This window comes from Rhinichthys klamathensis, unplaced genomic scaffold (assembly GCF_029890125.1).
Source record: "Rhinichthys klamathensis goyatoka isolate OS25496 unplaced genomic scaffold, OSU_Roscu_1.1 h1tg000056l_1, whole genome shotgun sequence".
NCBI lineage: Eukaryota > Metazoa > Chordata > Actinopteri > Cypriniformes > Leuciscidae > Rhinichthys > Rhinichthys klamathensis.
In genome coordinates, this window is record NW_026606601.1 from 1 (window position 1) to 122,165 (window position 122,165).

The following is a 122,165-nucleotide window of genomic DNA, read 5'->3' on the forward strand; positions in this document are numbered from 1 at the left end:
GCAACTTGAGGTACCTGCTTGATACAGATTCATGGATCGTCCTTTCTGGGGTTTGAACCTACAAAGTTTTAGATCTCCATCCAACCTACCCAAAGGCCTCACAGCGTCTCTGGTACTTCTCCACATGGTGCTGCAGTGGTGCCGGGTCACTCTGGCCCAGACGGTTAATGTCCAGTATGGCCAACAGATTATCCAGCTGGTAGTAGGAAGCGAAGGACATGGCCTCCCATACAGCCCCTTCCGACATTTCTCCATCCCCCAGCAGACAGTACACGTGATAACTGCAAAAGAGTCAAAAGACAATTACATTTTGTGAATCATTTCTGAAGGATCATGTGACACTGAAGACTGGACTAATGATGCTGAAAATTCAGCTTTGATCACAGGAATAACTTACATTTGAAAATATATTCAGTTCTTTTAAATTGTACTAATATTTCAAAATATTACTATTTTTACTGTTTTTTTGACCAGATAAATGCAGCCTTGGTGAGCAGAAGAGAAGCGCAAGTCTTTCCAACGCTTACACCTCATCACCGCCGCCCTTCTTAATACCACCTGACACATTCCTGTCACGCCAGATCTTTCATGAATGAGAAGAGAAAGGTTCAATAGACTAGAAATCAGCTGGGATTTGAGTAAAATTGCTCTTGCACAACACAGCAGGCATGATTCCTCTTTCTCTGCACAGCATCACTCACACAGATACAGATTATTTATTCATTGGCTTTTACAATGCATTATAAATAGAGAGTTAGCAAAGAAAGGACTGCACAAAAATTAGGTTTCAATTTGGGAATAATTTGTGTGCTTATGCCTATATTGAATTCTATCCAAGATATAAAAATAACCGGGTGATGGCCGCTGGGGCTTTGATTATTAGAGCAGAAGAATCGTGAAAGCACAGCTCGACAGGAAAACTCCACACCCTTCAAATCTGCAGCACACTCCCACACGGACACACAAACATGAGAGCATTCTGGTAAATACTTGTTCTGCATTTTGCATATTATATTTATGGTTTAAGCATCTGAGCACTAGGGTATTTTTTAAATCTGTTTTGCTTTTTAGAACATTCTTTGGTGTGTAATGTTGCTGTTTGAGCATGGAAAAGGTCTGCAAAGTAACAAAGCACAAATTCACTCCAAAAGGAGGTATTCTCTATATCAGTGTTTCTGAACTCCCTGAAACGCCTCGGTTGTAGTCTTGAATTTTCTTCTCAATATTCCTCAATTAAATAATTCCCGACCAAAGCATTCGCAAAAAAAGGGGCGAGGCCTGGTTGAGTTGCATTAGTAGTACGTTGAAACTCGCGGTAATGATAAGGGGCGTGGCATTTCCGAAAGGCGCTCGAAGCGGTTGACCAATCACAACACACTGATCCAGCCGACCAATCAGAGCACAATGCGCTTTATCGGAAGGAGGGGCTTCATGGAGACAGGAACTAAACAGAGCGTTACTGACAGACTGGGAAGAGAGGTGCTGCGAATGCGAAATAATGTTTTTTGAAACAATTTTTAACAATAAAACCCAAATCAAAAAGTCAAATCAAGACTTTGAAAAAGGGCCCCCTTTAAAATAGACCAAGTAAATTTGAGTTTGCTTGAATCGCAAGCTATGAAGCTGTTTGTTTTACTGTAGAGCTAAAATATGCAGTCATCATTAACGTGTGGGTTTATGGGTAACATTCTTACCTGGATTTGTCAAAGTATTTCGCTGAATAGGCCATTCCACAGGCTACACCCAGCCCCTGTCCCAGAGAGCCTGTGGCCACATCCACAAACTGCTGCTTCTGTCAAACACACACTTACACACTCATTTCAATGTTACATAGAATAACAGCTCATTTGTTAATCATGCGTTTGCAGCCAGTTTAACCTGAACAATCATTTATGACTTAATGAACTACGATATTTCTCACGGTGCTTCTAAATAGTTTCTGCTCTGAGAGCAGGCAACTTTCATATAATTTTGATTGAATATGTTTAAGAAGAGCATCTTATCTTGATGAGTGTGTGAGTGTGTGTGTGTGTGTGTGTGTGTGTGTGTGTGTGTGTGTGTGTGTGTGTGTGTGTGTGTGTGTGTGTGTGTGTGTGTGTGTGTGTGTGTGTGTGTGTGTGTGTGTGTGTGTGTGTGTGTGTGTGTGTTACTCACGGGTGTGGGGTGTCCCTCCAGAGTTGAGTTGACCTGACACATGCTCATGAGCTCAGACTCTTTCAGGAAGCCGATCTCCACCCACACAGAGTAAAGGATAGGAGCCGCATGACCCTGTGGACGAAAGAAAAAAAGAATCTATGGATTAATTACAATACCACCATTATGCAATTATCAAACAATTACTTAACATTTTTTTAAAAACTGATAAACATATTTAGCATGGGCCTGTATTATTATATTATATTATCTTATTATTATATTATGTTACACTATTTTTGGGGATTTTATTATTTATGTTATATTATATTATTTATATTACCACCATTATGCAATTATCAAACAATTACTTAATAAAAAAAAACTGTTTAACAACTGATAAATATATTTAGCATAGCCCTGTATTATTTTATTGTATTATATGGATTTTTTATCTTGTATTATATGTTTTATATTTAATTTAATTTATATTACCACCATTATGCAATTATCCAACAATTACTAACCAACTTTAAAAAACTGTTTAAAAACTGATATTATTATATATTATATTATTTTTGTATTATATTATATTTATTCATATTTTATTATATATTATATAATAGGCTTATTATATCTACTTTTTCACTCATTTTCATGGAACTCATAGTACAATTATTGAACTATGATATCATATACAATTATATTTATTATAGTTTAATTTTGGTAAGTCATGGCTAATAAGATCAATGTGTATTTTTGTCATATAATTATAATACCATGGTATTCGTCAATGTACCTTGGAGTATAATGTAAAATTCCATTTGTATATGGATATGTTAATAATTCAGTAGCACTATTTCAAAGTGCAATGGTTTCACCATCACTGTACCATAATATTGGCACTGGCACAGGACTTTTTATAAGGAGATTTAGCACCAAATAATGTAATTCTCCTGACTTACTGTCATCTTGGTTTAAACTTGAAATATCAAACCTGACACTTGAATAATCCCAGTTAGCCGAGTCTCTTCTCTTATAACCTCACCTTGGACAGGATAAAGCGGTCATTATTGGGGTTCTTGGGGTCATCTGGCCTGTACTTCATAGTATGGAAGAAAAGCACAGACATGATCTCTGCCACACTGCAGCATGATGTTGGATGCCTGGCCAGTAAAATGGGAAAGACTCTGAAGGTTAGGATATGGTGAAGAGGAGGTAGTTTCATATTTAACTAATCATTTAGACATTTTTATGGTTTATTATGTAACATTCACTTAAAAGAATTATCTCACACACACAAAAAATAATAATAATAATAATAATTGGGCTTGTCGGGTTTGAATAAGACAATTAGTGACTTTCTATCCAAAAGAATGCCAAAGGTGACGTTTAATCCAGGATGCCCCACCGGCACCACACTTATGGCATAATCTAAAGCTTTGAGCAATCATACCACCCACTAACACCCATCTGCTTCTAGATTAGGTCCAAGACAGCACTAAAAACCACATGCTGTGGCTGTGAAACAGACTCGGCATCGGATCAAATCTTCACCTGTCAAAGCAGTGTTTTAAAATGCAATTTAATGTTATGCTCAGATATCAGATATGAATTACTGCGCCAGTTGGATTCATGCGGCAATTTACATAACAGCTCAGCTGTGCCATTAGAAAACATACTTTGCCTAGAGGAAAGAACACATGTGTATGAAACAATGGTCATAAAAAACAATAATCATCTTCATGCACCCGTCTTATAAACTTGTAAATTAACGAAGTTTCTGTTTCCATTTCAAAACCATACATTTATGTTTTTTTAATAATTACAGACGATTTCTCGTCTTAAGAATGGAAAAAACAGATGCTAATGTTTTCTTTATAAATAGAATGGAATACAGAAAATGAGCCAAACTAAAATGCTGTAAAAAATATTATTCATAATAATAATAATAAAATCGACCCCATAGTTGCTGTTAAAAACTGGTAAAATAAAGTAAAATGGTTCAAATAAATTGCATTTTTAAGCTCACTTTAAACATGCCGCAATGCACATATTAATACAAAAAATAAACAAAAAAACAAAACAAAATCCAGACTAAATTTTCATTTGTCTTTTTTTTAGCAGCATCATCTCACCATCTGTCTACTTAGGTTTTGAGGACAAAGATTATGTCTTGCATAAGGGTGTGCATGCAAGAGTGTGTTTGCTTACACTAACAGTCTATCTATCTATCTATCTATCTATCTATCTATCTATCTATCTATCTATCTATCTATCTATCTATCTATCTATCTGTCTGTCTGTCTGTCTGTCTATCTATCTATTGTTCTTTCTTTCTTTCTTTCTGTCTATCTGTCTGTTCAAATAAGTCAGATTAAAAAAGCATGCAGGTATTTGCAGAAAGTGTGCCAACTCTTACCCGTTGCCCACTGCGGTGGTGGCTTTGATAGAGTTGATTCGGAGGCGGTTGGCAATGTTTCTCAGCGCCTGCACGGTCTGCTGGTCTGGTTTGTGGTAGTCCTCCATGGGTTCAGCCTAATAGCACCACAGAATGAAAGGAGAGAATGAGGTTGAGGAGAGCACTGGTTGCGTGTCTGTGAGAGATAGAAAAAGGAGGTGGAGAGGAGAGGGAGGCTGCTTTATGCCAGCGCACATACACACACTTTATAGTGTGCAACAGGTCGAGAGGCAATGGGCATTGGCTGTGACAGAGAAAGTGGGTGTGTGCCGAGAGGAGAGAGGTTGAGAGATACAGAGAGAGAGAGAGAGAGAGAGAGAGAGCGAGTAAAGAGGCGGAATCCCTCATTGTGACCTTTGACTGCTGGATCTAAACTCATTACCAGATTAAAGATGCACCTCAGTCCATTGAGATTTTAAAGCATGTGTGCGTGTTTGGGTTTAATTAGCTATGGTTTAGGGATAAAATTGTGCCCATAACTTAGTCAAATGTGACAAAACTTAAATAAATATATATATATAAAAACAATAGAAGGCTGTGGTATATCCTCAATTAGGATTATTAAAATACATGCAGATTGATTTTATGTACTTCTAGACTAAGAATTTATGGATTTTTTTTATTTATTTATGTTTTTTTTAAAAGATTTATCGCTAACAATTTACACTAAGGTCTCATTTGTTAATGTTAGTTAAATGCATTAGCTAAAATGAGCTATCAATTAACAATCAATTTACATCTATTTAGCATTTATTAATCTTTTGTTAGTGCTAGTTAAAAATACAATTCTTTGTTGTTTGTTCATGTTAGTTCAAAATGCATTAACGAATAACAACAAATGCAACTTTTAATTTTAACAAAAAATGTTAGTAAATGTTGAAATTTACATTATCCGAGATTAATAAATGCTAGTGATTGTTAGTTCATGTTAGCAAATGTAGTTAACTAAAGTTAACAAATGAAACCTTAACGTGAAGTGTGATTTATGATAGCCAATATCTTACATTCATAATCTATATGTCTATTGTTAATGTTAAAGGGGCTATAGGCTATGTACAAATATTCATGTTTTAAGCGTATTTTGTTGCCAATGTGTGAACAACTTGCAAAGAAACTTAAAAAACGAGACCAATATAAAGCCAGTAGATTGATTTTTAAGGACTCGGGAGTCGGGACGTTTTTTCCGGGAAAATCTAAAGGATTTGACATTTAAGCGCGCTCCCGAAAGCCCCCGTTTTGACCATAGACTAGCTGTAACAAAATTGCTTTTGACACAATGTTCAGTTTAATGCCGAAAGACCAATTCTGTACTGTAATGTCAATGTGACGTGAGGTGGTTATACGGGTTAATTCAAACTATATAACATTGCCAGATCTGGTCTCAAATGCTACTTTATCATTAAAATGTAATAACAGTAGCCTATAATTTTATCGACTAATCTGTCGACATGATACCGGTGAATTGTAGAGCTGGTGCAAACATATACAGTACACATCATAATCAGATGCTTGCTCAATTAACTGCTGCTTTCTCACCGCTGACATTTTTGTCGTGTGTTACTGTAATTACTGAGAGGAAAGCTCCATCCCTCTCAGCGTGGACGGCGTCAGGATGTTCGTCAACAGGATTGCTGCAAACTGTGCAAAGGTATTTCCAACTTCTTTTTACTTCTAAGCAAAGAACAAAAAAACAAAAAATCCCGTTCAGTCTCCTTCTCTTATAGGTTACGCGTGCACGAGTGCTAGGCGAGCACGAGCAATCATTTCTGGCTGCAGTTCACTTAACGCACTTAATCCTATACACCTTTAATTTATTCTATCTTTTTCTTTTTTCTTTTTTTTTACTATTGCAAACAGTAAAAGAATTTGATGATTAAGTTATTTAAAAAATATATATATTTTATATAGGTTACTTTTTTATTTTAACATATAACTCTAAAATCATGTGCAATAAAAAGTGTGCACTCCATTAAACTTTAAACATTTGGTTTTCCAAAGGTTTTATTATTTATATCTGTATAAGTTGCTGGCAGCTAAAAAAGATGCATAATATATCATCACTGTAAATGTCTCATTACTGATGTGCAGAGGCTGGTTTCTATTGGACAGATGTTCTCTGTTCTATGTATTGTTCAATGCTGATTATTGCTAAATAAGTATATTAGTCTATTCATTTAGTTAAATAAGATGAACGTTGAAGAATTGCATTGCCATCTGATGGAATTTGGAGAAATTGCAATGGAAAAAATAGTGGGATGGGTTGGGAGAGAGAGAGAGAGAGAGAGAGAGAGAGAGAGAGAGAGAGAGAGAGAGAGAGAGAGAGAGAGAGAGAGAGAGAGAGAGAGAGAGAGAGAGAGAGAGAGAGAGAGAGAGAGGAAATCCACTACTGTCTATGTGTGTAATACAGCATGTCTAATGGATGTCAAATGGCTGTTGCGGCTCTGCTCAGGGATTAGAGACCTTTCCATCTGCAGCCAGTACATGGTACAATCTAGAATAATCCACTGACTCATATTAGACGGGGAGGAGAAAACGTTCATCATTTCTGTTGGGGAACATTTTTGATGTGTTTTGAGAGAGTTTTTGTACAAACACAAATATAATCTGCAATCTATGAGTCCAAAATTAGAAATAAATGCAGAAAACTAAAAATGTTCTATTGGCCTTTATGAATAAATTAAATACAAGGTACATACAATTATATAACCATACATTAACATACATACATACATTAACATAACCACCATGACATGCTAAAACTACAATATATGTAGGCCTACAACATTGCCTGCAATATTTTCTATTCTTACTTTCTATTAAATTTACACTGTATCCTTTTTTTTACCATAGATGTATAAACCTGAAGAGAAACAATATAATAAAATAAAAAAATAAAGTAATAAACTAAAGAGCCATTAATCTCATTATTAAAGACCAGTTGTTAGAAATAGGATAAAACTACAATAATGTCCAATTATGTAACTTATTTATTTTGTTATAATAATTTATTTTAAATTATACATATACGTGTGTGTGTGTGTGTGTGTGTGTGTGTGCGTGTGTGTGTGTGTGTGTGTGTGACTATAGTAAGTACTAAGTAGATTATGCAAATTATAATTTAAAAATAAACACAAACACTGGACTTTTAGGTAATGATGTAAATATTAATTAATTTTGATTTAATTTAGTTGAAAAAAATTATAACACCATGGTAAAATGGCTATCACTTGCATGGTAGCTATATATAGCTATAATGGTACGCAATAATTACCATATTCGTAAATCATGTCCTTCAAAAACATTTTTAAGGTAGCGCGATACTGTCATGGCGCAAAAACCTAATTTATGATGCTGAATGTCTATGTTGTTCATTCTCTGTCTTGTCTAGTCTAGTACCAGTGTCCATCTGTCAGAGAACACTACAGATCTTATTCACAGCAGTGCCAACTTTGATTTTTAACGGGAATGAAAGGGATATGCATTAAACATAGCCTACATTCAGTGGGTTTTACTGTTATTTACAGTTTTTTTCAATCGCTAACAAGCGCTTACCCATACTTCAGCTACTTTTTCTAAACTCTTAACACAGACCCACACCTACAAAACACAATTGGCCAAATGGATAATTTTCTTCTCAAAAACACATTTTGTTAAATATATGCTAACTCTTCATTTCAAAATAGAACACATCTTTCTCTGCAAACACTAACTTTACCAAAACACTGGAAATCTGACTCAAAATAAAATTATTCTGTCAAAGAATAACACTTGTTTTCACTTCACAAGGTACATGCAGTCAATCAAAGTACACCAGGTTTCAAAATACTGGCTATTGTTGACATTACAAAAACCGCAAAGACTTTTATGTTTCAGTTTTACAGGTATTTGCATGCAAAACGCACAATCCACCATTTTTACACTAAATTTCTTGGTTGGGAACTGTATGTCCACATGTACAGTAATGTTCACATTCAAAAGCATTCCACTAAAAAGCAAATCAGGTTTTTTTCACCTCTCACTGCACCTCTCACTGCATCTCTCATTGCACCTCTCACTGCATCTCTCACTGCACCTCTCACTGCATCTCTCACTGCACCTCTCACTGCATCTCTCACTGCATCTCTCACTGCATCTCTCACTGCATCTCTCACTCCATCTCTCTCTCACTGCACCTGCATCTCTCACTGCATCTCTCTGCACCTGCGTCTCTCACTGCATTTCTCACTGCATCTCTCTGCACCTGCATCTCTGCACCTGCATCTCTCACTGCATCTCTCACTGCATCTCTCACTGCATCTCTAACTGCATCTCTCACTGCACCTCTCACTGCATCTCTCACTGCATCTCTCACTGCATCTCTCTGCACCTGCATCTCTCACTGCATCACTCACTGCACCTCTCACTGCATCTCTCACTGCATCTCTCACTGCACCTCTCACTGCATCTCTCACTCCATCTCTCTCTCACTGCACCTGCATCTCTCACTGCACCTCTCACTGCATCTCTCACTGCATCTCTCACTCCATCTCTCTCTCACTGCACCTGCATCTCTCACTGCATCTCTCACTGCATCTCTCACTGCACCTCTCACTGCATCTCTCACTCCATCTCTCTCTCACTGCACCTGCATCTCTCACTGCACCTCTCACTGCATCTCTCACTGCATCTCTCACTGCATCTCTCTCTCACTGCACCTGCATCTCTCACTGCATCTCTCACTGCATCTCTCACTGCATCTCTAACTGCATCTCTCACTGCACCTCTCACTGCATCTCTCACTACATCTCTCACTGCATCTCTCACTGCACTTCTCACTGCATCTCTCACTGCATCTCTCACTCCATCTCTCTCTCTCACTGCATCTCTCACTGCATCACTCACTGCACCTCTCACTGCATCTCTCACTGCATCTCTCACTGCACCTCTCACTGCATCTCTCACTCCATCTCTCTCTCACTGCACCTGCATCTCTCACTGCACCTCTCACTGCATCTCTCACTGCATCTCTCACTCCATCTCTCTCTCACTGCACCTGCATCTCTCACTGCATCTCTCACTGCATCTCTCACTGCATCTCTCACTGCATCTCTCACTCCATCTCTCTCTCACTGCACCTGCATCTCTCACTGCACCTCTCACTGCATCTCTCACTGCATCTCTCACTCCATCTCTCTCTCACTGCACCTGCATCTCTCTGCACCTGCATCTCTCTGCACCTGCATCTCTCACTGCATCTCTCACTGCTCCTGCATCTCTCACTGTTCCTGCATCTCTCACTGCATCTCTCACTGCATCTCTCTGCACCTGCATCTCTCACTGCATCTCTCACTGCTCCTGCATCTCTCACTGCATCTCTCACTGCATCTCTCACTGCTCCTGCATCTCTCACTGCATCTCTCACTGCATCTCTCACTGCTCCTGTATCTCTCACTGCATCTCTCACTGCATCTCTCACTGCTCCTGCATCTCTCACTGCATCTCTCACTCCATCTCTCTGCACCTGCATCTCTCACTGCATCTCTCACTGCATCTCTCACTGCTCCTGCATCTTTCACTGCATCTCTCACTGCTCCTGCATCTCTCACTGCATCTCTCACTGCATCTCTCACTGTTCCTGCATCTCTCACTGCATCTCTCACTGCATCTCTCTGCACCTGCATCTCTCACTGCATCTCTCACTGCTCCTGCATCTCTCACTGCATCTCTCACTGCATCTCTCACTGTTCCTGCATCTCTCACTGCATCTCTCACTCCATCGCTCTGCACCTGCATCTCTCACTGCATCTCTCACTGCATCTCTCACTGCTCCTGCATCTCTCACTGCATCTCTCACTGCTCCTGCATCTCTAACTGCATCTCTCACTGCATCTCTCACTGCTCCTGCATCTCTAACTGCATCTCTCACTGCATCTCTCACTGCATCTCTAACTGCATCTCTCACTGCATTTCTCACTACATCTCTCACTGCATCTCTCACTGCACCTGCATCTCTCACTGCATCTCTCACTGCACCTGCATCTCTCACTGCATCTCTCACTGCACCTGCATCTCTCACTGCATCTCTCACTGCTCCTGCACCTCTCACTGCATCTCTAACTGGGCCTGCTCTTCACCCAGGGCACCTTGCTCTTACTCTTCCTCGTCCAGACATTACAGTGTTTGTCTTTTTCTGTTTCTGTTTCCAAAAATGTCACTCCTCAAAGTCCTCCTTTTACTGTATAAGTGTCAATGTAATAGAAAAAAAATAACCCCTGCCACTGAGTCTAAGCCAGACTGGAATCAGCTGTGGTTGGCCCAATTTACCCAACATAAATAAGCTATGGGTCAATTATTCAATTGTTTGTTTATTATCAGCTGAGATACAGTATATTGTTTTTGAACTGATATCATTGCAGAAGCAGAGGTTTTTATACTGTATCTAAGGTTTGGAATATTGTTTTTGCTGTTGTGGGATGGTGTGTGTTAACATTTGTAAATACTACAAAAACAATCCATAATTTTGTTGGGAGGTATAGCTTGTCTGTTAAGACAATGTAAGCATTGTGGAAATGTGTTCACTGACTGCATATTGTGTGAAAACGACATGAAATGTGTGAATGGTATGGCCACAAAAGACCAATGCTGTGCTAACTGTGTTTAGAGTTTTGAAAATGTGACAACTGGTTGGACAAACGCTTGTTAGCGACTGAAAAAAACTGTAACGTGTTTTCGGATTGTTCTGCTGACGAAACTGCAAAAATATCTTTCCAAGACATTTCAGTAGACAAAGAAACTCCAGACAACATAAACTCTGGGAAATTATAAGTGATCTAGGAGCTTTATACACCATTTTTACAGCAATGCCATTAAAAACACGATAAGTCTATCAATCACAGCCTCGCTGTCCATGGCGCAGCTCTGAATAAGGTCTATTCCTAACAAACGCCTGGTATTTCTTAATTTAACCACTAGAGGACGCCAATGCACCATAAAGTCAAACTGGAACATAAACATCTATAATGGAACTTTTTATAACAAAACTCAAGATTCTTTTGAAATAAACACTATGATCACAGTATTTATAACAGTGTTTATAACACTCATGAGTATCCTAAAAAAATGTTTTTTATGCACTTTATAAATACATGATTTTATATAAATATACATTTTAACCAAAATTCTTTATGTTTGAATCTTGAAAAAAAAGTTATTTGTCACACTGTTATGACTATGATGAAGACATTCATGCAAAAGCTCAGATGATTCCCCTGTTTTGGAAAACTTTCCCTTACAGTTGCACGTTTAGAGTACTACAATTATAGCCATATAGTACTAGGCTACAATAATAAAAGTGTTTCTGAAATTGCTGATATCATGTGGTGTCTGTCTAGCGCACACATTTGACATGAATCAACACAGCTGGCAGTGTTTGCACGAGCACGACTCATCCGCCTCTCTGCAATGTCATGCTTAGGTTGAGCAGTTATGTCACGTGTCGGATTCTGCCATCTGATGCCACGTGTTGGATTTTGAATGCTGTGATGTCATTTTACTGCATCGCTGTCACTCACAATTAAGGAGGACTAGAATGTCTTGAGGGAAGGTATGGAAGAATGAAATCCAGTGTTAGCATCCTTAATGTAATGATCATATTTCATCTCAGAAACATCTCAGTATTAGTTTATTTTATTGTATTACTTTTATGTAATAAATGAATGGGGACTGGAGTTTTCAAGTATCAAAAAGGACGGGAGAAAAAATGATTAAAAAGTCCATACAACTCATATGCTATCTCCAAGACTTATATGGTGAACAGAACAACATTTAAAGTGCTCCTATTCTATTATTTTAAAGGTTCCAAATTTTGTCTCCTACAATGTTTACATGCATCCTTTCCGAGAGCCTATACTCTGCTCTGATTGGTCAGGTGGCCCAGTCTGTTGTGATTGGTCTACCGCTTACAGCGCTTGTCGAAAAGCAAACGCAATATCCTCATCCTTTGGAAGTTCAGCGAAGTGAATTTGCTACAGTGCAGAAAACAGCGTCTTCTCGACAACACAAACCAAACTCTTCCAGTCTCAGCTAACTACAGTGTTTGAGGAGGGTCAAAGTAGACGTTGTTCGCTGGCAGCCAATGAAGACCAGGCTGGTATTATGCAAATTTGTTTCAAACCTACATAGGTTCGACCCAAGGGGGTAATCCATCGACCGGAAGTTGAAGCCGGCCGGGTGCCGCCATCTTGTAGCAGAACTTCACTTGCGTTAGCATTTCCGTTGACTCCCATTCATTTTTGCGTCACTTTGACAGCGAATAACTTTACATCTGAGGCGTTTAAAGACTCCATTTGTCCATTATTTATTTCTAAAGAAACACGACAATGTATAAAGGGCTCCATTACCTTCTATGTTACACTATGGCCCCGTAGAAACAGATTTAGTAAAAATAGGCTAACGATTGCGTCATAACCACTCGACTCTCTGTCGCGCTGTACAGAAATGACCGTACAGACAGCAGGAGAAGCTCGCAGCCAATCGGGGGACGTCCCGTCAAGAGAGAAGCCGTAGATAAGAGTCCATAAAAGCAACGGAATACTTACTCCTGCTCACTCACGCCAAAGAACTCTTTGCTCAAGTTCCCCGTCTCTGCAAGATTAACGTTGGCAATTTTCACGCACAGCTACTAGAAGATTCACGTCTGTCAGACAGGTTGCTCACGTCATCAAGCTTAGTTTGAGTCGGTTTGAGTCTGCGCGTCAGGAACGGAAGTGCTCAAAAATCGCTAAAAATGGGCTTCAACTGTCTCAACTGAGTTCCAATGAGATGGCTCTGTCCACTTCTTATACTGTCTATGGTTCTACCAGGAAGTAAGACTGAAATCTCGTTTCAGGCAGTTCAAAATCGGTCTTTCTTTTGGGAAACAATAACTCCATTTATCTTGCACTTTGATCTTTGGACTTTGCAGACCTCTTAAATTCACAAACAGCTTTATTACACCACATGAAAGGTAATATCTGAAAATGCATAATAGGGGCACTTTAAAGATATAGTTCACCCAAAATGATGTCATCATTTACTCACCCTCAAGTTGTTTTAAACCTGTATGAGTTTCTTTCTTCTTTTGAGCACAAAAGAGGATATTTTGAAGAATGTTGGTGACCAGACAGTTGACGGCACCCATTGACTTCCATAGTATTTTCTTCCTACTAGGAAGTCAATGGCTACCGTCAACTGTTACCAACATTCTTCAGAATATCTTCTTTTGTGTTCAACAGAAGAAAGAAACTCATAGGTTTGGAACAACATGAGGGCGAGTAAATGATGACAGGATGTTCATTTCTGGGTGAACTATCCCTATAAAGTCATCATTGACTGATCCCACTTTCAAATATGATTTTTTTTCCACTGTGCAATATTTTTTATTAAATATCACAAGAACAAGATGCATTACATAGTCACATGTTTAACAACATTAGCTGCCAGAATGAAAAATTCCATAAAAGTTTTCAGCGCTTTTTTGTTTGTTCAGTTTGTTCCAAAAGGTATATGTATAATTTAATCCCATTTATAAAATGTAAAAATTGTGTTTTGCAAAGAGCCTTTGAGCAAAGATCTCTTTTTATCTATATGGTATTTTATTAATAAAAATATATATATATATATATATTATATTTTCATTTAGTTATTTTAACGCCCTTAATTATTGTTATCCAAAACGTCATTCTGTAAATAAAAAAGCGCATCTAATATACAAATTTAATACACCACAGTTTTCAGCTAATATAGGTTTCTAGATCACATAATAACATAATAGGAGTTAATAAAATCCTAAAACAAAAGCAAAATTGTTTCTGTTTTCCAGTCCACAAAATCCATAGGTATATGAAATGCTCAGCTTAAATCTTGGAGTGTGCAATATCAATTCTCAGAAAGCTGTTTTGATGTCATAATGCTAGTCTCCGCCCACTCTGCTGTCCCTTTTTCCCTCCTCCATTCTCTCGCTCTATCTCTTAGTAAGCAGTATCTCCTCTGGGCTTTCCGTCCCAGTCAGAAGCACTTGTCATCAAACTGCTCCAAAATGTGTGACCCAATCCTAGGCCTGAGAACCCATACCCATGTGACACAATTCAGCCAATCAGGGAAGCCCGTGGTCCCTCACCTCCTGAAGGGAATGTACATTCAGGGTGCATGACTGTTTCTATTTTTGCTTTCTTTGGCAGGAAACGGCGCAGACTACAACAACAGTTAAAATCATAACTGAACACACATTGGGCTCTGGGAGACCGAGGTGTTAGCTGCCCTGAACCAACACCAGCTAAATCCTTGGGATATATTAAATAACACCACCCTGCTGACATAGATGCTAATATTCACATGCTCCAACACATACAAATGTGACTGTAAGCTTTATAGAGTCAAACAGACTGAAAGCAAGTATACAATCTTGTGTGAATGTATTTACGTGACTACTCACATTGGAAAATCTCACAAGAACAAGTCCACATTTCACCCCGATCTCAAATTAATAACATTCATACATGCATATATACATGTGTGTATTTATACTTGCATTATATTTTTTAATACAATATTTATTAATTATTGTTTACATCAAACTTAAATTAGGCTATATATATATCTATGCTTAAAAACAGTATTCTCTTATGTATTAAATATAAAATATATATTATTTAATATTTATTAGTTTACTATTATTTTATTTATCATAAATTACCTCCATGTAAAATAAATTATATATTTTTTAGTCATCATCAGAATGTTTTTTTGTTTTTTTTTGGTATTAAACCTTAATGACAACTGAGATGTGACAATTCACAAACACTTCACAAATTCAATTCACAAATCTTTTGTGAGATTCACAAACACAAGCAGCCTATGTGAGATAGACTTGATTTTAATGCCAGATGCTCCTTGAGGGATAAGTCAGCTCCTTGGTGCTCACTCGATTACCCAGAAGTCACTCTGAGTTGCTACAGCGACACAGCACTTAGCCTCAGCACCCAAGGGGGAGGGGTGGGCAGCTATCAGTTCTCTACAGCTGTCAATCACTCAGATTACAGCCAATAGGTGGAAGGATCGCGTGCACCAGCCTGATCGGGCAGACACATTTACTGTAGTGTGTTATTCTGTCCAAAGTTACATTAAGAGGAATAAGGAAGGAAGGGATTTAACTACTGAGAAATAAAGCACATGTAAATACCAGAGAAGCAAAATAGATGAAACAGAGACAGGCATAGGGAGAGAGTGAGAGAATCTAAAGGTGATGATACACTGGCCAACTCTTTAAACAATGTTACTAGCAACCAGGAGAGACACAGGGCCCACGGGCATCTAAAGTAGCCAGATAGAAATTTGTTTGCCCATTCTCAATGGGAAAGTGCCCAAGCAACATCGCTCGGATGCACACACACACACACACACACACACACACACACTGGGTTTTCATGTTTTGAAAAGTTACTACGCAAAAACAATTTTTGGAAGAGTTAAAATAGTTTTGAATGATGTGTTTGCTTTTGCAAGAGATGTCTGATGTTTTGGATGTTGTGTGCGTGTTTTGTGCGTAGAGTTTCAAGAAATTGAGCCATAGTTTCAGAAATTGTGTATTAGCAATTTGAAAAAAAACTGTAATAATAATAAATGTTTCTTGAGCAGCAAATCAGCATTTCTGAAGGATCATGTGACACTGAAGACTAGAGTAATGATGCTGAAAATTCAGCTTTGCATCAGAGGAATAAATTACATTTTATACAAACCAAACCACACAATTGAAGTTACAATTGTAATATTGCTGACTGTCACAAAGTAAGTGTTAATTGTCTGAAGAGAAAAGACAGCATGCTGTGCAGTGATAGTGGTAAAGAACCCCATGACACAAGTGTGGCTCTCACTGCTGCCAACAGATCCCTCTGATGCTATATGAGCTTCACTTCAGTTAGAGGCACCAGGGAACAAACACACGTATAGAAAGAGGAGAAGAGAGACTCAGACACGTAGTGAGAGAAAGAGACAGAAGGACAGAAATACAAAGACAAATGTTAGGCTGAGTGGCCTCATTATTTGAACAGTGTTAAATTAGTGCCATTAAGTAAGTGTGTGTGTGTGTGTGTGTGTGTGTGTGTGTGTGTGTGTGTGTGTGTGTGTGTGTGTGTGTGTGTGTGTGTGTGTGTGTGTGTGTGTGTGTGTGTGTGTGTGTGTGTGTGTTAATGATGGGGACGAGACCGCCGAGTCCGAGTCAAGACCGAGTCTTTAAAGGGTCGAGTCCGAGTCAAGACCGAGTCTTTAAAGGGTCGAGTCCGAGTCAAGACCGAGTCCATTGGTTTTCAAATACAGTCGAGTCCGAGTCAAGACCGAGTCTTTAAAGGGTCGAGTCCGAGTCAAGACCGAGTCCATTGGTTTTCAAATACAGTCGAGTCCGAGTCAAGACCGAGTCTTTGAAGGGTCGAGTCCGAGTCGAGACCGAGACCGTTGGTTAATACAGTCGAGTCCGAGTCAAGACCGAGTCGAGATTTTCTCTCGACATGTCAGTTTTGATATTCATGATTTAATATCAACCCAGTTTATAATCAACAGTTAGGCCTACAGACCTAGATTGGTAATTGTTTAGAGGAGCAGTCTTAACTAGTGATGGGGACGAGACCGCCTATGCCGAGTCAGAGTCGAGTCCGAGTCTTTGAAGGGTCGAGTCCGAGTCGAGACCGAGTCTTTTAAGGGTCGAGTCCGAGTCGAGACCGAGTCTTTGAAGGGTCGAGTCCGAGTCGAGACCGAGTCTTTGAAGGGTCGAGACCGAGTCTTTGAAGGGTCGAGTCCGAGTCGAGACCGAGTCTTTGAAGGGTCGAGTCCGAGTCGAGACCGAGTCTTTGAAGGGTCGAGTCCGAGTCGAGACCGAGTCTTTGAAGGGTCGAGTCCGAGTCGAGACCGAGTCTTTGAAGGGTCGAGTCCGAATCGAGACCGAGTCTTTGAAGGGTCGAGTCCGAGTCGAGACCGAGTCTTTGAAGGGTCGAGTCCGAGTCGAGACCGAGTCTTTGAAGGGTCGAGTCCGAGTCGAGACCGAGTCTTTGAAGGGTCGAGTCCGAGTCGAGACCGAATCTTTGAAGGGTCGAGACCGAGTCTCTGAAGGGTCGAGTCCGAGTCGAGACCGAGTCTTTGAAGGGTCGAGTCCGAGTCGAGACCGAGTCTTTGAAGGGTCGAGTCCGAGTCCAGACCGAGTCTTTGAAGGGTCGAGTCCGAGTCGAGACCGAGTCTTTGAAGGGTCGAGTCCGAATCGAGACCGAGTCTTTGAAGGGTCGAGTCCGAGTCGAGACCGAGTCTTTGAAGGGTCGAGTCCGAGTCGAGACCGAGTCTTTGAAGGGTTGAGTCCGAGTCGAGACCGAGTCTTTGAAGGGTCGAGTCCGAGTCGAGTCCGAGTCTTTGAAGGGTCGAGTCCGAGTCGAGACCGAGTCTTTGAAGGGTCGAGTCCGAGTCGAGACCGAGTCTTTGAAGGAACAAGTCCGAGACGAGTCCGAGAAAGCAGAAATCGGTCTCGAGACCGGTCTCGAGGACTACATCACTACTGTGTGTGTGTGTGTTTGTTGATCCTGGATCAACTTTCCAATCAACCAATCAGATTTGAGGGGCAAGTTTACAGTTTATGTCAAGTTTAGGCTTAGAACCAGGGTGAAGTACTTACACATCAGTGTTATTCACCTATCATTACCCTCTGATTTTAGGGAAAAGTTATGGGTGGTTAGGTTTAGGGGTAGGGATTGGGTAAGGACTACATTTTGGGACAGGAATGTTGATCCAGGATCAACAAAATATGTTGATCCAGGACGATGTTGTACTTGGCAAAATCACGGTGACCGTATATATATATACACACACACACAAACTTTTATGTTAGATGTGATTGATCGTGATTAATCAATTTGACAGCACCAAAAAATTCTGTTTTGTCTGATTACATTCTTTGATGGACATGTATAGTTTGTAATAAAATGTTCTTTGTCTTGCTAAGGCTAAATTCATAGCATTTTACAGTATGTGTCTTAAACAAATGGAATTTTTTTTAAATTCTTTTAGCATATTTTGACAATAAACCTTCAATAAAACTTTGATTAAAAGGGAATGTCATATCATGTTGGAAAGGACGCCAGATTTTTGTCGTAAATTGTTTTAAAATCAGATCATTTTCACACAATAAATAAATGTTTAAGATAATTTCACGCTTGATATCATTTCATCATGATTTTTATGATGGATTTTCATATTTGACATCTGGGTCTGAAAAAACAATCAAATTCATACTTAAAACACACTTGGAAAGTGACAAAAATAAACAATAAAGGCTTGCAAAAAAATCTTCCAAGACAGTTTTAATGCTTCATAAAACAAATAGAAAAAAAGAGAAAAGAAATCTGCTAGTTTAAATAAAAATCAACCCTGAGGCATTAAACTCTTTTTCTTTTTTAGCATTTCTGTGTTCTTCACTGTACAGTCATGTCATGTGACAGTGACAGTTGTGAATGGTGATTGGCTGAAATGCCCAATATTTAATTATTAAAGTTGGTTCAGGGAGAAACCATTATATCTGTTAGACAGGTAAGCAGACACCAGCAGTAAATCTATCCCAGTCTCACAGTGAGCCCAAGGCCTGACCCTGCCACCGGTCACTTCATAAAAACACATGGACTTTATAGACCTTCATCATGGCTTTTATGATGCCCTTTTTTCACATTCATAAAAGCAACCGTTCCAAAGGTGAGCTAACACTTAACATTTCTTTCATATTTTCTGCTCATAGTGTATGGATTGTTAAGGCATTTAGTAAAACATAGAAGACATTTATTTAAGGTTTCACCACAATGAAATACACCAAGAGTATTTTGTACATTAAGGTTTTTTGAATTTGTTGTATAGAGCAACAACATTTATATACCATTTTCTATCAACAATGAATAGTGAAAATTGCATATAACTAATTTCAAATTTGAGATCAAGAATGTAATCGAACCGTCTGCTGTTTGCACGAGAGCGCATGCAGAGAATACTCCAGACATGACTGTAATGTGAGAGATGATGGTATGAGTTTCTGAGCAGAGCAGGTGGTGAACAGGTGTTGTCTTTTCTATGCCTGATCGATCTTTTCAAGAGGTTATTACAGGGTTATCCTTCAATCGAGGAAATTTGAAATAATGTATTCATGAACAAATAAATTATCATTGCCTGCAGTGCAGAAGAATATGTATTATATTACTGTTATATTCTTGCCGTTTCTGTTAGTCTCCAGAAATAGTAGCTTCACCTCCTCTGAAACGTTGAAAATAATATGCTGTATTTGTTCTCCCATGCACGGTATATAAAATGGGTTTCTTCTGATCCTTCTGATCACACATTTTTCTCTTTGAAAATGATTACTCGAGGGAAGTCCTACTTTGCTGTAATTGCTTGTTCTTGAAGGCCTTCAGTTCTGCTCTGTGAGCTTTACATTTTCTTGTCCTGATTAGGTCATTTCTACACTCCGCACACATTGTCTCCAAAGGCAACTATGATGATTTAGAATTCAACCTTTGAGATGACCTTCCTTATTCAATCCGACACAGCTGCCATTTATGCAAACCTTGGCAGATCATTTCACTGGCATGTGGGTCTGCAGTTTAAGGGTTCAATGAAATGAATTGTGTATCAGGCTGATTGCCCTATGCCTGCTTATCTAATATATATAAGCCTATATAGGCCTACCTGTTTTAATACAGTATGACTGTTATAATTTACCTATCATGTGATTTTATTAGCTAATGTGTGTGTTTAGACCAAATTGCAAAACGAAAACCCTGGCTATAAAAGGAAAAAAATCAAACATTTCACTTTTGTTTACAACACACTGAAAATAATTGAATTATACACTACAAGGAAATATATTTCCCTCTGTCGTGTTCCAGTACTGCCAAACAATTTCCAGAACTGTGTTGGTTTTCACTGATTCAAGTAGGCTAATTGATGTCCGATTCGCGCATGAATCATTCGTTTGAACCAATTCTTGTTAAACATTCCGTCGACACAATTCATAAGGAGTGACCTTTGCGTAGAATAATTTATAATGTGTAAACAATTTTGTAAATAATATTAAGAATCATTTATATTAATGATTAGCATAACGATAACAACATTTTTATTGTTAAAACTTTTGTTAGTTAAAAATGTAAAAAAAAACATGTGACGTTAAATAAAATAGTAACCCAAATATATTTGCTTATAATTATGCTTACGTAGCCAACACAAACGATATCCCCTTAATAAAAGAAATATACAAGAATAGCCTACAGAGCCCCAAACCATTTAGCATCTACTCACCTGTGCGAAGAGGAACTCTCCTTTATTATGGCACATTTATGGACCTGTCATTCAATCATTAATTAATATTTCATTTGGCCTAATTTTGAAAGTGACTCTTCACCTGTTGACGCACTTCACGAGGTGCTCATATGATTGGCTTGAATGGTTATCTTTGATTTTGATTGGCTATTGGTTGGTGCCTCGTTTTGGACGAACGCAAACGAGGTTGCGTTACTTCTTCTGACCGTATGAAGATTTAAAAAAATATATTTATATATTAAATTATATATAATGACTCTGATTAATCATTTTGTGAATGTTCATTGAAATGAATAAATTATTGATCGTAAAATAAAATTGGTAGTAAATAGAATAATGAATCTATTTATTTGAACATATGAACAATAAGCTATATTAACAGCATTTTTATATCAATATTGTTGGAATAAAAAATCTCCCCTAATCTAAAAACATAGCGATAAACAGCATTTTACAACAAACAAAAATGAAAAGTAGGCTAAAATCCCGCATTGGGAACAACTAATGATGACTCAAGTGATCCTATGATCCATGTGAGCGAACCGATTCTTTAAATGATTCAGAGTCCTCGTCACTAAAGTAAGCGCGGTTCGTGCGTGCACAGCCAGAGGGGGAGTTCAGCTCATTTCACCGTTCACCGACGCCGCGTGACGCTTCAACACGGGCAACGCGCGCCGAACGCGAGGAAGCTCTCGCGCTCTCTCACGCGCAAAATAACGAATGCACACTGATGAATTTGAATTTACCGTGTCAGATCGGACCTGAGCGTTTTAATCGATGTCGGAGTTTTATCTCTGGATATAAGCCGAATCATCATCATCAGCATCATCATCCTCAGCTGAAAGGAAAGACCTCATCAAAGGTACGATATTCACGCGGCGGCCTGGCATGTTTCTGGTTAAAAATGGATCTGTTTAACAAATGATGGAGTGCAATCATTTAGCATCCGTGTCAGACCTGAAAAGATGCTGATGATGCTGATGCAGTGGATTTTGCGCTCGTTTTGGTCCCGTTAGACCTTTGCTGTTGTCACTGCTTGTCATATAATCAGTCGTTTTTTAAAGAAATGAACAGCCGGAGACTATAAAGACGCATCCCAGCTGTTGTAACTGAGCATCATTGGTATCAAATAAGGATAGACACATATTTGGCTATGGAATATTGCATTTTTGGGAAGAAACGCTACCGTTATTGCCTTAAAGCCACGAGCCTCTTTATCAATAGGCTATACGCATTATGCATGTGTATGTCATCAAATATATGCATGAAATCATCATTACCATGCGATGTTAGAATGACAATATGTCATTGTCCTTCATGATAGTTTAAACATTAACGTTTAGGATCTATGGAAGCACAACAGGAAATGTTTAATTGTAAATGAAGGCATATTTCATTTCCAATGTGCATCATTGTCATGCATGGCGCAAGAATGACAAATATATCTAATATATGAGCCAGTACAGGATGAGGATACACTGCACTTAATGTCGTATTTTATTAGTGTGAAGATTAACACTTATTGTATATGCAACGAAAGCAGAGATTGTCTTAAATTTGACATATTTGGATGCCATGTCTTAGGTTTTGACGAAGACAAATGCTTAAAGGGAAATGTGTACAGGCGATATGACCTTTCCATGCATGTCTTCATTTCCTCTGCGGGGCCTAGTGGTTCAAGGACTCTGATGTATATGAGTGACATTTGTGTATCCCATAAGCCTGGATGTGTATTTTTTTGCTTGTATTTGAATGCAGATGATGATTTTCTTTGCTGTTGTTTGCGGATAATGTCTGTTTGTGTCCTGGGATGTTGGTAGTGTGTGATTCTCTGCCACAATGCATCTATTTGCAGACTGGTTTTCATTAGGTCACGCTACACGCATTGATTTTTCCACAGGCTGTAACTTTTTTTTTGTGACATTATCCTAATAATACCTCTGTCGTTTTTAAGAGTTATGGTTTGCCTTTCTTTTTTGCTGCCCTGGTTTGTTTGTTTTTTAAGCCTTTAAGTCTTTTTTTTGAGAAGTTGTATGATATTTTTAGCTTACACTGGCACATTGTAGCTATGGTCCTCATAGTGTTGTTGCACTACCTCAGACTTTTCAACATTAGATGCTCTTGGTTTCATGGTTTTGATTTGATTTGGGATTTAAAGCAATAAAACATGACAATTATGTCAGTAATACAGTATTTGCATTTTGTGACAAGTTTGATGGCAAACGCCTTTTGTCATGCATCATGATAAGGAAGTTCAGAGATGTAGAATGAAGGCTAAAGGGAAAGTTCACCCAAAAAAGAAGATTTTGTCATTATTTCCTCACCCTAATGTCGTTTCAAACCCATAAGACTTCGTTCATCTTCGGAACACAGATGAAGATCTTTTTGAAGAAATCTGAGAGCTTTCTGTCCCTCCATTGACAGCTACTCAACACTTTGATGCTTCAAAAAGTTCATAAAGAGATTGTAACTAATCCACAATTGAGCGGTTTAGTCCAAATTTTCTGAAGCGACACGATCATTTGTATAATTAACAGGTTTAATTCAGGCTTTTAGTCACATATAAACATTGATCAGTGAACATAAACAGAAGCTCAACCGAACTTGCTTGACGCGCCAGAACAAACCTCATTGGTTCTTTCTTGCTGAAGCTCAAACGTGCTGCGTAACACGAGAATGAACCTCATTGGTTCTTGCACATCAAGTGAACATGGTTGAGCTTCCGTTTACCACAACTGATGTGTGAGTTGATGAATGTTTATATGAATTAAAGCCTAAAATTAAATCTGTTCATCATATAAAGCGATCATGTCTCTTCAGAAAATTTGGACTAAATGCGCCAAAGTGGTGGTTGCGTTGCTGTCAATGGAAAGTACAGAAAGCTCTCAGATTTCCTCAAAGATCTTCATTTGTGTTCCAAAGATGAACCAAAATCTTACGGGCTGGGAACGACATGAGGGTGAGTAATTAATGACAGAATTTTCATTTTTGGGTGAGCTATCCCTTGAACATTTTACAGTAAGCTTCCATTTTTAAACATTAGTAAACATGAACTAACAATGAAAAATACTCCTTAGAATTCATTAATCTTCATTCATGTTATTTCCGACATTTACTAATAAATTGTGGCATTTCAGATATTATATGTAATTCAGATCATGTATTGCCCATTGCTGCTAGTTGATGCATTAACTAATGTTAACTTATTGTAAAATGTTACCGAATGAAGAACAAATTTTTCTTCGAATAACGACTTAAATCTTGGTCTGGCTCTCTTTCATAAAGCATGAAATAGTCCTAGTCCTAAGGGCCACTTTTTTTGGTGGTTTTCAACATGAAAGTGAGTAAATAACATAATTTTTATATTTAGATAAGCTATTACTTTAAATATATTTGTAATGTTTAGTCCCACGTCTTTCACACGTTGGACTGCTCGCGATCCTTGGTTGAGACACTGGCCTTTATTCCCAAAGACATACTGTATGCATCTTTTAGTCTTACACCCACATAGTTGCATAATATAATGTAGCGGTGAAGGAAGTCACTGCACAGCCTCCCACTATATTCTCTGCGCTTTCTCGTGTTCTCTCTTTCAGACCACACGGATCCCCTTACTTTCCTCTCTATCTTTTACAGAGGCAAATTATGCCAGCAGTACCAGAGTCCCTCTCTCTGGTGACGTGCCAGCCTGTTGGTGAGACCCTCCGCTCCAGCGCCCACCCCTGTGCCCTCTCCCCTGGCAGGCCCATGCTGGTGGACGCCCTGCTCAGGTCTACGCCCGCACCATGAGCGCCAACGGCCCTGCTCCGCCTGCTGCGACTCCTGCCGCGGCCCCCGCAGCCTCCGTGCCTGTACCCTCGGTGGTACCGGTCGGGTCGCTGGCCCAGAAGAAGCGGCAGCAGTATGCCAAGAGCAAAAAACAGGGCAGTTCGGCCAACACGCGGCCACAGAGAGCTCTCTTCTGCCTCAACCTCAACAACCCCATCCGCCGGGCCTGTATCAGCCTCGTGGAATGGAAGTATCCTTTACCATCTGTAAAACATCAGTTTTACGACCAATCGACCAATATCAAAACTCTTTAGGTGCTCAAAATGTTCTCATATCCAAGCTTAAAGAGATGTTTTTTTCCCCAAATTGAAAAATGTTGTCATTTACTCACCCTAATGTTGTTCAAAACCTGTATGACTTTCTTTTTTCTTGGAAGTTCATAAGTTCCAATGTTGTTTGTATCCCAACTTTCTTCAAAATAACTTATTTTGTGTTCCTCAGAAGAAGAAAAAAATGCATGTAGGTTTTGAACAACATGTTGGTAAGTAAATAATTCCAGAGTTGTTATTTTTAGTAAAAGCTTTTAAAAAAATCACAAGGGTGCATTACTGATGTATTTTAAGTCATAGAATAAAACATGAAAATATCTTGAGCTTGTATTCACCACAGAGCGTATTTCAGGCATTTAACCAAAAAACCCATTGACTTCAGGCCGATGGAAACAGTAGTGCTAAAATGCTAACTCGTGTCCGGGTTTTGGCCAACAAAACGTCATAGCTGATAGCTCAAATATTCTGTTTGCGTTTCATGGAAAAAATGATGGCATACAGGTTTGCTATGACAGAATGGTAGCCTAATTTTTGAGTGAACTATTGCTGAATGTGCAGTGGATTGCAGTATATTCTATTTTAGCATTCGAACATGTGGTAAAAAATGTTGCTCTGCTGCTGTTTGTTGTTTGTAAATACGATTTGAAGGTTCAATTCCTCAGGAAAACTAGCATATGGTGTGGTTTGCTTGTGGCCTGTGCTGAAAATAGTTGAAGGCAGGATGAAGTAATTGAGCGAATCATCAAGAGAACAGGTAAACAAATGAAAGTAGTCCACCTTTGCGTCTAGCAGACATCTCAGCTTGTGATCTCCAGTAGAAGCTTGTCTGGTGGTCTTTATTAGAGAGAAACTGTGTTCCCTGCAGTGAGGAGCACCTTAATCTGAAGCGCAAGTCAGCGTGTATAACATCTGTTCCCCGGCCACACAGGGAAGATAAAGGTGCTATGGGTTCCAAGCTGCAGATCTCAAATGTATCTCTACAAGAGAGGATCTATAGACTTTAATCAGGGTAGTAGCACCATGTTTAATTTTTGATAGGAATGAAAACGTGGCTGTGAGGGATAGAATACAGTGCATTCAATGGATTGTACTGTTGTTTAACAACAATCCATTGTCAGTTAGGTGTGTAACAATATATCGTGTCACAATATATTGCATATATGATTCAATACAAAACGCAAATACATGCGTTTTACAATAGATGTATCGTGGTTAGTGACAGTGTATTGTGTAGTTCACCCAAAATTAAACTTACTGTGAGTTTTAGTGTCAGTGCTACGTTAAACTACTATATATAATGTTGAATATAATGTATAATAATTAGGGGTGTAACGATACACAAAACTGACGGTTTGGTACTTCCCACGGTTTTGACGTCTCGGTTCGGTGGTGGGGTTTAGAAAGCTAAAATTGCTTTTTTTTTTTTTTTTTTTTAAACAGTGGTTTAATGAAAAAATTGTGTCTTTGTCTTTAAATTAATTCAATTACAATTAAACGTTTCGCAAGGATTCAAAAAAAGATCTGCTAATGCTGTAAACTATATAGGGAGCCCACACATTACTATAACATTAAAGGTTAACAACAGAGCCCTTTTAGCCTAAATTCAGATGCTATTTATTTTTTAGATATAATAATCAACACTCAACACATTGTATGAAAACATGTAAACTGAACATAAGGCAGTTTTTGCATTAACTCACATTTTTACTCTAATTCGTTATTGAAATATAATAATTTACACAGTTGCTGTCATGAAAGATTCATGAATCTTTCATCTGTTTCATGAAAGATATTTTAAACGTACATTAAAGGTGCTAAATGTAACTTTTCTTCTAAAATGAATCCTTTTTTATTTCCTGTGTGTGAAGGGGTTGTAATCACACATTACAATGATCCACTTGTCGGGTTTTGCTATTACCTCTGAAGGCCAGTATTCCTATTTCTATGTGAAGTCTCCGGGTCGGATTTTCTGCGAAATCCATCGGATGTGACGTGTGCGCTCCCGAGCCTCTCTCCTTTTTATATACAGTCTATGCGACGGCACTGCAGCTGACGACATGGAGTCTGATAATACCAAAAAACGACCTGCCTCCAGCACAACACAGACTCCAACACAAACTCCACATAAATATAAAAAACAAAACAAAAATGTATCTGCTGAAGCTCGTCAGGCCAAACGTGAATCGGATCGACTTATGACGAAAACACGGATCAACATCGGCAGAGCGTTTGAATTATGGAGAGACCTCCGCTATTTTTATTGTGATAAATTACAAGTTTTCAGATATGCTGAAATAATGGTAAACTGTAATGAAATAGCAAGGTAAACTACAACATACATGAGATATGAAATGAATACAAAAGACTGTTCCAGGATAACAAAAAGTGGGTGCTTTGGGATGTAACTTTTATTTTATGTACTAGATCTACTGTCTAGCGTCACTCATCCCACTACTATCTTATTGTTTATAATACACATTTCCAGACACGTTCAGTACAGTAATGTTTCTTCCTACGATCTTACTGTTACACTGACATTGTTCAGTCTAGTTCACTAACCGTTTTCGTTATCATATTATACATTCACCTATGTTGACATTGCTGATTGTGAAAGATACACGAATAGTTAGTGAAATGCCTTATGCTAGATAACACCACATGTCGGCTAAATGTAGTCAATGTAATGTTATCATGGTACGAGCATGGAGCATTAGTTCAACGTCAAGCTGATAAAAGAAGCCTATTATTGTAACGTTGCAGTGGGAGTTTACATGAATTTCCAGCATGTTGTGTGATGCTTTCTCCGGTGTGTTGAAAGTCTCAGTGCCGTGAACCATGAGTGCTCGCTCTTGAGCACGAGTGCTCTTGTAAAAATTGGTTGTAATCTGAAACATCACCGATAGAGGCCGCTAAAAAATAAATATAGCACCTTTAAATAATCAAGATATCATTAACAGGTTAAGTAAAATATGATATATAGGCTTATATAGTGCATTTATTTAGTGCAAGAGTTCATTTCTCTAGGAACACACTGAATGACTTGGCTGCTGAGGTAAATATAATGCTATGTGACAAACTAAGCTGTTTTATTGACATCTTTCCGCTGCTGAAACACTGATTGAGCGATTACACGAGTTATGATGCCTTTCAGTAAGTATACTGTATCTTTCAACATACCTTCAGGTGTCCATCATGTTTATTCTGTAACTGAGGAAGAGAAAATCGCGTTTACATGAGGAGCCTAGTAGGCTCAAAGAGCGCCAAAACGACATTTATTGTTTGAATTTCATGATTAAATAGACAGAATTTGAAATATTACACCTTGCTTATGCTTAGTTATTATCGAAAGTAACAAAACACGGAGCTTGCTATTATATGCTGTTAATGGTGGTAAGGCTACAACACTGAATTCGTTGTGTACACATAAGACATGAGGTCCAATGATGAGCCAGGGGTGGGCAGGGGGCGGGGTGTGTTCGGTACGCCATGAGAGTATCGCGATACATATCGTGGGCGCTGTATCGCGGCTTTTCGGTTCAGTTTGAATATCGTTACATCCCTAATAATAATGCGCTGGGGGAATATTTGTGGGTCCTGATAATGCCAAATATCATATGTTACCAGTAAACAGTAGTCTACATTATTTTACATCTAGCCAGTGACAGAGTGCAAGCATTTTCGTCTAAAATAAATAATTCTGTATTTTCAGCTTCAGAATCATGAATATTTTTATTCTGGTGTCAACATTGTCCTGTGCATTGGGTTATCAGCACCAAGTCCAAGCCTATTCATTTCCACCCCAAATGTAATACCAAATATAGCATTTTAATCAACAGTACACTTTTTTTGAACCTTTTACCATATGTCTTGGCGTATCGCAATAATATCGTATCGTGATATGTATCGAATCGTGACATGAGGGTATCATTACACCCCTACTGTCTGTAGACTTCATGAAAAAGTTTAGAAAATTGTGAGTTAATACCTTTATACAGTGCGTGCCATTTGTAAAAACTGTATGTCTATTCCTCACAGCATTGTGTTAAATTCAATATGGCGTCTAACCTAAGATCTATAGCACGGGATATCTCTTTTTTATTTTTATTGTTTTCATACAATATAATATACAGTGAAAAAAGCAATGCAGATTTGAACATTTGTGGATGAACATGCAAAAGCTAATGTTAGCTTAGCGCTACCAAATTCCCAGCTAACAGGGAATGTTCTCAGAACTTTAGCTACTGTTCTGGCAAGGTTCTCTTAAAGTTATGACCAAGCGTTCTTCCACTAATGTTAACAGAATGTTCTTTCAAAGTTCTCTTTCTTTACTCAAGGGAACAATGGGAAAGTCAAAGAGAACTTTCCCCTGAATGGTGTATAATCCAACATTTTAGTGTCCTAGCTCATGGCCTAATAAGAGTATTTAGCAGTGTAAAATTAGAACATTGCGTTGTACTGGATTTAAAAAACCGCATTAAGTGAGTACAAAAAGTAATGCGAGACGCAACCCTCAATCTAGCACAAAATGTTCCCTTGACACAAAATGATGCTTTTTTGTGAAAGCAGAGTCTAGATGTATATTATGTTGAATGTTTAATGTAGACTGCAGCATTTTCAGGTCCTCTGACTCACACTTTTATTTACAATTTGTCTGTCTCACTAGCAGGAAAGCAGAGCGGCTGATTCAGTACTGTTGTGATGGGCTTTTTGCTGTTAAAACACATGCAAGTAGATTCTCACTGCTATTTCCTTTTGACCCTCTTGACTAAACACAAGATGAGATTTAGCTGGGCTGGGCTTACTAATAAAGATGTACCGATGAACAGGGGCCGGTGTCAGAGATTGTTGAATATTTCGTTGATATGTTTTTTTTATAGCTTTTGTTTTCTGTGATGCTTTGAATATTATTGTTTTTCTTGACTTGTTATTAGTCTCGCGTAGCCAGACCTTCAGACTGATGGCAGAAGGTCTGGACTACGTAACAGCTTTCATTGGATAAGGACCGCCCCAGAGGCTGTCTGACTGACGTGTAAAGCAACCAATCAGAGTTTGTTTTGTTCAGCGTCATGCTTAGGGCCGTGAAAATGTGAAGTCAATGTCCCTACAATGCAACTAATAAATGATTAATTCAAGAACCAAAAATACCTGTTTGCAAAACACCTTAGAAGTCGATTGGAAACGTGTGTAGATTTTGTTCTGAGAATTTCAAATCATCTAAAAGTAACAAAAAATGTATTGTCACGACGGCTTTGTTTCTGGGCGGACTGTTTGCCGGACGGTCCTTGTAAGCAAATTCAAAAAAAAAAAAGTAGAATTAAACCAATCAGATGAAGACTTTGAAACTCCTGAAGTGTTTCCCATTTTGTGTGCCTTTGATGTCAACATTGGCTGAACATCTGATGCATAAGGCTGAGACTTACTTGTCTTGCAAGCATAAGTTGAAATGGTTTGGAAAAATACAATTATTACACCGGTTTCACAGACAAGTCTTACCCCTAGTCCCGGACTAAAATACATGTTTGAGCTGTTTTAACTGAAAGCAACTCGCACTGACATATCTTAAAATATGAATCTGAAGATACACACCAGTAATGTTTTTTTTTTTTTTCTAAAGAACATTTATAAAAGCTACTTAAATGCCCTAATTGAACTAAGGGCTTAGATTAAACCAGGACTAGGCCTGTCTGTGAAACCAGTCCATTAGGTTATAATCAATGTTATTTTATACAATGGTTTTTAATTTTTTTATGTATTTAATTAACATTAAGAAAATATATATATTTTTTACACACTTAAAAAAAAGTATACTTTTTGTGGGGGAGCCAATGACAATGTCAGTGAATTTCTGACAGAAATCGCATTTTTGAGCCTTGTTTAGTACATTTGAATCTAGCAAATTCAAGGGATGAGTTGAAATTCGACCTTGGAATTTCTTTTCTATAGTTTTCGATGTACAGAACTGTACTGTGTCTTGTTTGATTGATTCCAGTAGCAAATTTTACTTGTAAACCTTTACAAGAATGACTGAATGTGCATATTAACAGCCTCTGACTTCAAATATTTAATACTCTCTTTGTTCTACTCCTTAACTTTCATCTCAGGCCATTTGATATCTTTATTTTGATAGCGATTTTCGCCAACTGCATGGCCTTAGCTGTATACATCCCCTTTCCCGAGGATGACTCCAACTCAACCAACCACGACCTGGTGAGTAAATTACTTAAACCTTTTGACCTTTTAGCATGTTCTAGCTTGACCCCTGCTATGACCCTGCACTCACATTAACTGTTGTGTACATATAAAGATGGTTCTTAGGTCAAAGAGCATCTTCTACGGGGCGTATATGTCATTGTTAAATAGACGTTAAGCTGTTTTATTGTGTGCAGGTGTCTTTATAGTGCACATAGTTCTTGTGGCTTAAAAATATACTATCTTCTTTTAAAATAATAGCAAATGAGGACTTTTTTGGCAAGGATTTTCTTATTAGCAAAGCAGGCCGGATTTCAGTTGTTTCATAATAATTTCTTCCTTCGACAACAGGCGAATGTCTTTCTCTCCTCAAACAGAGCCACGGCATTGTGATTATATGTGTATGTTCCTGGAAGGACATAGAGGAAAATCTGTCTCATTATAATCTCGATGATCTTTTCTGAGAACAGATGCACGCTCAGCTCAGCTCAGACATTTTCTTTTCAAGCTTGCTTCTCTTCCTGTCGACAAAGTGCTTCTCTTGTACAGTTTAAATTGATCTGATTTTGCACTCTTTAGATTTATATTTAGACAAGCGGAGCATTTGGATCGCAGATTTTGTGAGTTTGGAGGGGGCGGATGTTCTTTGCCGTGCGTTGGACCGAGAGGACGATTGTGAGTTGAGATAAGACAGCTGTTCGATCTTGTGGCGGAGTGGAGCTCAGCACGAGGGCTTCGTGATTTGTGAATAGCTCTCGTGGCTACTGGCACGGTTTAATGCAGTGATTTTAAACTCAGACAGGAAAGAGAAACGGCAGGCAGAGATGTTGCATCCTGGGTTTTTTCCCCCCCCAAGCACTTTGGGGCTGCGTTTGACGAAGTGCTTCCCTTTTTTGGCTATAAAACTCGAGTAAGTTTGTATTCAAAGTTTCTTGAAATGTTCAAACTGTGCAGGGAATGTTTCTGATAAACGTTAATGTGCTTTTTGATTTGTAGTCTTACAAATCGCCGCTGTCAGGAGACCTTAGGCCAGATTTACCAACAGATTGCTCCAGCGCAAACCCTCTTTTGGTGTTAAAAACTACTGTCAGGATTTACTGAAGACATGCAGAGAAAAATTAGGGTTGAAAAAAGGCACGGGCAGGGTCGGTTTTGCAGCTCAACTTATTGCATATTCATTTGTTGGAGTTTCCCTTTCAGACACAACATTTATGGGAGGAGAGTATTTAAATGAATCATGCAAGGTGATTTACTGAGGTTTGCGCTAGTCAATTTACTGGTATTTGCCATTATTTAGCTACCACCCAGAAAAAGCACGTCTTAACCAAATGATGCGGCTGCGTCTGTGTCTTTCAATTTGCGTGTCTAATTTGCCCTGTTTAGTAAATCTGGCCCCTTGAATCTCCATATTTCATATTATAATTGACATTTTTTTCATAAATCATTACTATAATGTCTATCTGTGGATTTTGCAAATGTTTAAACAATGGAAAGTATTTAAAAAGAGCTTGTGACTAATCCTCATAACTCCATTGGATCCTCAAACTCTATTATGAATGAAGTGCTGCACACAGTTTGGTCCGTCTCTGCTTGTTTGCAATGCAATGGTAAATAAAGAGTGTGTATATATACTGTATGGCTAATGTTTTGTATATTTGAGGAGCGGAGAAGAGTGTCAAATGGCGCTTTTCCATTACCAGTACCAGCTCGACTCGACTCTCCTCCACTCGACTCGCCTCGGCTCGCTTTTCGCTCCGTTTTCCATTGCAGACAGTACTGCCACAAATAGTACCCGGTCGTCATAGCGACGCCGCAGGAAACTGCCGTGACGCAATCTTATACGCGAGTATTCGAATCTTATACAAAGGAAAGTCTGCACCTCCTCGTTTGACCACGGCGTATTCTTCCGAGTTGCCATATAGTAGTACTTTAAGTAACTATCTCTGGCCAAACTATTTAAAAATGGCGGGGTTATTCTGGATACTCCATCTGGCGCGTGCAATGATGATGCAGTGAATAGTGAGGATTCTCTCTGACCAATCAGCAGTCGGCATTGTTTTCACGTCACATTTTAGTATCGCCTCAGCTCGTTTAGAACCTCGCCGGAGGTGATACGAAAAAAAGTACCCGAAAGCAGGTACAGGTACAACTTTTACACAGTGGAAAACCAAACAAAGGCGAGCCGAGTCGAGGCGAGCTGGTACTGTGTAGTGGAAAAGCGCCATTAGTCTAGGATTTGTCAGCGAGTCACAGCCCATACTGTCTTAAATAGCCATGCGTAGCACTTCATCTTTAATAACATGAGATATTGGTCAAATGACAGAAAAAACTGAGCAACTGATGAAACCGTAATGCAATGCACTTTCTGTCTCAGATGCGGCCGTTCTAATGACGGTCAAAACACTTGTCATACATTCACTGGTCAAAAAACTTTTGGTAAAATGTCAATAATATATTGATACATGCAAGTGTCTGACCATATACTGTATATAGCCACAATATAAACTTTTACAGTTACAATACGATATGTAATCATTTAAAGAATATTTTTTGTTCCATTTTCTGAAAAGTAGCTATTTTGGACGTTTCCACCTGATGGCAATGAAATGTGACCATCTGCACCACCATTATGGTACCGTTCAGGTTACTGTAAACCTCACACTGAGGTTTGAGCAGGACATTGTTCTTTCAGCGCACACATGTGACAACAATACACGTCCAACAAACATCCGTATCGTTCGTTTTGTGGCGGCTGTGTTATCTCATCCGTCTGCGCTCCCGTGTGTGTTAAACAGCGGTAGGTAATCGCGAGGCAAAATTTCATCAGAATCCCAGCAGGCATGAGAACATGCATCCCCTGTTCTTTCACACGGATGAGCAGAGGTCATGCTGGGGAACCTATAGCCTATAGTTACCATATAAACTGCAGCATGCACGATCAAGGTCTAAAAGATGTGCTTTTATCTTTGTATATATATATTTTTGATGTTAAGGTAAAGCATCACTGTAAGTATTACTCCTACTTGAGGTTAGTGATTTAAATAAACCCTTTACCATAAGCCATGCAGTTTTAAGTATTTTGATGATTTTCACCTTGCGGATGATAAAACTAAAAAATAAAAAAATAAAAAAAAATCTAGAGACCATGCAGGGCCGGATCCACAAAACGTTCTTAAAGTGTCCCTGTGGTGAACATCATGTTTTTAATGTTTTTTAGATGCAAAATTATTTGCTGTTTGATAACGTAGTCAAGCCAAAGGCTAATCATATTAATTTGCCGTTATGTGTCTGAAGTTGTAGAGAGGGATACATAAAATGCATTACCATTCTGATACATGGACTTTTGTATGAATTGACCAAGTGGATCTCTGAGCTGGTGTGAGTGAGTGGAGGCGGGGCTAATTTGCATATTCATTGATCTGAGTTTACTAAATAAGACAAGGGTTTAGAATCAATTCAAGCTATTTTAAGGCATGATTAAAAAATATGTAATTTTGTTGTTGTTGATCAAAGTTTTAAGGGATAAAATGATTGACTACAGGGGGACTTTAAGACAAAACTTGAGAAGAATTTGAATTCATCATTGTCGTAAATTACCTAAAAGTTAGGATAACCTCCAACTTGTCTTAAATTAAAGTCATAAACAAACATTCTTCCAGTAACATTAATAGAATGTTTGTTCAAAGTTACATGGTCTTTAATAATTTTCTCAAAACGATAACATAAAAACATTAGTTAATTCAGTAATTTAATGTTTTTTCCCCCCCGAAACATTTTAGTAGTATGTTTGTCTAACCTTTTTTTAAATGTTAGAACGTTCGGATAACCAAGAAAAATCGTATTAAATTTTTTTTTTTTTTTTTAAATTTTGAACATGCAGAAAACATAAATAATAATATAACTTAATCTCTGAACATATGTTGGATATTACTACTATTACTGGGGATGTGCACGAGTACACTAAAGTGAAACCAGTGATCAATAATATAAACAATGATCAGCCATGATTATGCGTGACATTACTTTTAAGTTCAAGATAAAGAGAGAGAAAAAGAAAGAGTGATGGAAATGAGGAGAGAGCAGGTACTGACAAACTGCCCACTGACATGGTTTTAAAGCTATTGCTATGCTATCCAATGCTTTTGACCTTCAAACGTCTTGAAATACACGTGTAGATTACAGAAATCAAAATTTTCTCCACTGAACCCCCTAACCAGAACAAATTTGGGACCTTTGTGATTTATAAAATCGTGCTTATGGCCCTAAATGGCTTGCAAAGGTTTTTAAGGCTGATATCTAATATATAGCGAGGAATCGAAATAAATGGGTACAACCTAGCAGCACATTCCTGCTTCTCATAATACCATGCAAATGAATTCAGAGACTGTCTATCACTGATTTTAGCACCACAGAGAACACCTCACACACCACAGGACTGCATGAGAACTGCTTTCAAAGCACAGAGAGCACAGAAATAGCGTCAGTGGCACAGATCAAGCATTGGTACGGACTACAAGGCAAGGTTGGTAATTCTCCTCTGAAAGTGTTTTTTTTTTTTTCTCATCTGAGCTTTAGTTTTAATTGTGGTTTTAGATGCAGCTCAGGGGAGTTTCGTTTAGAGCACAGACTCCAATTAGGGGGCTGGACCAGTTCAGGATCAAGCGTCTCTTTAGTCTCATACAACATTTAAGTGTTTTTCAAAGCAAAACTTTATCACAGAGTTCACACAGACAACCCATTTCCTCATCTGAGCAACATTTCCAGCTAATAGTTTTCCAGGGGGCTTTTAATCCTGATCCTGAGTGTGTGCATACATTATACGCAACACTATCATTTAAAACAATTTTTTTTAATTAATATTTTTATTCACCAAGGATGCATTAAATTGATCAAAAATGAGAGTAAAGATATTTATAACGTTCCAAAATATTTCAATTACAAGCAATTGCTGTTCTTTTGAACATTCTAATTAAGGAATCATGAAACAAATATATTACACTAAAACATTAAGCAACACATCTGTTTTCAACATTGATAATAATCAGAAATGTTTCTTGAGCAGCAAATCAGCATATTAGAAGGATTGTGTGACACTGAAGACTTGAGTAATGATGCTGAATAAATTACATTTACAATATATTAAAATAGAAAAAATTTATTGTAGGTTGTAGAAATATTTACAGTATTGCTGTAATCAAATAAATGCAGCCTTTAAGTGATAGTTCACCCAAAAATGAAAATTCTGTCAGTATTTACTCACCCTCATGTTGTTCTAACCCCGTAAGACTTTCGTTCATCTTCGGAACACAAATTAAGATATTTTTGATTAAATCTGAGAGCTGGATCACTCCTCCATAGGCTTCTTAAGGGATCGAAACTGGCTGGCCCAAAAGTTATGAAAGACATCATTAAAATAGTCCGAGTGACTACAGTGGCTCAATCTTAAGTTTATCAAGCGATGAGAATACTTTTTGTGCGCAAAAAACAAACAAAAATAACAACTTTATTCAACTATTCATTACCTTCTCTGTGGGGCGTGAGATTTCACGTAGTGATATTGCGCAAAGCTTCTGTGTTGCACGTTACACGCAGGCTCACTCTTGGCCGACGCTGGTCATGTGTGTGATGTGTACAACTTAGAAGTTTATGTAGTTTCACTACGTGAAATCTCACGGCCCACAGAGAAGGAAATGAATAGTTGAATAAAGTTGTTATTTTTGTTTGTTTTTTTGCGCACAAAAAGTATTCTCGTCGCTTGATAAACTTAAGGTTGAGCCACTGTAGTCACTCGGACTATTTTAACGATGTCTTTCAGAACTTTTGGGCCGGCCAGTTTCGATCCCTTAAGAAGCCTACGGAGGAGGGATCCAGCTCTCAGATTTAATCAAAAATATCTTAATTTGTGTTCCGAAGATGAACGAAAGTCTTACGGGGTTGGAACAACATGAGGGTGAGTAATTACTGACAGAATTTTCATTTTTGGGTGCACTATCCCTTAAATGAGGATAAGAGACTTCTTTCAAAAAAATGTAAACAATCTTACTGACCACAAACATTTGTCTGGTATGTACGCATAGAATGAAGTATAATAGTGCAGAAATACAGTATGTGAAATGGGATAGACCTCATGTGTTTTAGTAACCACCTGTTTAACGCTACACAGTTATGAATAATGTAAATGCTTCTCAGAGTATATTACAGCAGCCATGCATCTTTTCATTTGCCATTCTGCCACTGCTGAACAACAATAACGTATGTGCTGTGTTATGGGATGTTTCTATGCCTCTTTTTATGCATGAGTTCTCTGCTTATTAGGTGTCCTATTTCTAAGGGACTGCATTACCTAAAGGTCTCAGCTTTCATTTGGCCTTTCTAGGTGTTAAAGGGTTGAGTATTGAAGTATGGAAGGTGAAAACTCTCATAGGAGAGTTCCTGGTGCAAAACAAGCGGATTAATTTGGATTGTAAGGGGTGGTTTAAACCTTTTCTAACCCGTTCCATAGGACATGTAAACACTTGTGAAACGCATGAAAAACCGGAACTTTCTGTGCATGTGTAATGACGTAGAAATGGCATAATGGGATATGACGCACGGAACGAGCTGTTGTTGAATATGTAAGGGATAATCCACGCTAGCTTGTGCATTAAACAATTTTAATGCACGATGTGGAGGCGAGGAAACGTGTCACTACCGGGTTCCTCCCCAGGGATACACCACCCAAAGGGATATGGTTGACAGCTAAGGCCGCCATGTACACCTTCAGTGTGAAAGGGGATAACCCTGCGGAAAAACAAACCTGCAGTAACTCCAACACTGTACCAATCGGGCAGTTAACTGGGTCCCACTGTCGAGATCCACACCATGAAGTGAAAACCCTCCACTTGAATGCATGCAGTTTCCTCGTGGAGGGAGCTCTGGAGTGAAGTATGGTCTCCACAACCTCGGTTGAGAGACCAGATCTATGAGTTGGGCCAAACCCACAGGTTCCATATCTCTGGGCGGGGTGAGGGGTCAGAAGGTCCCTCATGACCGGCTGTGGAGGAGGGACACCAGGTCCGAGAACCATAATCGGCTCGGCCACCACCGCGCTACTAATAGTAGACTCATTCCGTCCCGACGGACCTTCTCCAGAACTCCTGGGAGCAGAGCAATCGGGTAAAAAGCGTACATGCGTAGCTTCGGCCATGTCTGTACCATAACGTCCAGCCCCAAGGGAGCTGGGTGTGTGAGGGAGAACTAAAGTGGGCAGTGCGTTGTATCCTGAGACGCAGACAGATCCACTTCCGCTTGGCCGAAAAGCCTCTTATGTACGCTTCACCACCTTGGGGTGAAGTTTCCATTCACCGGGCCTCAGCCCCTGCCTCGACAGGATGCTCCTAAGTTTCAGTACCCTGGAATATATACTGCTCTCAGGTAGAGCCGTTTTCCTTGGAACCACAGGAGAATCTGGTGTGCCAGTTTGCATAGCGGGCACGGACACAGACCCCCTGATGCTTTATATAAGTGGCCACTGATGTGTTGTCTGTGCGAACAAGCACATGATGTCCTCTCAGTTATGAAGACAGCCATCATTTCTATTTTGGGGTAAACTAACCCTTTAATTAGATAATGTACTATTACTAGAATAAAGCATTAGAATTTCTGATAATTTATTGCTTATCATCCATAGATCAAAAATAATTGGTATTGGCCATAATTTCAATTTTGGTGCCTTCCTATTGTAAACCTGATTTTTTTTATGAACCGAAAGATTAGTTGAAATAGTTTCTGTGGTAATCGACAGCATCTGTTACATATACATATTGAACCCTTAACATTCTTTTAAAGGGGTCATATAATGGTACATGCACTTTTACAAGTTGATTGTACTGAAATGTGTGTTGGCAGTGCCTGTACACAACCATCATAAAATGATAAAAATCCATCCAGTGTTTTTGTTTTAATCTCCTTATATGTTTTCCCCTGCCTCAAATCAAGCCGTTCGACCGTGTGACGTCACACGGTCGGAAGCCCCTCCCACGATTGTTGATTGACAGGAGCGTTTCAACACAGACCCGCCCTCGCTCATGAGGGAGCTGTCAATCATAGTCTGCGCGGACCGGCGCGGTCATTGTTGATATGCTGGAGCACTGTCTATGAGCAGAATGGCGTCTAAGCGATTGTGGTGTTCTGTTCTTGGGTGCAATAACGAACACAGCAGTCATTTTAATGTTCCTAAATCCGAACCGCTGAAGACGCAGTGGCTGAGTTTGTTTTCGAAGGGAATATTCCCCACGAGCAACGTCAATGCTCTCATGTTTGCGCGAATCATTTCTCACCAGACTGCTTTATAAACGAGGATCAGTATAAAGCTGGATTTGCTAAGAAGCTGCTCATGAAAAAAAGGATCGGTACCAGATATTCGTGTTCCTGCTGAACCTCTAGAAGAACTGAAGTGAGTGTAACGTTTTATTAAACTTTATATTAATATATTAATCTTTGCAAATCGCTAGCTGCACGCTTCACAATGAATGCGTCTAAGGTTTACACTCAGGGTACATTACGGCATGTTTTCTATGTATGACGTTCTCAATATAATTCATAATCCCACGTTTATACTGAACAACGCGTTATGGTTATTGTGTTATTGTGTTACAAATGGTGTGCACAGAACAGAGAGGCGGGGTGAGCAAAGCTTATTATCATTTAAAGTCATATGCACTGAAACGGCGTGCTGAAAACAGAGCTGTTTTTGACCAGGTAAAATAAGTGTTTTCTTACAATACTAATGAGAATTTTTAATTAAAGTATATTACAAACTTTTAATTTAGACCCTAAAGAATCATATTAGCTTGTACAAAAATGGCATTATATGACCCCTTTAAGACTGATTACTAGTGCATCAAATTAAATTAATTATAATGCAAGCACCATATATTACAAGCAATTTGAATAACTGTTCAAAAACCTGAAGATGACTTGCATTTACATTTTGCACTTTTTGAAACATTAGAACTTACATAATTGCATATTACAACTTTGTGGTGTCTATTCCGACCCATACGAATTTTGCTTCAAATAGATCATGCGTCAGTTGGCCAAAAAAGGAACATCTTGAGTCGAGTATTTGAGAAGCAGTCAACACGTCCTGAAGCCCCAAGCTCTCGCTCCACTAATGACGTACAGTACCTGTCTCAGTCAAACATTCCCTAGACAAGTATTCTCTACAATACTTGTCTTGCCGTTACCCTTCCTTACATACAATATGCCACTCAGAAATGTGGTTTGCAGCATGTATGAGTAAGGAAAGCCATCATTTGGTACCTCTAAGGTGCACAAGGCGACACAGCCTCTTTAGACGCTCACATTTCTTTGTCAGACACAAACATAGATGTGGGGTCTGGAATAAGGTTATTCCTGGCTGTTTCTTGCACTAGATTGAAGGCTCCAGGCAGCTCCTGCTGAACACTGCTGTGTACAAGTGTGCCCTTTTCATAACCAATAATATTCATATTCTCCAACCTTTACCACACACACACACGCATGCCATGTTGGATATCACGGAGGAAACATTACATTCCCTTCTGTTGTTAAATTAAGCTAATTATTATTACTACACCATCACGTTACCCCTTGCAGGCATTTTTACATGTAAACTCTTACAAAATACAATACCATAGTACAGTGATTATAATGGGCTTCTGAAGAGTTTACAGCATTTGCCTGCAATGTGACAATGTTAACTGCAGTTTCCCAATTTGGTTTTAATTAATTATACATGTTGTGTTTATGATCTAGTTTTTTTTTTTACAGACTACATGGAGAATTTGGACATTAATACATGAATTTGTCACATTGCAGGGCCATTTGAGTGAACTCCAAAAAAAGCTGTGGTCTAAAATTTGTAATAATTATGCTTTTCAGTGTTTCTGAAACAAGTCTCTTCTGCTCACCAAGGCTGAAATACAGCAGTAATATTTAAAATTTATTAGAATGATTTCTGAAAGATCATGTGACACTGAAGACTGAGATAATGATGCTGAAAATTCAGCTTTGCATCACAGGAATTACATTTTAAAATGTAAACTGTAAAACTTTACATGTTAATAATATTTAACAATATTACTGGTTTTACTATATTTTTCATCAAACAAATGCAGCCTTGTTGAACATGAGAGACTTTTTGCAAAAACATTTAAAAAAGAATTCCAATCTTTTGACCACCCAAATTTTAACGTAAAATCATGTTTAATAATTTTTCAATATAGATTTATGTCATAATTTACTCCGAGCTACTAAAAAAAAACCAAGAACAACAACAAAACATTAGACCATGGTACCAGTGTCTGAAAGTTTTTTTTTGTATTTGTTATTTATTTATTCAGAGATATTAAATGCCCCCTGTGGTGGATTTAATGGGACTTTTTTTTTTCTGAGGGCATTTTTTGTAACTATGTAAAACATGCACCATTTATGTCAAATACTTCAACTTAATTTAAATAAATGTTCCATCTGAATAATTAATATGATTAACTTGGCTTAGAATGTAATGTTATGTATACGATTTTGTTTATATAATAATGAAAGCATTGAGCTCTTCGTCTCACACAATTTGAATTTGCTGGCATTTTGACCACTTTTGGTGGCATTTTTGCAACTAACCCCCTTTTTTTTGCCTTGCATGTCAAGAAAACTTGGTTGTACTTTGGTACTTTTTTGATAGCAAATGTATGAATCTCTTTTCCGTTGGGGACCAGGAGGTTGACCACAATTTAGATTCTTTTTAGGTTTTCACATCATTATGAAGACAATTTATCCCTCCAAAAAAGACAGCAAACACAACACACTCTGGCAAATGTAATACACCAGCGTTTTCACACAGTTGTCAGGTTTAACCTACATTAGAGTCACTGTGAGATTAAAATAGAGCCAAATGATTTGAGATGAAATCAGCCCCAAGCGAAAACTACACCATAAGGGCTGGTTCACACAGAACTCGTTTTTGCTTTGAAAAACGCGAGACTCGGGCAGTGAAATGGGGAAGAACCACAAGGTCTCGAGACGTCTTTTAAAAGTTGAACTTATTTTGACTTGAGCGCCATGTCATGTGCCGTGCGAGACGCTGGAAAAGACGCAAGGTCAACGGTCAAACACGTCCGCCTAGTGCGTGTTTACATAGAAAAAAAATTATGGAAAAGTAGTGCAGTGGAATAGAAAAACACGTTCTGTGTGAACGTATGACGTATGAGGGAAAAGACTGATGTTAAATGGGTACTTCACTGAGAGAAAACAGAGAAAAAAGGCTGTTGTCTTCCCCTTTGCAAATAGGTAGGAAAACTTCAACACCCATAATACACTGGGCATGTTGCTGTCCAAGGCCACTCCCACTAGTGCTGGGCGGTAAACCGGTTCAAACCGAAAACCGGTTTATATTTTCGTCACGATATTGATTTTGAATAAACCGCCATACCGGTGTATTTAATTACACAACCTTCGGAACGAACGTTACGCTGCGCGACACTGTTTCAGACGGACCCTTTACAATGTTGCACTTCTAAGCAGCGAAGAGTGAGGGTAAACAAACAGCAGCAGTGCTCTGTTATGTTACATGGACGATGGATGCTGAAGAATTAGTACAACATGACACAGAAGAACTTGTGCCAAAAAGAGGAGCCGGTTCTGTTGTTTGGAGGTTTTTTGGTTTCCAAAAATCCGACGTCGACCAAACAACCATTTTATGTAAGTGCTGTCGGGCTAAAATTCGCGTCAAAGGCGGCAACACGAGCAATTTGCTCCAGCACCTTAGCCGCAAACATGTCTTGGAATATCAAGAATGTATTCAATTAAAGTCAGCCGCGGAGTCAGCGCCCTCCACATCAGCATGTAACACGGGGAAAGCTAAAGAAAAGTCGAGCCAAATGTCACTTAAAGACGCGTTTGCTAAAGGGACTTACTACGACAGAAAAAGCAAACGATGGATCGAGATTACAAATTCGATCACTAACCACATAGCCAAAGACATGGTCCCGCTTAATACAGTCGAAAAAGAAGGCTTTAAGCCTTACTTAAATGCACGTAATGTTCCTGGACTTGTACTTGAACTAGCAAAAGTATTCCAAGTTGTTCTAATTGTGTTGTTTAAAATAAAAATTCAGTATTTTGACTGCATTTGACTATTCTGTATTCTTTGCATTCTGATTCCTCACTTCATTAGAATCATGAATGGCTCGTATTTGTAAACAACAGCATAATTTTCTGGGGCCATGCAAACCTGTATTACTAGTGTGGAATTATTCTACAATATTCACTAATGACAGTAAAATAGACCATCCTAAGTCAATTTACTGCAGTAATTCCTCTCTCAACCAGTAGAAAATGCATTGAACACCTGACTATGCATGAAAAAAAAAAACGTCATAAACCGGAAACCGGCATCATTTTGAAAAAAAACGTGATATCAATTTTTGGTCAAACCGCCCAGCACTAACTCCCACCAGTGCCAAGGATACGCTTACCAGAGTCAAATACCACCTTGCTTTAGAAGGAAATACTTCTTTGCAAACTTTTAGTCCTGATGGTGTTGACTTGTATTGTTCCCGGGTGCACGAATTCAAAGTGTAAACGTTTAGCGGGAGTGAGTTACTTTAGGTTTCCAGTAAAGGATCCAGCACGTTGTAGGGAGCGGCTAAAGGCTGCAAAGAATCATAAATGTAGAGAGAACTGACAACGGAAAAACCTGTGTTTGTAGTCAGCATTTAAAACTGGATGACCACGAACATAGTATTTTAGGCCAAACCGAGGGGAAAACTGAAAGAAACTGCTATTCTGCCAGTTCCGCCCAACCCCCAAAGCAAAACGCTATTACATACAGGTAAGAAAGCTGTTGCCATAATGTTTCATTTTTACTATAATGCTGTTTATAGAGCAGGCTTAGTACATAGCAATTTTCAGTGATAAACCTAGCCTTACAATAATAATAACTGTTCCTTCAACAACCCTTTGTGTTTCTGACTGTCCTTGGGCAGGGATACAAATCTGTAGTTTTCATGAAAGCCCTTGAGCTGTTAAACACATCATCCAGCGGACTTTTGCTGTCAAATAAACATGATTTTCTCGGTCCAGCCAAGTAACACGGAGAACGAGTAAACATTGTAAATTTGCATATTACCGACATTGTAACAATACAAAGCGGGTTGAAAATCGGTGAAGTGACACTTTAAGCATAAACCTGTTTAGGAGGAGAAGCCGTTGACTTCTCTGAGGTAAGTCAGACGTGTGTGTGTGTGTGTGTGTGTGTGTGTGTGTGTCTGTGTGTGTGTCTGTGTTTGTGTCTGGCTGTGTCTCTGGACCCCAGCGGTGATGAAGGCTGAAGTGTATGTTTAATCACTTAGCTAACTGCTTATTTTCTCCAGATGCGCTGACTTCCCAGTGCTCTTTATCTTGGAGTGTGTGGGTTTGACGCTTTGGAAAGCCTCTGTCCGTTCGTGTGTATATGCATGTGAAATATTGATGGGAATATTTGATTTTGTGTGCCACACTGAGTATGTGTTTTATATGCATTTCGATTAGTAGGATTCTGTGTAATGGAGTGTGTGAAAGGAGAGAGAGTCATTATGGAGTTTGATGTCTAGTTTGCTCTCAATGCATTTTATATTGGCATTTTATATACATTTTTTTAATATATTTAATATTTTCACTTATTGTTTTTTCTTTTCTTTATGATAACATGCATTTACAGCATTTAGTGAGGACTCCATGTAATGCAGTTTTCTATGGAAGCTTGTTTTCGCCCCTGAATAAAAAATAAAAGTGAATTTTATCTCACAATTCTGACTTTTTTTCTGAAATGGATGATTTAAACGCAATTGTGTGTTATAGAATTAGAATATTCAATTCAATTCAAATTTATTTGTATAGCGCTTTTCACAATACATATTGTTTCAAAGCAGCTTTACAGAAAGTGCATTTCAGAAATGTACATAGAAAAAATAGAGTTAGTTAATCATGTATTAATTTAGGGCATAACATATCGCCGGAATATATTATATAGAATTGCAAGATATAAACTTGGACAGCAGTAGTAAAATTAGGCTGCTGTCACGTTAAGAGCTAATGCACGGATCCAATATATTGTTACACATTCTCTCTCAACTGTTTACGTTCACTTAAGACATAACTTACTATGTTTCTGAGGATACCTGCCAAGATGAGCATTTTGACATAACTTTGTTTGAATATGTCCGTTAAAGCACAAGAAGACGTTAAAGTGAACTCAAAATTTGGTATTCGCACGCTGTATGAGATGCGGATTTCTGGAAGGAGATCCCTTTCGTGTCTTCTTGCGTTTTCAGGAAAAATCAGCACTGGCCCGTCACCTGTCCTGAGCATCTCGCACGTTTGTTCGCGTTCATGTTCTCAGAAGCATTGTTAGAATTCATAAAAATGTTACAGGCCAACTGCCAATTTACAACTTTTCATACACTTGCCAAAAGCGATTTTTACTCTCATGTTAGGCCTTGTGTGTAACTGTAGATAGTGGTGCTCTCTGTGTAAATGCATCTTTGGCATCAGCACTCTGTCCTGGCTGAGTTTTCCTCAGGTGATCTTGTGCTCAGGCATAAATAAGCGATCTTGCTCATAGGCATCGAGTCAAGTCAGATTTCAGAATCACACTTACTAACATGCAGAGGCACTCGCAGGGGCACACACGCATGTAATAGATGCAGATACACCCATACAATAAAAGCCCATTTTTGGTGGTTCCTGCAACTGCAAACAGGCTTTATTTGTAAAGGTGGGTGTAAATAAGTAGATTAGTGATCTTGACAAAAGGATTCTGGATTTGACTAACTAGTGATTTAAAAAAAAAAAACAGTTTCATTACAAAGATATTGCTAGATTCACTAGTAGTTTTCTAGATGTGTTCGATAAACTCTTGCTGTTCTGACTTCTTTGCTGATGTTTGGATTCAATACAACCTTATTGGGTCTTTACTGGAATTTTGTTGCAAGATGTTTTCTGCATGAATGGAACATCCATTCATTTATAGGAGATGGTGGGAAACATTTCTAAATGTTTGGTTAACTGGTTTAATTTTATATTTATTTATGTACATGTGTATGTGCATATACACTCACCGGCCACTTTATTAGGTACCCCATGCTAGTAACGGGTTGGACCCCCTTTTGCCTTCAGAACTGCCTCAATTCTTCGTGGCATAGATTCAACAAGGTGCTGGAAGCATTCCTCAGGGAGTTTGGTCCATATTGACATGATGGCATCACACAGTTGCCGCAGATTTGTCGGCTGCACATCCATGATGCGAATCTCCCGTTCCACCACATCCCAAAGATGCTCTATTGGGTTGAGATCTGGTGACTGTGGAGGCCATTTTAGTACAGTGAACTCATTGTCATGTTCAAGAAACCAATTTGAAATGATTAGAGCTTTGTGACATGGTGGAAGTAGCCATCAGAGGATGGGTACATGGTGGCCATAAAGGGATGGACATGGTCAGAAACAATGCTCAGGTAGGCCGTGGCATTTAAACGATGCCCAATTGGCACTAAGGGGCCTAAAGTGTGCCAGGAAAACATCCCCCACACCATTACACCACCACCACCAGCCTGCACAGTGGTAACAAGGCATGATGGTTCCATGTTCTCATTCTGTTTACGCCAAATTCTGACTCTAACATCTGAATGTCTCAACAGAAATCGAGACTCATCAGACCAGGCAACATTTTTCCAGTCTTCAACTGTTCAATTTTGGTGAGCTCTTGCAAATTGTAGCCTCTTTTTCCTATTTGTAGTGGAGATGAGTGGTACCCGGTGGAGTCTTCTGCTGTTGTAGCCCATCCGCCTCAAGGTTGTGCGTGTTGTGGCTTCACAAATGCTTTGCTGCATACCTCGGTTGTAACGAGTGGTTATTTCAGTCACTGTTGCCCTTCTATCAGCTCGAACCAGTCTGGCCATTCTCCTCTGACCTCTGGCATCAACAAGGCATTTCCGCCCACAGAACTGCCGCTCACTGGATGTTTTTTATTTTTCGGACCATTCTCTGTAAACCCTAGAGATGGTTGTGCGTGAAAATCCCAGTAGATTAGCAGTTTCTGAAATACTCAGACCAGCCCTTCTGGCACCAACAATCATGCCACGTTCAAAGTCACTCAAATCAACTTTCTTTCCCATACTGATGCTCGGTTTGAACTGCAGGAGATTGTCTTGACCATGTCTACATGCCTAAATGCACTGAGTTGCCGCCATGTGATTGGCTGCTTAGAAATTAAGTGTTAACGAGCAGTTGGACAGGTGTACCTAATAAAGTGGCCGGTGAGTGTGTATATATATATATATATATATATATATATATATACACATAGACAGGGGTTTAAAAAATGTACAAAATCTTACCAGCAGCTCTTGTTCATACAATGAAAATGAATGGCCATGGCAATCCCTGCTTTCCGTCCACTTTCATTGTATGGAAAAGAGCTGCTTCTGTTCAACGAATTAAAAAGATAGTTGGGTGACTAAATAATAGGGGCAGTTTTAGGTACTTATTTATAGGAACTAGTGACCTGGGGTGCATTTCCCAAAGCCAACTATGGTCGCAAGTTCCGTCGTTACCAATAGAGTTCAATGGAAATTGCGATCATAGTTGGCCAACGATGCTTTTGGGAAACGCACCCCAGGGCAGTTTCCAGAAAACGTAATGTTCCCCTAGGCCCATTTTCCTAGTTGCATTCACACTACCAGTTGGAATTCTGAAGTGACGTAAACCACCCTTGCTGTTGTGACTTTTATTTTGACAGCACTCGCACATTTATTTTGACGCCGTTGAGAACGGTAGAGCCTGAGCACACAGCGCTCCCATTCTCTGTCTTCATTAGTTTAAGATCCGTTTAACTGTCTTATCTAATACGTTATTAGATAGAACTGTTATAGAAATTAAACCATATATAAAAAGTATTAGCGTGTGATTGATGCTCAATTTCGCTAGCTGAGCAGAAAGGTTGAGAGGTCCATCTTTCACTGTTTTCCATGTTCGTAGAGTTAGTTCATGCGTTAAATGTATAGGCTATAATCTGTGTGTGTACTGTGTACACTGTACACAAAAAATTACGGGTGCTCGTGTTTTGCGTGTTTGGCCAATCAGTGTACACTTGTGTCAATGCTAGTTCCTATTATGCTGGGTTAGACCAGAGAATGTCTAATATGGGAAATTGAAAGTATACTTGAAAGTAGGAGCTAACTGAGTTCCCCCAAAAGGCGTTCCTAAAACTAACATTGTTCCCAGTTCCTGCGGTGCGAACACGCCAAAAAGCGGCTACTTCCGTCATTAGTTTTAGGAACTAAGGTTCCTCCGGTGTGAAAGCCCCTAATGACAGAATTTGTGAGTGAACCGTCCATTTCATGCCCTAGCTCAAATGTTTCTGCTATATATTCCCGTCTGTTCAATCATTTACCACATTTTCAGGTGAAATTGCTTTGCTCCAGAGGTCATCAAATGATAAATGAAATCTGAATTGAATGTGAGATGGAGTTTTGAATGCAGTTGAATTGCAGTATGATGATGTTTTGAGGGGGATCTTTGGTCTTATTAGTATTCAGTCATGTATTGCATCTGCCTGCGTTCTCCCGCTGCCACCCCCACACACTGCCCCTCAGTGGTCAGGGGTGGAACAGCGCGCAGAAGAACACCTGATTCTGCCTGAGCTGCTCTGCGTAATGTGAAAGGATGCGGGTTGGTTGCTGGGTTACTGAGCGAGAGGACGAGGTTCAGGATTGCATGGCTATAAGAGAGAGGAGGTGGAATAGATGCTGCATTCATCTGGCTGTCTTTATGCATTCAAAGTTGATCACTGCAAGGTCATTTGAAAAACCGTCATATTTTCTAGAATGCATTGGCATTCAGGATCTTTTCTATTTGTGTTTCTTTGGCTGGCTGGCTTTTTTTCTGAAGAAAAGCACGTCCTGTTCCGGGACACAGTTGTTTGTCACTCTTGTTCCACAAGTCGACACACGCACACACACACACACTGTACCGTAGGAGGTAGGGGAACTCTATGATGTGGTCTGCGCTCCCTCCAGCTTTCCTGGTGTACACTGACTGATCTATACAGTCAAGAGAGAGAGAGAGAAAGAAAGATGGAAGTGGGGGATGTAGTGAGATGTCTTAAGTTAACGCATTTTTAATGCCACTTAGAAATACCAAGCTTTGTCACAATGCTTCTACTACCATTTTTTACACAATAAAGCTTAGGCTGAAACCCCTCATTTAGAGAGAGTGATGAATTCTATTTAAATAGTATACATTAAGAAAGTATAAATGTTATATATATATATATATATATATATATATATTAACATCATGGAGTTAACATTTATGCAATACATTGTGTAAGCTGCATTAAATGTTTTTTATAAATGACTGATATACAGTAAGGACAGTCGATGTATTGATGTTTTGTTGCTAGATGGATGTAGTTCATGTGGTGGTATATGCCGTATATTCTGTTACTTTGAACAGAGGACATTGTGATGTTTCCGGGATGATAAACGACATGATGTCACACTGACTCATGTCACGCCAGCTATTCGCCACATGCACAAATTTGCCTGCTTGTGTATGTGTGTGTGTGTGTTTACATGCTTCATTTCAAATCCATGAATATGATAAATGACATGCTGTTTTTACCAATTATAGAATAAATCAAAACAATACATTGAACCAAATCGGAATCAAATTAGCCATTTACTCGGATCAGCATTTAGAATGTGTTCATTGCAATATTTCTCTCCTCACATTTTTCTGTGAATCAGGTTATTAATAATAATTCCATCAAGAAATTTTGGATTTGTTGGATTCATCCTGAAAGTTTCCTTATACACTGAATCAGTTTTGGTTTTACTCAATGTAACTCGCAGTAGCTTTGAGTGTAAAGGAATTTGTTCCCCCCTAAAATGTTGAATTTATTCTTTCTCTCTTCTGTGGAACACAAAATAAGATATATATTTTTTTAATGTTCATGCTGCTCTTTTCCATGCAATGATAACAAGTCACAAGGAGCACTTTTATGGTGTGATTGTGTCTTTCTTGGAGCTTGACATCCCCTGGTCGTCGTCTTTCATTATATGGAAAAGAGCAGCAGGAACATTTTTTCAAACATCCCCTTTTGCGTCCCCCGGATGAAAGAAACTCATGCGAGAATGGAATGACGCGAGGGTGTTCATTCTTGTGTTAAATATTCCTTTAAGTGTGTTGGACACATGAGTCACTAAAACACCTTAGAGTATTTACAACTCAGCCTTTGAATTCATAATTACTGCATTTGATTAAAGGATTGAGCCAAATCAATGTATGGCTGAAGATAGAGTTGATATTTCATTTTGCTCTTATCAAATATCCAGACAAATATGTATCAACACTAACCAAAACAATTAAAACCGACTTCATTAACATAAAAGGGATGTTGAAGGTGAACTGTGTATGTGTGTGGAACAGTAGGGCATGTGTTTGTGACATGTTTTTGTTTTAGTAAACTAGCTAATGGTTTGTGTGTGTGTGTCTCACGCAGTGTGTGTGTGAGAGAGAGTATGTACAGTTAGTCTTTAGAGCATAAATAAGCAGATATGAGTCAGAGATATTTATGGATTGCCCCACAGGCCTCTGTTTTCCTCTCTCTCTTTCTCTCTATTCTCACACACTCTGCTGATGGATGAATAAAAGTAGAGGGGTAATGGATTGGGAATGCTGTATTACTTTGTCCTCAACCGAATATCGCTTAATGAAGCTCTCTAGCCCCCATTTGTTTATTTGATATGTCAAATTGTGTTGTTTATTTGCATGACGACAAGTTAAAGGCTTCTTTGTTAGAAAAACCCATTATTTAAAGCGGCCATATTTAAAATAGGATTTTAAAACAGGATTTCCTTGCTCATACTTTGAATCTCACTAAAAGATTTCCTGGCTAGATTTCACCCTAGAATTGGAAGCAAAAAAAAAAAAAATGTATTTCTCATTATGAAAATGAAGCATTTTTTTTAGTACCATTGTGGCATTTTTCAACGAAACACCCAAATGCATTTATCATCAAATGTTTATTAGTATGATGCATTTAAAACTTTTTAAATACATGTTATTTATAGGCAATGGTGTTGGGCTGCACTTTTTTGTTTTTCTGCGATATATATATATTGTGATATGAAAACAATTTCACCAGATGATTTGAATAGCTCTATTTGTAAAGAATTAACCATTCTAGGATGATTGGGGTGATTTTGTAGGAGAGTGCATCTGAGAGTGCATTTATTAATTATTAATAAAATAATAAACAAATTACAAGCGTAGATAAATACAACAGCACAAAGATGAAATAAGCAGTGCTTTGTTTTTCAGGTAAATCTAACTATATTCAGGTACAGACAATGAATAATCAAATGTAAAATAACGCATCATAGTCTTCACTGTATAAATTAAATATAATCAATAAAATGTATCTTTGTTAAAGCTACAAAAGGGATTTTCTTTCGCTTGTGTTGTTTGATTAACTTTGGTGACACAAACAGCTGCGTATATGAGGTATATTAGGCTGCTGTCACTTTAAGACGAATGCACGGGCCCAATATAATCATGGTATTTAGAGGAATGCTCTTTTTTTTATTTAATTTTCGTATAATTAATTAACATATTTTCATTGTTTATCATAATATTTAGGTGGATAAATGTGTGCTATACTACAAAGTTAATGCATTAGATCTTTGGCAAGTGCATTTGTTTGTTTCATGTGTTTTTCTGTGTCATCGGTTTCAGATTGCCTCTTTGACATCCTGTAAATATCTCATATTCAGTGTAGTGTCTTCCCTCCGCTGCTGTCAATCATATCACTCTCTCTGTCTCTGTAGCAGCAGGACCAGTGAGCCCGGGCTACTCTTTTTCCCGCAGTAACAAAAGGCTCTTTTTCTGTTACACAGGGCTAAGTGCTTCATTCAGTCGTCTGTAAAATGTTGGCAAAACGAGGCCCACAGCGTATAAAGGCTTCCCAAATGTCCTTACACTTAAACGCACACGCACGCACGCACACCAACTAACCTCTTTCATTGTGCAACCTTTGCACAGCTGTCACACACACATAAAGGAGAAAGCTTGAGTCTCTGTGTGTTTGTATAAAGAGATGGTATTTGACAAGTTAAATGGCTGTGTCTAACACCATCAATGCACAGAAAACAACCCACTAGCCACTGCCATGCCTGAGCTGCATGCTGCAATGCTTTAAAAACAAAAGGCAAATCCCTTATTTCCCCCATGACACGTATTCAAGGATCATTTTAGATGCCATGGATCGGTTTATGCTAGCACAGTTTCTCCAAGACACTGACTTAATTAAATATGTCATGCAATTCATTTTCAGATCTGTATATTATGTTTCTGGAGGTTAGCTTATGAAGTTAGCCACGTTTTTTGGATTAAATATTTCAAAGAATATCATAATAAACTCAATTAATTTCTCTCTCTCTCTTTTGTCTCCCACAGGAAACAGTTGAATATGCCTTCCTTATCATTTTCACGATCGAAACCTTCCTAAAGATCATAGCGTACGGCTTGGTGATGCATCAGAACGCGTATGTCCGAAACGGATGGAACATGCTGGATTTCGTCATTGTTGTCATAGGGTACGTTTATCTGCTTATGTTCCAAAGCTTAGCTACTGTTTTAACATCTTAAGTAAACTCAAAGTTGATGTTTTTTGTAGAGACAAAAAATCTCATATTCTCATCTCTATTACAGACTGCACATAACACCTTTTTCCGTCCCTTTCAATTTTTCTCCCCAATATTATAAGCATTTTCTGGTTGGTGTAAACAAATTATGTAGTCTTATTATTATTATTATTATTATTATTAAATAATTGTAACATTATTAAATAAAATATTGATCTATTTAAATAATAAAGAAACATGCAAGCATGCAAACATTTGAGGTCTTTAAGATTTTTTTGTAATTATTCAGCAAGGACTAGGGCTGTGAACATGTTAACGCATGCGATAATTTTATTTGCAGCTTTAATAAAATGAATAAAAAAAATATTGCAGGGAAGACTGCAGTGTTTGATAACTATTTGATCATTTTATTACATTTCTACACATTTCCTACCGGTTAGATCAAATAATTAAAATATACTGTTTTTATGTTGTTTCTACATTAATGCAGAGATTAAATGTGAAATTATTATAATTAAAAAATATATTAAAAGCTTTAATGTTAGGTGCAATATTATCATGATTAATTACATAAATATGCTATTAAAAGACCCGGCCCCCTTAGTTACTGTCGCTATGTCCGACAAGCTACGCTGCTCACACACACACACACACACACACCATGTTCTCACGCAGTGAAAAATACATCGCGGACCGACAACACGCTGACAGACAGTCACAGGACAGACCAGGTTGCTTTTCGGTTACTTTTGATATTAAACATATTAAACAAAGTCTCACCTTTCAAATTTGGTCATTTTTTAAAAAGAAATTGAAACAATAAATACCGTTTTGTGGCTCTTTAATGTGTCGTGACAGATCGCTGTAGAGCATCAGTTAAAGCTGCTCGTGATCCGATCATCTCTTCCTTCTAGATCATTTATAGCATCAAATAAACACGAATGAACATAAGAAGGAATGTTGTTTTAACCGAAGAAAGGCGTCAGTACATTCCGTTTTTCAAGTTCAAATCCTTACAAATCCATCCTTTCAATCCCATGTTAATCTACTAACTCTCCTGACTGCTTTGTCGGACAAAATGGCGGATGGCGAAGTATGATTGGTCAGATCACCTGTCAATCAAGCTCTCTGCGAAGGGTCAATTAGTTACGTTTTTAAAAAAATCGATTGACAGCACTAGCAAGGACACATTAAATTGATCAAAATCGACAAATATACATTTACATTTACATTTTTACATTTAGCTGACGTAGGGCTGGGCGATAAAACGAGAACGATATGTATCGCGATAGACACGTGATCGATATAAAAAAAAAATGTGTTCGATAAAACGTTCGATATTTTTTTTCTTCGTCGGAAGAAACCACAGGTTGCGAAGCAAGTTTGGTTGCATTATCAAAGGCACTCGCTCTCTGGTAACCTAGCAACGTAGGGAGTGACACGCTCAGGCAATCATGTAACGTGTCAGTTTGGTTGCGCCATCGTTGTCTCGTGCTGCTGGGTTCTTCTTCAGTAACCGGCGATTGATAAGCAGAAAATGAGTGCCCTTCATCTGCATGCCATGCAGGCTAGAATTGCGAAACATTATTGGATAATTCGCTCTATTCGCGTTTGATGTGAACACAGCATAATGAACAGGCTGCGATGTCAAGATTGCAATGCTGGAGTGTCTGTGTGTGTGTGGCGAGAGAGAGAGAGAGTAGGCACGGGCGCGAGAGAGAGAGACACGCGGGCGCGATCGAACAGTGGAGACATAAAAACAAACTCCGTCATTTTGTTAATACAGGACATCATTCAGTCTGCAAAGTGTTTACTTATATTTGTGTAGGCCTATACTCGCAATAAAACACAACATTGTGCTTTTGTCACACTGTATTTCTTGTCAAACTGTAACCTACAACTGTCACACACCGTTTTAAAAGAAAAACATATTTATCCAACCCCTTTGTAAAACAGTCTGTGTGTTCCATCTTTTGGACATTCATCATATCGCATTGGTTTTCATTTCTTGTCCTCAAAACAGAGCACTAATCTGTTTATTTTTAAGTTACACATTGATTAAAAAAGAAAGTGAAATGTGTTGGTAGATTATTTTATACGGAAATCAATTATTTATAATTCTGCTGAGAATAAAGTTAGGGTTAATTAAAATTAAGGAAAACAAATATATTGATCTGAAATATAGCAAATTAATTTTAAATTCATTCAGGTACAATTACCAAACATATCTCATATCTATCTTTTTATTAGTTTAATTAATAAACCAATTATATAAAACTATTATCAGTGCACTATAAATAAACTGGTTCTATGCCTTTATTAATAAAACTTATTTAAAAAATACAAGGCTTAAGACATTTATAAAAATGCCTTCTATATTTCTGTTTTGCTTTTCACTCCATTGTACCGAAATCGTACCGAACCGTGATGTCTCAAAAAAAAAAATCAAGCAGGGGGCACATACGATCACAAACCCCCCTCACCCACGTCCCGCCGCGCCACTGCCACCTTTTTTACTCTGAGGAGTTTGCAGGTCTGATTGTGAATTTAGACTTATGTTTACATTTTAATTATTTGAGTTTTCCATGGTTGTGTTGACATTTCTGTCTTGGGATTGTAATCAGAGGAAGGTTAAGTTTAAAATAAAAATGTTTAAATGTAATATATATTTTTTCTCCTGGTCCTTATTTTAAATGGGTCATAAAAAAAAATCAATAATTATCGATATCGACCGATATGAAACACTGATATCGTGATACAGTTTTCAGCCATATCGCCCAGCCCTGACGCTTTTATCCAAAGCGACTTACAATTGCTATATATGTCAGAGGTCACACGCCTCTGGAGCAACTAGGGGTTAAGTGTCTTACTCAAGGACACATTGGTGTCTCACAGTGGATTCGAACCCGGGTCTCTCACACCAAAGGGTCTCTCCCCCACCACCAAATATACCAATGTCTTACTCATTCTTTCTCTTTCTGTTTTGGTCTTTCTTCCCAACATCCTCTGGAATGTCACTTTCACTAATTTTCCTCCATTGAGGCCCTTCACCTTCTGCTCAACTCCCAAAACACACACACACACACACACACACTCCTCATCATGCAGTTATATGACCCAGAAAAGACCCAGAAAATAACTAGCGACGTGAGCTGCTGTCTCTCTCTCTCTCTCTATTCATTAGTCATTGTACCAGCCTCTTTGGAGCATTTCTTGATTTTAGATTAGAGTTCAGGGTGGACTGTATTACTCGCTCTTTATTTTCAGATGAAGTATATATTTATATTTAAAAAAAAACATGTTTCCTGGAGATCATCACTTCCTGTGCCAGTGTTTTTTCTTTGAAGATGTAGACGAGGAAGAATCCTTGAGTCCACCTCTTCCGGCTGGTTTTCATTTAAATGTTTTAATTTCATGTCACTTTCTACTGTACAGTATCAGCCTGAAAAAAGGTGCAGAAGCCTAAAGATAAAATGAGGAGAAACGCCTCTCCTCTTGTTTCATACCGCATTCATAAGCAGCGTAACTGCACCATCAGGCACTCACAACTGCCTCTCGATGCAGGAAATAGTGGTTCTAGATTACTACATCCAGCATTTGCTTTAATAATGTCTATAAATTATACAATGGTTATCGTGTGTGTTCAGTTTGAGAATTATTACAAACTTGATATTCATGAAATGTAATTAGCATGAAGAGTGAGATCACATATACCGTACATCCAAATGATAATTAAAGGAATATTCCGAGTTCATTATAAGTTACACGCTTGATCAGCGGCATCTATGGCTTAACGTTGATTGCTACAAAAAGATCATCTTCTAGAATCATCCTTCATTTTATTAAAAAAAGCTCAAATCAAGGAGGATTTAAAAAAAAAAGAGAAGAAATGTGAAGTTTATGATTTTATATTAAAAAACTTAAACTAATTGTTCTGTTAAAACTCGCTTATTATTTGAGCAAAATATCTCAATCATTTTATGATCGTTTTGAGATTTTAGTCATGGTAACAAAGTTGTAAAATTGGTCTAACTTTACACAGAATAAGTGTGTTTAACACTAAAATCATGTTAACAAGCATATCATTTATGGCTATACTTAAAAACATTTAGCATTACAGATGGACCCGATTCACTTCCATGTGTCTCACCTTAGTTTTTTGTTGTTGTTGTTGTTGTTTTTAACTTTTAATCAGCAAGGATGCATTAAATTGATCAAAAGAGACAGGGTTCCTCCTACACAGTTTGGAAAAGTATGGAATTTGATTGGAGTAATTTCCAGGTCTGGATAAGTATGGAAAAATATGCGTTTATAGGCTATTGAGTTAATTTTCTAAAATATAAAATATACAGTTTAGTGATCCGTTAGTGATTGTATACCAAATATAATGCTGTATGAACCATTTATTTTAAATATGGTCTGAAAAGAGAGGTTTGGAAATTTGAGTCTGGAAAAGTATGTAGTTTTAAAATAGAAAATGTGGAACCCTGCAAGACATGTATAATTCATCAAAGAATCCTGACAAAAACTGTTTTCAACATTGATGATGATAATAATAAATGTTTTTGAGCCGCAAATCAGCATGTTAGAAGGATTTCTGAAGGATCATGTGACACTGAAGACTGGAGTAATGGCAGGAATAAATGACATTTTTAAATAATAATAATAATATTTCATAATATTACTACTTTTACTGTATTTTACTGTAAGTACAGTCTTGGTGAGCAGAAGAGACTTTTGAAAAGTAGTGTACATTTCTGTGGTAATCAACAAATCGATCTTAACTCTTATTGAACCCAGGGTTTTCCTTTAAATTGAAACCAGACACTACACAGTGTAGCTATAAACTGCTCAAATCATCTAGATTCAGTCAATCATTTTATGAAATGGAAAGTGTTTGTCTGTCTGTAAATGAAAAAGTAAAAGCACACGGCTTATGTGTGCGATATGAAACCGCTTGAACTGTTCTGTCCACTTGTGTTGTCGTTCTATATCTCTCGCCGCTGATGTCTTGTTCGCTTCTCTGTAGATCATCTCAAACTGTGTACACTCTCCTCTTCTTCCTCATCAGCAACATCTCTATCTGACTCTCCCTCACTCACACACACACACACAGTCCACTGGGCAGCTAGGTCACATTTCGATCAGTTCGCCTCATGCAGAAAGAGCTGTCTCCCTCTCTCTCTTCACCTACCCGTCTCTCTGTTCACAAGGCTGTCGCTCTTCATCTTTAGCTCCCGAGCAGCAGCCCCAAATTAGCCACGAATACTTACAGATAGGTAGTCACTCTTTAAAGTCACCATGAAATCAAAAGTCTTGTTTTTTTTTTATGGAATATTGCGGTATTTATTTAAAATTATTTATCCGTGCTCATCGTTATCTTTTCGTATATTTTTATCCATGCGCCCTCGTAAATCTTTAATCAAAATTATTTCCCCTCCCTCATAGCAATATCTCTTTTCTTCTCTGATGACACGTTTACTGGCGCGAGGGCGGGGCAACATGTCACTCACATGAGATCCACCAATAGCAAACCACAACCACCCAATCAATTCACGCCCTAATTTTGTCTTGTTTCACTCGGATAAACGGCACAATAGGGAAGAAAACACTATCGCAACTTCTGTTTCATGCTGACTTTGAAAGATGAATCGCTGACATTAATAAGGCTTTATGAATTATGGTAATAGCAGCAGATGCATTCAAAATCAGCTTATTTTTTTTGTTATTTTATCCGCTGTTGTTGAGATCCTGTCATACATCACTATTCAGATGTGCTCTGTGGTCATTTCAGGTGATCACATGCTGCTTTTCTCCTTGTGTACAGCGGATGATGCTGTCTGATGTTGTTCAGATTGAATGTCTTGCTGTTTATGTTTTGGCACATTCATGAAAGGTCATGCTGTCGTGATGCTGAAAGGGTTTTTCTATTTGATAATCCAAATATGTTTTGATATTTCAGCTATTATCTTGCTACTTTAGATCAATACATAAAGCAAAATTGTTATTATTTTCAAAGAATGTAATTCTTTTATATATCCATTTATTATAACTAGATTTTTTATTATATAGGAATTTCTTATATTTTAATAGAGCACACGGCATTTTCTGGAATAAGTTCTAAGTTGAATGTTGTCAAATAAAAAGATGATATCTCAAAATAATGGCAAGATTTTTTTGTCGTTTACTACACAGAAAAAAAATCCTGGACTGCACTGGTTTTGTTTAACTAAAACCATTCAAAACGTTTTAGATAATTGTAATAAAGCTGAAATAAAATATAAATATTAGATGAAAAACAAACTTCCCTTAAATGACAAGAAATATTGCCTTGACATTGAACTAAAATATAATAGTGAAAACAAAATTTTCAGTTGAAGTTCTAAAATTACTAAAAATAAAACTTAAATAAAATAGATTTATCCTAAAATGAAATATTTAAAAACACCAAAAGCTAATCCAAAATTACTGCAACTTAATAGTATATAAATATATCTTTAATATAGTATATAAATAGTGAAGTAACAATGGTGTGCTCCACTGATGCTTTCACATGACTCTTTTGAGAAGGATCTTCTAATGAATCTTTAAACGAAGGAGTTCTTGCTTTGAATAATAGCGCTTACTGAACTGCAAGTTCATATGACATGGTGTTGGTAAAGATAGGTTTTTTTTTGTTTGTTTTTTATAAGTGATTTTGAGACATTGTGTTATTTTTCAGATTGATCACTGACCATCATTGTTCTTCAGAGTGTTGATTTTTTTTTTGCCATTCTTTTTTGTGTGTGTGTGTGTGTGTGTGTGTGTGTGTGTGTAGATTGTTTAGTGTTGTCTTGGAACTTTTGACCAAAGATGGGGAGAAGGAGATTGTTGGAACCCACCCGCCCGTGCACGGCCACGGAGGAAAACCAGGAGGTTTCGACGTCAAAGCCCTCAGAGCCTTTCGAGTGCTGCGACCGCTTCGCCTGGTCTCAGGAGTGCCCAGTGAGTAGAGTGGTAGAGTGGTTATGGTCTTTAAATATAGTGAGTATACAATATAAATCACTCATATTGTGAATCAGTGTTATTTTAGTATCATTGGTATACTATTATAGTTTGTTAATATTTTGAATTAGATTTAAGTTGTATATTTTATGTTTTCACCTTTAGTTAAAGTTTTAATAATTATTTTTTTTTTTTTGTAAATATGTCTATATAAGTTGTATTTATTGCTTTTAGTTTTAGTTATTTTAGTATGGTGTGTAGTTCGGTTCACTTGTTTCTTTTGGTCCGGACCAAAACAAAAACCCTTTGTCCTAGCCCGCTTAAAGCTCACAGTGGCATTTTACATATAAAAATTTAATATAATTCCGTCGTATATTTTGCGACGGAACTCGCAGAACAACTTACAGAACACTATGCTGTGTGTTGGGATAAATGCGCTTATTGTATGTGTGTAGTCTACATATGATGATATTCTGACCAGCTGAGAACTCGTGAAGAGCTTATAAAATGTGTAAAGTCAAAACAGTGAGAGAACTCCCTCCGGCACACACACACATGAAGATCTGCTGCGAGGTGGTTCAGATGTATGTATCGAACTGTGATGGGCAACATCACGACTATGACGAGAGAAAACACGTATGCTTGACAAGTCCGTCCTTTTTATGCTCGCATCTTGTGATATCACGTCCCGTTTTAGGTTCGTTTACATGTCTTTGGTCCGTATGAGTTCATATTTCAGTAGAACCGCACCAGAGTTGGTTTAAAAGCGGGCAGAGCCCCATCTTTTCAGCGTCTCTGTCCGCTTGTTTGGTGGCACCAGGGGTCAGATGTCACTTATTCAAATGAACCGGACTAACAGAGCAATCTCACAAGGTTTGTTTTAATCAAACCAAACATGCCAAGTGTGAACACACCCTAACTGAAAATGAGAAATATTGCCTTGGCAACTTGCAGAAATAAAATATTTCTGTTTTTTTAATTTTTAATTTTATTTAATGTTTATTTAGTTTCAAGTAATTTTTTTTTTTAAATGGTTTTAGCTTTAGATAATGATAATAACCCTAAGTGATATAGATTTATATTTTATTTTAGATCTTTATTAATTAGTGTGCTGACTACACGTTTAGCAAGGTAAAAACCCTTTCGGAGGAAAACATTTTTAAACGGCCCCTTAGAAATCCGATCAAGCTGATTACATATAAAGGGTTAAGACGTTCAGGCAGTGCACCGACTAGTCAGTTTGTAAAATATGTCGTTTTGCACCACACTAATCATGAGGCAGTTTGACAGCTTCCCATTCCGAGCGCCCAGAGCTCCAGACCCCCGCAGAGGGGTGGATGTTGGGTGAGAGATGGCGCATGATGTGGCCATATGGCGGGAAAAGCGCAGCATTCCTTGCTGCATCCCCTCAGGATCATTCTCTGAGAACAAGCTGTCAAACTCAATGCCCTAAAGACACTAGTGTGTGTATGCAATAGGAACTAGATGTGAAAGTTTGGACTCAAACGCACCCAAATGCTGCGGATCTGCATTTTTACGTGCGTTTGCATTTCCTCAGGTTTACAGGTGGTGCTGAACTCCATCATTAAAGCCATGGTTCCTCTCCTCCACATCGCCCTGCTGGTTCTGTTCGTCATCATCATCTACGCCATCATCGGTTTGGAGCTTTTCATTGGGAAAATGCACGCCACCTGTTATTATCAAGGAACAGGTTTGTTAAACCTCTGTGCCTTACATGAATGTTGACACACTAGCGTTCAAAAGTTCGGGAAGATTAGTCTCTTCTGCTCAGAGACTTCTTTAAGGGATAGTTCACCCTAAAATGAAAATTAGCCCATGATCTACTCACCCTGAAGTCATCCTAGGTGTATATGACATTCTTCTTTCAGACGAATACGATCAGAGTTATATGTGGATATTTTTTAATGTAACTCTGATTGTATTCGTCTGAAAGAAGAATGTCATATACATCTAGGATGACTTGAGGGTGAGTAAATCATGGGCTAATTTTAATTTTTAGGTGAACTATACCTTTAATGTGTCTATCCCCTTAACTATATCTGACACAGTTTCCTTATTTTCCGATTTAATTCCAGTAATGTAGGATTGTTACATAGATTATATGAGACTATTATAAGGATTGATATTTTCAACAAATTGAGATTCATAGGAATTGTTTCTTGCAAGGGTTTATAGCTATTATGCTTGTTAATATTTGATCTTCTCCTCTCTGTGCAGAGATGATAGAGGACGAGCCTGCGCCGTGTGCTATTAACCGCCACGGCCGCACATGTCCCATTAATGGCACCGAGTGTAAGGAGGGCTGGCACGGCCCCAACGGAGGCATCACAAACTTCGACAACTTCATGTTTGCCATGCTCACTGTGTTTCAGTGCATCACCATGGAGGGCTGGACGGATGTACTCTACTGGGTTAGTATTAGCATGAGACTTCGTACGCGTCCTAGCTAGCAGCACGTCGTCTTGTTGGCGTATAATGAATGTTAGTCAGTAATTATGTTTGTGTAGAGAGGATGAAGTGCTCATACAGTCATTACTGTTTTGAGGAGAGTGTGAGATGCTCAAACTAGCTGCCCACACACTGAGTTAAGGAACTCAAGAGTCTGTGACTGACCAGTGTGCTCTGATGAGATCCACCCACCTTTCACATCATCCTCTGGAACATGTTTCCTCCGTTTCATCACAGCACATGGTTCATTTACAGCTGCATAAACTCCAGATAGATTTACAGCCTAGATTTCCTGTGAATCACCACCCAAAAATTGCTTAGTAGCTGTTTTTAAACCTCTTTATGGATTTTTAAAAAGCCAAATTTACTTTTGGTCCATCCATACATGCATCCATGCATCCATCCATCCATCCATCCATCCATCCATCCATCCATCCATCCATCCATCCATCCATCCATCCATCCATCCCCATCCATCCATCCATCCATCCCCATCCATCCATCCATCCATCCATCCATCCATCCATCCATCATTTATTTATTATAATTTAAGTATTTATTGCAACTTTATAGACAGTGTGTGGGATTTCTCCTTTATCTTTCCTTTATATTGACTCACATCACTCAAATTTCTTATTAGAAGTTAAACTTGTGAAAGTCTTCTGGTATTTCTTCAAAATATCCAAACACGTTAAAACTGAAATCCAGGTTTATTTTGAGCAGAACGTCTTCTCTAGACCCGTTTTGAACCTTCCTCTCACAGTTTCTGTTTCATACTTTCATTCTTTCAATTTCTCTTTCTCCCCACCTCTTTTCCTCTTCTTCCTGCTTCTCTTCCTCTCTTCTCTCAGATGAATGATGCTATGGGGTTGGAGCTGCCCTGGGTGTACTTTGTGAGCTTGGTCATCTTCGGCTCTTTCTTCGTCTTGAACCTGGTTCTGGGTGTGTTGAGCGGGTGAGCAGCTCCTCTTTTCTATTCACTACGCCCCCTGATATCCATTTCTTTTTTTTTTTTTTCCTGCCTTTCTCCCAAGACTAAACTCCCATCTATGGAGTTTCTCTCAGCTAAATGTACTCTCTCTCTCCGGGTTAACCGTCCTGTTTGGGCCCTTGTAGGTGAATGACGCCATTGGCTGGGAGACGCCGTGGATCTACTTTGTTAGTCTGATCATTCTGGGCTCGTTTTTTGTGTTGAATCTTGTGCTGGGTGTTCTCAGTGGGTAAGAGAAGGAGAATCGCCGTGTGCTGTGGAGACTGCTGTGAATTTCTTATATCTGCCAGAGTTTTTCTTGCATGGGGTTCAGTCATGGACAAAAATTGCAAACTAATCTGGTTATTTTTCCTAAAACTGGGATGGATTCAGGTATATTGTGTTTTTTTGCCACATCAGTATTAATAATAATTATAATAATATTAATAATAAAACTCGGAATAATACATTCATTATTAAGTAGTATGTTTATTTATTTATTAATCAATTATGCATGTTTTAATATGAATAACATAATACAAATATAAATTATTATACATTTAAATTGATTTTGTTTTATTATTCTGCAGATTTTATATATATATCTGATATATCTGCTTGGGGTGTCTGCAATGCTTTTTCCATGACTGCATATTCCTAGAGTTTTATTTTTTTTACGGGTTTCAGGTGTTTTCTGAAGTGTTGTGTGCTGTGAGATGATCTTCACGCCTGCCGGGTTGATTTGTTCTGAGCTAATGACATTATTAAGTAAAACGGTTCCAAGGACAGAATGAAATGAGAGAGGAAGTGATTCAGACCAATGAAAGTCAAGAAGGGGAAATGAAATTGTTTCGACTAGAGGACAATAACTAGGGCGAAGCAGGTGAATGATGCTCATTCAGCAGAAACATTTGCTTTTTGGGAAAAAAAAAGCATTAGTCATTTGGATGATTTAGCAATTCAGCACTTAAATACACATCCGTTCAAAGGATTGGGGTCTGAAATCTTTTATGCTCACCAAGGCTGCATTTGTTTGATCTAAAATATAGTAAAAACATTAATATTGTGAAATACTGTTATAATTTAAATAACTTATTTTAATTTTCAGCATCATTACGCCAGTCTTCAGTGTCACATGATCCTTCAGAAATCATGCTAATATGCTGGTCAATATACAGTTTAATATACACATAACAATTGTGCTGCATGTTTTTCAAGATCCTTTGATGAATAGAACTTTCAAAAGAACAGCATTTATATTTTGTAACATTATAAATGTCTTTTGTCATTTTTTGATCCATTTAAATAATCCTTTCTGAATAAAAGTATTAATCTTACTGACCTCAAAGTTTGGAACGATAGTGAATGTCAATATAGGCTGACATTCCCAGTAACATTGCAAAACATTGTTCATCATATCTTACATTGTACATCAGTTTTTTGGTTCTTAATTTTTGAGTGAACCGTAAATTTGATATAGGGTTTAGTTAAGACAGAAAGAGGCAAAAGGAACAGGAGGAGATGAGAGAGAGAGAGAGAGAGAGAGAGAGAGAGAGGAAGGGCAGATGGAGGAGAGGAAGGAGACCTGAGCCAGACAGGTGACTCAATTCGATATGGTTATTTAGTTTTTTTTAAATCAGAAAGATGACATCTCCTTCAGAGAAGGGCACAGATTTTCTGACCTCCTCCGGAAGGGTGAAATGAATCTGCTTCTTGTGTCCGCAAGTCCTTCAAGCGCTTTCTTAGAGCTGCAGGGTTATATTAATATTCTCCCACGAGAGACGCCGTGCCCGTGGTGCAACGTATACAATCTGCAGATCGAGCAATCTTCTGAAATTAGGTTTAGATTCCATTTTTTGTGCTTCTGCCATTTTATTAAGGATGCGACACACGTCGTGTGACCTTTCGAGCGCGTTTCTGTGATGTTTCTCCTTGTCCTTTGTGGACTAGCATGCACCCTGCTGGCAGGACGCTGAAGCATTTACACTTACTGTACGTTTAGATGTATGTAAATATGGTAAGCATGCACATTAATCGTGACAATTAGTTTAGGGTTTAATTCTCACTATTAACTAACTATTAACTATGACTTTTCGCCTAATTACTGCTTATTAATAGTTACAGTAGTAAAGTAGTTGTTAAGTTTAGGTATTGGATAGGATTATGTGATGTAGAATATGGTCATGCAGGATAATGCATTAATATATGCTTTATAAGTACTAATAAACAGCTAATATCCTAGTAATATGCATACTAATAAGCAACTAGTTAGTAGTGAGAATTGGACCCTGAACCTATAATATTTGATCACATTTATACATTATATTTAATATTAATTATTCAGATTATTTTGCATTATTTCTGAAGATTTATTTAATATTATACTTATTCAAGAAACAGATCAGTATTGTCATCTTATAAAACCATCTAAAACCCAAGTGTTTTGGAATTGATGATGGTAAAATCGAATTTGAATTGTTTTTGGCAGGGTGGAAAATTCATTTTTCTATTTGAGAACTATTTCAGTTCTATTTGATTCAGTAAATGTTTGAAAACACATTCAGAGAATTATGTTCCAGAGACACCAAATATGCTTTATTGCTAATCTATATATATAAATATTTATAATTTTTTTGAATAGTCATGTCCATCACAACATTAGCAATGTCCATATTATTATACATTTCAAGAAAACCTTAAATCAATTGGGGATTTTTTTTAAGTTGTAGAAAATAATGCAAAATACTTGTATATTCAGGTGTAAAAATGTTGTTTGTAAAACTTTAAAAACCACATATCTGTACAAAATATATAATATACTGTATTTTCATACTGTATCATCTTGTGAAATGTTATGCTTGAAAAGTGACATCTTTCTTAAACTAAATATCGCATGGTTTGATATTTTAGTATGTAATGCAATCATTAATGCAGACAAATGTTGTATGATTAGTAGTGAACCGAAGGTAAAACTGTTTTCCTGAACCCAGAGAGTTCTCTAAAGAGCGAGAGAAGGCAAAGGCTCGTGGAGATTTCCAGAAGCTGCGGGAGAAACAGCAGCTGGAGGAAGATCTGAAGGGTTATCTGGACTGGATCACACAGGCTGAAGACATCGACCCTGAGAATGAGGAGGATGAAGAGGAGAGCAAACGCAACCGTGAGTACCTGAATACAGCACATGACTGGAAGAGGGACACAATGTGAGGGACATTGTCATTTGAATGAATACTAGTAAGACAATTATTAAGCACACATTATACACTCCATATGCAGAAAGCTATTTCAAGTCAGGATTCAGAATTGAGCTGAGAATGCTTTTTACATCGCAAATTAGTTCATGAATTTCAGTTCAATTTAGTGTAGCAAACATCGATTTGATCAATTTAAATGTGAATTTAAGGAAAATCCTGTTACTTCTGTAAGTATAGTTTTTAATAAAGAATACTTTGACTTTTCTGAAATGCACTATTGCCAGAAACATTTGATGATATTAATAATGTAGTAATATTTACCACCTACAGTATAGAAGTTGTGATTTATCTGTACATTTATTAAATTGTAATTTATATGTAAAATTGTGTGTAATTTATATATACACTACTGTTTAAAAGTTTGGGATATTTACGTTTTTTTCGGCAGCATTTATTTGATCAAAAGTACAGTAATATTGTGAAATATTATTACACTTTAAAAGAACTGAATCTATTTTAAATGTAATTTATTCCTGTGATGCAAAGCTGAATTTTCAGCATAATTACTCCAGTCTTTGGTGTCACATGATCCTTCAGAAATCATTTTAAAATGATGATTTGTTCCTCAAGAAACATTTCTTCTTATTATTTTCAATGTTGAAAACAGTTGTGCAGCTTAACTTTTTTATGGAAACAATGATTCATTGATGAATAGAAATATTCAAACAAACAAAAGACAAGAAGTTCACACAAACCGCATTTCTTTCAAATATAAATCTTTTGTAACATTATAAATGTGTTTACTGTGACTTTTGATCAATTTAATGCATCCCTCGGCTCGTACCTACCCCGACTTTTGAAAAGTAGTGCATTTCATCTTTTGCATTGCATTTCAACTTTCATATTATGCTACAGTCCATTTCTCAGAATGCTTTAAATCACTCCTACAAAATAGTCGATCAATGCAAAGTTATCATAAAACAATGTGGTTGAGATTGGTGAATGACAGAATTCAAATCAGCCTATGTTGATTGTTTTTACAGTATTTGTTTAGTTTAGAAAAATGTCATATATCAGTAGGGAACAATCAGCATATCAAGGAATCAATAGCCATGATTAGTCACAACTAATCATTTACATTTTGTGTTGAACTAATGAAATTTGTTCAGTGAGTGAACTTCTGAATTGCACTTTTCTGACTTGTATTAAGGGTGGTGTTTCAACCAAAGCTTTGCAACTTTTCTAGCAGCCACTGAGCCGTCTTTAATTGGCCCGTCATGCCCATCAAACTGCAGCGTGACACCGAACAGACGTCAGCAAACCAGAACAGCTGCCTCTGGTGTATTTTTGATGAAAGAGTTGAGGAGCAGTAAGCAAGCGCTGACGCCACGAGTGCTGCCTCTGCCGCCGAACCGCAGATTTGTCAATCAAAGTCCAACATCTTCAGGTCAGAGGGTTCAGTACAGTACTGGACCGACATCTAGGACTTTTTAACTGTGATCAAGTATTGTCTAAAAGTGACATTTAAATGAGCTGAATGTAAGTCAGTCAGTATGTCCGGTATCTACTGAACGAGAGGAGCTTGCTCATAGGGGCGTGAAGTGGAGAAACGAAGCAAAATAAGGACTAATCCTAATCCCTTTTATATAAGCAGCACACATGATTCTGAGCGGTTGGAGCCGCTGCTACAGTAACAGCAGATTCTCCAGCGAGCAGCTCTTTGACTGACCTCAGTTCTGCGAGAGGACGGTCGGGTTAGATTAGCCGGCTGGATTCTGAAAGGTTTTTTTTTTTTGTTGCTATAATTGATTGATACAGACCCACAAAAGTCGCTCGTCTGGAAAGCTTAGCATTTATGCAGAACTTCTTCTGCAAATGGAAAATCAAGCTGAATTCTGTTTTCGCTCACACAAGTTCACAGATCTCTTAGAAGTGAATTTATTTCCGTTTTTCTGTTTAAAACAACACACACACATACAGTGTGTGTATATGTATATGTGTTTGTATATACACACACACACACACACACATACTAGGGGTGTAACGATACACGTATTCGTATTGAACCGTTCGGTACGAGGCTTTCGGTTCGGTTTTCGGTACCCATTTTTGAACCGAACGTTGGACCATTTTTCCTGCCGACCAAAATTTCGTTATTTCAAATGTAGGCGTGGCAAGCGCGCTCATAATGTGAAAGTAATAACATCGCTGCGAGATCTAGTGAGAAACATTAGCATTTCTCCGTTATTAACGGATCAAACAGCGCTGACGTGGAAACCAGGAAGAAACACTGTGCCATCAACGAACTATCCAGTGTCCACAGATCAACAATATTCACCATGGATTTAACACTACTAACTGCAACCATGGACGTTTGGCAGGAATAGTAGGCTATAATGCTTTCAAGTAACATCACGTCGGTTTTATTTTGACATCATGAATACAATTGCTGCCCTCAAATGTTAATCTGAACTAAATTAAACCTACTACATTACATTTCATTTTGTCCAAGGAGCTGTTTTGTTTTATATGCTCCTAAGAAAAGTCAAGTATAGCTCCATCATTGCTCAAAGTAAAAAAATATCATACTTTATGATGTTAGTTTTAATAAAAATATAAGAAAAAATTATTAGAAAATTTCTCTGGCATTTCTTTATTTTTGCTGTATCGGAACCGTACCGAACCGAACCGTGACACAAGTGTTTCGTATCGAACCGAACCGTGAATTTTGTGAACCGTTACACCTCTAACACATACAATTGAAAATAAAATGCACTTATAAACAAGTTTTATAAATAAACTCATTACTTCTGTAATTATAGATTTAATAAAGAATACTTTGACTTTTCAATGAACTGCACTATTTCTAGAAACATTTGATATTAATAATATAGTTATATTTGCCACCTACAGTATTTAAGTTGTAATTTATATGTAAAATTGTGTAATTTATATATACACTACTATTCAAATTTTGGGATCATTAAAGCTGCTTTTTTTTTTTTGCTCAAAAAACAGTATTGTGAGATATTATTACAATTTAAAATAGCTGTTTTCTATTTTAATATATTTTAAATGTAATTTATTCCAGTGATGCAAAACTGATTCGTTACTTAATCATAAGCGTCGTTACTCCAGTCTTCAGTGTCACATGATCCTTCAGAAATCATTCTAATATGCTGATTTTTATTATATAAATGAACTCTAAATAATCTGCATTTCCTTTAACCCTAAAACAACACAATGCATTGTGGATTCTAAATATGGGTGAAAATCCCATCATATTGATGCAGCACATTGGTCCCTGTTTTTATGGGTTGTTTGAATATTTTTACTGAAAAACAAGACAAAGACATTGAATAAAAATAGATTTTTGTTTTGACATGAATTAGTCGTCATCATATTTGCAGTTAATTTGTTATTTGAACTGTGTTTGAACTGATATGATAATATTCAACATCTCATTGCTGTTGCTTAGATATCACAAAACAGCATAAAACCACATATAAAAAATATTTGCAATATTTAGCATATGTTATTTAATTGGTCTGCCATGTACCCGTTATATTTCTGGTGATTTTAGATGTAAAATTAGCAGTAAATTGTTCATTTTCAAAGTACTGTATAAATAATAGCTTGAATCTCCAAGCAAACAATTTCATCTCCATATTGACCCCGTACCACTTTTTGTGGTTACAAGACCATACTGTAGTTTTAATTTAATTAATTGTGCGGCCTTATGAGAAATAGCAGTATGCAATTGAGCAGTGTGAGAAATAATAAGATTGGTTTCAAAAATATAATCAGTGACAACGTTTCTTTACTTAACTTATTTTTTCTGAACTTTAAGTACTGATGAACTTCCATGAATGTATGTGGGGGGCATCGAGGTCAGAGGTCAGCTTCATATCATACACACACGCAAACATCTGCACCATCGAATCTCAACATTTGGACCCTCGCTATATGTTCCTATGTTTTCATTGAATTCATTGCACCCTGTTCCTAATAACCTGCTCTTGCTCACTGTTAACTAACTACCCTTCATCCTTTGCTCCCATCCAGCAGACCAGTTGCCTCAATGTTGATGTTGTTGTTGTTGTTTACTGTTGTTAATTGTTGTGTTTGGTGCTGTTCTTGTTCCCGTGCTTTAACCTGTGTCGATGTGGCTACTCGTTCTCGCCCTCGTGACCATGCCACGGCTGTGCTGTGCTGTGTAAATCATGCATGGGCTTTGGTTGCATGGGAAATGAAGGGGTTACATTGGCCAGCCTCATGGAGAAGAAGAAGAAAGGGTTTGGCTGGTTCAGCCAGTCCTCTGACACTCATGGTAAATCTCCCTCCCACCCTTCTGTCCCTCTCATATGTGTGATAACTTGATGATATTCATGAATATTACCTGTTAGAAGCCTTACATAGAGTTTGTTTAATTTGAAAAGAGATATGTATTACTCATTGACTTAGGCACAAATGTCCTATTTGTATGCCCAAAGTATGTTGTGAAGCTAATAATATGTCTATGTGTGTGATGCTTATGCGGATGCTATGGTGTGTGAATGCACTACTTGTGCTTTGCAAATGTGTGTGTTTTCCTTCTCTATGACCGTCAGCGCCTATATGCTGTTTGTACCCAACAGTTTTTCCTCAGCATTAGCGTTATGAAAATCCTCGCTTGCCCGTTTCCTCCTTCCTGTACTAATTTAGTCTTCTCATTGTCATTCTCTCAAAATCAGAGTGAGTCAGAGATCAGATCCGGCAGGAGTGGGAGCGCAGCGTCTCTACAACTTAAAAAATCCCGCTTTAAAACAGTGACAGCGAGTTTCTAACATAGAAATGAGGTTAAACCCAGATCACCAGGCTCATGGTCAGCAGTTTATAGAGAAGTCACAAAAAGTCTGATCACACTCGCTTATTACTGTCTTTGGATGTGTCAGAATATATCCGTATATCCTGAGGGAATGTGAGGGCTGAGCAGAACATATATTTTGAACTTTTCCCCTCAAGCGGCCTTTTGTTTTACCATTACTGAAGTCATGATTGAACTATCGCCCTTTTAATTCGATTTCTATAAATATCTCTCAGCACAGATACAGACTGACTATAATTGAGCTGTCATATAAAAACACTTTACATTATGATTTTCTGCTTAATGACAAATGTCTTACATAAACCATGTCGAGTTGCACTAATTTGAATGTTTTACATTAAAATTACATTTTACATTTTAATGTTTTTTTTTTTCCTTCAGGACTTTTTTATAAAGAATTGATAACACTTTACAATAAGGTCTTATTTGTTAACAGTTAACATGAACTAACAATGAGCAATACTTCTACAGCATTTATTAATCTTAGTTAATGTTAATCTCAACATATACATCTATATATTTTAAAAATCAAATGTTGTATCTGTTAACATTAGTTAATGCACTGTGAACTAACATGAACATAAACATTTTTATTAACTAATATTAAACGGTTAGTTCACCCAAAAATTTTAATTCTTTCATTAATTATTCAGCCTCATGCCGTTCCAAACCCGTAAGACTTTTGTTCATCTTCGGAACACAAATGAAGATTTTTAAGATGAAATCTGAGAGCTTTCTATCCCTCCATTGACAGCCTATGCAACTAACACTTTCAAGCCCCAGAAAGGTAGTAAAGACATCTTTAAAATACTCCATTTGACTTCAGTGGTTTAACCTCAATTTTCCAAAGAGACGTCAGTGCTTTGTTTGCGCAAAAAACACATAATTTACCACTTTATTACACAATATTATTCTCCAATGCGCGTTCACGCAACAACGTCCACCCTCGTGCCAATACAACACACATGCGCCGTGGTGCTCTCGGGCGTTGGAGTCCAATCATTGTCCAATTATGTTATCTATTCCATTAACATACACAATTCTATTGTACACAACTTTATTGTAAAGTGTCTCCAAAAAGTCATGTGTTGGTAAACCGAAGGCTCAAGATCAAATTACATCATAATGTCAGAGCTTAGAAATTGTGTTTATACTGACTTATATTCATATGTAATAAAACATATATTTATCACAGAAAATATGTAATTTTCTGGGGGTTTTTTTTCAAACAGTGCAAATTATATTTCTTTAAGAATTTCTGTTTCACTCTGGATGCATTTAAAAATGACATCTTTCTTGTTAAATATTTCTCAGAAAGATAAACAATCTTGTCAAGTTCTTGTCCACTAAATTTGACTGAGAATGTTTGAACTGTGTGTTGAGTGTTTTAATTGCGTGTGTGCTGAACCTTGTGTTTGTAACACAATAGCGAGTATGCCGGCGAGTGAGACCGAATCCATGAATACAGAGAATGAGAAAGGAGAAGAAGAGAAGGTGACATGTTGCGGCCCAACATGGTGAGAAAACTCACAAATACACATGAATTGATTTTTATTTCATCATTAATGAATCATTGTAATATGCTGTATCAAGGAGGTATATGAATACTCTGGTTTCTTTTTTAACTTTACAATTTGTTTCAATTTACAGTCAAAAAATTTCAAAATCAAAGTGCAGGTCAGTAAAGATGTGATTAATACATGCTAATGTCAGTTTATTTACATGTTATTGCATGTATTTACATGTTATTTGCATGTATTACTGTGAGCTTGCATGCTCTATCTGTCTGTCTGTTTAGCTAGCTCACATTACAGCTAGCATTGCAGCTATCTGTTTAGATAGTTAACATTCCAGCTATCTGTCTAGTTAGCTAGTTAGCTTTCTATCTAAAATGCTATTTAGCTAGCTAACATTCCAGCTAGCATTCCAGCTATCTGTTTAGCTAGTTAACATTACAGCTAGCATCCCAGCTATCTGTTTAGCTAGTTAACATTCCAGCTATCTGTCTAGTTAGCTAGCTAGCTTTCTATCTAAAATGCTATTTGTCTAGCCAGCATTCTGTCTATCTAGCACTGTAGTATTCTATCATTTTAGCATTCTCCAATATAGTGTTCTAGTATTCTGTCTATTGCTTTGTGTCTTGCTCTGTTTATCTAGCATTCAATCATTCTGCCGTATATAATATATAGCGTTCTGTTGTTTTATAGTTTGTTTTATGTTTTGTAGTGTTGCTCTATTTATAATTTTAATGCATACCTATCTAATAATCTAACGTTCAGACTAGCATTGCAATGCTCTATCTAGTGTTCTTTTTATCACTTTAGGGTTCTGTCAAGTGCTCTAGTATTCTAATGTTGTGGTGTCCTTTCTATCTAGTGTTCTAGCTAGTGTTCTGTAATTCTATCTGTGTGTTATTTATCCAGCATTCTATCATTCTAGTGTTCTGTTTAGTTGTAGCATCCTGTCTATCTACAGTAGCATTCTATTGTTCTATTTAGCGCTCGATTGAGTGTTCTATCTATCCCACCATTTTGTCTCTCTTGCATTCTAACATCTATTATTCAGAGTTCAGGCGTTCTATCCAGTGTTCAATCTCTCCTTTCAATGCATCATTCTATTTTCATTTCTTCTTGTGTCTATGTTGTCTGACTTCACTGCCTCCTCTTTCAGTCGGCGCTGGCGTCGCTGGAACCGCTTGTGTCGAAGGAACTGTCGTTTGGCTGTGAAATCTGTGCCGTTCTATTGGCTTGTGATCATCCTGGTGTTCCTCAACACTTTGACCATCTCATCAGAACATTACAACCAGCCCATGTGGCTCACACAAGTACAGGGTGAGCTCTGCATGTATTTGTACTCAACGCAATGAGTGTAAAAGATCATGACTGCTTCATGTTCTCACTGTATCCTCTCTTTTCTGACCCCGATCGGTTTTCTCTTGTAGACGTGGCCAATAAAGTGCTGCTGGCTCTGTTCACATGCGAGATGTTGGTGAAGATGTACAGTCTGGGCCTGCAGGCTTATTTTGTGTCTCTCTTTAATCGTTTTGACTGCTTTGTGGTGTGCGGTGGCATAACTGAGACGATCCTAGTGGAGTTAGAGATCATGTCGCCTCTCGGCATCTCAGTGTTTCGATGTGTACGACTTCTCAGGATCTTTAAAGTCACACGGTAAGGGATCGGAAACTGAAAATTGTGTTCCTAATTTTGTCTTCTACAATAGATTTACATGCATTCAACTTCAAAAAACACTTTAATTTTCTCATAATATACTTTTCTCGCAGTGTCTGAAATGGTATGATAAAGGATTCGGTCTCTCTAAACTCCCCTTTCTGTGAGCCAACTCTGCTCTGATTGGTCAGATGGCCCAGTTGTTGTGATTGGTCACCACTTACAGCACATGTCAGAAATGAAACACCCATTGCCATATCTGAATTTCAGCTCCAGAGGCTTCCTCAGCACTTGATAGCGATACTAACAATAATGATGTCATTGATTTTACTGTATCAATTCTAACACAAGTCCTCATTCTTCGGAGGTGCATGTAAAGTAAATTTGCTTTTACAGCGCAGAAAACAGCGTCTTCTCGACGTGTCGACAACACAAACCAAACTCTTCCAGGCCTCAGCTACATCTACAGTGTTTGAGGGTCAAAGTAGACGTTTTTCACGGGCAGCCAATGAGATTATAGGCTTGCATTATGGCATTGTGCGGTTCAGAATCTGTTCTTTCTTTTGGGAGACAATAGCCCCATTTATTATGAATCTTTGAATCAATTGAATTAATCTTTGAAACTTTGCAGACCGTTTACAATCACAAACAGCTATATTACACACTGCATGAAAGGTAATATCTGAAAAAGAATAATGGGGCACTTATAGTTCGTCCTGTTTTTTGACAGAATGAGATTTAAGAAAGAAGACATTTTTGCAGGGCTCAGAACACTTTTTTTTACACAGTTTGCTTTTTGCCTTTAGTCATTGGGCGTCTCTCAGTAACTTGGTGGCATCTCTGCTGAACTCCATGAAGTCCATCGCATCTCTATTGCTGCTGCTCTTCCTCTTCATCATCATCTTCAGCCTCCTCGGTATGCAGGTGTTCGGTGGCAAGTTTAACTTCGACGAGACACAAACGAAGAGGAGCACCTTTGACAACTTCCCTCAGGCCTTGCTCACTGTGTTTCAGGTGTGTATGTGTGTCTTTTTTTAAATGCCATTTTAATGGGATATGTGTTTGCTCATGTGCAACAATGTTCTCAGATTTTGACCGGTGAAGACTGGAATGCCGTCATGTACGATGGAATTATGGCATACGGTGGCCCGTCATCGTCAGGAATGATCGTGTGCATCTACTTCATCATTCTCTTCATCTGTGGAAACTGTATCCTCCTCTTACTGCTGCTGACTTCCTAATGAAGCCAAAAAAGGAAACAGAAAAACAAAGGGATTTTTTTTTTGTCATTACCTTAAGGAGTCAATTCATCTTCTTAGACGTCAGACATGTTGGTGTAAGCCTAATTGTGCGGCTAATTGTAGATTAGTTTTTAACTATCTTGGGTGCGAGAGGAAAGTTTGTAGTTTCAGTTCCTGGGATGTTACCCTAGAATCAGAGAGTTAAGTCCCGCCCCATTAATGTTTTTGTCTTGAATGAGGCAGTTGAACCCTAGTGCCTAATTACTTATATATATATATATATATATATATATATATATATATATATATATATATATATATATATATGTGTGTATATATATTTATTTATTTATATATATATATATATATATATATATATATATATATACATTACCGTTCAAAAGTTTGGGGTCGGTACGATTTTAAATACTTTTAAAAGAATTCTCTTCTGCTAACCATGGCTGCGCTTATTTGATTAAAAATACAACAAAAATCAGTTATAGTATTAAATATTATTCCAGTGTAAATCAGCTGTTTTCTGTGTGAATATATAGTAAAGTGTAATTTATTCCTGTGATCAAAGCTGGATTTTCAGCATCACCAGTGTCAGTGTCTTCAGTGTCAAATGATCCTTCACAAATCAGTATAATATGAAGATTTGATGCTCAAGAAACATTTATTATTATTATCAATGTTGAAACAGTTGTTGGTCTGTCAGTTGTACAGTTTTTTTTTTTTTTTTTTTTGATTCTTTGATGAATAGGAAGTTCAAAAGACTTTTGTAACATTATAAATGTCTTTAATGTCACTTTCGATCAAATTAATTATTCCTTGATAAATAAAAGTATTGATTTCTTTCCTCCAAAAAATAAAAATAAAATTCTCACTGACCCCAAACTTTTGAACGGTAGTGTATATATATATATATATAGCAGCACAACTGTTTTCAACATTGATAATAATAAATAAATGTTTCTTGAGCAGCAAATCAGCATATTAGAATGATTTCTGAAGGATCATGTGACACTGAAGACTGGAGGACTGTAATGAATCAGCTTTTATATCAGAGGAATAAATTACATTTTAAAATATATTAAAATGTAAAAAACGGTTATTTTAAGTTGAAATAATATTTCACAAGATTTCTGTTTTTACTGTATTTTGATTAAATAAATGCAGCCTTGGTGAGCATAAGAGACTTAAAGAGACAAAAACATAAAAAAAAAAAAATTCCAGACCCCAAACTTTTGAACGGTAGTGTTTGTTTGTTATGTGTAGACATGGGCGGCGCTAGGGAGGGGCTAGCAGGTGCTTCAGCACCCCCAAGAAAGACCAAAGCACCCCGATAGCACCCCCCGAAATAATGTCTAGAATCAATTATATTCAAATATATGTTATTTCGAGATATTAAGTCGTTATTTCAAAATAATATCTCGGTATTTCGACATAATAAACGGCAAATTTTTGTCCCGCCAAAGCCTTTTTTGATCGGTGAGTGATGTAGAATAGAATGACTGCTGCGCTTGACAGGGCGCATCACGAGCAGAGAGAGAGAGCCCCGGCCGTGCGCACTCTCACGTCTTCAAACACTTCTCGCGCATATTAATCAAAATCAATTGACACGATAGTAAAAGGTCGGTAGACCGCAGTTTCACGTGGAGCATTTGGAGATTTGTTCTCCTGAATTACCGCGGTGTGTGAATTGTGCTAAAAAAAAACACGTTGCTTATCTCTAAAAAGCGTTCCGCCCATTCAGCTGACCTAAACCACATTTCAATAAACGAAAAAACCTATCCAGTGATATGTTTTCTGTATTGATGCAAATCTTGCGATGTCCAAACTGCCGAGATAATCACACAAGCGTGCCGTAGACGTCCACTAATGACACGTCCCATACGCAAACGAATGACTCATTTTAACCATTCACTTTAATGTTAAAACAACTGACATGTCCAACACTGAACTCACGAGACCTGTGGTGTATTTAGTATTGTTTGGTTATTAAAGTACACAGCAAGACCTCTGAATCGGTGTATAAAAAATCGGTAACACTTAATTAAATCAGTTAATATTTACTATTAATTAACTGCATTTCAGCATTGTTAATGTTAATTGTTTCAATATTTAGAGAGTCAGGCCCACTTGTGTGTTGTAGCCATTAAATAAGCGCATTTAATTTCATCCATCCATCCATCCATCCATCCATCCATCTTCTTCCGCTTATCCGGGGCCGGGTCGCGGGGGCAGCAGTCTAAGCAGAGATGCCCAGACTTCCCTCTCCCTGGACACTTCCTCCAGCTCTTCCGGGGCGTTCCCAGGCCAGCCGGGAGACATAGTCTCTCCAGCGTGTCCTAGGTCTTCCCCGGGGTCTCCTCCCAGTGGGACGTGCCCGGAACACCTCCCCGGGAAGGCGTCCAGGAGGCATCCGAAACAGATGCCCGAGCCACCTCAGCTGACCCCTCTCGATGTGGAGGAGCAGCGGCTCTACTCTGAGCTCCTCCCGAGTGACCGAGCTTCTCACCCTATCTCTAAGGGATCGCCCAGCCACCCTGCGGAGAAAGCTCATTTCGGCCGCCTGTATCCGGGATCTTGTCCTTTCGGTCATGACCCAAAGCTCATGACCATAGGTGAGAGTAGGAACGTAGATTGACCGGTAAATCGAGAGCTTTGCCTTACGGCTCAGCTCTTTCTTCACCACAACAGACCGGTACATCGACCGCATTACTGCAGAAGCTGCACCGATCCGTCTGTCAATATCCCGTTCCATCCTTCCCTCACTCGTGAACAAAACCCCAAGATACTTAAACTCCTCCACTTGAGGAAGGATCTCTCCACCAACCTGAAGTGAGCAAGCCGCCCTTTTCCGACTGAGGACCATGGCCTCGGATTTGGAGGCGCTGATTCTCATCCCAGCCGCTTCACACTCGGCTGCAAACCGTCCCAGTGCATGCTGAAGGTCCTGGTGTGAGGGGGCCAACACGACAACATCATCCGCAAAGAGCAGAGACGAAATCGCGTGGTCCCCAAACCTGACACCCTCCGGCCCCTGGCTGCGCCTAGAAATTCTGTCCATAAAAATTATGAACAGAACCGGCGACAAAGGGCAGCCCTGCCGGAGTCCAACATGCACCGGGAAGCAGTCTGACTTACTACCGGCAATGCGAACCGAGCTCCTGCTTCGGTCATACAGGGACCGGACAGCCCTTAGCAAAGGACCCGGGACCCCATACTCCCAGAGCACCCTCCACAGGCCGCCTCGGGGGACACAGTCGAATGCCTTCTCCAAATCCACAAAGCACATGTGGACTGGTTGGGCAAACTCTGCGATGCTGCAGAGGCGTGTCAGCCAAGACAGCCCCACAACATCCAGAGACTTGAGGTACTCAGGGCGGATCTCATCCACCCCCGGTGCCTTGCCACCGAGGAGTTTCTTGACTACCTCGGTGACCTCAGCTAGGGTGATGGACGAGTCCACCTCTGAGCCCCCAGCCTCTGCTTCCTCAATAGAAGACGTGACGGCGGGATTGAGGAGATCCTCGAAGTATTCCTTCCACCGTCCGACGACATCCCCAGTTGAGGTCAACAGCTGCCCACCTCCACTGTAAACAGCGTTGGTAGGGCACTGTTTCCCTCTCCTGAGGCGCCGGACAGTTTGCCAGAATCTCTTCGAGGCCAGCCGATAGTCCTTCTCCATGGCCTCACCGAACTCCTCCCAGGCCCGAGTTTTTGCCTCCACAACCACCCGGGCTGCAGTCCGCTTGGCCTGCCAGTACCTGTCAGCTGCCTCAGGAGTCCCACAAGCCAACCAGGCCCGATAGGACTCCTTCTTCAGCTTGACGGCATCCTTTACTTCCGGTGTCCACCACCGGGTTCGGGGATTGCCGCCTCGACAGGCACCGGAGACCTTACGGCCACAGCTCCGAGCCGCCGCTTCGACAATGGAGGCGGAGAACATGGTCCACTCAGACTCAATATCTCCAGCCTCCCTCGGGATCCGGTCGTGGCTCTGCCGGAGGTGGGAGTTGAAGATCTCTCTGACAGGAGATTCGGCCAAACGTTCCCAGCAAACCCTTACAGTACGCTTGGGTCTGCCGTGTCTGTCCAGCTTCCTCCCCCGCCATCGGATCCAACTCACCAATGTCAATAATCAGTTGACAGCTCCGCCCCTCTCTTCACCCGAGTGTCCAAGACATACGGCCGCAGGTCAGATGAAACGACCACAAAGTCGATCATCGACCTACGACCTAGGGTGTCCTGGTGCCACGTGCACTGATGGACACCCTTATGCTTGAACATGGTGTTCGTTATGGACAAACTGTAACTAGCACAGAAGTCCAATAACTGAACACCGCTCGGGTTCAGGTCGGGGGGGCCGTATCATTTAATTTCATTTTTGTTAAAATATTATAATGTTTGTTTGTTTGTTTGTTTTTTTACATCTATGCTGATTATGAAAATTGAACAGCATGAGTAAGATGAATAAGATTGGATCATAAGATGCCCAATATCGGAAAACATTTGGAATGGATCAGACATGATTTTTGACCACTTATTACGTTTTGTTTTGTAGAAAGCCTTTCCTTAAAGTGAATTTCGTTTTGTATAAATTGTATCTTCATTTTAATCAATGTTTCATCAACGAATTGCCTGGATTAATAAATAAGAAGCATATATATTAGACAATATAAGCCGGCGCGTGAACTGGAGCGCGTCTCCTAAAAAAAACGAAACTCAGCGTATAAGATAGATGCCTTAAATATCTGAGAAGTGTATATATATAGTAAGCTTGAAATGTCTACTTTTAAACAAAACAATTAAAAACTAAAAGAAACGGGCTGCTCTCTGTAGGCTAATTCATATGAAGTGTGCATTTCTCTCTATGCGTGTTCACTACTGCGAAGATGCGAGTCTGCATCGTAAACTTTATCTGTGCAGCCACTGACATAGAAAGTTTTTTATTAATAAACAATTCAAATGTTTCATGCATACTAATTACTTTTGCCGTTTCTTTGTGGCAAGCTTTATGCGTGCTTTGAGATGCAGAATAGGCAATATATTACGAAAACGCTCATTATGGTTTAGCATTCTCTCCTATATATATTTAAGTAATTTAATCAATATAAATATGTGATTAGACTAATGGCTTAAATCAACTACTACTAGTCAACTAGAAAAAAAAAAAAACTTTAGTCGTGCACGGGCAGCCCTACTTCACATGTTTTCTAACCAGCATGTCACTGCGGGCGTTCTGAGCGCGCGACGCTGAGTGGACTGAGCACGCGGCGCGTGATCTTCAGAAATGCGCTCTCTGCTCTGGAGGAAATATTACCACTCCGCTCACATGCTCTGGTGTGAGACAATGTGCATCTTCTCCTGTTGTCTGAGAGTTGATTGACAGCTTTTAGATGCATTATTGGCATCGCCACCCTCTGGTTGAACGTGTCACCACCGCATCAGAACGGAAAACATGGGGATTTTTTATAGACTATAATCCCACAACCTATTCCATATTCTATAATGAAATCAAATAATTGAATATTCGAACATTGTGACTCATCCCTGCACAAACCAACAGTTTGGTGATGCCGTCTGAGCCTTATGTCATAATTTTTAATTAGTCACGCGGTAATACCGTATACCGCGGTAAAATAGGGAGGAGGTTTGACGGTATCAAAATTTGGATACCGCCCAAGCCTAGTGTGTGTGTGTGTATGTATATATATATATATATATATATATATATATAGAGGGTAATTGCGCAGCTCCCCCTGTCAATGATCTAGCACCCCCTCAGCACCTGCGTTAAAAATTATCTGGCGCCGCCCCTGTGTGTAGACAATGTGCAAATTAAATGTAATGAAAAAATGTAAACACAAAGGTTTATAGCTTTAAGAAATAGATTTGATCATACAATTTAATCATCATCATATCATTCTAAACCTGTCTGCTGTTATTTGCTTCATATTCCCACAGTTCACAGTGACCTGATCTGTCAATCTCCAAAAATGAAACAAACAAAAAAACCTTAACTAAAGAAGTTTTGGTTCAGTATATAGCAGTTTGCAAACAGTAACTTTTTTGTAGTTTGCTATTTCATAATGTCAAGACAGTATATTGAATAAAATATTGAGCTCTGGTAGTATTGCATTGCAAAATTGTGTTGTGTCTTATGAGCATTACAGTATAAAGCTGTTGGTTTACTTAACACATTGACACCTAGACATTCTTCTGAATGTGTTCTTGGCTATCGCTGTGGACAACCTTGCAGACGCGGAGTCTCTGAACACAGACACCGACGATAAGAAGAAATGGTAAATGATAAAAACTTGTAGAGGTCATTTAATCAAACATTGAGGGCCTGGATCTAGGTTCCACTGCTCGTGTGCTGCATTTTACAGTTCTTGTTTTCGTGCCTTTTTTCCCCAAGTGAGGAAATTGATGAAAATGAAGATGATGCCAAGGTAACTAGTTTGTGCCTGTTTTTGTGTTTTATGTGTTTTTGTGTTAGTAGTAGGATATTATAGCGTTGCTTTCTTTCCTTCAGGCTGGAGAGGAGGACGAGAAGGAAAACGCAGGTAAAGAACTACATCATGTCGTTGCACATCCAAGATGATTTTTTTTATATACTTGTCCTGATCATCGTGTCCGTGTAACAGAGGAGGAAGAAGAAGAGCCGGACGTTCCTGCGGGGCCCCGTCCACAGATCTCAGAGCTTGTTAAGAAGGAGAAAATCACTCCAATCCCAGAGGGCAGTGCGTTCTTCATCTTTAGCAACACAAACCCGTATGTGTCACATTGACGTCTGCTCAAACATACACACAACTAGACAGGAACAAAGACCCATGTAAACGTTTACACACACTTCATTTCTGAATCAGTCTTTTTACATTATGTTTATGCATTTGGCAGATACTTTTATCCAAAACAGCTTATATTGCATTCAAGGTATTCATATCCATTTATGCATTCCCTGAGAATCAAACCCATGACTTGGAGTTGCTGGCATTTTATTTTAGTATTATTTATATGCTAATATAGTATTTGTTAATATTTTGGATTAGCTTTATTTTGATATTTTCAATTTTCATTTTAGTTTAAGTCTTTGTGATTTTGTTATGTGCTTTTGTCATTTTATTCGTTTTTTTTATTATTTCTATTTAGCTTTAATTTTTTTTTTTTTTCAGTTTTAGTTTTAATAATATTAAGTACTAATCTTAAGGGCAAAGGAAACATTTCAATTTTTTGTTTAAATGTAATAAAAAAAAAAAATAAAAAAAAATTTATTTCAGCTTTTTCAGTTACCGAAAACATTAACGACACTGTTTTGAGTTATAGTAACACCGTTGGAGAAAATCTTAATTTCATTAAAATGACTAGACTTCTGTTTGAACAGAGCCTGTCACACAAACATGGCAAATTTGTTCTTCAGATGTTCATTTTAGTTGCCATTAATGTGTCACCACAGCATCAGTTTATCGTTTTGGACAATATAAGAAAAACCTGATCAAGCGTCAGACTTGTTTTTCCATTTCAATTAAATCATGTTCAATAACAAGGCACAAGGCAAATTATTTTATTGTTTTAATTGCTTAGAAAAGCTTTTTTTCTACACATTTGATGCTTCTGGATCTTGAACACACAAATAGTGTTTAAGATGTTTTTCAGTGTCTCCTCCTCTCTCTCTCTCTCTCTCTCTCTCTCTCTCTCTCTCTCTCTCTCTCTCTCTCTCTCTCTCTCTCTCTCTCTCTCTCTCTCTCTCTCTCTCTCTCTCTCTCTCTCTCTCTCTCTCTCTCTCTCTCTCTCTCTCTCTCTCTCTCTCTGTAGAATTCGAGTCGCCTGCCACAAGCTGATAAACCACCACATCTTCACCAACCTCATCCTCGTGTTCATTATGCTAAGCTCCGCCTCCTTGGCCGCTGAGGACCCAATCAGAAACTTCTCTGCCCGGAATATCGTGAGTACAACTTGCGCACGCATACAGAAGCTATTTGGTTCTGCAAATGTCACATTATTCATTAATGTCCAAAACATATTCATTCTCAATATATTCAACTGTAACAAGATTGTAAACGAAAGTTTAGTGTTACGATCAAGCATAAGTGCAAGGGTTTTTGTTTGTTTTGTTTTTGGTTAAGAGTTATGTAGTTTATGTACTCAGATTGTAAATATATATATAAAAAAACATTTATTATTTTTATTATTTAATTTTATGATTAAATAAGAGCTTTCCAAAGCATTTACAGATAAAGTAAAACAAGTATGTTTACAAGTAATTATATGTTACTCAATCTCATGTCGTTCCAAACGTGTAAGACTTTCATTCATCTTAGGAACACAAATTAAGATATTTTAAGGAAATCTGAGAGATTTCTGTCTTCATCGTTGATCAATGTTTATATTTAAATTAAATGTAAATTAAATCTGTTCATATAAAGCAATCGTGTCTCTTAATCTCTTTTTGAAGTTTTTGAAGTGTTTTGGGTGAATGGACTTTCAATGGAGGCACAGATATCTCTCAAATTTCATTAAAAGATCTTCATTTGTGTTCTGAAGATGAACAAAATCCTCATGGATTTGGAACAACATGAGGGTGAGCAAATGACAGAATTTTCATTTCTGGCTGAACTAACCCTTTAAAGGGGCACTTGGCAACTTTTTCAACTTAATAAAACCGTTTAGAAATAATTTGAATGGTTTAATAACCTGTTCTGGAGAGAATGGTGACTTTCCCCACTCCCCCCAGTGTTCCCAGGCGGAAAACCAACCTTGCAACATCGGGACTAACGTCCCGGTAAGTTGGAAATAGGAAGTCTCGTGAGAACCGAGAACGAGCGAGAAACACGAACTGCTTAATGGCAATTCGACATAATTCTATGATACTGTGTATGATGTATTACCCACTCGGTAGACACAGCTTCACACGATAAAGTTGGCCGGCTTCGATAATAACAAATGCACATGATCAGCAGTAGAAAGCGAGAGGAAGGTGCCGCAAGTGAGGTTTTTTATGACAGTGTTGTGAAAATATACGCCGCACAGCTGTAGGGGGAGCTCGATGAGAAAACATGCCACAACAAAAGTGATAATCAGCAAAGAAATGACTAGAGTTGCCAAGTGCCCCTTTAAAAGGGTTAAATGTAGGGGTGTAACGGTTCAAATAATTCACAGTTTGGTTTTTATCACGGTTTCAGGGTTTCGGTATGGTTTGGTATGTGCTATGTTCAGGGAAAAAAGGTACTGGAATAAAAAAACTGAAAATAAAACCAAATAAGCAACAGCACAAAATAATTATGATAGAGCAAAGATACAAAAAAATATAAACCGTGCTTTTCAGGTTTTTCAGGTGTTTCAGGTCCAGAAAGTAATCAAATGTAAAATAACATTGCACATACTCTTCACTGTATAAATTAAATAAAGATGAATCATTATTAAAGTTACTAATGCTATTCAGTCAAGAGCAGTGAGTGATTTTTTTTTTGTCTTTTGTTGTTTGATTAACATTAAAAACAGGAGGAATATTAGGCTGCTGTCACTTTAAGACGTAATGCACGGATCCAAGATCCTGATACTGTACACATACGTCCTCTTTCTCCACTGTTTACGTTCACTTATGACATAACCTTCGACGTTTGCTAGGATACTCGCCAAGACGGGCATGTTGACATGTTTTTTGTGTGAATCTGTCCGTTCAAGAGCAAGACTTGAAAGAGAACTCAATATTTGAGCGCTGTCTGAGACACGGCTTCCGATGAGTGCACATACACATCTTCTTACAGTGAGTTCTCTTTCGCGACCTCCCCTTGAACGATTAAATTTGAGTTTAGTTTAAACACAGATAGCAACGTGTGATTTTAAATTGAAAAAGAGTGACTGTTTTGTCCACGTTTTTTGATCATCGCTGTTGTAACATATCGGGAAGCCAGAATGCTTATCTGACAGATATATACAGTAGCCAAACTCTGTCGGTCTGTTTTACGTGTTGATATTTTCATCAAACCATATTATAGATGCGTCGTCAAATTTAAGATGAACCGCGGTGCAAGTGCGTGCCAATCCATTGGTGGAGAACGGTACGGTTAGATTTTTTTTTTATATATATATACAGAGAACCGTTACACCCCTAGTCAAATGTGATATTTGAGATTAAACTAGTGGAGTTGTATGTTTTGTGCATCTGTTATTCCTTCATCTCTTCATATCTGCTAACCCTTTCCTTCCCAACTAAGGACTTCCTTCACTGAAAGAGTAATGTTTCTGTGGTGTTACCATAACAGACTAATAATTAACTACAGGAAACCACATATACCTATAATTCTAAATATATATTCTGATGGTAAATGATGATTGCTAAATGTCCTTGATCTTTGTTAAACATGTACATTGCTCTTTGCAGATACTTGGTTACTTTGACTATGCTTTCACGGCTATCTTTACTGTAGAGATCGTGTTAAAGGTAAATGTCCTGCCCTGTGCTCGTGTTGTGTGTTGTGTATGTTCAGTAACGCTGTAACCGTCTGGTTTATTCCAGGTCCTAGGCTATGCAGATTATGTCTTCACTAGTATGTTTACATTTGAGATCGTGTTGAAGGTAACCTCTCGGCACACAGGCCTGGCTGCATTCTCTCCATGTGTGTCACCTGCTACTTCAGTACTACCTGGCTTGATCAATCTCTTTTCTTTCTCTTTTTTTAAACCATGGCACCTCTTTTACTAAAAGACTAAAAGAAAAGAAATGTCTCAGAACATGAAAGCACATCTTCATCAAACACAGCACAAGAGTTGTCAGGTTTTCACTTTTCTTTTGGGGAGAGTGACAGGGCTTGAACTCAACCCTGATTGGTCAAAGTGGGGTTAAGGAAGTTTTGAAGGAAACCGATCTGGAGAAATCACACAGGATGTGTCTGTAAAACTAAAATGCTTTTTTTTTTTTGTTGAGGAAAGAAAGCAATTCAAAAAGACGAAACTATGCAACTCTTTGTGAAATGAAAATAACACTGCCTCTCTCATGCCTTCATAACTGATTGGCCCGTTTCCAGTCCATAAAAGAGGGGGCAAATATAACCATGCTTGGACAGAACATGGTTCAAACCCCTTGACTGAGTGCATATCAATGCAATGCCACCTCCAGCGCCATACAGGGCAGCACAGTTGTTATTTAATGAAGCTGCAGTAATTCTCTCTGGCTGTGTTCAGAATGTCATACTACAGTATTATTCTCTTCCTGCAGTTTATAGTATGTATACTGTGCACAATATGCACATTTTCTCTATATATTTCCATTTAGCTTTCAGTTTTAGTAACTTAAAGTAATTAAGTAATTACTTAAAGCTACACTGTGTAACTTTTTTAGTTTATTCTTAGCTAAAAACACTTAGTTCTTTCAAAAATATATGTGCTCATTAATGTATATTTACTTCGTACAAGTAATAAAGTATTCTCGTGAGTGTATAATATGCCATTGAAAATACATACGGGTAAGGGGTTCTAATGTCGGTCGCCATGTTGCCCCTCCATCTTGAAAGTACATTAGCCAAAGAGGGACATACCCGTTAATTCAAGCTTCGCCTTTCGCGTTTTAACACTCGATGGAACCGTGTCGAATGTCATATAAATAACCTATATGTTACCTGACAAATTAAATTACTGCAAATTATAATAGTTTTCTAAAATAACCTCATCACTTGAAGGAACACTCATGGACGAGGTCGAACTGGAAGCCATGTTAATCTTGGACTACATTGGCCACTGTAGGAGTTAAAACGAAATCGGAATTGAGAGGAACAGAAACTAATATTCACTGGATGGTCATATACCTTTTCACCGCTAGATGGGGGTAAAAATCACACAGTGTAGCTTTAAAGTATTTATTTTAGCTAATTGCCAATGCAAAATTTCTAATTTTCGTTAATTTTTAAGTTTACATTTTCATATATTATGTATGTGTTATTTTATTTCAGCTTTTTATTTTTAATAAATGTAGTTTTAGTTAACAATAACAACACTGATTTGAGTCGCATTGACACCGTTTGTGGAAATCTGAGAAATTATTTAGTTTAAACAGAACCTTTAAAAAACTTTAAATCTGTTTTAAATTTAAATTTGAAAACTTTACACTTGTTCTCCAAATGTTGATTTTAGTTGCCAGGAATGTGTCACCAGAAGTTTTATTTAATTTTTTTAGACAATAAAAAATAACTTGTGCAAGAGTCAGAGTATCTTTCTTTTAATTAAATCCTTATAATTGTGTAATGTAGAAACCCGGAAATAATTCTTAACCTATTTGTGATCAGACTGCCAAATATATAACACATTTTTACACAAAATGTACTTATTGTGAAATACCCAGTATTATGTTCAAGATGCTAACAGGACGCTACTCGCATTCAGGTGATGAGGTCATCATGGGACAAAAATATTAGCATAATGCTTTTTAAATAGTTTATTGTGTAACCATTTCACTTCCCAGTTTTAAAGACCCCTTTAAAATCAAAATTAAAGTTGTATTGCCATTTGCTTTTAGTCCTTCTCTATAAGCTATTATCAATTGAAAATGAGTTAACATGCAGTAGGAAAGAAAACTGCACTTATTAAATGATTTCAATTGTTTTTAATATTTAATAAATAGTAGGCTGGTATTACATTTTGAACATAGCCTCTTGTTTTGTGGAGAGATTCTCATAAGTGCTGATCTTGGACCAGCAACTTCTAGCAAAAAATGTTTTATGAAAATTTTGTAAGATTTTCACCTAAAGTGATTTATGTAGTTATCTAAAATTGGTCTCTGATCAGCAGCCAACGCTCGCGTAACCCAGTGCTCGCCTTCGTGGTGTGTGGTTGCATCTGTATTCATAATCATTCAGCAAACGACTCCTTTGCATTCATGATTTTGGAGCGACTTGCTTTGGTTTTGGCTGGTTTTTTCTCTGCCTGCTGAATATGAAGTTAAAGTAGGAGCTTCTTCCCCCTCTTTTCTTTACCGAATCTTGCCGAGGGAACAGGGCGCAATGTTCTCAAGGAAAAAAAAAAAAAAAAAAAAAACGGCTCACATGAATGTGACAGTAAGGGAAGTTCTCATTTCAGATCGCCTGATAGATAGGTTCCCTTTCTTTCTGACTCTTTTCTTGCTCTTTTATCTTTTCCTCCTGTACTCTTTCTGTCGATCCTTATTTCTTCTGTCATGAGTTAGTCCCCTTCAAAGCTCGGCAACAAACAGCATGTTTTATTGCTGGGCCCCCTAGTGGTGGATTGTGAAACAGAGCTTACTACTACATTCATGTTGACTCAAGCCGTGAGGGTTTGGCGGAGTTAGCGCAAGGATCTCGCCTTTAGTCCAACTCCGAGCACGCCACCCTTAAAAAAGAGTGATATTAAGGAGTGTAAATGTGTGTTTCTGTCTATGCGAGTGTGTGTGTGTGTGTGTGAACTCTGTCTGAGAGTGTGATTTACTGTTTTCTCTATGTCCTTCATTATGGTAGGGCAATTGTTGACCATCTACGCTTGTTTTGTTAGATGACCACATATGGCGCGTTTCTCCACAAGGGGGCGTTCTGCAGGAACTACTTTAATCTTCTTGATCTGCTGGTGGTCGGCGTGTCGCTGGTGTCCTTCGGAATTCAGTGAGTGATGGTTATATTTTAAGGCTGCACGATTAATCGGCATAAAACCAAAATCGCAATATGGCTTAGTGTGATTATCAAATCACAAAAGCTGCAATTTAATTAAAAAAGTCATGGCATCATGAAGTCAGTTGACCAAGGACCACGTCTTGCTGGTTAAGCAGGTTTAGAAGCCTGGCAGAAACTCCAGTATCAAAGAATTGAAAGCATGGAGTATGTTTTTTGGTAACGCGGAGGCTTGTGTCTCTTGCAGATCGTCCGCCATCTCAGTGGTGAAGATTCTGAGGGTTCTGAGGGTGTTGCGTCCACTCAGGGCCATAAACCGAGCTAAAGGACTGAAGGTTCGGTCTATTGCTTTACTTCGATATGAATTGTCTTCATACATTTTAATATGTTTATGGTTGTGGAAAAATATAGGGCTTGCATGTCTGTCCATTTGTTTAAGAAATTATACATTTTACATCTGTCTGACAACCTCTGACTTTTAGTCTTTGCCTTCTGCAGCATGTGGTCCAGTGTGTGTTTGTGGCCATCAGGACTATTGGAAACATCATGATTGTCACCACACTGCTACAGTTTATGTTTGCCTGCATTGGTGTACAGCTCTTCAAGGTAAAATATGTCATATACTGTATGGGGTCAGAAAGTCTCTTATTCTCACCAAGACTGCATTTATTTGATCAAAATAAAGTTAAAACAGTAATGTTGTGAAATATCATTACAATTTAAAATGACTGTTTTCTTTTTTCAATGTATTTGAAAATGTCATTTATTCCTGTGATGTAAAGCTGAATTCAGCATCATAACTTCAGTGTCACATGATCCTTCATAAATCATTCTAATATGCTGATTTGGCGTTTGAGAAATATTTCTTATTAATGTTTAAAACAGTTGTTCTGCTTAATATATTTGTGGAAACCTTTCCAGATTCTTTTATGAATAGAAATTTCAAAAGAACAGCATTATTATGATTATTATTGACTTTTTCTTCAGGGGAAGTTTTACCGTTGTAATGATGAAGCCAAGTCCACCTCAGAGGAGTGCAAGTGAGTCTAATTGAAGTTTTTAATCCTCACATACTGCAGTGCTTTCATAAATGTATTGTAAATGTATAAATTTATTGCAAGTTAGTGTAATAATCAAACTTGTACAAAAAGAAGTGGCTATTAGAGAGGGTAAAATAACCATTTTTCTCTCTCAGGGGAACATATATCATGTATAAGGAAGGAGACGTGAACCAGCCAATCATTCAGAAGCGTCATTGGCACAACAGTGATTACAACTTTGACAACGTGCTCATGGCCATGATGGCTCTATTCACTGTGTCCACGTTTGAAGGCTGGCCATCGTAAGCATTCCACAATACACCAGTTTATAACTTGGATATAGAATAGCACGTTTATTTTATTTCCATGTTCCATTTTTTACACCTTAATATAGATTAGATATAGAAAAGCCCCATTTTTTTATGCAATGTTTAATTTGCATATTTTATAGCTTAATATAGATTGTATATAGAGTGTGGTGTATGAATGTGTATATATATATATATATATATATCTCAAGCGATATGTCAGTAAATATTTTAATTGATTTGTACTATACTTAGTGTGAAGTAAGTGTATTTTAAATACATTTTGGTATAATTTTTTTTATATAATTTTTATATAATCTTTTATATATTACATGTGTTACTCTTTATGCATCCATTTTAAAGGAGCAAATATCCCAAGCTGTTATCAGAAGCCTAAGCCTAATAAAATGGCTCAATGTAATTGGATATTGCAAAATGACATATATTGGTTCTTGTATTGCGAGTTCTTACTCAGACAGTCAAGTTTCCTTGTTCAAAAGCACGGGGGTAAATGAACGAGCGTGTTATTGTAATTTTTGTGTTTGTATTGGCGCTGTTGGTAAGTGCCACTGTGAACTCGATGCCAACAGTACCACGCTGTTCCTGTAATTACAACACCACACTGCTTCAAATGTTCTGTTAGTTTAACACACACTCACACACACAGTGACAGAATGACACAATATCGCTGTTCCGTAACTGTGAGTAGTTTTTCCTTGGCTCTCCATTCTCTTAGTTTACTTCATTTCGTCTTTCCTAAGGTTGTTGTACAAGGCCATAGACTCCAACCGGGAGAACATGGGTCCGATCTACAACTACCGTGTGGAGATTTCCATCTTCTTCATCATCTACATCATCATCATCGCCTTCTTCATGATGAACATCTTCGTGGGTTTCGTCATCGTGACCTTTCAGGAACAGGGAGAGAAAGAGTACAAGAACTGTGAGCTGGACAAGAATCAGGTAAGAGAAGACACAATAGGATTGTGCGGAAGCCCTGCATTGATCTAGACTTTATATCTCAATGCATTCTTTTTCCATATAGTACACAAAACAAGTATGCTGGCTTATAAGGATCCCCTTTTTTAAATCAAAGACAGCATTGCATGTAGTGTATCCTTCATAGATAATGCAATTCCAGAATGAAATGCATTGATTGACAGAATGAAAAGCATCATTTGATGTGTGTCGTCCTCAGCGTCAGTGTGTGGAGTATGCATTAAAAGCACGTCCTCTCAGGAGGTACATCCCAAAGAACCCGTATCAGTATAAGTTCTGGTATGTGGTGAACTCCACCGGCTTCGAGTACATCATGTTTGTCCTGATCTTACTCAACACCATCTGTCTTGCCGTGCAGGTAACTTCCTTTATTCCTTCCGTAATTAGAAGTAGTCTTAGTTTGCTTTCATGCTTAATGTTTAAATAATTATTTGTTTAAATATTCAAACCTGCTTCATATGCTCATTTTGTAATTTTATTTGATGAGAATATAACTATGCATAAATTATTTTTATTATGATTTATTTATTATATTATTTAACTGTATATTTCATATGAATTAGCTCTTTATAGTCCCCATTAAATAATTTTTGTAGCTTTTAGTGCATGTCTACAGTATATGATGTGTACATATAGCATACAATATATATTTAAAAAAATATATATATATATATGTATGTATGTGTATATATTTTATATAAAACTACAATGTTTAGTTTTATATATATATATATATATATATATATATAGGTCAAACATATATGCTACTATAGTGTTTATTAATATTTAAAATAGCTTTACCTATAACTATATTTTTAGTTTTTGTTTTCTGTTATACTAATATATATATCTATATCTATCTATCTATCTATCTATCTATCTATCTATATCTATATATATATATATATATATATATATATATATATATATATATAAAAAAAATTCCGTTTTAGTTAACAATAACACCACTGGTATGCAGGGTGTATATACATGTTTGTCTAATGAAATGACCTTTCACTTATACATTTTATACAATTTAATATCATTCATTTCTGCGGACAGCACTATGGTCAATCCGAGCTGTTCAATTATGTAATGGACATCCTGAATATGGTCTTCACTGCCGTCTTCACTGTGGAGATGGTCCTCAAACTGATCGCTTTCAAACCCCGGGTGAGTAATTCAAACACATAGATGCACACCATTATTCATTATCACACAATTTCTCATTTGGACATTCAGAACAGTGCAGTATAAATACACTTCCCTCCTCAATATGTCATGATCTTCCACTTATATCGTTAGATGGTTACACAAGGTTTGTGATGTTAACTGCCCACTTTTACACATGCAGGTTTGTGTTGCGAAGAAGGACAGAATGCTAGTAAGCATCTCAGTGTGATGTGCAGTGCTGTCGTTTTCAGCTTTTCTGTGTGGCGTGACTAACAGTGTCTCTTTGACACGAACAGATTCAGTCCATCATCTGACAACAGCACAGTTCTTGCTTTACTATAAAATAATATAGTAAACTTTCCTACTTTATATTAATATGCTAAAAAAAATATTTAGGTCTAATTTTAAGATTTATGTATTTGAATTGCTTTAAAAAATTTCAATCCGTTTTGAGTGAACAGTTTTAACATAACCTAATAAATCTATTTTTAATAAATAAATGTTTTAATTTAGTCCCCCCCAAACGCGATCGCGAACATGCTACATAATAGTTCAATTATTTTGCTCAAAGTTATACTCACAACGATTGTTGTCATTTGAGAGATCATGACGTTGGTGTCGTCTCATCATTGTCTTCAAAAGGTCATCGACCAGCATTTATTGTCAAAGATTTCGTTAATGAAATGAACACTATTTCGCATGCACTTCCAAGGATGTAGGCCTAGGATCAAATTGATATTGTAAAAACGACACCATCGTTACTTTTGTTATCACTGTGTGCTGAGGAAGCCTCCGGAGCTGAAATTCAGGTAGTAAGCGTTTGGTTTCTCACATGCACTGTAAGCGGTAGACCAATCACAACAGACTGGGCCATCTGACCAATCAGAGCAGAGCTGGCTCTCGGTAAGGAGGGATTTGGAGAGGCCGAATCCTTTATCAAACCGTTTCAGACACTGAGAAAAGAGGTGATGCTGTAATGGATGTTATGAGAAAATGAAACCATGTTTTTATTTATTTATTTGACCTTGGATTGATGTAAACCTATTGCAGGAGACCAAATAGGAACCTTTAAAATAGCATAATAAGGGCACTTGAAAACTGTGTAACCATATTGGATGGAAAATGTTCTACTGTATGCAATTCAAATACCTAAATCTTAAATATAGGCCCAAATATGTATACTTGTTTTGGATGTTGATTGATACTTTAATAAAAAAAGCTTATAACAGTTTTTTAAATGATCATAAATGTACTGCAACTAACTCCTAATCACACATATATTCCCTGGCCGTCCGCCCCTTCGCATTTCTCAGGGGTATTTTGGGGACGCCTGGAACGTCTTTGACGCTTTGGTTGTGATCGGCAGCATTGTAGACATAGTGCTCAGTGAGATTGATGTAAGTACAGCACAGTTCTAGGCCCTGTGTCCCCTCTTATATCCGCTCAACCCTTTACTTCAGGCAGGCTCAGGATGAGCTACTGTTCTTTTCAACTGACGACTTGTTTCTTTAACTGCTGAGATCTAACATCTGTATTTCTTTCTGTGTGTCTTCTCTGCACCTTCTTTTTCCTCCCTCATTCTATTCCATTCATTTCTTTCCCCCTCTTCCTTGTGTGTGGTGTGTCTTTTATTAACAGCATTATTTCACTGACGCATGGAACACATTTGACGCCTTAATTGTTGTCGGTAGCGTCGTAGATATTGCTATCACTGAAGTCAACGTAAGTACAACCGTTTTTCCGCCTTTCCAAGTGTAGAAGCCTTGCAAGATAAACATATCTTGTGCCCAACACAGATTTTATCCATAAGAATATCTTTATTATGTGCTTCAGAACCCAGATTTGGACATCAAGTGGGACTTGTAACACAGTAACAAAATAGTTTATTGTACAAAAGTAACTATTTCATATTTGATTATATTATAAAATGTAATTTATTATTATAATACTATTATTATCAAATTATTAAAATATTTAAATTATTACATAATTAACATTTTTATATAGAATATTTTAAATATATACATACACACACACAATTATGCAGCCTAACTGTTTGTATATTTATATATATATATATATATATATATATATATATATACTGTATATAGGGTCTAAGAATTCTTTTTCTTTTTTTTTAAGAAATCTCTTACACTCACCTAGGCTACATTTATTTGATTATATATATGCTGTGACAATAGTTTAATTTCTTGTAATGGCACTGATGATTTTTTTTTGCAAGGTTTCACTATATGTTGTCTTGAGTTATTTGTGATGTGAGTTGAGGTCGTTTAGCTAACCTTAATAACATTAACAGTCACACCTTCTCTTTCCCCTGCTTATCTGAAATAAAACAACATCATGTGAACCTTGAGGACTCTTCTGCTGAGAAAATTACTGAAATCTCTTACCGAGTTTTTTGTTGCATATTTGTGTGGACCAATAATCCGTTGTCTCGCATCCAAATGTGTGTAAATGCAGCAAGAACTGCAGAAATCCATCAGCTGGTTTGTCTAACGCTTGTTCTTCCATTCTGTCTCCATAGAAACTTTTAGAGGCAAGTATGAAAAAATGTGATCTCCTGTTTGCTTGCGTTCTGCTTCATAAAGACTTTATTCCTTGAAGTGTTGTGAGGACAAAAAAAATGTCCGTGTCAAAAGTTTGACAAATGTTGTTCCGGTTTAAGAGTTGTCATCAAGATCAGTTCAGAAAAAGAATGTATTTGTGCCTTGCTGATTTTGTGTAATGAAGTAAAGCCCTCACTGCCTTGGCTTTACTGATTACATCAAGTAAATTATTACATATTAATTATTAGTTTTTGAGGGCAGGAAGGTTGATGACTTGTTAAAGGAACAGACCACCACTTTTTGACATCGCACTTAAAGTGTTCAGCATCAAACAAATCAATATGGAAACTTCAGCAATTGAATTATCTGCATGTATAAATATGAGGAAAAGACATTTATTACTAAAACATTTTATATTAACATTAGTGTTTTCGTAGTATTTTTTATACTTTTATAGTGTTTATTCATATGTTGAATTGGCTTTTATTTTTGTATTGTCAGTCAAATTTATTTTAGTTTTAGTCATTTTAATACTTCAACTTCAACTTATTTTATTTCAGTTAGTTGCGACATTAGGTACAGGGCCTAAAACTGACTTGTTTGCCACACCTGCCAATAGCCGGTGAATTTAACGGCCATACATATTTTTCACCGGCTTTTTATTTGTCCTTTGTTGTTTGATTCACTTTAAAAACACAGAGACCAGCTGGAATATTAGGCTGATGTCACTTTAAGAGCTCATGCACATATCTAATATACTGATACACATGCATTTACTTTCTCAACTGTTTACGTTCAACTATGTTTACGAGGATACTTGCTATTTTTTGACATAATTTGTGAATTTGTCCGCTCAAGTGCAAGAAGACGTGAAAGAGAGCTCAGTTTAGTATTTGTGCGCTGTCTGAGACGCGGCTTTCTGGGCTTTTCCACACAGCGCGCGAGTATATTGAATATTGTCAAGGCTTAAACTTTCATGACGATGCAGTGCTGGCTTGTCAACTGTCCCGAGCGACGTTCACGTTTGTTCATGTTGATGCAGTTAGAATTCAGAAAAATGTTACCGGCCAAAAGTGTCACCGTTTCATTTACTCGCCAACGTTTTTACTCTCATTTGGCGCTTGGCGAGAGTTCATTTTTGGCCCTGATTAAGTTTTGTTTTATTTTATTAGTTATGTAAATGTTGTTAATTGATGCAGCTGGACATGAAGAGGGTGGTGCTGGAAAGTGATGGTGTTTCTTTAAGAGCAATGGTGGAGTTTCTGTGTGTGATCTCTTTGGTGGTGCTACTTTAAATCCTGTATCTCACAATCACTGTCCAGTTTCAGACATGTAATGTAGGGAACACACACACATATGTATTTATTGGTTTGTGTCTCCTCACACTCCTGTCACTCTGCTGTCTGAGCTACAGTGCTATCTCTCTGGAGTTTCTCATGTCCCTGCGTCCATATATAAATGTATATATGTGTATATTGTATATGTCCCTATAGGTGTTTGTATTGTGGCCATTTTCATTGGATGTGTTATGCGTTGAGTCTCCGTACGTTGTGTCCTTGTATAGTATGATTGTGGATATGTGTGATGTGTGTTTATGAGAGTTTGTGGATGTTTGTGTGCGAGAGAGAGAACTTGAGAGTGGCTATGTCTTGTCTATGTATGTTTTTGTTTTCTTCTACATCTTTATTTTCTGCTGCGTTTGTGCGTTTCAGTGGTGATAAAACTGTTAAGAGGTTTCACAAGGTCTTCTATCAAGCCTATCTGACTAGATTCTTGGAATCCGCTTACTGTTTCAGAAGAGATAGTTCACTCAAAAATTGTCATTATTTCCTCACCCTCATTTTTGTTCCAAACCTTTACAAACATTTTTTTCCTGTAGAAATCTTCAATAATAAATTGAACCTCTTTATTCATGCAACTACAATAAGCAGAGAATGAATGAAAAATGTAATAAAGTGGTCGTTATGACCTAAGGCCCGTTCACACCAAGGATGATAACTTTAACGATAAGGATATAGTTCTAAAAACTGTTTATAAAAGAATAGCAGAATCACGACTATATTGATAACAGCACAGAGAAACAATATCTTTGGAATCACTTTCAGAACAATTTTTTTCCAGCTGATAAACGGTAAAAATGTTGACAGCCAATCAGAATCCTGTACATTTGTGTCATTTTTGCAGGTTTTGCACTTTCATGATTTTGCAAAGAGTGGTCAGGAAATCCATCAGGTTTGAAACAACACGAGGCTGGTTAAATAATGAAAGAATTGTTCTTTTTGGGTGAACTAGTTCTTGAATTTGTTCGTCTGTTTATCAAATAATTCTTTTATCATTTTAAAAGCCTTGTGAAACTCATTTTATCACTGTTTTTAGTGGCTTGCAGGCATGCTGCATTTACATATCTAAATCTGCAGTTATAGATATACAGTAAAGCATTAGATAAGAGACAGCGGGTACAAATCACTGGTTTCTGCCCGGATGTGTCCTGCTGTCTGATCTGAGATGCTCATACAGTATCTATACTCATTAATGCCCGCTCGGGGGTGTGTGTGTGACTTTCACACAATCTTGCGGTGGTTGGAGTGACTGGTTTGCCCATCCCCTGTTGCATGCTGGGATATGTCCTGCTAACATTAGCTTGATTTCCTGCAGATGGCGCTCGGGCCCCCGGTCACCTCTCCGGTCAGTCCCAGGCGGTGTAGTCAGTGTGAAGTTTGCTCTTCCTCTCTTTCAGTGCCTCTTGTTCACCTCCAGACAGAATGGCCCTGGAGCTCAGAGCTGATTTAAATAACGACTGATCAAAATATCCATTCACTAGCAAACTAATAAAACACCATCACTCTATTATACAGAGTTCATCGGGTAGAATCGTATGAATAGGGAACAGTATCGCGGCCTGTGTTCCAGTAGTGTATTTCCTTTTTTGTATAAAATTCCTAAAGAGGTCTAAGCTTTAAACTAATGGTCAATTAATAATCAATTTTCAGTCCGAATAAGCCCACCTAAAACTGATCCAAACCTGAAATGACTCCTCTTTGAGCAAGTAGACAGGATCTGACTCAAATATGAAATGTTAATGTTAATATGAAAGTAATTATGACAGTATCATTGCACTGCCCGGTCTTAGAAGAGAGCTCCTGGTTGGTCTGTGTTTAAACTGAATTGTGATGTTTCTGCTGTTGAGTTCTGTTCTCTGACAGCGCAGAGATGCAGTTAACTCTATCTCTATCTCTGTAGTCTGTCTGTCTGCTGAGTGACTGTCTGTCTCTCTGTTCTGTCTTTCTTCAGTGAGCTGTTAGAGCTTGAGTAGAGCAGGTGTGTAGACGTCAGACAGGCTGCATGACCTCATCACTGCTTATTGCTGACTTACTTCCTCCTTCCTTCCTTCTTCTTCTCTCCTTCCTTCCTATCTCATTTCTGCTTTCCTTCCTTCATCCTTTCTTGTTTTCCTTTCTGCCTTTTCTCCCCTTCTTTCCCTCTTTCCTTCTTTCCTTATCTTTCCTTTCTGATTTTTCTCTGATCCCTATCCTTCTTTTCTTGTTTTCCATTCTGCTTTTTCCTTCATACCTTCATTCCTTCCTATCTACCTTCCTCCCTCCCTCCCTTCCTTCCTTTCTCCCTTCCTCACTTCCTTCCTCCCTCCCTTCCTCCCTTCCTTCCTTCCTCCCTCCCTCCCTTCCTCCCTCCCTTCCTCCCTCCCTTCCTCCCTCCCTCCCTTCCTCCCTCCCTTCCTCCCTTCCTCCCTTCCTTCCTTCCTCCCTCCCTCCCTCCCTCCCTCCCTCCCTCCCTCCCTTCCTTCCTTCCTTCCTTCCTTCCTTCCTTCCTCCCTCCCTCCCTCCCTCCCTCCCTCCCTCCCTTCCTTCCTTCCTCCCTCCCTCCCTCCCTTCCTCCCTTCCTTCCTTCCTCCCTCCCTCCCTTCCTTCCTTCCTCCCTCCCTTCCTCCCTCCCTCCCTCCCTTCCTCCCTCCCTCCCTTCCTCCCTCCCTTCCTCCCTCCCTCCCTCCCTTCCTCCCTCCCTTCCTTCCTCCCTTCCTTCCTCCCTCCCTCCCTTCCTCCCTCCCTTCCTCCCTCCCTTCCTTCCTTCCTTCCTCCCTTCCTCACTTCCTCCTTCCTTCCTCACTTCCTCCTTCCCTCCCTCCCTCCCTTCCTTCCTCCCTCCCTTCCTCCCTCCCTCCCTCCCTCCCTTCCTCCCTCCCTCTCTTCCTCCCTCCCTTCCTTCCTCCTTCCCTTCCTTCCTTCCTCCTATCCTTCTTTTCTTGTTTTCCATTCTGCTTTTTCCTTCATACCTTCATTCCTTCCTATCTACCTTCCTCCCTCCCTTCCTTCCTTCCTCCCTTCCTCACTTCCTTCCTCCCTCCCTTCCTTCCTTCCTCCCTTCCTTCCTTCCTCCCTCCCTCCCTCCCTTCCTCCCTCCCTTCCTCCCTTCCTCACTTCCTCCCTTCCTTCCTCCCTCCCTCCCCTCTGTCCTTCCTTCCTTATGTTTTCCTTTCTGCTTTATCTGTCATGCCTACCTTCTTTTCTTCGGTTTTCCATTATTCTTTTCCTTCCTTCCTTTCTTATTCTTTTCTTCCATTCTTTCTTTCTCTCTCTTTTCTCTTGCATTGGACTGCCAGAGCGCCCTCGAGTGGTGACTCTTTAGCAGGGCACATGCATGGAGGTTCTGCGGTGCTACTGAAACACTGAAGTTCTTCAAGCCTTGTGTTGCTGTTATGGAGAGAAAGACATTGTGCGCGCACATGCCCGACTGCTTAACGCATGCCCCATCAAATGCTATACAGCCAGAAACTGCATCTTATTATTTCTGCTTCTCATGCAAATGTAAAACGTTTATGACGAGGGATGTCAGGCTGTATGAGTGAAGCCATATCTGTCTGGAGTCTCTTCTTTCTGCACAGATGAAGGATTCATCTTTTTTTCTGATTACATGCTGATTTTTCTTCCCACTGTGTTTTAATGTTAATGAATGCGATGTTTGATAAAGTTGTTTGACTTTGCAAAAATAAATGACAGAGTCCAATGGACTAGTAAAAAGATGATGACAGGACATAACCAAATTTTATCTGTACATAAATTGTTAATTATTACAAAACTTGAAATGTTTTCACCGCGTGGAATTGGTTGCTGTAGTTAGTTGTTAGTGTCATACTGTACTATGTATTTACTAAATATTATTTATTTGTAATCATACAAACACTACAGAAACATAATAGCATTCATCTGGTTATATATACATTTTTTTAATCACAAAATTGATGCTGTCTATGCATCTGAATGTAGAGGAGTGTATATTTGTATTTGTTATACTTGTCTTTTGATGATGCTTAGCATTTGTTTGTTTTTTGGATACGCTCTTGTTTACAAAGTTGTAATCATTGCATAAGTGTGCGCTAGTCCATCACTGTCCTGTTAATTTGTTTGTGTGTGTATGAATGTGTGTACTGTATTGTATGCCGATGCTGTCTACAGCTGCTTATGTAATCCACGGGATAGAAATAAGGTCACATGATGGATCTTCGTGTTATATAAGCCCCTTATGTGAATCTAGTCCTGTTTGTCTCTGGTCACTGGTCATTTTTCAGTCCTGATAAGCAGTTTTAAATGGAGGATTGTCTGTCTTGAGGTTGTTTGAGCCAGTTTGCTGTCCTGATATCTGTCGGTTAGAAATGTTATTATAGTTTGATATAACGAGTGTCTGAATGCGTTTTAAAGCGTAAGTGGCTGTGCTAACGTCATGTGTGAGTGATTAATTCAGGTCTTTGATTTTAAAGCCCACAGAGGCACCTCAGGTGGATGAGTCGGGGGTAAGACATTCTGCCCCTCTTGGGTTTTCGCCCAATTTTAGAGTCTGCATTCCTTTTCAGGTTTCCGTTTGAGTTCTGTCTTTTAATTAAACATTGTTACCTCTCATCTTAACCCACCCCAACTTCAATTTGTTGTTTATTTGCATTTATATCTACGTTTGTTTTATCTTTGTTTGCTTTGGTTTTACATCCTTTGACTTTTTTGTCAATTAGGGGGAGTGTCACGCAAACGTGACAAACTGTGTGAGTGAGTGTGTGTGTGTGTGTGTGTGTGTGTGGGGTCGTCGGGCCCTCACGTTTGTAGCGCTGACACTGCTGCATGGTTAAGGGGCCCCTGAAGTCAGGTCAGATTAGGTCGGATCGGGTCAGGTAAGGTTGTGACCTCAAACTGACCTCTCACCCATGAGGTTTAGGGGCCCACTGTAAATTGGCATGAAGTAACTCTGGGTCAAGAGAGCCATGCTTGTGCTGATGTTTGCAGTCAAGTATGGCAAGGTTTTTCTTTATCCAGCATGCACCCTTCTTCCCCCTTCCTTTCTTCTCTAGGATGTAAGCATGAAACGCCAGGGTCTCTGGTTGTGTTTCTGGATCAGTCATACCAGTCTAAATATTTTGTTGTTTTAAAAAGCATTGATGGTCTAAATTTGGCTCTAAATGAACCATCAAAAAGTGTAAAACTATATTGCGCTGCCCTCTGCTGGTCAGACTGCCTTAATACAGCCCGATTCCCTATGTTATCTCTTTTGCCTGATTGGTTCACTGATGCTTACTCCGCCCCCACAGAACACAGAGGACAGTGCTCGCATTTCCATTACCTTCTTCCGTCTTTTCCGGGTGATGCGATTGGTCAAGCTGCTGAGCAGGGGGGAGGGCATTCGAACCCTCCTCTGGACCTTCATCAAGTCCTTCCAGGTCAGAAGAACATAATGAAAACCCAATTATATAGATATTTGTGATGCTTTTCTCCTTGTTTTACCACAAAGCAGTCATGCACTTTATTAGAAAGGTGACTCCTTTACAGTAAATGTGTTTCGGTTTGGGGTCAGTTTGCCATAGTAATCTATATATATATTGTATGTTTTGCTCTTTTCTCAGGCCCTGCCATATGTCGCTTTGCTGATAGCTATGCTCTTCTTCATCTACGCTGTCATTGGCATGCAGGTTAGTTTCATTGATTTTGTCCATGGTGAATTGAATGGATGGTTGGATGATTGTGGTTTGCTATTGGTCGATCTCATGTGAGTGACAGGTTGCCCCGCCCTCGTGCCAGTAAACGCATCATCAGAGAAGAGATGGCGCTGCAAGAGGGAGGGGAAGTAATATTGACTAAAGATTATGAGGACAAATTATTTTTTTATTTTTTTTAGGATAAAAATAGGAATTGTCCGTTTTGATTTCATGGTGACTTTTGCTAAATAGCATTTCAGTGAGTGTATTTGATTACAGGTCTAAAATGCAAATCACCCACATTCAGTGTAAAAATGACGCACTTCACCTTTTAGTACTGCACACAGTGCAACTTGATTTACCATCAGTGGAACTCACTCCATCTTTCAGGTGTTTGGGAAAATCGCCATGGTGGATCACACACAAATCAACAGGAACAACAACTTTCAGACGTTCCCCCAGGCTGTGCTTCTACTCTTCAGGTCAGTGAACGCCGGCACGGTGAAGATTATTTATGAAGATGCCGTTGCATTTATTACAGTTCCCGTTTTTTTTATGCTGTCGGTTCATCTAGGAGTTTGTGTTTAATATAAAATCCATTATCGGATTACATTTGAGATTATGCAGTGTTTGTGTGTTTTGGGGTGTAGATGTGCAACAGGTGAAGCCTGGCAGGAGATCATGTTGGCGTGTATGACAGGGAAGCTGTGTGACCCGGAGTCAGACTATAATCCTGGAGAAGAAATGACCTGCGGGAGCAGCTTTGCCATCATCTACTTCATCACCTTCTACATGCTCTGCGCCTTCCTGGTACACTCATACTAAATACACTTCCTTTAGATTTTTGCCTAATTATTATAATTACTAGAATAATATTATTTATTAATATAATATAATTTTTTGAATTTATTTAAAGCATTATTTGGTATGGAAGCTTGTTTCCTCCACAGAATAATAATAAAAAAGGTAAATGCGTTTATAGAACATAAAACAGGTTTATTGGTCATAATTTCAAGTTATAAACTCATAATTGGATGAATCTCACAATTCTATTTTTTGGGTTTCTGCCACTGAAAAAAATAATTGCAACTTTATCTTACTTTTTTCCCTCACAATTACAAGTTTATATCTCACACTTCTGACTTTTCTTCTCAGAATTGTGAATTAATATCACAGAATTGCAAGAAAAAAAGTCAGAATTGTGAGATATAAATTCTGACATTTTTCTAGTAAAAGTAAAAAGTACTGTTTTTTTGCAATTACTGTACCTTTCTTTTTTTTTATTCTGTGGCAGAAACAAACTTAGTCATTTTGAAGCCCCAAAGGGATTTTTTTTTTTTGGACTTCTGGGGAGAATTATAAACAATTTTGTTCTCAAAAGTTGTTCATGTGAATCAAATTGAATAATATCTTGTTTTAGATCATTAACCTGTTTGTGGCTGTCATCATGGACAACTTTGACTATCTAACCCGTGATTGGTCGATTCTGGGGCCACATCATCTCGATGAATTTAAGAGGATTTGGTCAGAGTATGATCCAGAGGCCAAGTAAGCATATGTGAATGTGTTTGTGAATGTACCTGTAGGGAGGAATATCACTATATGCCAGTTGCTTGTCCATGAAAACAATGAAATGAAGAGCAAATGGGATTTTTCAATGTTTCTCTCTTTTTTATCACAGAGGCAGAATAAAACATCTCGATGTGGTGACATTGTTACGGCGGATTCAGCCTCCTCTTGGTTTTGGGAAACTCTGTCCTCATAGAGTCGCTTGCAAGGTAAGACATACGCATTTATTAATAATGTGTTTGAACATTTGCAAACACACCCAACTCTCTCTCTCTCTATATCTGTCATTCTTTCTCAATTCCAGAGACTGGTGGCTATGAACATGCCCCTGAACAGTGATGGCACGGTCATGTTTAACGCTACACTTTTTGCTCTTGTGAGAACTGCATTGAAGATCAAAACGGAAGGTACGTGAATTCTTCGCTGAACTGCTCATAGCGGTTCTCAAAACGCTCTGAATCAAAATTACAGTCGGGAAGTCCATAAACCACTTAATTAGAAATATCCATTTCAATGAAATTATTCAAGACAAGATCATTTGCTTCATTATCAAAAGTCATAAAAGTTAAACATCGTCGCTGTCGGGCAGAAACCTCATATCTCCAAAAACACTATTATTTTTAAAAATAATTAAATAGTGCAGATATTGTGGTTTTATATATGGTCAGACACGTGCATGAGTCATGAGTGTGTGTGTGTGTGTGTGTGTTGACCCAGGTAACCTAGAGCAGGCGAATGAAGAGCTCCGAGCTGTGATTAAGAAGATCTGGAAGAGAACAAGCATGAAACTTCTGGATCAAGTGGTGCCCCCTGCTGGTGGTCAGTTATAAATCCCAGAGCCTGTCCCTGCTAATGGAAATACATTCACAACAGAGCATAGACATACACAACAGCACTAACTCCTGCGTCTTTTAACTCACACCTAAACCATCCATTTAGAAAAGAACAAAAATATCATTTTTGAACACAATGTAGTTTCCTACATGTAGCATATGCACACATACTGTACATTTGCATCACACACACAAACACACACACTCCATTTGTCGCACTAGCTTTTTCCTGCTGTTCTACTCTTAGTTTCTCCTGGTCGGGTCTCTGCAATGTTTGTTCTGTTCCGTATGTGTCGCAAATGCTTTCCTCTCCTGCTCGGTGCTTTCACTGCGTCCACACTGGAACCTCAATGGTGTGTGTGTATGAGTATATGGTTGGAGGATTTGAAGAAGGTGTGTGTGTGTGTTGAGCTTTGGGCTTGCATGGCAACTCAGGCATGCCGTGTCCTTCTAAAAATGTCTCTTTCTCTGTTTACTACACTGTCGCTCTCTCTCCTGTATCTGCTTGAGCTTTTCCACAGCTTCCGTTCCTCATTAACTGTCTTTCTGTTCATGTAAAAGTTCAAATCTTCAGAATATTCTGAAGCAATTCTGTTTTAGGGTGGTGGCATGGAACTAATGTTGCCTCTTCTATCCTGATCTGTCCCCAACGTGCTTGTTTAAAAAAGTGACAGACCCCTGCTTCAGAATGATTCTCACACACACACACTTACATATACATAAACACAACACATAGACTTTATATACACATAGAGGATCAAACTGCATATGCAAAAACAGTATTGACATGCACAAATGCACCCACAGAAATGCAACGCTAATGTGCTAATACATATTGCTCATTGTTGCTTGCTTGCATGTTCCCAGTAGAATTTAAGTACAAATAGGACTAGATTTTAGTCAAGTTAGATGGCTTAGCTGATGCAGTTCTTTGCAACCCCCTTCTCCAAACTTCCAGTAATCTCTCTCACAGTTGCTATGCTAATGCTAATATGCTAATACTTACAGATTATCTGATGGGTGCTAAACCATGAAAATGAAATATTCTACTAAGCTGGTAGCTATGTTTGGAATAAGATAGCTGGTTTTTAGCTGTTGACCAGCTAGTATCTGGTTTGCTGCTGGTCCAGGATGGTCTTGGATCAGCAAATAACCAGCAAATTACTAGCTTAAACCAGCTAGAATCCAGTTACTATCTTCCAAAACATAACTACCTGCTTAAGTACGATTTTTCATCAGAAAATACTTAAGAACTTGTCTTAGATTATTTTATTTAGGCTTTTAATTTTTTTTATATTGCAGTTGTAAATAAAAGTTTGAAAACCTAATTATTAATTGTAATTATCTATATTTCTTGCATGAATGGCTTTTAAAATGTAGTCTGGACTCAGTTTTAGAAATAAAAAGTAAAGCAATTCTTATTTAACAAACGTCACATACATTTTTTTTATTTTATTTTAAAGAAATCAACACTTTTATTCAGCAAAGATGCATCAAATTGATCAAAAATGACAGTAAAGACATTTATAAAGTGACAAAAGATTTCTATTTCTTGCTGTTCTTTGGAACTTTCAATTAATGAAAGAATCCTGGGGAAAATGTTGGAGTTGGACAGTTTCCACAAAGCTGTTTTCAACATTGATAATAATGAAAAATGTATATTGAGCAGCAAATCAGCATATTAAAATGATTTCTGAAGGATTTCTGTAACACCTGAAGACTAGAGTCAAATTCAGCTTTGCCATCACAGGAATAAGTGCCATTTTAAAATGGAAAACAGTTATTTCACAGTATTACTGTTTTACTGTATTTTTTTTTTATCAAACAAATGCAGTCTTGAAATAACTTTTGAATGGTAGAGTACTGTATACACATTCAAGGTGACCCTACTAAAAGAGGTTGAAAGTGAACTTCAAAATAACTACAGCGAAACGCGTTGGGGTCCTGTGATCTACAGCATATGTTGCTCTTGTATGTGGTGTTTGTTAATTAAGAGCGTCTGCGTTTATTACCTAGACTTAGGTCACATTTTCGGAGCCATTTGTGTAGAAATCTAGACAATTCTGAAGGGTTCATTAGAATTTAATTCACAGATTATAGCTGTCTTTCTCTCTCAATGACTACGTAGTTAGAATAACACAAAGCACCTCTTGGCGTCAATTTCTGTCTCTCAACGTGCGTCACGAAGACGTGTGTATGCGTGCGTTGAAGCTACTTGCTGACAGCGAAGCCGTGTGTGTGGTCTGTTCACTCAGATGATGAGGTAACGGTGGGGAAGTTCTATGCCACTTTCCTGATACAGGACTACTTTAGGAAATTCAAGAAACGCAAAGAGGAAGGCCTGGTAGGCGTTCACCCAGCACAGAACAGCACGGCCATCGCCCTGCAGGTAAGCGCAACGTGCATGTGTGTTTTATGGAGATTTCGTTTTGTTGGTTGTATTAATAAGTGGTGTGTTGTTTTATATCTTTTTAAGGCAAATTATTGTTGTCAAATTGGTATTTGCGAGCTTACATTGTGTGCATTAGTTTTGGCCTTGAGGTGCGTTCACACTGACAGAAATCACATCGCTGTAAGTCACTCTCAAACTTTCTTGGAAAGCCATTTATGTTGAATTAATGTGTTGTTGGCACAGATTATAGTACTCTTAAAACCTGTGATTCTCAATTTATCTAGAATCGTGCAGCTCTAGCATCAACTTACGGAAGCATAATGCATTTACTTGAGGAAAAAAATCTACTCTGTTTTTCTGAATTAACGAGTTAATTATCTCAGAATTACAAGATAATTTTTCATGGAAAAAAGTTTTTGCTCTTTTTCTGAATTAATGACTTAATTATCTCAAAATTATGAGTAACTCATTAATTCATAAAAACAGAGTGGAAAAAAATGTTTTTCAAGAAAAATGTATTTCATAATTCTGAGATATTAACTCGTTAATTCAGGGAAAACAGAGCAAAAACTTTTTTTCCATGAAAAATTATCTCGTAATTCTGAGATAATTAACTCGTTAATTCAGGAAAAACAGAGCAAAAACTTTTTTTTCATGAAAAATTATCTCGTAATTCTGAGATAATTCATTTGTTGATTCAGAAAAACAGAGTAGATTTTTTTTCCTCAAGTGAAAGCAATACGCTTCCGTATCAACTAGATATTTACATATTTAGAAAAAGCTTCAAATTGGAGCAAATTTCTTAGTTAATCAAAAGCAAATCACTGTCATTGTGAACACCTTGTACGATCTGCAATAATTGTAAACAAATTTGACCGAATAAACTATTTCCTTTTCCTTTGCATGAGACCTTCTTTACCTCAACTGTATCTCTCTGTTTTTGGATGCGCTAATGTTGTTTTAGCTCTAATATGGATCCCTCTGTGTGCTAATGGTGATCTGTAAATGTATTTCTGTCTGTTTTACATGTGGTTGAAGTGTTTGTATTTGTTTGCCATCACTTCGGAGTTCTAATTCATGTATCATTGTTTTAAGACATTTTGTTGGTCTCCATCCTCATAAATCAAACACTTGAATGTGTTTGATTTCTTTGCAAACATAATCTTTGTTTAGAGGTTTTTAGTTTTATTAACTAACACATTTTGTTTATTTTTTACACTTGAAATGTTTTGCAATATTTCAACATAGCATCTGTGCCTAATGCAGTCCTTTTTAGAAAGTCACAGTAAAGGATAGTACAGTAAGTGTATTAGTTGTAGTGTACAAATATGAAGGAGCTTTCGTGTTTGTCCTCTTTGTCTGTTGTGATTGTTGTCATCTTTCATGAATTTGTCCTGTCTGGAACTGTCTCGTCAAGCCTGTTTGTGTCAATGTGTCTGGTAAACTGCCCCCTGGTGGCATGTGTGTGTGAGGGTCTCCGTTTTCAACATGTCGCTGCTGTTCAAGGGCTTTCCATTGAAGAACAGGTCCTTAGCTATCTTGTCGTCATGGTTACAGGCTGGCCTCCGTACGCTGCATGACATTGGGCCAGAAATACGCCGTGCAATATCATGTGACCTGCAGGATGATGAGCTAGTAGACTTTATGCCAGAGGAGGACGAAGAAATTTATAGGGTAAATTACTCACCTTTTATGACCCCTTTCTCCTTATAAAATCGATCTGTCTCACTTTGACCGTTCTGAGTTGAGTAGTAACAGTTCCTTAAGGGAGTTGCAATGAATTATTCGCCGTCCCTGTATATGCTGTAAGTCTAAGATTAAGACACTAAACAGGGATAAATTCATCAAGTTGACCATCAGTTGTTGATTTCAATGATATTATCAACGTTTAAACAAGGTGTATTGTACTAACAGCTAACTGTTAGCTTTAGCGCACTGTATCTGCATTATTTCTCTTGATTTCAAATTCAGTTGAAAATTCACTCACACCATACGCCATTTTACCTCCTTTCCAACTTCTTTTTCCCATGAGATCATTAAAAATGGCAATCTCAAATGTTTTAGCACTGGATAGACTGTCAAAGACGCCATATTTAATTTTTCGCAAATGAATAAAAGGTTGTGTGGGATAAATTTCCAGAGCTTTTTGACAGCTAGAAAGACATATTTTAGTTTTTTGCATCAGCTGAAGGTCAATAATTTACAACTAAAGCTTGTACATCTATCCTTTAAAGGCTGTTCACACCAAGGGCGATAACTATAACACAGTAAGTATAACTCTAAACTTTTATTATCATTCTTATTCTGAGAATAGCAAAGTCCACATCACGACTATAACGATAATGACACACATGAACAATATCGTTGGACTGATGATTGGATGATTTCTTCCAGCTGATGGACGATAAAAACATTGACAGCCAATCAGAATCCACCTCGAGCATTTAAAGTAGCAGACGACAAAGAATGAACTGAACGTTATCGTCCTGTAGTGTGGATATAGTTATCTTCATAGTTATCGTTCTTGGTGTGAACGGGCTTTCAGCCCACGTTTCATTCGTGAAAACTGAAATATGGCGCTATTTTTTTCGTCCATTGCGCATTTTTTTTAACTTACAAATACAAGTATTTTTTCCCAGCGAAATGGAGGACTCTTTGGCAACCACATTAACCACATAAACGGAGACCCCCGGAGGAGCTCCGGCCACCAGACGAACGCCACACAGCGCCCCCTTCAGGTGCAGCCGCCCCCACATTACGCCCACATGGAACAGCCTGTGGGGCGCCTGGGCCGCGCCAATGCCATGGCCCAGCAAAACCATCATCGCCACCACCATCATCACCATCATCATCACAACTCCTACAACAAGTCGCCCAAGTCTACCAACATCAACCTAAATAACGCCAACATGTCCAGTTTACCTAACGGAGGACATAATCGGTACTATGAGCATATGCCCGCTAACGGTTACCCGGGATCGTACTATGGAGAATATGACAAGCCCAGGACCCCACAAGGGCAAAGGTGAATGCTTGTTTTTTGTTCATCCAACGTCTTTCTCTCAGCTTTTTGATATATTTATTCATATGTATTCAACAATTTTGACAAGTAGCGGAATGCTAGCAGAGTATGGCGTAATCTCATGAATATCAACAACTTCTTAAACCAATTTCTTTGATCCCTTCGGATTGTTTGGAATTGCTTCAGGAAGGATGTTTTTTAAGGTCAATGCAACTTCTTAAAGGTGCAGTAAGCGATTTCTGAGAGTCATTGTTGAACACTGTTGATATTTAAAAATCAACTCAAACAATCACACCCCTCCCTTCATTGCTCCGCCCCCAAAATGCATGAACACACAGTGCAAGAGTGGATGTCTCTTTAATATAGCAGAAGCGCAGCAAAAAAAGCTTCGAGAAAAATAAAGTTGAGATGACAAACAATGACAAGTAAGAACAAAAAATTATAAAAATTATTAAAAAATATAAAAAATTATACATACAATACACGAGTATATACAGTCGCCAGAAGCACACTCTCAAAACCAATGTTACTCACATATGGAGCAGAAACTATTCTAATATTAACGTGGATCCTAAAGCTCTTGCCTGATCATAACCCTTCTTTTTCAGGTGATATTCCTCTGAGCTTTTCTCTTTTGTAATGTCTCTCAGCCCTCTCTATTTTTACAGTCTTTCTTCAAATCTCCCTCTTGCTCTCTCTCTCTCCTGCCCCATCATGAGTGGACACGCCCCCTACTGCTTATTGGCTACAAGTTTGTTGTGGTGGTCAGTCCGATCCACTTTCAACAGCATTTTTCAGAAATTGCTTACTGCACCTTTAAGTACTTCTTCAGTAGATTGGAAAACTAGAAAGTGACTTTTAAACTCTGCATCCATATACATTTATGCATTTAGATGATTATTCATTCGCTTTATTATCAGCTTTAAGGTGTGGTCACTGGTCACGTTTATTGTTCAGCCAATTTTTGCATGCGAAATCCATTCTCAATAGCCTGGGAAAACCCAGACAACTTCCGGCAAATTTAGATTTGCTCTGAAAGTTAGTCTGGCAAAGAGCTCATTCAAGCTCATTTCCAATCCGCCGAAATCGAGGCACCAAACAGAAACGTTGGGGCGGGCCTTACACAATGACGACAGCGCTGGGATTTTGAAGCAGATTTTGTAGCCTACATTACAAAGATGGATGCCGCCGTTGAACATCACTCGTTCGAATCAGCTATCGCGTCTGTTTTAAGCGATTTGAACGTTTCCCTTTTGTTAAAAACCGAGCAAAGAACAACACTCGGAGATGTTTCTCCGCCGCTCTGCATACGTCATCTCCTTCATCGCTCAGATTGGTTTTAGGTCTATCCGCGACGTCCGTTGGTGACGCCCCTCTGGAAATGATTTGTCTATGACGCTTTGCCAGACCATAAACTTAGTTACAACTGAGAATGGTCTGGTTTTAACCAGGCTAGATTCTCAATAGAATTTCAGGCACTTGGGAATTTTGTGTGTGGGTGAAAGATTTTGCAACTGGTTCAAGTTGGTCCCATGAATTTGCTGCCTTGACCAACAGAAAGCTGCTTGGTTTACACTAACTTCTTTGTGAGCAGTGCTTCATACATCTCTACACTATTGACAATAGAAAATTACATTTTTTAGCCTGAAATTTACCCTTGAGATTGGTCTTACTCCCTGTCTAATCACTTTAATGAGGCCATTTCTGGGGAAGGGATACGATTAATGGGGAGTGATCTGGTCATCTGAGCAAAGATTAGACAAGATATGTATGATTAGCAAAAAGACGAAATCAGAAATCAGAGGAAAACAGAATTATGTTTTTTGACCACTTGGTTCATTTATAAGCAAAAAAAATTCACTTTTGGTGGCTCAGGTTTTGGGAGACTGACCCCAAAATGAATCAAATTTATGTTCAGACCCTCCATGGTTGGTTTTGACCAATTTCAGAAAGTAAAGAAAACCAAACTTTCCATGTTTTTGGTGCTTATTGAGCTAGTCAAACCAAAAAGTCACGTGAAGTGTGGAGGACGGGGTGTAATTCAACTCAGGTTTGGACAAAGCCATCGAAACAAGGACGAAAACAGCCTCACATATATAAGAATGCTGTATATATCCTGTATATACTGTATGATATATGTGCCCATCCATTCCCCTTTCCTATTCCCCTGCTTTTCTCAACCTTTCTCTCTTTTATTGCTAATCGAAATGCTTTCTCTTAACCATCTCTCTGCTTTCTGGAACAGAAGGCGCTACTATGAGACGTATATTAGGTATGTTACATTAGGTATTATATGTTTACATAGCAGGTACTGTTGCTTGTATAAAAACAGATGGTGAATGATAAGCAGAACTGTGGCCGGCGGGTAACAGCGTTGGGCTTTCTTCTACCTCAGCCCCGTCCCACATAGCGCTTGATGTTGACTTTACATGTCTGCAAAAGTCCACAAGACTGGTGCTATTTGGGACAGGGCCTTTATATACACACACAGATAGACTTTCAAAACTGGAAAGATGATAGGAGCATCTAGTAAAGCATTAACAAATCAGGATACGTCTTTGAGTCTCTGTGTGTTGTGATTGGGTGATGAATGGAAAGAGGAGGGGCTTGCTGCATGTGTCTGCTGGATAACTGGTGCTAACAAAATGAAATGCTTGCCTTAAAGGATGACTCATCGTTAGATTAATACTTTATAGAAATGTAAATAATACTTTATAGAAATGTAAATAACACTTAAACGCAGTGTTTATTTCTAGTTAAGTACATTTTATGTACCTTATTTTTCTAGAAAAAGAGTTGTCCTTTAAGTTCCCCTCTGTAGGAATGTTGAGATGTCATATATATTGGGCCAGTAGGGTTGCTAGTCTGTTTAGCATATAGAGCTAGTAGATGCTATATCTTTTACAAAGCGCATTGCTGGGAGGGATGGATGTACAGTTTGCTCAATATTTTGTACGTTAAGCAACACGCCATTCATGATTTAAAGTTGTAGTAAATAATAGGGCTGTCCCCATTTATCAACTGAACGTTATTTGACGAGAAGAGGCTTAGTCGACCGAATTTTAAATTAGTCGCAGAAAAACTCCTCTGGAATTGCAGTCTGTGACGGACAGATTTTTAACACGGCTGGTCCATGTGGTAATTATGTCGGGCAGGAAATCCAAACATTCGCTATCATTCATCAACCTCAAACATGGCTTATCATTTGAAACATGTAAGTAGTAGCCTAGCGACATTAGCCCCCTAACGTGGCAGCTCGCTCTAACGTCAACCTAGATAAATGTGCGCTGTTATTAGGCGCATATCCAATATATACTGTGTGTATATATATATATTTATACTATTTTTTGTTATTTGCTGTACATATACATTGACAAGTAGAACGTCCCAAATTTGAGGTTTTGCATATTTACTAATGAGGTCTAACTGCCTCACTGCGGTCTGGAGCTGCACGTCTGCATGGTAGAGCATGGTCTTTTGCTGACTCGTTGACCACAATCTAACCGGCCTCTCGCTGACCTCTTGACCTTCACGCAGGGCGCAGGGCAGCGACAGAAGACGACCCACTATACGCCGCGAAGAGGAGTATGAAGAAGATCGATACTCTGGGGAGTACTACAGCGGAGAAGAGTTTTACGAAGATGAAAGCATGCTGTCGGGTGATAGGTAAAACTATTGTGACAATTGTGCCACACAAACAATGATAAATAGAAATATTATTGACGGATATTTACCATATGCAGGTACCCCAACAGTGACCAGGAGTACGAGACGCCACGGGGTTACCACCATCCTGACAGTTATTATGATGATGACGAGCAGCCCCTTTATCACGATCCACATAGGTCACCAAAGAGAAGACTGCTTCCTCCAACACCACAAGGCAAGTCTTGGTGCTCCATACGGAAAATTAAATTTGTGTTGTTCTGTACAAACAGGCCCTCTGCTTTATGGTTCAGCGTGGATGTCAGAAGATTAGGGTTGTGCGATATCGGCAAAAAATATTTCATTATTTTCTAGGATTTTGTCGATTTTTAGTGTTGACTATAATATTGCACACCCCTACAGAAGATATTAATCTCTCTCATTAATAGGTAATCGGAGACCATCATTCAATTTTGAGTGTCTGCGCAGACAGGGCAGTCAAGACGATCTTCCTCACCAGCGAACTGCTCTTCCGTTGCATCTCATGCAACACCAGGTAACATTAAATATTACAGTAATGTTTAACCCATAGGTCGGCGAGCCGCATGCGGCTCTTAAGCGCGGCCCCAGTGGCTCCCTGGAGCTTTTTCAAAAATTTGAAAATGGAAAAAATATTTTTTATATAATATAATTTCTGTAGGAGGAAAAACATGACAAACATTCTAAAAGTTTTTCAACGTTGTAAAAATGTGTATAATAAATATTTAATTTCAACATTTCTGTCAACGAAGAATTTACGTCATAGACTGTGACACACGTGTCTGAGCCCGATCTGAGCTAATTTGTAGCCTACTTATCATTTTTATACTAATAAAGCTAATATAACACTTACAGCATGTGTTGCCTTCATTATAAGGCTTATATAAAGCTTTTATGTTTATATTTACATGTAATTTTTTACTTTATAAATAAAGAAAAATTGATATTGGTATCGACTTATGAAATATGATTAAATATTATGACTATCCTACATGTCAGTATAGTATTATGTGTCAATGCATTTATATTGACCACTGTACTGGTGGTTCCAGGTGATGGCGGTAGCGGGTCTAGACTCCAGCAGGGCTCGCAGGCTTTCACCTACTCAATCTACCAGATCATGGGCGTCACCTCCTCCCACTCCTGCAAGTAAAGACAGAACGCCGTACTACACGCCGCTGATCCGCGTGGACCGTCCGCTGAGGGACAGCGCTAGCAGCAGTCACTCATCCATCAGGAAGAGCTCATGGTATACAGATGATCCCGAGTACCAGCAGAGGAACTACTCACCCGTTCATCTGCAGGTCCCACCAGAGTATAGAAACCAGTACCACCAGAAGAGAGGTAGCGCTACCAGCCTGGTAGAGGCGGTGAGTCTGACCACTCCTATTTCTATTTATGAGATGTAAGTAGTCAAAATAGTAGTTAGTAGTAATAGTAGTTTAAATTGAAATCTTGCAGAGAGCAGTTATTGTGTCTGTGTAGACGGAGCGCGTACAACGGTGCATATGCAAGTGATTTGAAAACAAAAGTGTGTTAGGTAGTGTGTGAACGCGTCTTTCCACTCTCATGGCCAAAGGAGTATACTATGAAAGCCGGAACGGAATGCGGAAAATATACCCGGGGCTTTAATCCGGGAAAAGGTTTTTGTTTCACACGCCCTCCATTAGGGATGTAACGATTCAGTCATCTCACGATGCGATACGATTCACGATACTGGTTTCACGATACGATTTTCTCACGGTTTTTTTAACAAATGAGATTTAAGACAAAAGTGTCCCTTTTATTATTTCTCAGACAAAATGCTGCACATTTCTTTTTAATTTAAAATATATTTGTCAAATAATAAAACTACATTAAAAAAATTCCCTTCAAGGGGGTTTCAACTCAGTCTTTCTGTCTGTTTGGTCAAGTGGCTGGACACTGGTACCTTCGCACACTATGTAAAAGACTGTGTAAAATTAGTACCAGATTGACAGGGGTTTTACATTTTACATTGTATTAAAGGCAAGATTCTAATTTTGTTATAATTTGTATCATTACACTAGTAAGAGTTAAAAAAACACATTTAGAGAAAGAGATAGTAAAATAAATAGAACACCTGGTTGCCACGGAAACACTGATGCACCTTGTGATCTCCGTGGCTCTCGCAATTGTCGTATTAATGACTTTAACATGAAAACGGAGGTGACTGGTGCTTCTCACGGTGGTGATTATTATTAGTCAACAGAAAGTCAAAATGCCGCCACACCTCCGATTTGAATGAGTCAACGTCAACATCTACGCTTGCCGTCGCCATGTGTTTGACGGCGCGTGCACACCAGTCTATGGCACACACTGGCGCGGCGCGAGCGGAGCAAACCGAGCGTTTTCATTTCATTCCTATGGAAGTTGAGCTTGGCTCACACAAGATCAAGTTCCATGAATGAAGTGAAAACACTCGCTAGCTTCACGCCAGTGTGTGCTCGCTGCTATTGTGCCTGTAAAGCGAGGTTCACAACTTCACAGTAGGCTATACAGCAAACGCGCCCTGCTGTTTAAAACGTGTATCGCGATTCGTTTAACATTTCAACCGACTTGAATCGTCACACATTTTTATCGATTTTCAACCGGTTGCGAGTGAATCGTTACATCCCTACTCTCCATCCACATTTTGTATTGATGTTTGCCATTAGGAAACTAGAAGCTTGTTCTGTTCTTGTGTCGGTAGACTACAGATTTCTAAAATGAGGGACGAGGGAAATGCTTTCAATTTTATACCATTTGGACCCATAACCAGGCCAGAAGTACATAAGACACAGTTTTCATTCCCTCTTGTTTCTAGTTTCAGGACAAAATGTTTCTACAGGCAGTGACGGTATGTCTCACTACGTGTCAGCGAAGAAAGGATCTTAGAATTGATGCTGACAGAATCATTTCATCCTTTCTCATCTTTGAGCAGGTCTTGATATCAGAAGGACTGGGTCGATACGCCAAGGACCCAAAGTTCGTGGCTGCCACGAAACACGAGATCGCAGATGCGTGCGAGATGACCATCGACGAAATGGAGAGCGCCGCCAGCCATCTCCTGAACGGTGGCATTACGCCGGTAGTCAATGGCGTCAACGTGTTCCCCATACTGGGCCACAGAGACTACGAGCTGCAAGATGTCTCGGCTAGCTACAGCGACGAGGAACCGGACCCCGAACCCAGACCGTCATACGAGGAGGACCTGGCAGACGAAATGATATGCATTACTACTTTATAGCGCCTGATAAGAGGCTGCTGCTGTTCCTCAGAAACTGATCAGCAAAACAAAAAAATACAAACTATATTTATTGGCTTACTACCTAAAGAAGTGCCTTCACAGCAGAGCAGAAAGGCACCACAAGAACGGACGCATCGGTGCCGCTCGCTCACTTCCTGTTCACGCAGGAAGTCGGCAGCCACGGCGCCGGGGAGGAGCTTAGAAGGACCGCCCAGAACTTTAATTGGCTGCTCGTACCACCGTCACTGCAGGAAATGGACCAATGAGCAGCGAGGAGCGGTACCCAGGGGCAGGCTGTTTCCAAGGTGATGACAATCAGAAAGAATATGTCATTACCTCAGTCACTTTATTAAGGGTTTTGCATATCAAGCACGTTGCAAGCTCAATGCAAGCAAGTATGGCATATCCCTCCACTAAGGCTGTAGTTCCGACTCGCCCCGTATGATTATTTTAGTAACGTTTAAGGCATATTTTAGAGAACAAACGCTAATTCTACAACACTGGTTTACAATAAGGATATCATGCAGGTTTGTGGATTTCAAGAGGATTTCAGCATTTGTGTTGAATGCACTAGCAGACAGGTTATTTTTTTAATTTAGGATAGCCTGTTTGATATTTCATAATTTGCTGTAAATGACTTGTAATATAAAGCAAAAGAAAACTTTGTAAAGAGACATTCTATATTTTGTAATTATGTACTGTACAAAAAAAAAAGCAGCAATATTATTCGATGTTATTGCATTACGAAAAAGACTAAATTTGGTGTTATTTTAATAGGTACTGTACTTTATTAAATTCTTTGCCTTTATCCTTTGCTCATATGCATTCATACTTGTTTGTGAGAAGTATAGAACAAAAAAGCCAATTTTATATGAGGTTATTACGTCTGTGACACACCCGCACAAGATATGCAAGTCGTTTTCTCAGTGTCCGTTTTCATAAGCGTAACCGACGTAGTGTTCCCTTAAAATCTACGGTATGCAGTATGGGTCATGAACGTTGACCTTCTTTATGGGGAATTCAGTAGGGCTTACAGAATCGTGTCTTAATCGTGCTCTTGTTTGTGTGTATTGAAGGAGTCCGTCTCATTTTAAGGGTTCGTTGCATATTTTGTGCAGGGGAGGTGCACAGGAAGGTGCAATGGTAAATGCTTTGTGCATTAACGATGCTGCTTAATTAGTCTGCAATTAAACTGTACGACCCTCACCAGGAACATGCTGCCACTTGGAAAAGCCTGCTGCCACTGGCTGATCTATAGCTGATCTCGAAATCGCGCAAGATCAGCGGTTTCAGATCAGCGACTCGTTTCCACCAATGTATTTAGGTGTTTTGAATACTGAAATCTTCCTTTAGTTTTATAATAATGTTAATGAAGATGATTATGATGACAAAATATGATTATGGGGGAGTTTTGGGTTGTTTGAAGTGCATGTTCGCATCATGCATCCTTAAAGGAACAGTTCAGGCTAAAATGAAAATCCTGTATTCAACTCACAGTCACCGTCATGTCATCAAAACTGCTGTTTTTTCCCCCCGTTGAACACAAGGATCATTTTCAAGCTTAAGTTATATATAGCATTTCTCTGTGGGGGAAAAGACTAAATGAAATGCCTAATTGAAATTTAGTCAGATGATCATATTTCAGAACTGTCCAAATACAGATGAAGCCTTGATTCATGCTCTTAAAATCAAAGACTTTAGATATACAGAGACGGCCCACTCATGAGAATTAGTCCCGCCTTCTAAATTAAAGAGCCAATCGCAAATTAGTGAAGCCGGGGGCAATCTGACCAATGAGAGGACAGTTTACTCGCATGTATTAACAAATTTTGGTCTGTTTAGAAATGTTGCCTTGTGAAAGCGAATCAAACCAAGAAGAATAACAATAGTAACCATTTGAATGCCTGTTTCAGAACAAAGCAAACAATCTACAGGTCTGAAACGCCCTAAAACTCTTAAAGACCTAGAACATGTTTGAGGCACCTGACTTTTCTTTGTTTTTCTAACCCATTCTAGCAGTCGGCATCAAGTTTTTCGAAGTTTACATTTATTTTGTCTGAGAATATATAAATGAACTAGAAATAAGAAAAACGGCAGCAAAATTTTGGTTTTATTTACTGACGATGATAAAATCAATAGAATCATAGTTAAACAATAACAAAACACTGAAGCAAAAGTGACTATATATTCAATCTGAACATGAATAACAAACGCAAATAGTGCAGCAAGTTGTCAAATCAGTTGTGAAAATTGTCTTGTGCAACAAAAATACAAACAATGCAAATGATTTAGGATTCTGATTGGTGGTTCAAAAGACCAAAACTATGTTTATTGGTCGAGTAGATGACAGTTTCAACCAATCTGGGCTTGGGGGTGGGACTAAGCATCAACAGTCGTTCCTGTTTGACTCAGAGGAACAAACCAAATGGGTTTCTTTGGCGAATCAATGCTAATCAGACGAAACGTGATACCACTGAAAAGCATACAGATTGAATTAGCGGTTCAAAAGTTATTAAACATTTAAGAACAATAGTTATTTTTAGCCGTGGGCGACTCAAAAAGCATCACACAACTGTGTGCACAACACACAACTGATGCTTGAAAAAAAAAATATTTGGATGGGAAAAAAGCATGACATAAGAGTGAGTATCTAATGACAGAATTTTCATTTTTGGGTGCACTATCCCTTTAAGCAAGGCAAGGATCTGGTTAAGCAATACTTGACCCCCTTTCCCCCACTTTTGCTTTTGTTTTTCTTTCTTTTCACCTTTCACTTCAGCTCTGGCTTCTGGAAATACCTCTTTTAGAGCAGGGGAAACATATCAGCATTTGAAGCGTCCTTTTTGTGAGTGTCTTTGCCTTTAAGGTGTTGTAAATCTCTGTCCTTAGGCCTCAACATGGGATCACATCAATTCAGTTGACCTTTTGTCACTTCCAACAGGCAAATTACTGCTGAGCACTATGGGCAAAAATAAAGAAGAAGAAAAAGTTTGACTGCACTGTGAAGTGTTAAGCTTCACTGCAGCTTAAATAAAGGGAAACGTGGGGTTTGTTGGAAATTGTTGTTCTTGAGTGTTATTGATCTCTTGTGTTTTGAAAGAGTTCTGTGCTTTTCAGTCAACCGAATACTGTCATGAAACACTGCGTGTGCACATCTGAAAGGGCTGAAATGATCCGTGCGGGGAGAAAAAAAATAATGAAACATTGTGTTCTGGTCTTCATGTCGATTATACTGTATCTTGTAAACAGACCAATGCACATTCATGGCACATTGTACTATTCGTAGCAATTACTGGTAAGGACAATAAAATATGCATTATTTTTAATAAACAAAGAAAAAAAACGTATTAAACTAAAGATTTAACTTTTACCTCGTGTCAGGGACTCCTGAATAGAAAGAAAAAATTTGGTTTCTTAATATACCAATGGGATTTTACTATTAGCACATTGCTGTTCGTCTTTGCACAAATTACTGTAACGTGCAATTTGTTTTCCCTGTTTTCTATTCATATTTTGTGTATCAAGGTGGGCGAATTTTGTACTCTTTTTCTGTGACTGTGCGTACGGTTTAGTGAAATCTATATGTCATTTACATTTCACCTTTCAATGCTGGGACAAACAGAAGAAAGGGGGGGGGGGGGGGGGGGGGCACTCCTCTGTATTGTTAACGCTGATATGTTAACGAAAAAATGGAAAAAAGTATTATACAGTACAAGTTTTCAGAGCCACTTCTGTTGATTATCACATTTTCATCTAGAGTTGTTGCTAAACTATTATATACTTTTTCTTATTAATGCTGTAAGGAAACTTAAGATTATAGTGTAACATATGTACATATGTAACGGAAAGATGCGTGGTGATGTTCTCCATTTGAAAGTCTTTATCTTTGCTCTGTTATGGTTTTTATTCCATGAAGAAAAAGAAAAAAAAGGGTTTTCTCTTCGTAGCAGATGACTTATTATATCCCTCTAGGTTTTGTATTGATGCATTTTTTTGTAATTTTCCTATTTATTTTGGCCTGGACTTGATTTTAATCAATATTGAAATTTTATTTTCTAATGATTAATACAGAATAAACTTAATGAATAAACAAACAACTGTCTCACTTATTTGTACAAGAACATTGAACTGCAATTCGTAATATAAGACTTCTGTACAGCTACGGAAAGACTTCAGTGCTAATAAACGTGTCCCTCAGTAGATCTATGGGTCAAGGCTACTTTAATTGGAAAGTATTAAAGATTTAATCAGATTATTGTGCAAAATTCATCTGAGGCTTTGGGATCTAGATGACCATCAGATGATGTAGTGTTCTTGACTAATTTAAAGGGATAGTTCACCCAAATATGAAAATTCTGTCATTAATTACTCACCCTCATGTCTTTCCAAACCTGTAAGACTTTCCTTCATCTTCAGAACACAAATGAAGATCTTTTTGATGAAATCTGAGAGTTTTCTGTCCCTCCATTTACACCACTTTGACGCTTATTTGTTAATACGTGAATAAAAGCCTAAATTAAATCTGTTCATCATATAAAGCGATCGAGTCTCTTCAGAAAATTTGAACTAAACCACTCAATTAATATGAATTCGTTTTATGATCTCTTTATGAACATTTTGAAGCATCAAAGTGGTTGTTGCGTAGCTGTCAATGGAAGCACAGAAAGCTTTTTTCCCGAATTTTCATTTGTGGGTGAACTTAACTCTTCAAGGGTTTTAGAATAATAGTGAACTTCAATATTTGTAGTTACACTTGCGTTCAGAAGTTTAGGTCAGTGACATTTTTTAATGTTTTTGAAAGAAGTCTCTTCTGCTCACCAAGGCTGCGTTTATTTGATCAAAAATACAGTAATATTGTGAAATATTATTACAATTTAAAATAGATGTTTTCTATTGTAATATATTTTCAAATGTAATTT

General features: G+C 38.2%; 2 protein-coding genes across 17 annotated transcripts; one reads left to right on the forward strand and one right to left on the reverse strand.

Moving 5' to 3' along the window:
* Window positions 1-89: 89 nt before the first annotated feature.
* LOC130083494 (transketolase-like) lies at window positions 90-4,775 on the reverse strand (the record flags this gene model as incomplete). Its single annotated transcript, XM_056248516.1, has 5 exons — window positions 4,556-4,775; window positions 3,182-3,299; window positions 2,155-2,268; window positions 1,695-1,792; window positions 90-281 (listed from the first exon to the last, which is right to left on the reverse strand). Coding segments are annotated over exons 1-5 (629 nt in total), but the record flags the coding sequence as incomplete, so codon positions are not given.
* Window positions 4,776-21,529: 16,754 nt separating this feature from the next.
* cacna1da (calcium channel, voltage-dependent, L type, alpha 1D subunit, a) lies at window positions 21,530-118,054 on the forward strand. 16 transcript variants are annotated; one of them, XM_056248518.1, is made up of 50 exons: window positions 21,530-21,806; window positions 24,581-24,962; window positions 31,143-31,248; window positions 52,744-52,883; window positions 59,749-59,915; window positions 61,474-61,626; window positions 62,154-62,347; window positions 63,236-63,339; window positions 66,345-66,511; window positions 70,801-70,875; window positions 72,842-72,929; window positions 73,063-73,089; window positions 74,083-74,243; window positions 74,354-74,579; window positions 75,386-75,593; window positions 75,668-75,788; window positions 82,041-82,131; window positions 82,248-82,281; window positions 82,365-82,395; window positions 82,477-82,603; window positions 83,645-83,774; window positions 86,214-86,273; window positions 86,349-86,408; window positions 89,330-89,436; window positions 89,690-89,777; window positions 89,941-90,048; window positions 90,430-90,482; window positions 90,638-90,784; window positions 91,552-91,753; window positions 91,989-92,147; window positions 92,852-92,962; window positions 94,601-94,684; window positions 101,300-101,332; window positions 102,116-102,244; window positions 102,428-102,493; window positions 102,890-102,981; window positions 103,150-103,309; window positions 103,920-104,047; window positions 104,181-104,277; window positions 104,373-104,475; window positions 104,786-104,887; window positions 107,157-107,290; window positions 108,851-108,967; window positions 109,933-110,318; window positions 112,564-112,587; window positions 113,853-113,981; window positions 114,059-114,198; window positions 114,410-114,516; window positions 115,052-115,369; window positions 116,941-118,054. In XM_056248518.1, the coding sequence occupies exons 2-50, from the start codon at window positions 24,730-24,732 to the stop codon at window positions 117,244-117,246; spliced, it is 6,333 nt and encodes a 2,110-aa protein (XP_056104493.1). In that variant the 5' UTR covers window positions 21,530-21,806; window positions 24,581-24,729; the 3' UTR covers window positions 117,247-118,054. The 16 variants fall into 16 exon arrangements, with proteins under 16 accessions (XP_056104493.1, XP_056104494.1, XP_056104502.1 ...); XM_056248517.1 differs by having other exon boundaries at window positions 21,531-21,806; window positions 112,561-112,587; XM_056248519.1 differs by lacking the exon at window positions 112,564-112,587.
* The last annotated feature ends 4,111 nt before the right edge of the window (window positions 118,055-122,165 follow it).

Coding starts and splice junctions, on each gene's coding strand:
- cacna1da (XM_056248517.1), top strand. CDS start 24,730: ATGAGCGCCAACGGCCCTGCTCCGCCTGCTGCGACTCCTGCCGCGGCC. Junction 73,090..74,082: donor ATTTCAAAATCAAAGTGCAG/GTCAGTAAAGAT, acceptor CTCCTCTTTCAG/TCGGCGCTGGCGTCGCTGGA. Junction 82,396..82,476: donor GGACGAGAAGGAAAACGCAG/GTAAAGAACTAC, acceptor TCCGTGTAACAG/AGGAGGAAGAAGAAGAGCCG.